At 37.9% G+C, this 118,836-nt stretch overlaps 3 protein-coding genes across 3 annotated transcripts; 1 reads left to right on the top strand and 2 right to left on the bottom strand.

Moving 5' to 3' along the window:
• Nucleotides 1-15,430: 15,430 nt before the first annotated feature.
• Nucleotides 15,431-59,147, top strand: LOC106080189 (protein O-mannosyl-transferase TMTC2-like). Its single transcript, XM_056033094.1, has 13 exons — nucleotides 15,431-15,671; nucleotides 38,046-38,634; nucleotides 38,756-39,563; nucleotides 43,232-43,346; nucleotides 44,221-44,306; nucleotides 45,984-46,045; nucleotides 46,157-46,279; nucleotides 46,393-46,471; nucleotides 46,999-47,120; nucleotides 49,394-49,475; nucleotides 49,856-49,970; nucleotides 51,407-51,470; nucleotides 53,940-59,147. The coding sequence occupies exons 1-13, from the start codon at nucleotides 15,586-15,588 to the stop codon at nucleotides 54,099-54,101; spliced, it is 2,493 nt and encodes an 830-aa protein (XP_055889069.1). The 5' UTR covers nucleotides 15,431-15,585; the 3' UTR covers nucleotides 54,102-59,147.
• Nucleotides 59,148-60,874: 1,727 nt separating this feature from the next.
• On the bottom strand, nucleotides 60,875-85,984 carry LOC106050515 (dentin sialophosphoprotein-like). Its single transcript, XM_056033196.1, has 15 exons — nucleotides 85,827-85,984; nucleotides 74,303-74,426; nucleotides 72,997-73,115; nucleotides 71,978-72,034; nucleotides 71,467-71,524; nucleotides 70,617-70,694; nucleotides 70,049-70,090; nucleotides 69,252-69,301; nucleotides 69,041-69,105; nucleotides 68,062-68,127; nucleotides 67,772-67,830; nucleotides 67,456-67,515; nucleotides 67,065-67,152; nucleotides 65,333-65,369; nucleotides 60,875-64,302 (listed from the first exon to the last, which is right to left on the bottom strand). The coding sequence occupies exons 1-15, from the start codon at nucleotides 85,881-85,883 to the stop codon at nucleotides 62,068-62,070; spliced, it is 3,195 nt and encodes a 1,064-aa protein (XP_055889171.1). The 5' UTR covers nucleotides 85,884-85,984; the 3' UTR covers nucleotides 60,875-62,067.
• A 6,357-nt stretch (nucleotides 85,985-92,341) lies between these two features.
• LOC106074544 (oligodendrocyte transcription factor 2-like) lies at nucleotides 92,342-107,785 on the bottom strand. Its single transcript, XM_056034236.1, has 2 exons — nucleotides 107,289-107,785; nucleotides 92,342-98,335 (listed from the first exon to the last, which is right to left on the bottom strand). Exon 2 carries the CDS (start codon nucleotides 98,128-98,130, stop codon nucleotides 96,874-96,876), a length of 1,257 nt encoding a protein of 418 aa, XP_055890211.1. The 5' UTR covers nucleotides 98,131-98,335; nucleotides 107,289-107,785; the 3' UTR covers nucleotides 92,342-96,873.
• Between the last annotated feature and the right edge of the window lie 11,051 nt (nucleotides 107,786-118,836).

Below are 118,836 nucleotides of genomic sequence, written 5' to 3' on the forward strand. Positions count from 1 at the left end.
TTCATGCAGCAGTAGCAAGGAATTTTGTTTAAATTAATGCAATAAGAGAGTACAGATTATGTTTTGGAAACTTAAACCCGATTGTATTATTAGATCTAGTTACTCGTCTATAGTCAGAGTAAGGTAACTAGTGTAAACTTACAGACAAGATGGCGGATCAGCTTAGTACGCAGAAACTGTCGCGTCATATGTCTACCAACCCTAACAAATGTAAATTCAGCACTATGGCAGAAGTTTTTAAAGAACTTCAGAAACTTATAAGACAATAAAGCAAAAGATTAAGATAAGATATAATTGGTCCAAATTAATGTCAATTCAGCACTTTGGCAGATGTTTCAAGAAGTCTGATAACACAGTGTCTATAAGTATAAGGGCCGGATATACCAGCGGGTCGTAATATGGGCATTAGGGCTTACTGCTATAGAGCATACATTGGGGCTTTTTAGTAGAGCTGATCTCTAGAGGATGAAGGGGGATGGACTTGTAAAAATAAACATTTATGGTTCAAGAGTGTGGGCTTTCTTTTACTTTCATAATACACTCGGTGACTCGGTATAACTTTCAAGCAATTTAGCTAGCTATGCAAATACGAATTATAGAACCTAAGAGAAAGGGTCAAGGCCGTAAAATGGCGCCACTTGCAACATTTTGATGATTCATTTATTGTGTTACTTGCTAAAAAAAATAATTCTTAAGACGTTAATAACTTAATCAAAATTCTCTCAGATGAATAGACTAGATGTCAATATCAATGTTACATCCAACTCGAATGTAGACTTCACTTCCTGTTTGTGCAGACGATCTGCAGTGCAGAAAGCTTTCCATTCAATTTGAGACAAAAAAAAAAGATATATATATGTCAGTATTGTCTGTAGGGTGAGAAGGGAGGAGGCGGTGCATTAGGTACACAAATAAATGGATGCAGAACTCGTGCTAGCCCCCGGGGAGTTGTCTTTTCTTGGCTTTAAAATTGTGGTTTAGCTACATGTACATGTAGCGTAGGCCTATAGACATTTCTGTAAGTTCGTGCAACATATAGACTTTATAGACCATTCAACTTTCATGGAATGCAAAATTCAATGTAGTCTCTATATCAGGGGCGGACTGTGTGTCATCATCGGCCCGGGCATTTCTATACCATCCGACCCATAAATTGTATATTATATAATGGGCATCCAAATCTAGGTCTAACTGTACTCAAAATCATTATGAATCCAGCATCACATATCCCACAGAATGTACAACTGGATAAAGGAATACCTAAATAATAGAAAAGCCTTAGTTTGCATGCAAGGACAAAGAAGCCACACAGTGGGTATAAAAAATGGTGTCCCCCAAGGAGGAGTCCTATCCCCAACACTTTTCCTAATATTCATAAACGATCTAAATCAAAACCTACCCAAAAAAGTTAAGAGCAGCATGTATGCAGATGACCTTGCCTTAATTAGCACAGAAGAATATGTAGGAACATCGAAATTTCGATTACAAGATGCTCTTGATAAACTCAATAATTGGTCCAAAGACTGGGGCATGTCCATTAACACAAAAAAGACAACATATACCATATTCTCACTGTCAACAAAACAACAAACAATAAAATTAACATTAGATAAGGAAGCTTTAGAAAAAAATGACAGCCCTACTTATCTTGGAGTCACCTATGACCCGAGACTAACCTGGAAAAACCAAATAGATAAAACACAGAGTAAAGGCATCCAGAGACTATCTCTCTTGAAAAAATTAGCTGGCACAGATTGGGGAGCAAATCACAACATCCTGAAAAAGACCTATACCAGTTATGTAAGACCTGTACTAGAATATGGTGCCACAGCATGGGGCTCAGCAGCCCAAACCAACCTTAGACAAATAGACAAGGTTCAAAATATTGGTCTAAGGATAATGACAGGAGCAATCAAAACAACACCCATAAGAGCTATGGAGGAAACCGCTGCCCTGATCTCTCTGGATGAAAGAAGAGAAATAAAAATCCTTTCCCAATTCACAAAATTGGAAACCTTGGAGAGGCACCCACTTAGAACAAAAATCCACAAAACTGGCACAAAAAACCGTCTCAAAAGGACCAATTTCATACAGGAATCTCTAAACCTAAAAAAGAAACACCAACTTGAAAAAATTACTCTGGAATCCTCGATACACTATAATGAATCTCAACCCTGGGACGAAAGCCCTCTTCCTACTATAAGGGACCATATTGAAAACATAAAAAGAAAATCTGATTACAGACCAACAGAGCTCAAGGAAATAGTGAACTGTTTTCTACATACCAATTACCCTAGCAATCAGTGGATCAGAGTTTACACGGATGGCTCATCCCATAAAGCCACCACAAATGGAGGAGCTGGAATACTTATCGAATGGCCAGATGGAGGAAAACTAGAAAAATCCTTTGCAACTGGAGAGCTCTCTGACAGTCACAGAGCAGAAAGGGAAGCACTAGCACTAGCTGCTACCATGCTAGCAAATCATCCAAGTTCCCCTCACAGTCAGATTGTCTTTCTAACAGACTCAAAAACAACCCTCCAAAGCCTGCAAAACTCTGGTTCCCCTTATATTAAAAACCTCAGAACAGCACTCACAAAGCTCAACCACAACAGCAAAAAATCTGTCATTCAATGGATACCAGCTCACATACAACTAGCAGGAAATGAGAAGGCTGACACACTCGCCAAGAGTGGGAGAACAAACTCACAAGTAAACTCTGCTCTCTATCCAGAAGAAATGAAGAAATTAATTGTAGATAAAATAAATGAGAAATGGACGAGCTCCCATCCAAATCACAAGAAAGATGATGCTTACTATAAGCTATCCCGACAAGACCAACGTCTAATCTTTCGACTCAGGACCGGACACAACAGAATGCGACAACACATGTTCCGGAAGCTCAAAATTGGAACCAGTGAAATCTGCCCATGTGGAGTATCACCAGAAAATGCCGACCACGTCCTCCAAAACTGCTCTCTCTACCAAGAGGCCCGTATAAGACATTGGCCCCAAATCACCCCAATAGAAAGAAAACTATATGGAGAGCTCCCTGATTTGGAAACCACTGCGCAGTTCATCTCATGTATTGGTCTAGTCATATGAACACTCCAACATAACAATGAAAACGATGAAGAAGAAGAAGAATTATGACATGGTTGATAATTTATCGATAGATGTAGACAAGCATCATGTGTAAATCTAGTCATGCATGATAATCAATGATTTAACTCTGCTAAGTGTGATAAACACTGTCTTATAGGCCTAGTTGTTGATGCCTGTCTGACTTCGGCAGATTATTCTGGAGATGTCTGGGTTTCTTGTGCGGGTATATTCCTTGCAACTAACTAAAAAGAACAAAGACTTAAACAATTTAACAAGATAAAGAAACAAAGTCCAAACCGTTGTATAACACAGATGGTGTTTTAATACTAATGACCAGCTAACTATCGTAAAAAAAAAAGACAAAAAAACGCAAGCTTAAAATCTATGGCCTTATTACAAGATCTTTGTGGCTCAAAGACCCTCCTTTGGGGAACATTACCAGGAAAAAGAAGAAGGGGCAGAGAAAGCGATGGGAGGATAACATAAAAGAATAAACGGGCCTGCCATTGAAAGAGGTTCTAACTTAGGCAAAAGACATAGAGAGGAATGCAGAAAGACGGTCGACGAGTCTTGCATGGTGCCCCAACGGTTCAATAGACTAAGGGATAGGTAAAGGTAAAAGAAAAAAAATTAAACAAAATCTGGTAAAAAAAAATTTGAACAAAATCTATCTCACTACAGAAACACTCTAACAATCTGGAGTCGTCTGTTATACCTTAGACCGCTGACGACAAATCCGCTTATATTGCATCATCCACACTGCATAACCACCCAATCTCTAACTTCTTCTCACCGTCACCATGGAAACACACACACACACACACACGCCATAACATGGACTCAGGGGCTTAGAATACCGAGATTCAAAATCCCTGTCTTTACCATGATTTCAAAGGTCACGCTCTTTATTACTCGGCCAGCACAGGGTCAATTGTAATCTCAAGCTCAGATACCTAAGACTAATTATCAGTACTTTGATTACTTAGACGAGCCGTATGACGTCCTACTGAGTTGGAAGATATATGTTTGGAAGTCGATTTTTTTAATTGTTGTAACTCTAGGCTAGGCACTCAACGTAAAGGCAGACAACTCAACACAGTTTAACAGGAAATAAATAGATGTGTTTATTCACTAGGACAAACACATAACATCCTTCAGCTTCCTCAGAGTCTTACTACTAAGTATACCAGTCCTTTGCTACTTAACCCGAATGTGGACCAACGACAGCCTTCCCCGCTTTGCTCCAGGTCCCATCTACAACCTTCATGCAGCACCAAAAGCTGGCTTCTTATTTTCCAAACATTCAGACTCTTCACAATCCCTGATGCACTGTTCTTCTCTCCATTCTAGTCTCTTCCTGTTTACGTTCACTAGTGCGCTAGTGCGCACCTCAAGCACTGGTGCAAGGCAGGGTTACAAAGATCATAATATTTTTTTTTTGTGTAGTTACATCAATATTTTATACACAACACAAAGAACAATAAAACAAAGTGACGAGGACTTCTAAGGGCGAAATAGTCATTATTGAATATTCCACTATAGCCGCTTCACCGGAGCCTTAAGTGTTGATATGTGTAGGTATCTTACACAGAGAAGACTACGCTGGCTCGGTCATGTCACTCGCATGCCAGATGGAAGAATCCCTAAAGACATCCTATACGCTGAGCTTGCAGAGGGATGTCAGGCCCAAGGGCCGCCCAAGACTAACCTACAGAGATGTCTGCAAGCGAGACATGAGTACCACGGGCATCGAATAAAGTGTGTGGGAGGAGACAGACTACGTGCTGGTATGAACCTCGCTGAGAGCTAAAGAAACAAAGCTGCGTCAGTCAAGAGAAAGAAAAAGAAAGCTGTCCTGTCCGCTAGCCCTAGGACAGAATTATGTAGCCACGGGAAATACTACTGCACTAGTCGACCGGCGGCGTAGCATACGCCGCTATTATGATGGGCCGACCTTAGGGCACTACAACCTATGCGACCGCTGTGGGCCCCTCGATTTTATAGGACCCGCGCTAATTTTAGGTGTATAAATGATTAAATTAAACCATTTTATAACTTATAACAGATTTCCCCCGGCCTCCAGTCGATTTAACAGGAGGTCGTGGAATTGTAAAATATACGAAAAAGTCCTGCCGGAAATTATTAAAATCTTTTGAAAACTCATACAAATCTCCTGAAATATACAGCTGAAAATTGTCATTTTGGGGTGTCATTCAATATGGAAAACGCCATACTACGCGCGATGAAAAAAAAAACGGCATTATGCAATACCCGTAATAGTGGAATCTAGTGAAAGAAGCTTCTCGGGCCTCAAGAAGAATTACTTGAGGTCAACAATTCTCGTAGATAGATTGAAACATTTGGTAATTCTTGCTATTGAGCGTGATCTATATAGGAAACATAATTCTTATGATATACTGTATGACTTCGCTACACGCAAGGCTCGTAAAGTAACTCTGCACGTATTAAAGAATGAATAAAATGCAAAGACGAATTTATTTTCTAATTCAAGCTCTTAATTTTCAGTTATTATCCGTATCCCTACCCAAGCTTGTCCCCGCGAAATCCGTTTCGCATAGGGCTCTACAATGGTTAAGTCCGGTTCTGCTATTTAGTGACGGATGAATACTACTTCTCCCCCCCCCCTCCCCCTCTTTTTTTTTTTCGCCTCTTAAATTATCTAGGATAACTCCCTCCGTCCGAGTTGCAATAAAAATAAAAGAGTGACCTTTTCATGGTGTCCAAACTCTCCAGCGTGCTTTGTAGCCTCGATGGTTACTACAGAGTAAATTACTCCCCCCCCCCCACGCCTTTTTAACGTGAGGTAGAAATAAAACAAAAAAAGGAGTGATATTTCCTGGTTACAACGGTCCGGCCCTGCTATTTGGTGACCACGTGATCTTTCCTTTACTTCTCCTCGTATACACTGTTACGGGTAAAATGAGAATGTACGGATAGATTCTTCGGATAAGCTTTCTTATTCATATAGAATGTTAAAGGAATCATCAAAATTCAGTTCGATGGAATTATACAAAAATTCGAAATTACTGCTTTCTCATAATATTAATTTATGTATTTTAACTAGTAGACACCGTAATATTTAAATTTAAAAAAAAAACAATGACAATTTAAAAAACAAAAATAATTTATCTAGTACAGTACTTTCACATTGTTTAAAAATGTTTCGAAATTTTTATCATTATTATTTTATTTAAAACTTAACAACTGAATGAAACGCTATAGAGACACCATAGACATAAATAAACCGACATTTTAAAGAGTTGTCTCCCTTTAATCGAGTTCATACACATAGTAATAAAATATTACTTCGATTTGTTCTTTTGCTATTTGATAAATATCAACTTCAGACCCTTCACCTGTCTCTTAGTCTGTTGGACAAGAGTTGTCAAGCGTCTTTCTCCATTCCTCTCTGTCTTTTGCCTCTTTCAATGGCAGGCCCGTCCATTCTTTTAAGTTGTCTTCCCATGGCTTTCTCTGTCTGCCTCATCTTTTTTTTTTTTTTTTTTTTGGTACTGTTCCTTGAAGGAAGGTCTTTGCAAGCCACGAAGACCTTGTAATATGGCCATAGAGTTTTTTTTTTTTTTACAATAGCAGGTTATCGTGGGGTCCAATCGCTGTAGTAACCCTGTCTCTAATCTCTTCGTTAGTGATGCGGTCTTTAAATGTGATCCCTAGGACCCTTCTTCAATTCCGTTTCTAGGATCTTCCTCTCTAGCTAAATAGACTAGAGTAACACCTTTAGTAAAATCACTAAAGTTAGAAAGCCTTCAGGAGAGAAGACTCAAAAGTAAATTGGCAATTATACATAAAGCACTGAACCATAATCTTCAAATACAAAAAAAAAGAAAATACATATAAAATACTCAGAAAGACACAAAGATAAAGGTACATTCCTCGTCCCATATGCTAGGACAAATTTGTTCAAATGCACCTTCTTCCCTGGTGCTATTAGAGCATGGAATGGGTTGCCTGAGCTAGCCAGGAAAACGAACGACTTGCCAGAATTTAATAAAATACTCTGAAAGACACAAAGGTAAAAGCACATTCTTCGTTCCATATGCTAGGACAAATTTGTACAAATACTCCTTCTTCCCTAGTGCTATTAGAGCATGGAATGGGTTGCCTGAGCTAGCCAGGAAAACGAACGACTTGGCAGAATTTAAGTCACGGTTAACATGCATGACTGGAATGACACACGAAACGCGTAGAACGTAATTATCTTCTCTTTTGAAGTAACGTCTGTAATTTATAAGATAAGATAACCTTGGTTAGGCCAATACAAGAATATGCATCCTCTGTTTGGGATCCCTCAACTCAAGAAAACATTTTTTTTTTTAAACTGGAACAGAAACAAAATAGAGCAGTGAGATTCATAGCAAACGAATATTAACATTAGACTAGAGTAACACCTTTAGTAAAATCACTAAATTTAGAAAGCCTTCAGGAGAGAAGACTCAAAAGTAAAGTAATAGCCATTATACACATAATATTAAAACAAAATCTTCAAATACAAAAACAAATCATAATAAAATGCTCAGATAGATAAAGGCACATTCCTCATTCCATATGCTAGGACACATTTTTACAAGTGCTCCTTCTTCCCTAGCGCTATTAGAGTAGGGTTAAGCCAGAAAAACTTTGACTCGATAGAATTTATGTCATTGGTTAACATGCATGATTTAACATAGGGACACACCGTAATCATCTTCTTATTTGAAGTAACGTCAGTATTTTATAAGATGAGATAAGAAAAAGGTGAGATGAAATTTCCCTCATAATCTATAAATTGTATTTGTAAGTCACAGCTTCCCCTCCCCCCACCCTCTCACACCAGTGTAGATGTTTATTGACCAGAAGATGCATTTTTTTTAGTCCAAAGATAGTTTCTTCGAAGTAAGCCCCCCCCCCCCCCCCTCCTTCGCCTTAAAAATGAATGATGTGATTATGATGCGGCTGACCGCGCTCCACACTCAGTGTGAGAATCGATGTGAACAGTTGGTATCGCCTTTGGGCCTACTGTGAATTTATTAACATTTAGATCTAGATTTTACTTTACTGATAAGAAAAACAACAACATTTGTTTGGGTTGCTATAAAATTGAATAGGCTCCCAGTGGTTGCCAACCCGTTTCGACACGGGGGCCAAATAAATGACAGACACAAGTGTCGAGGGCAAAGACCAATTGTTAAAGAAGGCCTCAGCACTGACCTGCAATGTCAAAACTCTATGTCGAAGGCGTCGGATAGTAACGCGTCATGAGCTGGGTGTGGCACGCGGGCGTAGCGTGAGCATCCCTGTACTAAGATACAAAACTGCCATGGAAAGAAATGTCTTCTGATTGAAGATGTAATCTACAAAGAGAAACTTTTTGCAAGTGTTTTCACGCATGGTAGAATGTTCATTCACCTGATAGTGACGTCAGTCGAATGTTGTCAAACTAACCTTTTTTTCGTTGAATCTTGTTTCCTTTTTGTTAAAATGTGCTAATAATAATAATAATAATAATAATAATAATAATCTTTATTATCCGTAAAGAAATTTATCTTACAATTTGTGCATTACACCAAACAAAAAACATTATAACTATAAGAAACCAAAATGTACATTCACACCAGACTCACTCATAATTTACATGTGACAAAGTTTATACCAGATTGTTCTTATTTAATGATTTGATTGCCAGGGGAACAAAAGAGTGTTTGTGTCTGTTTGTCTTTGCTATCGGTGTCTTGTATCTCTTTTGTGATGGTAAAATCACAAAATCCTGACACAAAGGGTGATTCTTTATTTCGAGGATCTTGTTACCTTTTTTATAGATGTTTGTCTCAAACAACTGCCCAAATGAGTTTGTTTTTTGCCAATGATTTTGCCAGCATAGACTTATATATACTATACATAGGAAAGGCCCATCAGCGAAATGGCATATAAAGCGAACACCTCCCCGTAATTTCTATCCATTGTTATTTATTTCAAAAGTAACTGCAGAACTAATAAAATGGTATTACAAAGACTCCATTTTACTACATTTTCCATCTATTCACTTTCGTTTTCCCTCATAAAATAAAGCATAGCTGAAGGTCAAAGTTGACATGCATGGAAATTTCATTCTCAAAACGTTTCCGGATAAAGGAGAATAGGTCCGAACTTAAGGCGATTTTAAAGCACCAATGGACATCGGCCGAAAAAAAATTGCCTATTATGCTTCTAAATAGATGAGGAAATAGTTAGCTAGAATAGCTAAGGCTATTCATTCCGTGGAAAAAAAAATATTATGGGGTGTTCGCTCAAAATGACCTTTTAACTGAAAACCTATTCAGCGAAACCCCTATTATAAGCTTAAAAAGCCATTAATAATAATTTAGTTACTGATTTAATCTGTTTTTCTTTTTGTCTTACCTATTGTTATTGTTTGTAAACTGAAATATTAAAATAATAGGCCTATTTTTAACCTTAACCCAATGTCTTCGATTTCGAAGATTAAGGAGGAGTGCAGTAGCCTACATGTTTCACATGTCTACCCCCAGTTGCGACCAGCATATTTTCCCGCATTTTCTTTCCGTCTAAAATGTTTGACTCGCAGCTCTCCAACAGTCTCTCAGAGGTCATATGCTGGCAGTTACTTTCCTCTATGCCAGTGAGGGAAACGACGCATCATTTGATCTTAACAGCGCTTAGGCCTATACGGTTTATACGGGAGGGGGGGGACCTCTGTTTTGCCGTCCTCCTTTTTTTTTAACTGGCTGGTTAACCTCTTGTTACTAATTAATGATATTAATATGTGTATAAATGTTTAAAAGATCAGAATTCATTTTCACTGGGTTCCCCCACCATTCTGAGATTAGGATTTCAGGAGATTTCCAAGAGTTTTCCAGGAGAAAATATTCGATTTCAGGAGCGGAAAAAAAACGCTAACTATATATTTAGTAATAAATATAAGAATTACCATATAATATACATGTATAAAATTACAAGATCTCTCCTGAGCCTTTCGTCTCCATGCCCGAAACCCAAGTTGTTGTAGATCTACCTCCCATACATCATCAATCCATCGCATTCGGGATCTGCCTTTGGGTCAATCAGCGCGCTTGTGTGTGTGCGGGGGGGGGGGGGTGGGGAGGTCGAGTTGATGTTGATTAATTTAAGTGCACTGAACATGTGTTCTTAAAAAAATAGTCGCAGTAACGAGAGTTTATGAAATGGGGAGTAAAATGACGTGGACTAGCCTATAGGGAGGAGGCGAAATAGAATTTTGTAGTTTCTTTCTTTCTCTTAAAGAAAAATATTTGATCGCAAGTTTCGTAGGCTATATAGACATCAGTTCCAAGCAGAGAAAGGATATGTGGAGCACGAGAAAAGTGAAAACAAATTTAGGCCTAATGTCACAAGGAGGACAATAGTTATAATGCTTCATGGAAGAAGTTAGATGATAGAACTAATTGAAGCATAATTTCCTATATTTTAACATGCTATTTCGCTATTTTTTACGGCCTTTCGCTCATTATGACTCCCGCGAAAATTGCGTTCGCTGATTAGGTCCGACCCCTACCGCAAGTTGACTTGAATTATAAATTTAATAGCTGATATGGAAAAAAGATTCAAATTTAGTTTTATCGCCCAATAGCTGAGGAGTCCGCAGATGTTTTCATTTTTTAAATAACTTTAACCATTGCGGAGTTATAAATTCTAAACTAAAAACTGGCACAAAAGCGTTCGCCATTGGTTCTTTCCCATATATCTAGACTGGACATGGAGACTTTTTAACACTACAAAAAATGTGAAAATTTTGTAGAAAGTTGGATCAAGACGTTGTTTTGTAAAGTAGTTAAAAGAAGCAAAGGCTATTTATTTTTCAACCCTAACCTATGTAACATATAATTTAATTTTTAGAGTCTAGATCTAGTAAATGAACATCAAAAATATGAGTACTCTCGTCTCATGATTATTATTTTGCAATTTTTAGATACATAATCTTCTTTATCATAAGACTGAATGCAACACTAAATTGTGATTTTTTAAAAATATTATTATTGATAATCAGTTACTAGATCTAGATCTAAAAAGTAAAATTATATGTTACATATGTTAGGGTTGAAAAAACAAACAACCTTACTTCTTTGAACTACTTTACAAAACAACGCATTGATCCAACTTTCTACAAAATGTTCACGACCGATCAGTCGCGGATAAGAATTTATTTCCGGTTTCCAGTCTAGTAGTATATATAAGTCTAGGGTGCTAATATTCATACACAGGCCATTTTGGTCTTTAACAAAATTAGGTCGAAGGCAAGACAAAGTGTGTTTTGATAAGGATTGTCCAAAGATATTTTTTTGGCAATAATGAAATTCTCAACTTGTGAAAACGTTTGAAAAAAATGACGTGATAAGAACTTTGTCGGGAACCTTAAAACGAAGGATGTGCCAATATGTTGATATTACGTCATCATTTGTTGTGCATGTGTCGTGAAAAGTACTTGAGCGGATGTGACGTAACAAAATGATTTTTCAATGTCTACCTATGCCATGCTTACATCAACACGAAGTCTCCGTTAATTAATTGTTATGTTTAATTGTCTGCAGTCATTTATTTCTCTGTGAGAACAGAACATAAACTTCTTCAACAGAAGAACATGAACAACGATAATAACTGAGTGCATATTAAAATGATCAATCAAAGCGTCGCAACTTCTATTTGAGGCGAAGGCTTTGGTCTGGCACCCAAGTACTAGAGATCTAGAATAATTATGAAATCAACTGTCTGCAACATACTGTGGGCAACATTAAGTTGGCATCATATTGCGGACTGCATATTGCGGACTGCATAAAGCGTTCAATATATACTGTCGGCTGCATAATGTGAGCAACATGCTGTGGCTACACAATGTGGGCAACATACTTTGGCCAACACGTCGTGGCTACATAATGTGGGCAACATACTTTGGCCAACACGTTGTGGCTACATAATGTGGGCAACATGCTGTGGCTACACAATGTGGTGGTGTGGTGTTGTTGATTTGAGGCACATCGGCACAATTTAGGCCATGTCGTGCCTGCAGTCCCTTAAGGACTACTCTCTCTCTAAACAACAAGGGCCAGATTCTATACAGTAATATAATTAAAATTAAGGTCTATTCACAGTTAAAATAGTAAAGGTAGTAAAAATTTAAATATTTGATGTGGGCAACATACTTTGGCCAACATGCTGTGACCCCAGGCTACATAAAGTGAGCAAAATACATTGGCCAACATGTTGTGTTTACATAATGAGGGCGATATAATTTAGCCTACATAGGCCTACTATGCCCCCGGGCTTTATACTGTCACAATACTGTGGGCTACATAAAGTTTGTACCATAGGCCTACTGTAGGCAACATATTGCGTGCTATATACCGTGGGAAGCATCTGTTGGCAACACAATATAATCTATATTATACGGGCAAGTTCCATATACTGGTCAACATACCGTGAAAAACATTACAATGATTGGTATCCTGCAATACATTTTTTCTATGTATCTTGTTGCAATGAACTGTATGTCTATGAACACATTATAATTCCCAGAGAGGGAAAAAAGGGAGATAAGTCGAATAACGAAATGTGTATCTGACCTGTAATGAACCAGTTGAGCAAGTCCATCTTCTCCTATTGCTAAAAAATAAATGACGTCTGTGTGCGACTGACACCTTATCACTTCCGAGGGGAGATGTCAGAAGTAATGAACAAGGGCATGAACTCGTATGTGCTTTTGAACACGCTTTTGTACTTTAAAATATCTGCATCTGGTATTTAGAATTCCACGAGTTGTCTCCTGTCACAGTGTTGAGTGTGTGAGTGTTATTAATTAGTTTCATAGGTGTTATCAAAGCTCACCGATATATTTGACAGAGACCAGACAAAGGTTAGGGCAATGCCAGTTAAATAGATGTTTGTCTTGTAGAGCGACTGACACATGGGTCTGGACAGACACAGACAATTGTTAATGTTAGTTTTAGGCGTGGGCTAGATACTCAGGCTAAATAGAGAGAGGTTTGGGGCAGACCGGGACACAGCGCCGTTTGGCGTTAGCAGGGGCGTGTGTCGTGTGCCAGAGATGCTGTAGCATATAGGGGTAGCTCTAAAAGACCAGGAGTGACAGTCTCAGTTGGAGACAGTCTTTGAGTCAGTGACAGTCTGAGTTGGCGACAGTCTTTGAGTCGGTGACAGTCTTTGAGTCGGCGACAGTCTTTGAGTCAGTGTCAGTCTGAGTTGGCTACAGTCTTTGAGTCAGTGACAGTCTGAGTTGGCGACAGTCTTTGAGTCAGTGACAGTCTGAGTTGGCGACAGTCTTTGAGTCAGTGACAGTCTCAGTTGGCGACAGTCTTTGAGTCAGTGGCAGTCTGAGTTGGCGACAGTCTTTGGGTCAGTGACAGTCTCAGTTGGCGACAGTCTTTGAGTCAGTGACAGTCTGAGTTGGCGACAGTCTTTGAGTCAGTGACAGTTTGAGTTGGCGACAGTCTTTGAGTCAGTGACAGTCTGAGTTGGCGACAGTCTTTGAGTCAGTGACAGTCTTTGGAGGGACAGTCCGTGAAGTCAGTAGAGATAGCCTGAGTACTTTATGATGGAGATCATTGACGGCAGTAGATGGAAGCTCGAAAATGAGCGACAGACGATAGTCTACACAAATGACAGACAGACAACATATGTTGAACTCATGTAGCCTTGTGATGTTGGGCCCAGGAGCGTGCATTGAGGAGGGAACTGGTTGGTCTGGCTGAGCATGGGTAAAAAACTATTTTTCTTGTTGTTGTATGCTATTCATTCTACATGCATTTATATTGTATTATTTTATCATTAATCATACATTCTGCCATTTGTCATAGAGTATTTAAATAATCAATCTTTTATTACATGTAGTACTTGATTTTAAAGTGGTCATTGTTGCCTTAAATAGAATATTAAATATTAGTTTTAATTAGGAGTTGACTTCACGAGTTATATATATATATATATATATATATATATATATATATATATATATATATATATATATATATATATATATACATGTTGTCATTTAGATGTTGTGAATAAGTTAAGACACTGTAAAGTAATATTGGTTTAAAGTACTGAGTAATTAGTAAATTATTTAAAGTAACACATTCAATATTGAAACAAAAGTAACTTCTCGCACCAAAGCGTGAGAATCATTGCTAGATGAAGAGAGCCAAGAGAATAAAGTGAGGATGTGATGTGAGGTAAGGGGGCTCGTGACATCTCCCTTAAAAGTCAGATGTTGCTGTTTTTTTTAAATTAAAAACTCCTTTAGTAAATAATAATAATGTCAGTGACTTCGATTCCCAAGGGTGAGTGCAGGGTTTCACATGACTACAAAACCCATATTTTGAACTGCATATTTTGTCACATCCAGGACTGGATTTAGACCTAGATTTAATGAGGCCCTAAGGTAATTGAGATATGGGGCCCATGTAATCAACATAAATCAATTTTTCCAACAATTTTTCGGCCCCTCCCCCCCCCTCCAAAGCAAGCTATCTTGTCTTGCATATAGGTAAATTCAGCAAATGGACTCACATCTAATGCAGGGCAGAGCCATTGTAAATAAAAAATACATATAAAAATATTTAAATACATAAGTGTAAATTAAGCCTCAGATCAACTGGTGAACTCGGATTTTTAATAGCGCTTTTCGTTGTCAGATATGATATTGACAAATGAGCTGACAATACAAACAATAGCGCGTTTTTCTAAAATGCAGTTTAAAAAAAAAAAAGTGCGCTTTCATCCGGCGACTTTGAGGTCACGTGCTTATTGTGTTGTAAAAATAGCTCCACTGTTCTATTTATAGTACAAAAGTGGCGCTTAAAGTAAACGCACACTAAAGATTATGTTTAAGGAGATACTACAACTGTGATTGGTGGTTATTTGTCACGTGACCAGCGATGCAAATATTAATAGATTTGATAAGCTCCGACTAGATCTAGTGACGATTTTTTTCCCCCCAACATTTTATGGACCCGAAGCGATACGTGTTGACATCACAACTGTCGGCCCGCTAAATGTTCGTTGCGTGCCACATTGTCCAGGAGGCCGCTGGTTGACATGCCTGGACTACCTCTCTAATCCACCTTGTTGAATTTTAATGTCAAGTAAGGAAACATTATTTGTTCAGTCATCAGTATCGCTCTGCGCATGTCCCGCGCCTCGCTTCGTTTTCTGTTTCTACAATCGCGTCGCTTGAACCCTTTTTTTTTTTTTCCTTGAATCGATTACAAGTCAATGTGGGAGAGGTATGGAAGAAAGAGAGAGAGAGAGAGAGAGTGGGTACCGAAGGGGGTGGAGAAAGGTGCGTACGAGAGCCGAGTTAACCTCGGTCCCAAAGTGTTTCCCTAGCAGACGAAGCGAGATCATGGCCGAGGGCGGGTGCCTAGCTCAATCTGAAAGGAACTACATTAGTCAAAGATGGATTACCTACCGTTTGTGACAGCTTTGCTGGCCTTAGTACTCTACCTGAACACATTAGAGGCAGGCTTCGCATACGACGATAGGTAAGTCACCGGTTCTTGTGATTGACCTTTAACATGATTAGGTCTCGTGTCCGAGTGTGTTCCGACATGTGTAAACATTTGTGTGTCAAAAAATCGACAACTCACCTGCCGCTAACATGACACACAGACTGTGTGTGTGTTTCAAGCGAGAGCGTTACCGTACACGTACCATTACAGAACTCACACCAGCCTCTTAGTTAGCCCTAATTTAAATATGCCAACTTTCTTTGGGGTTCTTTTGATCTGCCTGAAAGGAAGAAAATATTCAGAGTCGTGTCATGTAACTGCAGAAACTAAACTTCGCTTCTCTAAAGTACCATAACCTATATAGATTAAAGTCTAGCCAATTAATATGCAATTGAACTTTTCATTGATAACAACAATTCCATGGCCTTCCATACATTAATATTGTGATAATATTATATCTGCCCCCTCTCATTTTAAATAGAATATCATCGATCTATATGTTTTAGTCTGAAATAATATTTAGGTCTAGATCTAGATCTATAATAAATTGTTTATGGTCTTGTAAATGTGAGAGATCTACATTAGTAAATGCACCTCATTCACCAATCGTAAACAAACAACATTTAGTCACGTGATAATATTGATAAAACAAAGGAAAAAAAACTGTCACGTGATAGCCGTTGCGTATTAAAAATTAGATCGTAATTTGTATAGAAGTGATAGAGAATCGCGTGGCTAAATGTTGTTTGTTTACGATTGGTGAATGAGTTCCATTGTTTTCAATAATTCGGATAACGTCAATGGGGGATAGATGTCAATACGATATGTAATTATCTTCTCTTTTTGAAGAAACTTCTGTTATTTATATGATAAGAAAATAATCTATCAAATTACTTTTGGTATTTTTAATGGTATTTTGTATTGTCAGATTTAAATAGCTGGAAAAAAAAAGGGACATTTAGTCTTGAAATCCCTATAATACTTTATATACCGTATTAGCAATTTAGTCTCTGGATGAACAGAATGGGGACGATGTATATTTAGGGGGCACACACACGTATTTGGTACTACGGAAAAAAGTGAGCGGTGTAAAGTGTACAGACGTGTGTGTGTGTGTACAAGCGTGTCACCTGTCCCCGGTCTGCGTGTACACGTGAAGTAGACTGTACACAGTAGCAGCAAACACTCGGCACGAGGTGGTGCCATGTTTTAACTTTCATTTAACCCGATCAGTCTTGCTTGACACCACTGTAACATTGTTCAATTGGGAGGGGGGTGGGGTGGGATTCACTTAGTGGTGCAGCCCCGCGCAGCGTACCTTTGGGGACACGAGAAGAGGGGGGGGGGGATTCACACATTTGCTCCCTCTCTCCTAACCTACCTCTTGGTAATTCTTCCTAAAACATTTTTGGATTTAGGGTCATTAAAAAAAAATTGTTAAAGTAGGCCTACCAATAGATTTGTTTTCTTTAAAAAAAAAACTGTTAAAAAAAACAACAACTCATTTGGAAACTCTCATCTGCCAACTAATCATTTTTTCCTTCTAGATTTATCAATTTGTATAGGGCCTATACATACAATGTAATTTTTGTCAATATTTACTATCAGATTCTGGTCTTTAATTTACGAGTTATATTGCTGATAGTATTAGTTCCCCTTTTAAGTCATTGCGCTGTATAGGGCAGAGGATGTAAAGCTCATATGTTTCTTTGGTTAATGGTTAACGAGAGTAGGGCCGGCCTTAAGGCATAGGCAAACTATAGGCAGTCGCCTAGGGCTTCCGATTGGTGGGAACCTGGCAAGGATCAAATCTCGAATATCTCAGAAGTCTTACGACTCGTCTACTAGCCTAACTCTAAGTCTCTACGCTATGATTCAAGATGCTCTACGCTTGTGCAGCGGTTCTCAACCTTTTATGCTCGGCGACCCCTTTTTACATTCCCCCACTCTTCCGCGACCCCGCACATACACACACTTACAGCAATAGAAGAATAGACAATAACAATCCTTATCTTCGATGGTCTTAGACGACCCCTGGCAAATCGTCAATCGACCCGGAAAGGGGGTCGCGACCCACATTTTGAGAACCCCTGCGCTTGTGGAATTGCGCCATATGAATTTATTTATTTGTTGATTTAGATGCATGAAGGTTTTAATTAATTTTCGTTCTTGTTTTTTTTTTAATTTCATTTTGGGCCAGCTAATTTACTTGGCCTAGAACCTCCAATTACTTAAGGCCGGTATCACTGGTCAGCACAACGTCCAGCCGTTACTTTTTCCTCACTAATGTCAGGTTCCAACTAGACTCAGATGCGTCCCTAAAATGCGAAATTTAAAAAAAAGTTCGCAGGCCAAGCGCTTCACCACTCCACCACCCATTGCTGGTATGAAAGTTTAATAAAAATTTATGTTTCAGAAATAAGAAAGTTCAAAGACTAAAAAAAAAAATACAACAAAGATTTACTGTTGCAGGGGAAAACGACTGTATAGAAAATGCGAAAATCCTGCATATATGTAACCAACATGCTGATGAAGGCCTCGTGGCCCAAACGTCCTTTGTTTTACTTGGTCCGGCAGGGTTACATATATGCAGGTTTTTTCGTATTTTCAGAAATTAGGTATTTATTTTCTATTACTACTGGTAGTAACTAAAAATAGTCGATTCTGGTCTTGCAACTTTCAACATGAGGTGCCTGAAAGTGCAAAGAAATGTAGACTACAAAATAATAGAATTTGAGAACTAGTGCAGCGTGTCACGTGACAACGTAGACCCAGCTGTAAACTACGTATTTAGTCCTCTACTGACACGGACAATTAAGCCGTTGTTTGCCAAGGGGAGTCGATTTAAGCCCTCTCTTTCCACCATCTGGTCCTGATTTTTCTTGGGTCTCAAATATAAGTCACGTGGTCTTTGGTCAAGAGCCCCCCAGCTGTCTCTTTCACGAGCAGAGTGCTGCCGCTGCACTGGCATGTGTTACAATGAAGATTAAGCTGGTCCGGTCATCCCTGACACACACGAGGAACGTTTTGTTCTAGGCCAGCGGTTCTCAACCTTTTAGGCTCGGCGACCCCTTTTTACCCCCCACTCTGCCGCGACCCCCCCCCACCCCCAGCACACACACAGAAATAGAAGAACAGACAATAGCAATTCATTTTTCGATGGTCTTTGGCGACCCCTGAGAAATCGTCAATCGACCCCCCCCAGGTTGAGAACCCCCCTGTTCTAGGCAGTGCCTCGAAAAATTACCATACAGCGCTCCGATTTGATACACTTGTAAAAGTTGCCCATCCTGCGAGGCATATCGTAGAGCCCAGTGTTAATGTTCGTGCTGAGATGGAGAGCACGCTTACCCAACACACACTAGAAAATATTAGACTGAAAAAAAAAATTAAAAGATTGACTGCTGCGGGGGGGGGGGGGGGAGAATAGTTGTAGGCCTATTAGAATACAATAGACATGCATATAGAAAACCTGATAGACCAAAGTAAAAAAAAAAAAAGCAGAAGGTTTAGTTGTTTGTTTGACATGTTTCGGATGTCCCTTCAGATTTAAAGATAATCTCATCCTAGCTCGAAAATTGCTGCGGGATTACTTTGGCGTTTGGGCCACAAGGCCTATTTTATAGTGTATTTTTCGTTGTTTTTTTTTTTTTTTATAGCTGATGAAGGCCTTGTGGCCCAAGCATATCCTTTATTTATTGTTTTTTTTTTTTTTTTGTTAAAATAATCTTTCATCATTATTTTTCAAAATGTAATGTGTGTTTAGTTTGTTCACATGGAGCTAGGTGCAACTGGAGAAAGTTTTGTATCAAATATGTTTCTCAATGACTGCCCCGTACTAACCTACACTCATCACTCCCCCCCCCCTCCTCGATATTAACGGTCATTTTGTGATTAGACTGACCCAATGATTTCAGAATGACCTGCCATTTTAAATAAAACTATTAAGGGTCGAATCAGGAATCTGATATCCTGGTCCATCTCGGCTACACCAGGGGCGTAGCTAGGGTGGCGAGAGAGAGGGGGAGAATTTGAAAATCCCCCGGGGCCCCCACTTGATGGGGACCGCCAAATTAGAGTTTTTTTTACATTAAATATTACGCAAAATGCAGGGGCCCCTAAAGTGGTCAATCCCCCCGGGCCCCCAAATGATGGGCAACCTTACAGGGCTACACCATTAACGCTGTAGCCGTGATTGTCTGTAATAAACAAACTCAGGAACAACTTTGTAAGTTTGTAAAGTGAACTCTGTCACAGAAACTGAGACCGGAAGCCAACGTTGTTCAAAATGTCTCTGTCGCTATACTATGTTGTGGGTTGTTTAGTAAACACTGATTACAGATGTCTGAGAAGTAGATTTAGGTCTAGATGGAGTTCGTTCAACCAACTAATGTCTTACTAATGTCTGCTACAGTTAAAATCCATCCCATAATTCCTTATTTAGTTAATTCCCATAATTCCTAGGTCCGTCTAAAATAGTCTAATTATAATCTCGTCAAATTCCCAATAAGGTCTATTAACAACTAATACAAGATGCTCGCTCTTTTGGAGATTTTCATATATGGCGGGAAAACGTTCACATAGCAAGTTTATTGGTTCATCCGGTATACAAAACAAAAAGGAAAAGTTGAGTAGCTATGTTTTTTAACAGGTTACGTCATCAAATTTTGCGCTTATTTTAGCACTGCAGAATCACAATTGTTTTTTAAACCTCTTCTGTTTTTGGACTTTTGTTTAGTTGGCACTTTTTGGCAGGATCAGTTTTAGCGTCCTTGACATTGGTAAGTTTATCGTGAAAGTCTCCAATGAGAGCCCTTACGATTTTTTCTCTATCACTAAACTATCTACACCAGCGGTTCTCAACCTTTTCAGCTCGGCGACCCCTTATTAAAATCCCCCACTTTGCCGCGACCCACCTCAACACACACACACATAGCAATAGAAGAATAGACAAAAATAATCAGTATTTTCGATGGTCTTAGGCGACCCCTGGCAAATGGTCAATCGACCCCCCCAAGGGGGGTCGCGACCCACAGGTTGAGAACCCCTGATCTACACTCTACACTCTCTGTCTCGGTTGTGACGTAATTTTTTTGTCTCTTTCATAGACGGTCCCCTAGGGTGCGTCTCTACAATATATTAGGATCAGAGCAGGATTGAATTGGAGGCCTCTATCCTGTTTTGAAGACTTTGATAAAATGCACATCAATAATGCCAGAGTAGTGGCACATTAGAGTACTTCTATTTTTAATCTCATTTTGTTCATATTTAGCATCAGTAGTTTATTAAGTTTTAATATTTATTTTTTTTAGTTTGTAGGTGCCTCCCTTCCAGGATGGATGCTCTGTCGTAACCCCCCCCCCTCTCTTGTTGTGGCTATTTTAAGAATGTAGGCCTAATCTCTGCTAGAAAGAAGTCTAATAGCTCTTGTGGCTGCCCCATTTCTAAATCTTATATGTATCGCCTTCACCTATCCCAATAGTCTGTTGAACCGTTGGGGCACCACACACGATTATTCTCTGTCTTTTGCCTTAAATAAAATTTCATTCACTGACAGGCCTGTCGATTCTTTTATGTTGTCTTTCCATCGTTTTCTCTGTCTTCCTCTTCTCTTTTTCCTGGTACTGTTCCTTGAAGGAAGGTCTTTCCGAGTCCTGAGAACTTTTTGATGTGGTCATAGAGTTTAAGTTTGCGTTGTTTGACAGTGATTAGCACGTCATCGTGGGGTCCAATCGCTGTATTAATCCAATTAATTAATTATTAAATAATCCTATATCATTTCTATTCATTTGTGATGATGTCTTAGTAAGAGATACCTAAGATCTTTCTGTAGCATCTTTGTTCTATTGCTAGGATCCTCTTCTGGAGCGCAAGCACCAGTCGGATTTAGTGTCGAGGGCTGTGCTTTTGTCTGTCCAGATTGTTTTGAGTTTTGCAAGTGATGCTGTGGATTGCGCAATGCTGGCCACGTATATGTATATTACAGTTCAAATAAATCTATGAACTAAACTTTGTCGGAAGTGTGTGTGTGTGTGCGTGTAGAATACTCACATTAGAATGATTGCTATGACAACTCCGTTGCCATTCTCACCATTACATTTCCGCTCCTGTTAGAGACGAGACTGTAGGTGAACTTTAACCTCAACGGTATAATTAACATTGTTGAGGCTCCTGGTTAACCCTACAACACACTACGGTGATCACGGGGATCAAGTGACGGCTAATGGTGGGGTTCAAAGGGTTAAACAATTTAACAGAGGCCTACTTCTCTACCAGACACGAGGACACACAGTAAATTACCCACATGGGCGGCACTATCATTAGGCTAATAACATCCTCGTTTGGCGACAACGCCCACAAGCGAAACCGAATTCAACATCTGCTTATTCCTGGACTACGTTTGAGGTGGGAAATGTTTTGTTGTCTACCTTGTGCAGGGCGCCGATACGACTGTATCCGGCTCAGTGTGTGGGAACCAGAGCGTAAAATTGTCAACTTGCACACACGCTCACACGGCGACACACCTCCACAGCGACACACACACACACGTGACCTACTCACACAGCAGAGGAGACCGCTTACACATACACATATTGGCTATCTGACATTAGTTGGGGAAAAAATATATTGGCTACTTGACATTAGTTGGGAAAAAATATATTGGCTACTTGACATTAGTTGGGGAAAAATATATTGGCTACTTGACATTAGTTGGGAAAAAATATATTGGCTACTTGACATTAGTTGGGAAAAAATATATTGGCTACTTGACATTAGTTGGGAAAAACATATTGGCTACTTGACATTAGTTGGGAAAAAATATATTGGCTACTTGACATTAGTTGGGAAAAAATATATTGGCTACTTGACATTAGTTGGGAAAAAATATATTGGCTACTTGACATTAGTTGGGAAAAAATATATTGGCTACTTGACATTAGTTGGGGGAAAATATATTGGCTACTTGACATTAGTTGGGGAAAGTAGAGGCGATTGCTCATTTTGCTGGCCACGTGATACCCTCGTTAATGGTCTCGGCCATAGAAACAGATGAGCTTTACCGATCTGGCCTATAGATTGCTAGGTCACAAAAGGGGTACTTTACTTTACTTTTTTTTTTTACATGTAGATCTAGTAGCTGCTAGACTCAATACTAAACATTGAAATCATAGACATAAATAAATATAGACTGGAAAAAGGAAATAACTTCATGTAACTTGAAAACATGTATATCTATTGTATTCGGATTTCCGAATTCTGAAAAATTGAAAAATTGCATGATCTTCAGTCTTAGAGATTAAACAAAATTCCTAGACATAAATAAAGTACACAGAAATGCAAATCACAAATTTTCGTTTCATAAAACTCTATTATCGGCCAGTCCATATTTATTTATGTCTATGATTGAAATGTAAAGGGAGAGAACCACAAATAGAGAAAATAGATAGAAAATAGATCTTTAAGGTCGATTCTTTGTGAACGCTTCCCTTCCTATCCATGCTATAAGTTGGATTCAGCTCAGTTGCTTTGTTGTTTAACAAATCTTATATTAACTCAGTCCGTCTGTCTGTCTGGGTGGATTCTTTTACACTCTCCCCCCCCCCTACTTTCCATTCTCGGATCAAGTTGAAATTCATTGTCGATGACAACTCATGAATCGATCAAAAGATTAACCAATTAACTATTCAATCAGTGGTAATTAATTCATTATCATCTAGTAAAATGGGAGATAAAACTTGCTATATTGAGAGTTATGGCAGCGATTGTACGGTGCTATCATTTCACTTCGTAGATTTTTTTTTTAAACATAATTTTTTTATATTTTGCTTGTCAAAAGTGTAGTAATTTTAGGGTAGAGCCTTTTTTTTTTTTATAAATTTTTATTTCAACTGAAGTCCCCCCCCCCCTTTCCCCTGACCCCAGCAGTACCGCTATTTAACGTAACGCCAGAGTTGTAGCTCTTCGGGAGGTCAGGGGTCACGAATATATAATTTCGAATAGTGAAGCTGTCGGCGGTCTTCTAACTCCACAAAAGCTGTTCACGTCTGCAAAGAAATGATTTAAAATGAGGCTAAATGTCATCCATTGATTTCGCCACCACCCTCCCCCCCCCCTCTTTGACACGTCTCGTAGAATCTCGCCTCTTAGCGTCACGTGGGGGTAGAGACGTGAGTGTCAAATTATTTGTTTTTTTTTATTCGTTATATTTGAAGTTTGGGTGTGTATGTGTGCTAATGTACACGTGTGAATGTGTTTATCGGTTGCCACAGGGCCGGCCTTGGGTAAATGGCGGCCCCTAGGCGAAGTGAATTTGGTGGCCCGAAATGAAAATTAAAATAAACAGCGGAACAATAAAATCAGACAATTTGTTAAAAACATACATGTATAAGTAACGAAATAAAACAAAATATGTTTTCGACACGTTCTTTAATGCTCATTGAAGATGACTATTATTATTTTAGCTTTTATATAGCGCTACTTTTAGCATGCTCAGAGCGCTTTGGTCCAATCTCATTTGTGGACCGGTGGGGGGGAGGGGGTGCCTAGGAGTTGGTTTTCCGTGCTGCCTTTAGGCGCTCAGTAAACGCAACTCTGCCCGAGTCGGGTGTCGAACTTCGAGCCCCCCCCCCCCCTTCTAGGTAGCCAAGACAAGCCAAGTTCAGACTATAAGCCTAGATCTTTCCAATCGAAGCCAGTATGTTAGGTCTCCCCTGCATCGCTTGAGCCTGGTTCTTCCTTGACCGTGTTCACGTCTGTTTCCTGCAAAAATAGCCGATTTCGTTTGACCAAAAGAAACTTCTTTTAACTCTTTCTCTCCTACCTGACGATACCAACGTTGATTTCACCAGAATGTGGTAAATAATTACGGAGAGAAAGAGTTAAAGCTGTCTGCTTTTCGTTCGCCTTCTGATTCGCCAGGCTCTAAATAACGACTCCACATCTTTACCTAGAACTCTTTCTAACATTGGCGGTCGAACAAGTGAATCTAAACTTTCGTCAATGAACCTAGAGTTAGGGTAAAAAACTTAGAGCTAGTCTAGCAGACAGAGAGCAGCAGACCTTTGCTGTGTTTGAGATGTCATCCAAGTTTCGCTTTTAGATGTTTTTTTTTTTTTTTCTCTCTCCAACTTTTTTTTTTCGTCCCATGCGATTGGCCCCCCACCATTAAGAGGTCCAAGGCGGCTGCTTAGTTTTCCAATGCCTTAGTCCGGCCCTGGTGGCGAGTGATATAAAAAATGCGGACTATTTAATATTAATATTTGAATATATATACAGAGGTGTGTCGATTACTTTCATTGGCTGTAACAGCGGATCTTAAAAAAAGTGAACTATTAACATATTTATGGGTAGTGGTTTGATGGAATAGCATCTTATGAGATCTTGTCTGCACATATTAAGTGGTGCGTGTATCGACACTGCATCCGACGAGATGTGAACTAATGGCGGCGCATGCAAGAAAAGACCTCTAGCTGTCCAAATGTCAGCTCGTTACCTCTAGCTGTCCAAATGTCAGCTCATTACCTCTAGCTGTCCGAATGTCAGCTCATTACCTCTAGCTGTCCCAATGTCAGCTCATTACCTCTCGCTGTCCAAATGTCAGCTCATTACCTCTCACTGTCCAAATGTCAGCTCATTACCTCTAGCTGTCCAAATGTCAGCTCATTACCTCTAGCTGTCCAAATGTCAGCTCATTACCTCTAGCTGTCCAAATGTCAGCTCATTACCTCTAGCTGTCCCAATGTCAGCTCATTACCTCTAGCTGTCCCAATGTCAGCTCATTACCTCTCGTTATCCAAATGTCAGCTCATTACCTCTCACTGTCCAAATGTCAGCTCATTACCTCTAGCTGTCCGAATGTCAGCTCGTTACCTCTCACTGTCCAAATGTTAGCTCATTACCTCTAGCTGTCCAAATGTCAGCTCATTACCTCTCACTGTCCAAATGTCAGCTCATTACATCTAGCTGTCCGAATGTCAGCTCATTACCTCTCGCTGTCCAAATGTCAGCTCATTACCTCTCGCTGTCCAAATGTCAGCTCATTACCTCTCACTGTCCAAATGTCAGCTCATTACCTCTAGCTGTCCGAATGTCAGCTCATTACTGTAAAGTTCAAATCCCGTCAGTTGACATTTTCCCGGCATGCACCTCTGATACTTCCGGTCTATCACAATGTCAGTGACTCTTACAGTCATGAACACTCGAGTCAGAGAAGCAAACATTTGATCTGGACAAAGATGTTCAACAAACATTTTGATGAATTGAGAATATTTAAAGTTGGTGTAGCATTGTAATAAGTGCTCGTCAAAGTTGTCGGTATTTTGTTGCCGCTACATTTGGGTGGTATTTTGCCTCTGCTACATTTTGGTGGTATTTTATCGCCGCTACATTTTGGTAGTTTCTTGTTTCTGTTACATTTAGGTGGTATTTTGTCGCCGCTACATTTTGGTAGTTTCTTGTTTCTGTTACATTTAGTTGGTATTTTGTCGCCGCTACATTTTGGTAGTTTCTTGTTTCTGTTACATTTAGGTGGTATTTTGTCGCCGCTACATTTTGGTCGTTTCTTGTTTCTGCTACATTTTGGTGGTATTTTGTCGCCTCTACATTTTAGTAGTTTCTTGTTTCTACTACATTTTGGTCTTATTTTGTCGCAGCTAAATTTTGGTAGCTTCTTGTTTCTGCTACATTTTGGTGGTATTTTGTCTCTGGCACATTTGGTGTTTGATGTTTCTGATAGTATATTGTTTCTGGTACATTCGATGGTATTTTATTTTGCTCTTCAACTGGACAATAAGAGCAGAATTAGCGCCAACTGTTGTACCAAATGTCACGACCTATGTCATTTGACACTAGCAAGAATTTCCTCTTACTCTCCCTCCTCGAGCGTATCGTCTGCTGGGAAGCCATGAATGAAACTGGTCGGGCCTGCTTTTTTCCCGGAGACGCTACTTCAATATTGAGACAGCTAATGGAGTCGTTTTTCTTTTTAAGGGGGGGGGGGCTGAAGGCTGACATGGGGGGTATGTGAATGTGAGTGTGCGCGTGTGCATCACCCCCACCCCTGTTTTTTTTTCTTCAGAAACGTGTCGCCCGCTGATAAGGGGCCGAGTTATATTCTTGATACCAAGTGCGTGTGTGTGTGTGGAAAGGGGGGGGGGGGGCTAGTGCATTTGGCGTTTTGTGAAAGTTGAACAGAAAAACTGGACTAACGGTTAGCAAGAAGGAAAGGGGGGGGGGGGGGTAGGAGAAGAAAAAAAACGAAATCAACAGGGGGGGGGCCCGTAGTAACAAAAGAACGATCAAAACATTAATGGTATCGTTTCAGACGTTGCGTGCATGCGACGTGCACCCCCCCCCTTTCATAAGCACACTTCTCTCCTACAGTAGTGTATCCACCGATAAGTTGTCTTTTATTTGGCTTTTGAAAGTCTCAAACCCTCCCCCCCCCCCACGTCCAACAGGGTACGACAGTCTGAGAGCTGTGTGTGCCACCATTGTATAGATGACATATTTATCTCGGCCCTGGCTGTCGTCTCTTGCCAACTATAAATTATGGTCTCAGAAACGTTAATAATGTCATTCTGAACTCCGAGTGAAATCAAGGGAGAGAGAGAGAGAGAGTATTTAAAAAGAGGGAGGGAGAGAGAGTGAATGAGAAAGAGGAGTTGAGAGACATTCACATTATCTCGCACTCCCCTTACCCCCATAACGAGTCAAACAAAAACGGGGCCGGATATGAAATGATTACAACGAATGAATGTTCCAAAATGAATTTAATGGACTACATAGATCTCCAATCTTCAAATACAAAAACAAAACCTAATAAAATACTCAGAAGACACAAAGATAAAGGCATATTCCTTGCTCCATAAGCTCGGACAAATTTGTACAAATACTCCTTCTTCCCTAGTGCTATTAGAGCATGGAATGGGTTGCATGAGTCAGCTAGGAATACCAATGTCTTGGCAGAATTTAAGTCATTGATTACAAAACATGAATAAATTGACGTAGGGAGACGCGTAGGACGTAATCATCTTCTTTTTTGAAGTAACGTCTATATTATATAAGATAAGATTGTATAGAGTCCAGACTTAGGGTCCAGACACAAAGGCCCTGTACATGTCTGAAAGTAAATCTATTCTTGTCAAGTTGTAAGAGATCTTAAACATAACTTTCCAATGTAGCTCTGTTCCAACACCTTCATTAAAAGCAGCCTTAGGGCCTAGTCTTAAATGGCGACATTAACACATACAGTTTTACTCAAGAGATAGCGCTCTGCATGAAAATATAATACCCAGGGCAACATTATAATTGCATAGCTCATTATATATAAAAATAAAAGTATTTATTTTCTAACACAGCCCGGGGTCACGGTGTTTAAAAAGAAATGGAAAAAATGTTTAGTCAATTCGTATCAAAATGACATAGCACGTGACCCCAGGGCTTATGAATGTTGTTCTGTAGATAGCTGCGTATATCAGTTAAATCATAATGTCAGCTATGTTTTCAAAAGCTGTCTTTGCTTAGCGCCAAGTGGGGTTAGGGTTCAATTTAGTAATAGCTTCTTCGTATATACTAGAGTAGCAATATTGTTCATCCATCGAACTACTCTAGGGGGAGGGGGGGGGGGCTGAAGGTTTTACGGCTCTGAATTTTCATGGCTCTCGTTTGGTGAGGCCCATTTGAGCCAAGTTTGTTCGGATGCGTAATGGTAGGCAGAGGCGTATCTAGACTTTAAAAGGCCCTAAGCTATTTGAGACATGGCGCCCTTAAAAGTACGGATATTGTCATTGCTAAATATTTCTGGAGGGGCCCTAAGCTATGTAAGATGTGGCGCCCTTAAAAGTCCAGATATTGTTAGTGCTAAATATTTCTGGAGGGGCCCTAAGCTATGTGAGATGTGGCGCCCTTAAAAGTCCAGATATTGTCAGTGCTAAATATTTCTGGAGGGGACCTAAGCTATGGCTTGTGTTAACATATAGGTAAATCGGACCCTGCTGCCTGGGGATGCTACTGTATCTGGAGTTTTTGAGGATTGCTGTAACTTTCTATTATGTCTCGTTTCTACTGCCATGGCTTAAGAGAGCAAAAAAAAAAAAAAAAAAACAACTTGAAACAAACTGCGATACGCTGATTGTCGTGCTTCACTAAGTTTGAGAATCTGATAAAAAAAGACAAATTCTTAGGCGACATCTGGTGGGCATTCGTACTCGGTGCCGGATTTTAGTTAGTGGAGGCCCTTCACCTCTTCAAAGTTCAATAGGCCTATTATAAATGCTCCTAATAATATTAATACGCCTACTTCTAAAAAGCTTGTCGTGTTTAATTCATATTGGTGAAGAAAGAAAGAGGTATTGTAAAATTAAATCTAATTTCCCTTCGTTTCTAATGACTAATATGCATATTTTGTTAAAAGTTTATGTTTTGAAATGTGGAAGCACGCTTTAAAAAAAAAGGGGGGGGGGAAGACGACCTTGGCATTAGCTCAGTCTTGCGCTAGCGGTAAACCTGGCCATGATTCGTGCAAAAAAAAAAAAAAAAACATAAACTCACTCATATTTCTATTTTTTTAATAGGAAACCTCAGAATTTGCGTTATTCAATTTTAGCTTAGTCATTATAGGAATCCTTGGGCCTTAGGCCTCTTTTCTTTGCCTCTTTTTTTTTGGGCCCTCCAGCCTCTTTTGTGGGCTTTTTATTTAATTTTAATTGTAAGTTCTCACATTTCACAAATATTAAATCATAAAGAATTAAAGAGAAAATTTGAAACATGATTAACCTATACTTAATTACTCACTCTTAAGCCTAAATTGCATCATCTGCTAACTGGATCTCCTGTGTATAGCTAAACTATTGTTGTACGAACACAATTGAAGTTTAAGTCTTTGTTTTGTAACTTGTTGGAACGTATGTGCATAAACTAATTGTATCCTACTTATTTTCTTTTACGGTTAGACCACGTGATGGCTATCAACATCATCCTATATACTTTATAAGCGAGATGTGCTGTTTGTCGCATCGCTATGTTGCAATACAAGAACGAAACCCTCGGTGTTGCTGGTCACATTCTGCCATAAAGGAACATTGTTTGACAAAGAACATGAAAATCGCATTTTTATTTTTACAATTCCTCTTATCGGCTTACACATTCTTCATCGAGTAAAAAAAAAACCTGGGTGCACACGGATATCGAAAACGGCTCTGCTTATCTTATCTCATCTTATCTCCTTGTTGTAGGTATTACAAACGTTGCTTCAAAAAGGAAGATAATTAACTCTTTCTCTCCATCATTATTTTCCACGCTTCAACGGAATTCTTCCTATTACTGAGTAGTATTTCACTACTGGTACTCTTTGTTAATTAACCTCTAAAAACCTTTTCGTTTGTTATCAGAAAATGTTTTAGTTGGTATAGAGTTAAAGGGGACTGCATGTACTTTTTAAATAAGACTAATGTAAAATTTGTAAAAGTCAAACATTAATTTATTTTAATGAGTTCAAATCAACGATGGTATCGTCGGTTAGGAGAGAAAGAGTTAAGTCCTACGCTATAACGATTTCCCTAGATAATATGACCGTTTGTTCTACTTCGAGAAACCTCTACAAGTTGACCTGTAAAATGTTTGACATGTTTTGGATGTTCCTTCAGAGTTGATAATTTGCTTCCTTATCCAAGCAGGCACGACATGGCCTAAATTGTGCCGATGTGCCTAAAATCAAATCAAATCCTCGTCCAAGCCTCCCGCAGGATGACTGGGGATGGCAGCGGGCAGGGTATGAACCCTGGACCATCGATAAGTCCGGACGACAGATCAGCGCGCAAACCGCACGACCATTTGACAGAACGGGGTCCGTTTTCTAGACGTCCATGATTGTCATCAAACTTTAAATTGAGGCTGACCAACACTGCGGTGAGTTCGTGAGGAATCTAGTGATGTAGATCAATTTTTTTTTTATTCAGTACTGAAGAGATTACATTGCCAACAACACATAAGACACTAACATAAGTTTACGGTTTACACAACAGTTCACGTTAAAATTGTTCATAAACTTTCCAAACTTGACGATCACTGGGTTGTCCATTGTCCTTTGCTGTAGACTAGGGGTTCTCAACCTGTGGATCGCGACCCCCTTGGGGGTCGATTGACGATTAGCCAGGGGTCGCCTAAGACCATCGAAAATATGGATTGCTATTGTCTATTCTTCTATTGCTGTGTGGGTGGGGGTCGCGGCAGAGTGGGGGATTATAATAAGTGGTCCCCGAGCAAAAAAGGTTGAGAACCGCTGCTGTAGACGAACGAAGTTATTGGGATTCTTTCGGAAGGATCTGTCCTTATTTCCTATGGAAGCCCAAAGGTTCCAAGAAATATAAATGTTTTTGTTGGTGCGATTGAATTCCTGAAACTGTTGTTATGTACCACAAAGCGGGCTAATCAACAAAATTGTTCGTGTACATCACTCAGTCATAAGTCCCACGCCATTGTATACAGGCTGAACTCTATTACTATGACCGCTTTCCCCAAATCACTAGTAGAGAAACCTCCACAAGTTGACAGACCGGTACCGGTTTCCAGATGTTCACTTGTCGTCAACCCAAGAATGAGGACACACAGCATTGTAGTGAGCTTGTGAGGAACTTAGAGGTCTAGATATAATCTAAGATTAATTTTGCATTCCAGTATGTCTGGTCTGGCGATAATTTTTACCCCAATGAAGTCCCGGGACAACTAATCTCCACCAGTTGACACCGAGAGGTCCTGGGGTTCTGTTAGAATCACCACAGACTGAAAAGATAAAATATAGTATCTGTGAGCAATTTTTATTTATTTATTGATTTTTCTTTTTGTTAAATAGTCCCCAGTACAAATAAAGCACCACAAGCCCCACTCCAACCTGGATTATAAATCTCACACCAAAGGAATGTAAAAAAAAACAACACCACTCTTTGCCATGTAACGCCTTTGTTTGGTCAAAATCTGACCTTGCATAATTATAATAATGAATGTTTTAAATTTATAAGTAAAGATAGCTTCATGAATTTTGAAACCATCAGAGACAGAAAGAAGTGATTAATAGTGACATGATCTCAATAGAAAAACAGTGATATGAGGAGAAATTAAGAACAAACGATGTGTGAATTTTTTTTGGTCAGAGTAGATTTGAATATGTTCTTAGTGTGACTTTAGATCGATATAAATACTGAGCTTTATCACAACAAAAAGTTTTGTACTTCAATGAAATACATTTTTTTTTTCTATTTGATAAATTAGACAACGAACAATCTCTCCAAACGACCTCTGACCTCTTCATATATAAACTCACTCTCCATCTAGATGTGTACAATTTGTTAATTCTGTAATCGTTGTCACTGGACTTACGCGCGTTACAGTGACAGTGTCCGGCAGGCACTCGACCCAGACAGACAGTGTGACCCTGACCTTGTTCTAGTTGACTTCACAAATATGTACAAGTCATTCTTACATGACTTCGCACTTCATTTAATGTCTTATGGAAACCTAAGATGGAAACTTTATCTAACAGCGCCCGTTCGGTGGTTCTCAAAAGCTTTCAACTGAAATTTGAGACCAGGTCTGCACGCTGTTTTTACTGGCGTCTTTTGCCGCGTATGTAGCAGCTAATATATCTCGTTTAATCGTTTTCGAAAAACAAAATGTGTTACTTGACACAAGTATCGAATGTGTCAGATTTATGCTCCGATATGACTTGAATATCCGCCTCAATGGAGTCGATTCCCCACTTTTATCGTTTGCTCGAGTCACAAAATCAATGAATCAATGGCATCATCAGAAAGAGACTTTAGAAAGAAAAAAAAAAAAGGCGCCAGCTTTGAACGATTACCACTTCCATCCAGTAATCGATTTTCATATATAAAACGAAGTTGCCTTAAGTGTGCCCTGCTTGCTGTGATCGATTCCAGATTTTAGTTGTATGTCAAGATGGCCTGAATATGTTTTTCACAGTTTTTTTTTTCTTTCAGCCTAAAGGTTGTTTTTTTTTTGTTATTACAAAGCTTATATCAACTCACTCTGTCTGTCTGGTACAAATCTTGTTATTTCGCCCATTTTCCATTCTAAGACCAAGTTGAACTTTATAAAATTATTCATTGTCGATGACAGCTGGTCCACAAATGAGATTGGACCAAAAAGTGCTCTGAGCCATGCTATAAGCATGACAGTAGCGCTATATAAAAGCTATAATTATAATAATATCAGACGATATTGCGTACATTTGAAGAGTTTCAATGTCATCATCTCTTATTGTCCGCTGCCGCTCCAGACGTCATCAAGCAACATTTCATTCGTGCTATAACGTCTGCTGGTTAGACTCAGGGGCGTAGCTAGGAATTTTCCATGGTTTGGGGCCCCGGTGGGGAGCTTGACCTCATTGGGGTGCCCTGTATTTTGCGTAATATTTAATTTTTAATGTAAAAATAGACTCATTTGGGTGCCCGGGGGGATTTTCAAATTCTTCCCCATCCCCCCCCCAGTTACGCCACTGGTTAGACTTTCTTCAACTCTTTATGCGATGTACTTTGTGTTTCTTCTCTCTCTCTCTTTCTCTCCCCCCCCCCCCCGCTTTCTTACCAAAAGACTCTTCCCATCATGCCGTTTCCCAGCCCTTCATTTGTAAAGATAAATAAATACACTACGGTAAGTTGGCTCCCCAGTGTAGGCCTACTCGTTCCCCGCCAAAGTGGTCCGTTTGTTTGAATCCTTCGCTTCTTGTCAAGTCAATTCTCTTCCACTGACATGTATACAAATATACAAAGTTAAAAAAAAAAAAAACAGAACTCCGATAACAAAAAAAAAACTTTCGCTAAGTCAAGAAAATTGCCCTTCACTTTAACTTGAACGAATCCTTTTCAAGTCTCTCCTCCAATAGAAACGTGTTTAAGAAGTGAACAGTTGTGACACTGGTGCTGATAGGTCAGCATGTTGACACCACTGACCTACATTTCTATTTCTTTTCTTATGTCTTGGAACTCTATATAAGTATAGAAAAGTACAGAATTGACACAACATATAATTAGGTCTCACTGATTTAAAAGCTATGGCATTTTAGGGCCTGGAACGCAAAATAAAACTTGTATCGGTAGTTTGAGCAGAGCTGACGCTACCAGTACACAAACTGCGCCACAAAAGTCCTCGGGGCCACCGCGGAAAACTAAAATATGTCGTGCATGTTTTCTAGTATATAGTTCGAGTCCTGCGTTATGCTGATATGTAATTCTTGTCTGCCAACGGGCCAATCCAATCGACTCTGATTTGTTTAAAAGTCAAAAGCTTACTACCGGTGACTTCGTGGTTACATTCAACATGTTGGAGAAACTGGTGGGTGGGAAGGAGGCTTACCACAAAGAATGTGTAGACATCAAACTTAAGTTATAGTGAACAAAAGACTAAATCACAAAATGGGGGGGGGGGGGGTAGCCGCCTTCACATATCCTTTATTTTGTTGAGGCACCACAGTTGATCTGTCAAAATCATGTCTGTCTCATCTTTTTTTTTGCCTGGTACTGTTCTCTGAAGGAAGGTATTTTGCGAGCCCCGAGGACCTTGTGATATGGCTATAAAGTTTTAGCTTGCGTTGAGTGGTCAGCTAATAAACTTAGCATTCGTGTTATTAGGGTCAGGTGAAATAATGGACTCATTCACTTTGTGGTCTACTTCCAAGTCCTGTCTGTCTCTTCTTTTTTTTTTTCTGGTACTGTTCTCTGAAGGAAGGTATTTTGCGAGCCCCGAGGACCTTGTGATATGGCCATAAAGTTTTAGCTTGCGTTTAGTGGTCAGCTAATATACCTAGCATACGTGTTATTAAGGTCAGGTGAAACAATGGACCACTTTGTGGTCTACTTTCAAGACAATGTTCTAAGCCCACACCTGGGGCTATCTACATCGCGTGATACTCAGTATGCAAATTTAATAGCTCAAATCTAAAACTCTGAGATACTAATCATGACTTGTTACTTTTTGTTTTCTCATTTACGATGCCAAGTTTAATTATCTAAATTTGGCAACTATTTCAAAGAAGTTTTGGCTGTAGAGTGCTACATACTCTCATTCCAACTGAAATCATTTAGATCTAGCACTCACCGTGGTTTGTGGGTCACTGCACCAAGACCAATCGTCATAGAAAGCCTGACCACTGACCGTCGCAGGTCTCGACGTCGAAGGCCAGTGGTCAGGCGTACTCTAACGAGTGGTCTCGACTGTACCTGAGAAGCTGCCTGGTCGTGTGGTTTGCGTGCTGGACTGTCGTTCGGATTTATCGACGGTCGAGGGTTCAAACCCTGCCTGCTCCCATCCCCCGTCGTCCTGCGGGAGGTTTGGACTAGGAAGTAAACTATCTTCAACTCTGAAGGAACATCCGAAACATGTCAAACATTTTACGTACAAGCACAATAACATAAAGTTTTATTTACACCTGGGCTATCCTCCACCTTTTTTTTTTCTTCATATTTTTAAAGTGTAACTTAATCAATTCCCCTTTTTCTCCCCCCCCCCCACACTCCATTTTTTTTCCCAGAGTACGCTAGCAGCTGTCAGACGGTAAAAACTTTGCCCATTGTTGTAACCGGAGCAAATTTAATCCGGGATTACTTTCTGCATTGTTGATTCAGTTTTATTTTGTTTTCTCTGTTTTAATACGTGATTTGTTTCGTGCGCTGGCTAATCTGATCCGTCTTTTCAAACTCGGTACGGGACACGGGATGTTAGTTTTATACCGATCTGAGTAGACCTACTTATTATCTTATCTTATCTTATCTTATTTGCAGAGGTTGTATTGTCATCGCAGTTATTTAAGAATTTTCATCGGGACTTGGTAGAGCACGTGCTTGCTAAGCTGTAGTGTTTGCATGTTTAAGCCTTGACCAGAGGCGTAGTATGTGGGGGGGGGGGGGCAAGGGGGAACGATGCCCAGGGCGCCACTCTCCGGGTACTCATTGCGCGTTAAAAAAAAGTTCCAAAAGTTCTAAAGGCAAATGTTGCGCGTTCAAACAAAAGTTCCAAAAGTTTTAAAGTTTTAAAGGCAATCGTTGCGCGTTAAAAAAAAGTTCTAAAGGCAATCGTTGCGCGTTCTAACAAAGTTCCAAACGATACGACACGGAAGCTCAGCCTAAAAGGTTTTTAAAAAAGAGGGAAATTTGTCGTCCAGAAATTAAAATGATTCCCAGCCCCCCCCCCCCCTTTTTTTCTAACCTCTTGAAAAAAAAAAGAAAAAAGTTCTAGGTAATCGGCTCAGCGTGTTTGTTTTTACTACACTTAGCTAGGTTGGCTATTATGCTGGTCGTGCGGTTTTCGCGCTGGAATGTCGTTCGGTCTTATCGATGCTCCCGGGTTCAAGCTAGCTCCCATCCCACGTCGTCCTGCGGGAGGTTTGGACTAGGAAGTGAATTATCTTTAACTCTGAAGGAACATCCAAAACATGTCAAACATTTTACAAAAAAACAACAACAAAAAAAACAACAACAACTGTTTAATCATAAGATTGGAATGGATTGGATCTGATCGGAGTGATCTAGACAAGAGTACATTCTATGGCCATGAATGTCAGGCAAGTCCAGGCTTTGTTCTTCACTGGAAAGCTGATACTCGATTTATTGATATGAAGTATGATTTTAGGTCAGTGAAATACAACCGATATTGAAGTCTATAACCACACGTCTTGAGGAGGGAAAAAAAGTGTATTTTGTGTAAATACCATTAAAATAAGAGAAACGAGCCGACCCGCGGCGTAACATATGCCGCAATTTAGTGACGGGTGAGCACTTACTGAAAGACACAGTTGTTCAAATGGGGTGGGTGGTTGGGCGACGTAGAGAATTATATATACAGAGAAGATTACTTGTTCTCTCCCCCCCCCCCTTTTTTTTTTCTGAGCCGCGCTTTCTGTCGCCGCGAAAGTTATGTGGGGTAACTCTAGTTTGACTTGCATTAATAAAAAGAGTTATCTTTCCATGACTTTTTCATCGAGGGTTAGAGAGTCAGCGTTCGTGCGTCTTGTCCCGCATGGTTAGGCGACGTAGAGAATTATATATACAGATGTGTAAAGTCACTGGCCTAGCAGGGATGACCCGTGGTCACGTGGCGGTCAACGTACAAGAAAGACTTGCAAACGATGACTAGATGCATGAAGCGTAGGACGTAATCATCTTTTTTTTTTTTTTTTTTTTTTGAAGTAACATCTGTATTATATAAGATAAAGATAAGAAAACCCTGAACGCAATCTGTGAAACCAAGAGAGATAACTAGTTCTCAATTTTTTGACTTAGGTGAACATTATGACTTCCCCTTACTCCCCACGTCTATATACTACCAATCTACTGCAGTGTTCTTTCTTGTTATGCTTATTGTAGAGCTGACGTTCGAAACGCTGTATCCCCCCCCCCAAAAAAAAAAAAAACAACGTCTTTCAGGTTTCACTAAAAAAACAAACAACATTTGTATATGTAAGTGAGAAATCAATTTAGGCTTATCTTTGAGAAAAAAAAACAAAAAAAAAAAAAACAGGCAGAAACGAGCTGGGCAGCAATTAAATGACTAGTAAGAAACCATTGTGATAATTCTTATGGAGGTCTATAATGATGACGATGATGGTGGTGGTGATGATGGTGACGATGATGGTGATGATGACGATGATGGTGATGACGGTGATGGTGGTGATGACGATGATGGTGATGACGACGATGATGATGGTGATGATGGTGATGATGACGATGACGGTGATGACGACGATGGTGATGGTGACGATGATGATGTTGATGAAGATGATGAAAATGACGATGATGGTGATGATGATGATGACAATGATGATGATGATGACGATGATGGTGATAATGACGATGATCGTGATGAAAAGGCATGCAACGACACTATGAATAATGCAATCACATGAAGTGCATGCACCTACGTGACAGGTCACACTCATGATCACGCCAAAACCCCCGTCAACTTACCCACTCATTTAACCAGAAAGAAATGTTACGGGTGGAAGAAAAAAAACAACAAAACTTGACAGATCGTCTGCTATTATGGGCTTATTAAAGGTATCTCGGGATTGAAATCGAGGGCCACCAGAAATGGGGTCAGAGTTCAAGTGGGTTCCCAGACATGTAGGCCTATGAAGCGCTTACGACCGCTTGCCTCAAGCTTCGTGTCTATGAGATAATCCATCTCTACGTTTTGCTGGTATGGCCGGGGGTGGGGGATTAAGGCTAGTTTACTTTGGAAGTTATCAATCATTGCTTGTTTTACGAAGGATTGCTTGTGACAGAAACGTGAAGTCTGAAAGTGAAACGACCCACAGCACTGACACACTTCCGTTTCCTGTTCTTAAGGGAAAAAACAAAAACAATCAGCTAACTACTGCATTTATTTTTCTATTTTCAGTCGCGCCATTTTGAAGAACCCTGACCTCCTGCCAGAAACTCCGCTATGGAATCTTGTATACGACGACTTTTGGGGGACGCCCCTGACTCACAGCGGATCTCACAAGTCTTACAGGCCGCTCTGTGTGCTGACGTTCAGGCTCAACTACTTGCTGGGGGAGCTGACGCCATGGGGGTACCATCTGGGCAATGTCATCATCCACGCCCTCACAACATTTGTGTTTACCGCGGTGGCCAGGGTGTTCCTCAAGACCGACACCGGAACTTTGACCGCCGGGCTCCTATTCGCGGCCCACCCCATTCACACAGAGGCTGTCGCCGGAATTGTTGGGAGAGCCGACGCGTTGGCCTGCCTGCTGTTTCTACTCACAATGGTCTCCTACATGCGTTACGTTGATCTTCGCGCGTCGCCAAACGGTGATGGTATCAGCAGATGGCCATGGGCTGCCCTCGCCCTGTTGCTCTCTGCTGCAGCGATGCTGACCAAAGAACAAGCGCTGACGATCTTAGCAGTTTGCTGGACATACGATGTGTTTATAGCACAAAGAGCATCACTGCAAGACTTATTCACTTTAAAAATTTTCACCAAGGTTTGTTGCCATTTCCAACCTAGATATAGAAGCTCTTAATTCTAAGTAGCCTAGCTTTAAAGAATAGCTTAATCAAAAGCTTTATTTTCTGGTTCTGTTTCATTTTTTTTTCTCTTGACAGAGACAGTTCCGAGGGAGTCTAGAAGGAACATTGCTTATTGGAGCTTGTAGCTCCGCTCTTTTGGGCTTCAGGATTTACTTTATGGGTAACAAACCCCCAGAGTTCGCTCCTTCAGACAACCCAGCCTCAGATTCCGACAGCTTTTTAACTCGGGCGTTGACCTACAACTATCTCCCTTCGCTCAACTTCTGGATGCTTCTGTGTCCAACAGTACTGAGTTTTGATTGGTCAATGGACTCCATTCCCCTGGTGGAAGCATGGACTGACCCGCGCAATCTGTCCACCCTAGCATTTTACGTGACCCTGGCCTATATTCTGTTTTGTGTTGCTCAACATATCAACGAGGATAATTCAGCAGTGAAAAACTGTGACACGAGCCTCAACGGCTTCCGGTCCAGCCCTTGCAGGACTCTAAATAATAACTCTGTGAAATCCAGTCTACACTATTCAGAAGGAGAAGAAAGTCCTTATATCAAGTGCATTTCAATTCGTCCAGTTGATTCAACAATACTAGCTTTGTCTATACTTATTTTCCCGTTTATTCCCGCCTCTAATTTATTCTTCTATGTTGGGTTTGTGATAGCCGAGAGGATTTTATACATTCCAAGCATGGGTGCCTGTCTGCTGGTTGGACTCGGCTTCGACGCCTTGTATGCCAAGTTTTTTCACAGCGCTAGACGGAAATTTCTCGTTGCCGGATTGGCCTTGCTAGTGTTGTCATTTAGTGCCAAAACTGTGCTACGTAACCGCGACTGGCAGACTGAGGAGAGACTTTATAGCGCGGGCGTGGCCGTGAACCCGGCAAAAGGTGAGCAGACGATAGTTAGTTACCCAATGATTTTTGAATACATGTCCTTGTTTCTAGATGCGCTGTGATAAAAAAAAATGTGATTGTTCGATAATTAATCAATGCAGACGTGAGATGTTTGTAGATGGTAAATTATTTCAGGTTTATCTTCGAACTAGATGTATCATATTTGTGGAAATGTTTTCTGTAAAACGACCGAGGTGCACCCAACCAGACACAAGTTGATCCCTTTCCTACACCCACAATTTGTTCAACTGTTGTAGATAAATCTATACATTTGAAATAGCCTTATTTAAACGGAGGACCAGAAACTGTGGTAATTTAAAGCAAAATGTATTAAAATTGAGGAAGATCTTAACTATATATGAATGACTTTCATTTGATTGGTCAGTTTGTTATTTGTTTCAACTGTGACAACTTTTTCTACATTAAGGGTTATGCCGAAGCATATGGCTTTATAAAGCTTACGTGCAAGCCACAACAATTAAACAATCCCATAGACTAGTGTAGATCTAGATCCACATATAGGCCTATATATAACTATAGGCTAATGTATGAGAAACATTAAAGACAGAAGCCTACTCTGGCACATCTATTCAATCGCGACTAGTTTTGCTTTGCTTAGCATTGCTTGAGTTTTGAGCCAGTCGGCAATATAAAATGCTATTTCCTATTTTTATTATTTTTTAAAAGATTGTCTTTATCTCATAGACATCAATAAATATAGACTGGCCGAAGGAAGTAACTTCATGTAACTTGAAAACATGTATATCTATTGTATTCGGATTTCCGAATTATGAAAAATTGCGTGATCTTCATTCTTAGAGATTAAACAAAACTACACTGCCTCCTTATTTACAATATATATAGGTGTGTGGCTGAAATAGATATGAACACATAACTTTAATACTGCTCATAAATGCTGTATAATAAAGTACACAAATTTTCGTTTCATAAAACTCTTTAATCGGCCAGTCTATATTTATTTATTTTATGTCTATGCTTTATCTCAAATCTTTTAAAATTGTTTTTGTGAGCGTTTTTCTTCCCTTGGTTGGAGACGGGACAAAATGTGTTTCTACAATGTGGGAGTTGTCTATCTTGGAGATGATAATGCCTCTTACGGAGAGAGACAAAAAAAAAAGGAAAGGGGGTGGTGAGATGACAGATGTAAGATGTTGTAGAATCACCCCTGTTGATCTATACCTCGCATCTCAATCTGGACACATTCGTTTTAGAAACTTTAACTATTCTAACTATGCGATGTTGAAAATTTGTAAAGCTGGTATTTGAAGGTAATCATAAAAGTTATGCTTCCTAACTGTTAAAAGATAAGATCTACGCCTTCACCTGTTACTTAATCTTTTATACCGTTGGGGCACCATACATGATCTGTTGACCAACTCTCTCCATTCCTGTAGTTTTGCCAGGATTAGAATCTCTTTTATTCCTGTTCATGCCTTGATGTCTTCTCGTTGCTCTGATCTACACTCACAAGTGCTGCGTGGACCGTGCAATACTGGCCAGTACTTCAGGTCTTGGTTCCTTCATCTGGTGGACTGTGCAATACAGGCCAGTACTTTAGGTCTTGGTTCCTTCATCTGAGGCGAAACATAAACAGATAGTATTCCCCGTGAGACCATCATTATGATTGATCTAGATATCAGTCCAAGACTAGTCAACCTATATAGTTCGTCCACCGTGGTTCGATTTTGACCGGTTTTGTCATCCAGAAACTATATAGACTAATGAAGTTTTGTAAATTCAATGAATCTTTTGATTCATAATTCATTCATTGATAATTTTTAATTATCTTATGAAGTCCTCAATAATACCTAAGTAGAAAGGGATATGGAAGAAAATGAGTTTTTAGTTGGACTTAACATCAGAGTCGTAGCCTGGCAAGTGCGTCTGCTTCTCCTTCACATTGTCCAAACAACTTCCTTCATTGTCCATTGTTCCGTTGTTAGTTCAATGACCTGTTTCTCATGTTCAAATTTTTAAGTTGTTCAAAGAACTTTGAACTGTGCTTCTTTTTAACCTGCTAGATTATGGATGCTCCTTTTAACCTGCTAGATTATGGATGCTCCTTTTAACCTGCTAGATTATGGATGCTCCTTTCAACCTGCTAGATTATGGATGCTCCTTTTAACCTGCTAGATTATGGATGCTCCTTTTAACCTGCTAGATTATGGATGCTCCTTTTAACCTGCTAGATTATGGATGCTCCTTTCAACCTGCTAGATTATGGATGCTCCTTTTAACCTGCTATATTATGGATGCTCCTTTTAACCTCGGTACGTGACGTTTTGGCGCCGCCGTTTTGGCGACGGGACGTTTTGGCGCGAGCCGTTTTGGCGACGGGACGTTTTGGCGCGAGATATCATTTGACGATAATTTAATAAGCACGTAGCTTTTTTTTAATGAACCCTTGAAGTCCAGCGACTTAGGCAAATAACCATGGTGTCTATGTATAATTAACTAAAAGTATTTTGAGAAACATGGTAGATGTATTATATTTTTACTTATATTAGTAAGTGTTTGGTATGTATAGCTGGAGATACCATACAGTTATTAAATAAACCAATGTTAATATTAACAAATAATTGCATCAATTTTTAGTCTATCATCGTTTCATTTTGTTTTTAATTTTAAAGTAATATCATAAAAAACTTTTTTTGAAAATAAAATTGTGCCTCTTAATAAACACACATACACAAGCCAAAATGTTTATTATAGAAAATGATGTGAAAAACAAACACACATTTACATTTATACGTGAAAAAATATGTCTTAACACAAACACTCATGCAAAACATAGATATGAATAATTCTTTTAAAAGAAATAATAATTCTTTTAAAAGAAATAATACAATAAACGTACATAATGTATTTCGCGCCAAAACGTCCCGTCGCCAAAACGGCTCGCGCCAAAACGACCTTCGCGCCAAAACGGCGGGGCCAAAACGGCGGCGCCAAAACGGCGGCGCCAAAACGGCGGCGCCAAAACGTCCTGCTTCGTTTTAACCTGTTGGATTATGGATGCTCCTTTCAACCTGCTAGATTATGGATGCTCCTTTTAACCTGCTAGATTATGGATGCTCCTTTTAACCTGTTGGATTATGGATGCTCCTTTCAACCTGCTAGATTATGGATGCTCCTTTTAACCTGCTAGATTATGGATGCTCCTTTTAACCTGCTAGATTATGGATGCTTCTTTTAACCTCTCAGATTATGGATGCTCCTTTTAACCTGTTAGATTATGGATGCTCCTTTTAACCTGCTAGATTATGGATGCTCCTTTTAACCTGCTAGATTATGGATGCTCCTTTCAACCTGCTAGATTATGGATGCTCCTTTTAACCTGCTAGATTATGGATGCTCCTTTTAACCTGCTAGATTATGGATGCTCCTTTTAACCTGCTAGATTATGGATGCTCCTTTTAACCTGCTAGATTATGGATGCTCCTTTTAACCTGCTAGATTATGGATGCTCCTTTCAACCTGCTAGATTATGGATGCTCCTTTCAACCTGCTAGATTATGGATGCTCCTTTCAACCTGCTAGATTATGGATCATTTTACCTGATAACCTGCTTATTTGTTAATCTAAAGAATATTATTCACTAACTGGCTACATATTTTGTTATTGTCTGCTGCAATCTTCAGCCTGGGGGAATCTGGCCAATGTCTTCAATGATAAACAACAATATGGTCAAGCAGAGGAGGCTTACAGGAATGCCTTGAAGTACAGATCCAACATGGCAGATGTCCACTATAACCTGTAAGTTGAATTCATTTTTTTTAAAAGAAGCTAAAAAGGTAGATTCCAGGAGGGCCAGGAGAACAGAGCTGGTAAAAAACTATTTCACAATTGTCATAGTAGATGTCAGTTCTTATTAACTCTTTCTCTCCTAACTGACGATACCAACGTTGATTCCACCAGAATGTGGTAAATAATTATGGAGAGAAGGGTTAAAACTAAGGTCATTTCTTGATATTTTGCCATATCCTGCATAGATCTATGTCATAATGTTGTGAATAAGTAGGTCATCATACTTATTTTGTGATGGTTGGACATTTTTGAATGTCATCACATTTTCTGGTTGAGCATCAGGATATTGATCCCTGTACTTCTGATTTGTCAAAGCCTGGCAAAGACTACATATGTTGACCACACCTATTATTTCTGGACACAGATAACTTTATTGCATATTACATTAATCTGCAAGAACAAAACTCCTGTTACATAACCCGCCTGTCTCTCACTCTCCTCCAGGTCTCTACCTTCTCATCCACACACACCAAACACACAGACCTATTTTAACCACTGGACATGTACTCAAGGGAATAACTTAAGCGTGAACTCAGAAATACCATCACCACACAATCATATTCACCACACAATCATATATTCACAACACAATCATATTCACCACAAATCATATTCACAACAATATCCCTAGACAAGAGATCAGTTGCAATTCTTACCATAGGTCACAGGAAACCTGTTTTTAGATTTCTCACCATCCCTAGACACAAGAAGTCTGTTTAAAGTTTCTAGCCAAGCCTAAAAAAAAGAGATAATTTAGTAACTATTAGATCTATATCTTAAAAATCATGAATATAACCCTCTGAATATTTCCACTTTAACACAGGGGCATTCTTCTCCAGAATCAGAACCGTTTATCAGAAGCCATTGATAGTTATAAAAAAGCCATTCAATTTCGACCACGGCTGACAGGTATGTTTTATTGAGCCTGAAGGAACTGAATACTCCACAATCAGTGTTTGTGATAAGCGTCTGTACACATTACATAGGGACAAGTAGTTTCTGTTTCTGATAACTAAACATTCAAAGACATGCCAAATATCAATGCTGAATTAAAAATGTTTGAAAACTTCCTCAGTTGAATATGTCGTTATATTCAGATATGTAAAGTTCCCCTTTCAGATCTATAGGGCAGATGGTCATCTGTTTCTGTGGCCCATGGCTAGTAAAGATATAATGTTGTCAGCACAACAAACAACCACCTTTATTTTTCCCCAACTAATGTCAGGTACCGGTATCCAGAGGTGCCCTATAATGATCTCAAAATTAAAAATCCCAGTCTTCACCAGGATTTGAACCCTGGACACCTCGGTTGGAAGCCAAGCCCTTTAACACTCAGCCACTGAAAGTCTCCAGTCTAATATTTAGAAATTTCTATAAATCAAATAAGAACATAAAACTAAAATGTTATTTAACCCTGGTTAGGCCAATAATAGAATACTTATAGATAGTATAGAGTCCAGACTTAACTTATAGATATAGAACTATCAAAAAATCAGACAAAGCATTAGGGTTTATTAAAAGAAATTTCTATAAATCAAATAAGAACATAAAACTAAAATGTTATTTAACCTTGGTTAGGCCAATAATAGAATATGCATCCTCCGTTTGGGACCCCTCAACTCAGGAAAACATTAAGAAACTGGAACAGACACAAAATAGAGCAGTGAGATTCATAACAAACGAATATTCACATTTGACTAGAGTAATATCTTTTTAGTTAAATCACTAAATTTAGAAAGCCTTTAGGATAGAAGACTTAAAAGTAAAGTAGCAATTATACATGAAACACTGAACCATACTCTTCAAATACAAAAAGAAAACCTAATAAAATACTCAGAAAGACACACAAAGATAAAGACACAATCCTTGTTCCATATGCTAGGACAAATGTGTACAAATACTCCTTCTTCCCTAGTGATATTAGAGCAAGGAATGGGTTGCATGAGTCAGCCAGGAAAACCAGTGACTTGGCAGAATTTAAGTCATTGATTAACACGCATGATTAGATTGACCTAAGAACACGCATAGGATGTAATCATCTTCTTTTTGAAGTAACGTCTGTATTACTTAAAATAATAAAAGAAGGCCAAGGAATAGAGAAGGGGAAAAAAAAGAAAGTGTGTGTTTGAACTTCTGGGCTCTGGCTTTGAGCAAGTCATTAAAAATAAGTTCTAGGCAACTGTCAATGTTTTACTAGTGAAACCATTGAAAATGTTAAGCTCTAATATGCACTTGAAAGGATGTTGTCTAGACATGATCAAAGACTAGAATCTATGACAACAGAGTTTATAACACATTTTACAGACAAGAAACTTGCTAAAAAAAATCACAAAGAACAGATTTTTAAAGCTCTTTACATGTGAGACTACTTAAATGGCACAGCCTCATCATGGTTAATAGTCAAATATCTCATCTTATCTGTACCTTGACCTTTGTCTTAGAGGTACTGTGACAGTTTGTGTAAACCAATATTTTGATTCTTACTTTATGTTGTCTATGTAAATGTTATGTTTTATTTTTATAAATTGTAATTATTTGTAGTAATAAGTACCACTAATGAACCTGAAATCTGTTTACTTTGTCCAGTGGCACATCTCAACTTAGGTATCATGACAGCACAGATGGGAGACACTGAGCTGGCTAAAAAGGTAAATAGTTCAATTTTAAAAAAAATGTATGTATCTTATAATAATCATCTATGAATTTTTTAAAATTAACAATTAAAAGAAGAGACCAATTATAATAATTTATGTTTGTAGATCTACAGTCATTGTGCAGACTTGGATACTTCAGGACTGAAAGATCCCAGGCTACATGACGGAACTAAAATATCCTGCATGTTCAATCATGGAAGAATCCTGATGGACGAAGATAAACTAAAGGTAGGGACAACCGATGTCAGACTGACATGTCATTGTCATGTCATGCGATTACAAGAAGAATCAATTAAAATATGTTTGGCAATATTAAATACAATAAGATTGTTTGATTGCAGGAAGCACTTGCCATGTTTATGAAAGCACTACAACGACGGCCTGATCACTATGGTCCACAGAGTATCTACAACATGATTGGTAGGTATTGTGACTGTAGAAACTTATTTCTTTTTGTATTTTTTTTTTTTTTTTGTTGGTTGAAAAGTCTTTGAATATTGATTGACAAATATTTATGTAAAAATAATATTTCAATAATATTTTTAGTGCTATCATACAAAGTGACATGTGCTTGAGAAAATTTGACTTAATTTAAACATATCAACATGTAGGCCTATGTAAATAAATAACACCAGTATGGATCTTTTAAGTGGCGGGTTAAATAAACAATATTCCTTTTAAAGAATTTCATTGACTGATTTCTGAGTCATTTTTTGTTTATTTCGTGTATCTACTTTACATTTAATCAGATTATTCCATTGACACCAGTTTGGTCTATTTCGTATCCCCACTTATAACATCACAAGTCTTCCCACCAGCTGATTATGTCTTTGAAATGAAGTAATTGATGCACATTAAAAAATGTGATAAATTGATAATTAAGGGGACTTTATTCAGGATGAATATCTAAGGCTTACGTTATATGTATTTAATTAATGATTAAACAGGTGAAGTTTATTATAAAATGGGTCAGCTGGAAGAAGCAGAGAAATGGTATCGTGAAGCCTTAAAGTCCAAGCCTGACCACCTCCCAGCTTTTCTGACCATGTCCAAGCTGATGCAGATGAAGGTAATCATGACATTACAAAATTTTAAAGTGTGTTCTAATTCAGATTTAGATTTAAATGAGATTATATAGGGGATCTTTATACACTAACTACAGCTAAAGATGTACATAAGAGTGAGGGCAGTAATAAATTATTAAAGTTAATAAAAGCTAAACATTAGCAGTTTAAAATTATGTATAACATAACAACATAGGCATAGCAGCACTGAGTGAGACTCGGCTTGCAGATGAAGGTGAACTCTGCGAAAGAGGATCTGTATATACTTTCATCTGGAGCGGTAGAAGCACTGAAGTACGACATGAATCTGGAGTCAGCTTTGCCATAAAAACATCATCAGTATCCAAATTAGTTGGGACTCCTAAAGGAATTAGTGACAGGCTCATGACCCTAAAGCTGCCTTTACAAAATGGAAAGAAACACATTTTCATTGTTAGCTGTCACACACCCACCATGACCAACCCAGATGATGTCATAGCAAAGTTCTACGAAGAACTAAACTCCACCATACTTGATATACCCAAAACAGATAAGCTACTCATTCTTGGTGACTTCAATGCAAGAGTCGGCTCTGACCATCACATCTGGAAAGGAGTCTTAGGCAAATTCGGGATAAGTCAGTGCAACAGCAACGGATTATTACTACTCTAGACCTGTGCTGAACACAAGCTGCTCATATCGAACACAATATTCAGTCTCCCAATTAGAAAGCAAACTTCCTGGATGCATCCCCACTCAAGACACTGACACCTCATAGACTACGTCATCACCAGACAATCTGACCATCAGGACAAACGTGTCACCAAATCTTGCTGTATTGCAGAATATGAAACAGACCACCCCCTCATCATCACAAAACTAAACATTCGTATTCAACCAAAGAGACGTCCGCAAAAATCTAAACCCCTAAAAAGGCCAAACACGGCCAGACTAGCAGATGGCAAAATTGAAAGTCGCTTACAGATGCCATAGAGAACTGCCTTAAGTCCACCCCTCTAGCTGAATCAAATGTAGATAAAAGCTGTTAATGTTTCAGAGAAGCTATCTGTAGCACAGCACTAAGCATACTCGGTCCTATAATGCAGAGAAAGCATCAGGACTGGTTTGATGAAAACAGCACTAAGATCAGAAAACTATTAGAAGAAAAGCACAAGCTCCATAAATTGTATCTGAACAACCCAAACTCCCAGTCCACTAAAGATGCCTTCACAAACATCCGCAAAAATGTGCAAAAACAGTTACGCCGAATGCAAGATACCTGACTAAGCAAGAAAGTGGAAACAATACAGGAAAACCAGTGACTTGGCAGAATTTAAGTCATTGTTTAATATGCATGACTGAATGCATGACGCGTAGGACGTAATCATCTTCTTTTTTTGAAGTAACGTCTGTATTATATAAGATAAGATAAGAATACAGGAATTTGCTGACAAGCACGACATAAATAACGTCATCCGTGCTATAAATGAGGTCTATGGACCCACAAAGTCAGGCTCATCCCCTCTACTAAATGCTGATGGGACAATCCTATTGACAGTTAAGGAAAAAATCCTAAAACACTGGATCAAGCACTTTGAAAAGGTTTTCAATACACCTTCCATTATAAATGAAGTGGCCATAGACAGGCTACAGCAAGTACCAACAAATGAAAAAATGGATGACCCCCCCCAATGCTAAAGGAAACTGATTCAACAGCTAGCAAGCAGAAAAGCCCCAGGAGCTGACTCCATTCCCGCAGATGTCTACAAAAAAGGTGGATTAGCCCTGATTGAAAGACTTCATTAGCTGTTCTTAATTATGTGGGAACAAGAGTCAATACCAAAAGACTTTAAAGATGCCACAGTTGCTTCTCTGAAGGCGCTCAGCCACCTGGGAGACAGAGGCACATGACAGAGCATCATGGCATCGTGCTGTGAAAACTCACACACAGGTTGCTGAGGAAAAGAGAACAGTACAGGCAGAAAAAAGTGACAGAGAAGAGAAGCAAGACAAACGACACTAGCTCCAGCTGGAATAACCTGCCCAGTGTGCGGCCGAACATTCCGGGCTCACATAGGTCTCACCAGCCACACGAGGAGGCACAAACCCCCAGTGCAAAGCCCTCAGCCCCTCTGGATGACAGAAGTGGTCATCATCAAACCACGATGGACGAACAATGTTTAAAAAAAAATTAAAAAGGTTTCAGATGTAACTTTGCAGTGCATTTTGTTAGCGTTTTTTTTTTCTTCTATCTATATAAATCTATTTATTATGTGAATTTTTTTATTTTTTTTTAAAGACCAAGTGGGAGGAGTCAGAGTCCTGGCTAAAGAAAGCAAAACAATTTCATCCTACTGATCTTACAGTTGACTTTCATCTCGGTAAGTTTGGAAGTTATCTATATCAGGATTACCTTTAAACTTCAATGTGATTGAAATGTCTGCTATATTATTTTTTTGTCACCTATTTTAGAACATATTTCATAAAATGAACATTTCATATAATGAACATTTCATATAATGAACAAGTCATAAAATGAACATGTCATAAAATGAACATGTCATAAAATGAACATTTCATAAAATGAACATTTCATAAAATGAACATTTCATAAAATGAACATTTCATAAAATGAACATGTCATAAAATAAACATTTCATAAAATAAACATTTCATAAAATAAACATTGCATATAATGAACATTTCATAAAATGAACATTTCATAAAATGAACTTTTTGATCTTGGATGTCCCATCCACAGCTCAGTTGTATGCCTCCATGCAACGGTTCAGTGACAGCATCCAAATATTGGAGAAGCTACTTCCTGTCATGAGCAATGACTTTGATATTGTTTACAATGCTGCCAATGTCTACAGGTCGGCCTTCGATTATTTTATTCATGGAAAAATTAAAAAAATTATCCTCAAGACATTTAGCATCAGCTTTTTTACAATAACCAGAAGTACAATTAATGAAAATATATCTCTGCATCTATGTATTCTTTATAGGGGAGGACTGAATGCTATAGGGGATCTTTTATGCAATCTTAAAAGAGGACAGAAAATATATTATAATGCAGAATATTAAAATAATTTTATCTCTCAATTTTTATTCCCTTGTAAAACCATGGGCCACAGAAACAGATGACCTTCTTTACATCATCTGCCACACTGTTCGCAAGGTCTGAAAGGGAAACTTTACTTTTTTACTAATTAAAGGGCAATAATAATGGCTATTAGGGACGCGGCAGTGCTTCACATTACCATGTGAACCCAGTTGCGAGTTGCAACTTGCATAATTTTCTGCATCTCGTGCAGACAAAGCCATTTTTGGCAATTTAAGCTTTCGTCTTCTGCGCCTGTCTTCAATAAGGTCTTTTCTTTGGGTCTCAGACGTTGTACCTGCAGCCTTTGTCAGAGCTCTCCAACTGTCTCTTTCAGAGGCCACCAGCTGCCAGTGAGGGCAAAATGGCCCCTGAGTTGAGCACCCCTGTTAAGCCATCCTCCTTTAAGCTCGCCTAAGAAGACAGGATTTATGAAACACTGTAAGGCATTCAGCCTACGCTAGGTATTTTTATAGTGGAATGTGGATTGAAGGACTAGTAAATACTGTTCAGTTAATTAATTTCTGGTCCAAAGATTTTGACTTAGTAAGAGCCTAGAAAGTCGATGTAGGCGCCATAGCCTGCTCTTCCAGAATCTATTGATGCTGACCCATCAGTGTATGCAAAAATAGCACTGGGCTTGAAGATATTAATGGTCTCCAGAGCTAGAATTTGAAGGTCGTTAGATGAACGACTTAGCTTAGTGGCATTAGGGTCTACTAGTTTCAAGCGTATGTCTGGGCAACACCATGGGGGAAGGGGATGAAAGCATTGAATGTTTTGTCGGTTGGTGGAGAGGCCAGCTTTATCAGATAGTCTAGTGGCATGATGCATAAAAGACTGCATCTAGATACGTCTTCTGCATCTCCAACCATCCACTAGTTTTCTAGCTGGGAGGTACTCATCCAGCCTTTTATACCGCTCATAGCAGGTCAGTGCTGACCTTTCCCTACTAAGGTTTAGGCATTAACTTAACCTCTTATTGTGTCAGAATGACCTTGTTCCTTTTCTAGGGAGAGTATTTTAAATAACTCCCAGAATTCTTCTCTGGCACTTTTGATGAAACTAATTTAATAAGTTTTATAAGAGACCTAAATTTTTGTTCTCTGTTTTACTGATACTGTAGGAATTCCAAGAGTTACCTTTTGTTTTTTTTTAATCCAATATTTCAATTCTTATTATTTTAACTGTTTTATGTTCACATTCTAGAGAAGCTGACCTGAAAGACAAGGCTGAAGAACTCTACATGGCAGCCGTAAAACTCAAACCAAATGTAAGAAACGTTTTTCACTTTTTGTTTTGGTCTTACTTTTTTTTTTATATCTGGTACATTATTTTCTTTCCCCATGCCTAAATAATTTGATATTGAAGTTGAGAAGTGAAACTATACAGTCTGATGTGACTCAGTGGCAGTTTTTTTTTTAAAGAATTATATGTTGTAATTTTAATTATTGTAATGGTCACCTTCACCTATCTCTTAGTATGTAGAACTGTTGGGGCACTATATAAGATCTGTCAGCCTACTGCCTCCATTCCTCTCTTCCTTTGCCTTGGGTAGAATTTCATTCAATAACAGGCCCTGTCCATTCTTCACTACCTGAAGATAACATCATGCCAGTATTTCATAATTCTTTTTTTGTTGTTTAAATTGGTGTAAATCAAAATGAATAAAGAATGAATATGTATTAAATAGCAAACATAAAATTCTATAAAAGAACAGCATTCAAATGAAATAAATGACACACATAGATTTGTTGGCGTTTGGAAAAGTAGTGATGTCATCATCTTCTTTCAGCATCTGCTTGGACACCATCTCAAGACCCTGTTAACCTTTCAGCATCTGCTTGGACACCATCTCAAGACCCCTGTTAACCTTTCAGCATCTGCTTGGACACCTTCTCAAGACCCCTGTTAACCTTTCAGCATCTGCTTGGACACCTTCTCAAGACCCCTGTTAACCTTTCAGCATCTGCTTGGACACCTTCTCAAGACCCCTGTTAACATTTCAGCATTTGCTTGGACACCTTCTCAAGACCCCTGTTAACATTGAGCCTCCCAAGATGTTATTTCTTTAATCATTCTGAGATTGGCTTTATTACCAGTACTAGACAATCTATTTCTACTTGATTTGCCCATGTCTCCTTGAATATCGTCCAAGTTCTGACCCATGTCTCCTTGAATATTGTCCAAGTTCTGACCCATGTCTCCTTGAATATTGTCCAAGTTCTGACCCATGTCTCCTTGAATATTGTCCAAGTTCTGACCCATGTCTCCTTGAATATTGTCCAAGTTCTGACCCATGTCTCCTTGAATATTGTCCAAGTTCTGACCCATGTCTCCTTGAATATTGTCCAAGTTCTGACCCATGTCTCCTTGAATATTGTCCAAGTTCTAAACCATGTCTCCTTGAATATTGTCCAAGTTCTGACCCATGTCTCCTTGAATATTTTCCAAGTTCTGACCCATGTCTCCTTGAATATTGTCCAAGTTCTGACCCATGTCTCCTTGAATATTGTCCAAGTTCTGACCCATGTCTCCTTGAATATTGTCCAAGTTCTTACCCATGTCTCCTTGAATATTGTCCAAGTTCTGACCCATGTCTCCTTGAATATTGTCCAAGTTCTAAACCATGTCTCCTTGAATATTGTCCAAGTTCTAAACCATGTCTCCTTGAATATTGTCCAAGTTCTGACCCATGTCTCCTTGAATATTGTTCAAGTTCTGACCCATGTCTCCTTGAATATTGTCCAAGTTCTGACCCATGTCTCCTTGAATATTGTCCAAGTTCTGACCCATGTCTCTTTGAATATTGTCCAAGTTCTGACCCATGTCTCCTTGAATATTGTCCAAGTTCTGACCCATGTCTCCTTGAATATTGTCCAAGTTCTGACCCATGTCTCCTTGAATATTGTCCAAGTTCTAAACCATGTCTCCTTGAATATTGTCCAAGTTCTGACCCATGTCTCCTTGAATATTGTCCAAGTTCTGACCCATGTCTCCTTGAATATTGTCCAAGTTCTGACCCATGTCTCCTTGAATATTGTCCAAGTTCTGACCCATGTCTCCTTGAATATTGTCCAAGTTCTTACCCATGTCTCCTTGAATATTGTCCAAGTTCTGACCCATGTCTCCTTGAATATTGTCCAAGTTCTAAACCATGTCTCCTTGAATATTGTCCAAGTTCTAAACCATGTCTCCTTGAATATTGTCCAAGTTCTGACCCATGTCTCCTTGAATATTGTCCAAGTTCTGACCCATGTCTCCTTGAATATTGTCCAAGTTCTGACCCATGTCTCCTTGAATATTGTCCAAGTTCTTACCCATGTCTCCTTGAATATTGTCCAAGTTCTGACCCATGTCTCCTTGAATATTGTCCAAGTTCTAAACCATGTCTCCTTGAATATTGTCCAAGTTCTAAACCATGTCTCCTTGAATATTGTCCAAGTTCTGACCCATGTCTCCTTGAATATTGTCCAAGTTCTGACCCATGTCTCCTTGAATATTGTCCAAGTTCTGACCCATGTCTCCTTGAATATTGTCCAAGTTCTGACCCATGTCTCCTTGAATATTGTCCAAGTTCTGACCCATGTCTCCTTGAATATTGTCCAAGTTCTGACCCATGTCTCCATGAATATTGTCCAAGTTCTGACCCATGTCTCCTTGAATATTGTCCAAGTTCTGATTCTTCATACAATTTCCTGGCTTTCGCAATATTTTAACATTCTTTTTTTTTAATCTGTAGGAAGCAGCTGCTTGGATGAATCTAGGTGCCATGTTTCACATCAATACTAAATACAAACAAGCTGAACAAGCTTATTTGAAAGCCTTGGAACTTAAGCCCAATGATAAAGTCACCACAGAAAACCTGCAAAGACTGCATAATCTTGTTGGCAAAGTGAGATGATCTGCCAGTACAATCTAAGCATGATAGTAAAACCTTGTTGGCAAGTTTCACCGTTCTGCCTGTACAAACTAAACATGATAGTAAAACCTTGTTGGCTAGTTTCACTTATTTGCCTGTACAAACTAAACATGATAGTAAAACCTTGTTGGCTAGTTTCACTTATTTGCCAGTACAAACTAAACATGATAGTAAAACCTTGTTGGCAAGTTTCACTTATCTGCCAGTACAAACTAAACATATAGAAAGATCTTCTTGTTTTATGACAACATTCAAATATGCAACGACCAAGTTCCTGTTTTCAAGAATGATTTACACAATTACTGAATTCAATTCAATTTGCATTGAATTGCCTTAAAATGAAATCAGGCAGCCAATCAGAATGCTTGTTACAGATACTTTTGTTGCTGTTAAAGGTTGCATCATTTTTCATTACTAAAAATAGATTCAAAAACTATTTTTAGATCAGGTCTGCATAATTATGAATTCATTGTCCATGTCGAAAATGAAATTATTACATGAATACTTGTGTTATATCTGCCCTAATGTGTTATATTGCTGTATAATTCAATAATGTCTAATTAAAAAAATAATAATAATAGGTGTTAAGAAATAAGGAATGCATGCCATCATGAAACTATATGTTACTCAAATGTTTCTGTGGCATTTTACGTCTCGAGAGACGATCTTTTCCCTTTGCAACTTATTGTGTGACTAAAGAGGCCAATCCTTGATACACAGCTGCGATCGCAGGTTGGGCATATATAATCACCAGGCTCCGTTGCATTTTCACTCTTCTTTCTGCTTCTGTTGTGTATGGCATCTGCAATCTGTGACCCTTCCTTTATGCTCTCTCTCCATGTGGATCTGTCCAGTGCCACCTCTTCCCAGTTGTCAGTGTCGATTTTGAAGAGCTTCATGTCGCGTTTGCATACATCCAAATGTTTATGCTGTGACTTATGTTAGTTGTAAGAACTCTCCTGCATTTGGACACTAATTGTAGAGATTAGTATTATAGCTTTTATATAGCGCTACTTTCATGCTTATAGCATGCTCAGAGCGCTTTTGGTCCAATCTCATTTGTGGACCGGTGGGGGGGGAGGGGGTATCTAGGAGTTGGTTTTTCGTGCTGCCTTTAGGCGCTCAGTAAACACAACTCTGCCCGAGTCGGGTGTCGAACCTCGAGCCCCCTTCTAGGTAGCCAAGACAAGCCAAGTTCAAGGGCACTTAGCCTCTCGACCACGCTTCCCACGTATGTATGTGTTGCATCAGAAGGCTAGGGAATGAAACTTTCAGGTTCATCTCAATGATGGTCCAATTTAAAATCACTTTCATTCGTGTATATAAAGTTAATGTGTTAGACCATCAGTTTGGTTGTAAATGAAAACATTGAAATTTAGCTTCTGTAATAGAACTTCCTTTAGATTTACATGAAAAAACAACAACAACATAATATACAGACTAATCCAGTTCAATCCAGTGCTAAAAGTTTGTAACAATTTGTACTGTAAGACTTAAAGATGCTGTGAATCCATGGCTAAAAGTTTTTAACACTTTGTACTGTAAGACTATAAGATGCTGTGAATCCAGTGCTAAACGTTTTTCACACTTTGTACTGTAAGACTTTAAGTTGCTGTCAATGCGGTAGTTCTCCTTTTTGTTTTGTCTTTTTATCATTGACATTTGTTTAGACATTTTGGATCAGATTCATGAGTTTTTCTACTTAGACTTTGATTTGTTTTGTAAAATGTGTATTTGTTAACTAGCTAAATAGGTTACCCTGAAATGATCAATTCAAATTTCTATTCAGGTTTTAAGAACTGCCAAAGCTAGGTTTTCTTTTCAGACTCTGCAACATTTTAAAGTCTTGATTTTTGTTTTTGTACTCAACAAAATTCTGTTAAGTTTTGGTATTTAAAATTTCAGAAACCTATAGGACAAAAACAAACTTTAAGTCTCAATACTGTAATACGTAATCATCTTCTTTTTTTGAAGTGATATCTGTATTTTATCAGATACTGTCATGCAATGGTGATGGAAAACTCATCTTTCTGATACACACACTGCTAGTCTACACTAAGGAATTGTAGGCAATTGTATACTATTTTATCAAAGTTAAATGCTGATTAGCTGATGCCATTTGTAATCCTGTTTATGATGTCTCAAAAATATTTGATCTCAAAGCTCTTTTGAACCAATGTGATGCTAGCCTACCATGCTTAGCTGTTGTTTTGTTTTGTTTGCCCTAAGTTATCATGTGGTGCCCCACCAGTTCAACCAAAGTGAAAATCTTGTGTTCTCTTTTCTGGGTTTCATCCTGAAGCAGAGACGCTTCTTGTTCCGAGCATAAAATATCTTTGAAAGAATTTGGGAAATAAACTGAATTCACAGATAGGATCAGAACTATTGTTTTCTGTGATATCTGAAAAAGAGGATTTTTAATTTTGTTCATGGTTTACATTATTTTGGCTAGATTATTACTTATTATATTATATTTTTATATTATATTACTTTTTATAATTTCACATAATGATTCCAGTTTAAAATGAATCACCAATTATTATTCTTTTTTAACCCATGTGTAAATTTCCAAAATTATTAGTTGACTCCTTAATGTTTAATGAATATAGACTCACCAGATCAACTGAGTCCAGATTATTGTGATTAACTTTGGTTAGGCCAATAATAGAATATGCATCCTCTGTTTGGGAACTGAACTCAAGAAAACATTAAGAAACTGGAACAGACACGAAAGAGAGATTCATAACAGATGAATATTCACATTTGACTAGAGCAACACCTTTAGTAAAATCACTAAATTTAGAAAGCCTTCAGGATAGAAGACTCAATAGTAAAGTAGCGATTATATATTAAACAATGAACCAAAATGAAATCTAATAAAATACTTAGAAAGACTCAAAAGATAAAGGCACTTTCCTCGTTCCATATGCTAGGACAAATTTGAACAAATGCTCCTTCCCTAGTGCTATTAGAGCATGGAATGGGTTGCCTGAGCTAGCCAGGAAAACCAGTGACTTGGCAGAATTTAGGTCATTGGTTAATATGCATAACTAAATGAATGACGCATAGGACATAATCATCTTCTTTTTTGAAGTAACGTCTGTATTATATAAGATAAGATATATTTTATATTTTCTGATGATTTTTTTAAGGATGGGGATCTATATTTTCTGCATTACAGTAGTGATAGAATTACTTCCCTTGTACAAAAAAAAAAAAAGGTATTTATATATATATGCCGTATTAAGAATATAATTCATTGAATGTTCTTCACTGTTGTATTTATCTCTCCATCAGTATCTCAGTCCCATGTATGTTCATTTCTCTAGTTGGTGCTAAACACAATTCCAAGAATGTTGAATGTTCTATTTAATACTTAGTCCCAGAATACCTATGCTGTGTGTGTAGAGGGAATGACAAATACAAGGCTTGCAGTGTTACTGTTTAGACCTGGGTGACTGTTACCTATGCCCAGACATCTGCCACTGTATTAACTACTTAAAGATACCTGGTAGTTATTTTTAAGACAATAATTAGGGATCAGAGAAGGTAATGAAAGAAATGTGTCTACGAATAGAAGGAATAATTTCTGTTGGTAGATTGTGCACAGTAGATTGTGCAAGGGTGTGGCCACATGAATGTATGGGTCCAGGGCCGGCCTTAGGTCACTGCAGCCTATGCGGTCGCATTGGCCCCCGCGCTTTCATAGGATCCACGCTAATTCTAAGTGTACATTATTAAATTAAACCATTATAACGTATATAAAATAACAGGGTTTTCGCAACCTGATTTTCCAGGGCCTCCAAGAAATCTCATGAAAAGGCAAAATATACGATAAAGTCCTGAACTTTTTTTGAATTTATTCAAATCTCCTGAAGAATAGACGAAATTGACATTTTGGGGGTGCTTATAAATAAAAAGTGTCATTGCGAGCTTTCATTTGATAAAAATTTATTGCAAAGACGAAAGTAGGCCCATTTTCTAATTCAAAAAAAAAATAAATATTGGCATTATGCTCATCCCTACCCAGACTAGGCCCCGCACAATCCGTTTCGCATAGGGCCCCGCAAATGCTAGGACCGGCCCTGTATGGGTCAGTGACTCGATGAATCCTTCCTCTTGCTGTGTTCACCATACTCTCCGAGACAAAAAGTCTTTCTTTTCCATGTTCCTCAAATACACGCTAGAGTTTGTGATGTAACACACACACCACCCCTTGGTGTCCCAAGCACACTGTCTTATTAATTAGCAGCCACCAAATTTTCATACCAGTGGCTGACTAGAAAAGTGAACACAGCTGTCTGTACTAGACATGCGATGTTCAAATAGTATATTTTCGAATGGCGGTGTTATTTTCTGAGGTATTTTCCATTCAGAACTTAGTACCAAGTTTGATTACCTTTTGACTTGACTTAAATTTGCATATTTGATCAATATTTGTTTCTTGTTACTGGTACTTTACTTTTTTTTTAATGAATGAAATTTTATTTCACTAAAAACTTTTTGTGTGTGTCATAATGTTTTATTTTTTTTTTCCCATTGTGCTTTGATCATTGCTATCTTTATGTGAAACAGAACTCTATTGATATATTCATTGTATCCCCCACATTTTTGTTACAAGCCACTGTCTGTGATGCAGGTGACCTACTTTTTATTTACTGACATGCCATTTTTTTTTTGTTTCTATTTCCTGTTAATGTTGACACTTTTATGTGCTTACACAATTTTGTGACTATTTTGTTTACGTTTCATGTCTATTTATATAAGATACTTCTATTTCATTCCTTTTGACTTTTGTAGTCAACCAATGGTGACCAAATCTGGTTTCATAACATTCCATTCAGAAGTTCCCAATTTGAATGTTGATTCTATCCGCAAATGAAATTGTTCCCGTCAGTCTTTTATATTGACAGATTTTATTTTAACAAAGATGTTTTGAAATGTTGATGAAATTTCAAATATAAAGAAAGAAAAAAAAATGTTTGTTTTTTCTTTGTTACGAATAAAAATATTACATTTGCAATCTAACATTGTTTTGAATACAAGCACAAACCACATGACCTTAGCTAAATCTATTCATCCTATATATAATTCCTATAGAATGGATTGTTGTTTCTATATTTTGAAATATGAAGATTTCCATTTAGTTCTATATCTGATGTCAAGACCCTGTGATGTGGCAACTGCCCACAGGTTGGAACAGGTCAGTGTTCAGACTTTATGTAATGATTGGTCTCAGAGACAGAGAGCATCTCTTCCTACTTGCAGGTGACTACATAATGAGGAGAGCAATGAACCAGACTTTAATGTATTCCATAGCATGAACTGAATCGAATGACAGACTTTGCAGATGACTTGCACTAGTGACTACTTCATGCTCTAGGTTCACATTAAATATTACAAAGTACAACTAGGTGACTATTTTACCTAACTTCATCATTTATTGTTCATGTTTTGTGAAAATGTCTTGTCTGCATGGGCAGGGTGACAAAATCAGCTCATGGCATTGCCATACGATCCAAAAATTGTGTGTCATACGATGTGCAACTATTAATACTCCCCCTCATAAGTTGGGTCATGCAATGAAAACATGAATGCAAAGTTTGGTTTACTTTACATTTGGTAAATCTATGATAGTAGTGCAGTATGCTCGCTGGACTGTCATTCGATTGGCAGGATGGTCCAGGCTTCAAACCCTGCCCACTCTCATCCCGTGTCGTCCTGCAGGAGGCGTGGACTAGGAAGTAGATTATCAACTCTGAAGGAACATCCGAAACATGTCTAACATTTTTTACCACTTCAGGCAATAAAAACCTTGCAGAACTAAAAATAATAGAAATAAATCTAAAGATTGTGTCCCAAAGATAAGTTTGAATTTCAACTCAATTACAAAGCTTCATGTAAATTATGTCTCCTGATATTTTGTTAACTCTTTTTTTTTCTTCTATGCCCTGTCTTAACAATATGTTTTCACTTCTGCTTCAACAAGTCATGTGACCTTTGATTTGTCTCAGGGGTTACTTTCTTCAACCATAAGGTATACCAATTGTATGAAAACCCACCAATAGTGGCGGAAATTAAAATAGAACAGACTGCATTGGGCAGGACACCTCAAAAGAATGTCGGACACTAGTGGAGCGAAATGGCAATACCAAAGGGAAGACCACAAATGCAATGGATTGACAAAATGGAGTCAGATCTACAACAACTTGGGGGTTCAGGCATGGAAAGAGAAAGTTCTGGAGAGATCTGCATGGAGGGATGTGCTATGGCAGGACAGAGCTGTAGCGCCACTGGGATGGAGGGGGTGACTTTCTTTAATCTTAGAAAAGTGTTTGTTTGGGGTGGGCGGAGGGGGCAAAGGTCGCCCTAATTGGAAGTACTTTCAAGTGTAACGATCCAGACTTAAAACTTTTAACACTAAACAATGTGTCTCTGGAGGCGCGGTGGCTGAGCGGTAAAGTGCTTGGCTTCTGAACTGGGGACCGGGGTTCGAATCCTGGTGAAGACTGGGATTTTTAATTTCGGAATCTTCGGGATACTCTGAGTCCACCCAGCTCTAATGGGTACCTGACATTAGTTAGGGAAAAGTAAATGCGGTTGGTCATTGTGCTTGCCACATGACACCCTTGTTAACAGTAGGCCACAGAAACAGATGACCTTTACATCATCTGCCCTATAGACCACAAGGTCTGAAAGGGGAACTTTACTTTTTACTTAATGTGTCTCTACTCAAGTAGAACAGAAAACACAAACTCACTTCATATTTATTCCTGAAACTAAATTTTTTAAAATGCCAATTAATTCATAATAAAAATTCAAGAACATTCTTTATCTGGCAGACCAAAAAAAAAACACAAATACAATAGTTAATTAAAATTTAGATTCCAGATATGAATACAATACATCTATATCTTTAAAAATTCATATTTTTTTCTGTAGCCACTACTGAGCTTTGAGACAGTTATCTAAAACTATGCCATTTTAATACTTATAGATACAAATAATGAATACTAAGAATAAGAATGAAAGAAATAATAACTTTAAGACTTAAGCAGACATCTTACAATGGGTTCTAGGATGAAACATTCTGTCCACTGACAAACCATGTCAGCCATCCCCCTTTTGGTCTTCCAACTTCATCAATAGAATATGTCAGGTCAATTTCCTATATTATAAGTGTGTATAATATGATGTGACTTTCAGTTGGATCCAAGTCTAGAATCTATTTGTTGTTCTTGGTTTAGTCTCTTGAATTTGCATAATTTGACTGGGGACAATTTTTTGGTTTGTTTCTCGAGTTGTTTTGTTATCAAGTCTTTGTTGTCAATTCTAACCAACACAAATACACTTCCCAAACAAAGAAACTAGGTCAGTGTCACTGGGTCAGTGTTACAAAGTCTACTGATTTATGCCACTGCGTCTATTCAACATATAAATGTCATAACAAACTAATGTTACGGAGCTCAAGCTTCTATGTCATTGACATAATGATAAAACAACCAACCATCAATGTAGTCATAATATAAAGTTGTGATCAAGTCCAAAGATCAAGGCAAAGTTTTCATGTTTAGAAAGACCCAGCTGTGTTCTACATATTTGGCCACACCTGATGTAGATCAAAGCTTAACAAGGGGAGGGGGGGGGGGAATTTAATTTTTCTTGTTGTCCTGTGAAGTTTTAGCAGCAAATTTTTGGGTCTTTGTTTCTGCAGCAGTATTGGAAAGAGTTATGTAGCAGTTATAGTCATGTCATTATATTGATGTCATAACAGCGACAATAAGTTAATATCACATCTAAGTTCTTGTCGCCATTGTCAATGTGCCAATGTGATGATTTCAATACTACACTCACTTATGTCTGTCCTTGTCACCCTGACAGTATCCTTAGGACAATGTCCGTATGATTTTATTTTTCCTTTTTTGTCACTATGTCAGTTCTAATTATCTTAAATGTCAGCACAAAAAGTTTCAGTACAGTCAGTCTGGTCAGTACAAATGGATATGTCATCAGAAATGTCAACACAAATAAGATTGTCAATGTCAGAAGAATTGTACTGGCATGGAGAATCAGCCACACGGTCAGATACATTGGCAGATGTAGATCTTTCCTGGCTTATATTTTGTGTCCCAGAAATTGATTCATTCATCATTTTTTGTATGTCAGTGATTGTGGATTGATTAGTGCTATCAGGTTTGTCAGTAATTGTAGATTGATTAGTGCTATCAGGTTTGTCAGTAATTGTATATTGGTTAGTGCTGTCAGGTTTGTCAGTAATTGTAGACTGATTAGTGCTGTCAGGTTTGTCAGTGATTGTAGACTGATTAGTGCTGTCAGGTTTGTCAGTGATGGTAGATTGATTAGTGCTGTCAGGTTTGTCAGTTATTGTAGATTGATTAGTGTTATCAGGTTTGTCAGTGACTGTAGATTGATTAGTGCTGTTAGGTTTGTCAGTAATTGTAGATTGATTAGTGATCTCAGCTTTGTCAGTAATTGTAGATTGATTAGTGATGTCAACTTTGTCAGTAATTGTAGATTGGTTAGTGCTGTCAGATTTGTCAATTATAGTTGATAGAATAGTGTTGTCAGCAGTTGTTTGCTGTTTCAAATCCACATTGTTTGTTTTGTTTTTTCCTGTGTTTACAAGTGGATGAATGTGACCTAATTCATCAGTATTTGTTGACTGGTTTGTACCATCAATTTTGTCAGTATTTGTTGACTGGTTGGTACCATCAATTTTGTCAGTATTTGTTGACTGGTTGGTACCATCAATTTTGTCAGTATTTGTTGACTGGTTAGTACCATCAATTTTGTCAGTATTTGTTGACTGGTTGGTACCATCGATTTTGTCAGTATTTGTTGACTGGTTGGTACCATCAATTTTGTCAGTACTTGTTGACTGGTTGGTACCATCAATGTTTGTTGTCCAATTAATTCTATCAGTGTTTGTAGCCTGATTACTGCTAACCGTGTTTGTAGCTTGATTAGTACTATCAGTGTTTGTAGCTTGATTAGTGCTAAGAGTATTTGTAGCTTGATTACTGCTATCTGTGTTTGTAGCTTGATTAGTGCTAACAGTATTTGTACCTTGATTAGAGCTATCAGTGTTTGTAGCTTGATTAGTGCTAACAGTGTTTGTAGCTTGATTAGTGCTTAGAGTATTTGTTGCCTGGTTGGTGGTTACACTATTGTCATCCCGCTGATATGGGGCTATTTCATCTGTGCACGCAGATCTATTGCTTCTCTCCAAGTGACCCGTCTCAATAGTAGTGTGACTGCTAGCTGATTGGTGATTGTCAATGGCTGTATCGTCAGTGCTGGATGTCAGAGTCTCTGAAGAGTCCCGTGCTGTGAAGTATTCCCAAGCGTCAGACCTGTTAGAATGAGCAGCTTTGTTCTTGTCAGTCTCAGAGACTGAAGAGCTAGAGGACTGTGTTGAGCTCATCAGTAAGTCTGAGATGGTAAATCCAAGAGTACTATCAGAATCTCTACTACCGCTTGAAGTATTCGTGGATTTGTCAGTGCTAGACGTGCTGGATGACTTACTGTCACTCTGGGGTAGGACGTTACAGCATTCAGTACTCTGGAAAATGCACTCAGAGCTATCACTGCTAGTTGATTGGGTAATGCTATCAACACCAACTGGTTTTTCAGTGTTTGTTGAACGGTTCAAGCTGTCCGGTTTATCTGTGTTTGTCGTCTGATTTGAGCTGGCAGGGCTGTCGGTGTTTGTTGTCTGATTCGAGCTCTCTGGTTTTTCAGTGTTCGTAGACTGGTCAGAGCTTCCTTGTTTATCACTTCCGGACGACTGGTTATTGCTGTCAGACGTGTCACTGCAGGAGACCGCAGCCACAGGACAGGAAGATTGTCCGGAGAAAAGAGAATCGTCAAAAAATGCAGACAAATGCTCACGAAGAGCATTTTCCCCAAACTCCGACTCCTCCTCCGACTCATAGTCCGACTCCTCTTCGTCGTCAGATTTCTCGACTCTCCATGCGGCAGCTCCACACGGAGAGTCAAAGTCCGGCTCATCATTTTCAGCGCAGTTTTTCCCTTTGGTGGATTTATCGGAGCAACCTGTCCCACAGCCTCTCTGGGTGCAGCCATTGGAGGTTCTCAAGTCAGTGGACTTGTCAGTCTCCTCTGGTGAGCTTCTTTCCTTTGATTTCAGCTCCTCTTCCCACTAGAAAAACAAACGAAAATTTCATTCAATTTTCATTCAAAATTTCCAAGTGTAAATGAATCAATCAACACTATTACAATTACAGAACAAACTGTAAACAAATCCCTCAAAACTATATTAAAGTACAAAAAGGAAATGGTTTTAGACATGAACAGAAAAATAGTGTCCAATTAAAAGAATATTTCAGGCGCATCCATTAATTAACTCTTTCTCTCCGTAATTATTTTTCACGTTCTTTCGGAATTATTCAATATGCTCAAATGTATTTCAATATCCTGTTATGATAAAAACTTCAATATTTGTTTGTCTGTGATCAGAAAATGTAATATTTGGTATAGAAGTAAAACAGAATGCACATGATTTTTTAGATAAGACAAATGTTTATAAAACCAAAATAAAAGTTTATTTTGGATAACGGAATAAAGAAATAAAAACATACCTACTTTTTAGAACTAGATCTAGGCAATATTTTAACCCAAATTGAACTCAAAGTATTTTTTAATGATAGTTATTCATATTTTCACAAAACTTAATGCATGACATATACATAAAATATTTAAATTAATTGTCTTGAGCTTACTATCCCATGTTATCACTATGTGAAAAATTCAAGCTTTAAAAAATCATTTTTGGTAAAATCAAAATGAGAATGAAAAAAAAACAAATCCATGTTTTCCAAAGGAAACTATTCAAGATGAAATGCTTAGCAATTAAAAACATTTTGGGAGGAAAGAAAAGAAAACAACTGACTTTTTAAGCATCAACCATATTATTATAATCGCTTAGGCTGAAAGAATGTGGCCAAATCAACGATATCGTCGATTAGGGGAGAAAGAGTTAACAAATTTTAATTTTCCGGCCCCAAACGTGAGCCACAGCCAAATTTTGAGCCAAACAATAATTCAAAAAGAGTGGAAATAGAATTCAGTATGCAGATCCACTTTGACAACACACAGAGATAAAATCTGGCTCACTTGCAGACTTATTTTAAAATCAACAAAACATTTTGCAATCACTTAGATCTACTTACTTTTCTTCTTTCTTTGTTGATTTTTCCAATGCCAAGTCTGAAATAAAAAAAAAAAAAAGTTACTAATTAGTTGGTTTTTTATTGGTCAGTCATATCACTTCCAAATGCCAATCTGGCAAGTTGGGGAATGTCTGTAAAATGCACCTTATTTGTAGCTAAACATAACCAGCTCTTCATCAATTCATGTATGGCTATAAGGTGAACAACCCAACAACATATTAGGTATATAAGGCAAGTAAAGAGATAAAGCCATGTAACTTCCAGAAGACAGTAGCAGCACAAAAACATTTGATAATCGATTATGGTCTTATTAACATCCTGCTGGTACTGACCTTTTTGTGATTGACTGTCATTCTGACCTCTCTATGGCTCAATGAGTGAAACCAAAATGTATAGGTTTATATAATGTAAATATTACGTAAGGCTCAAGTGATTGCAACTAAGATGTACAGGTAAATATAATGCAAATATTCTGTACGGCTCAAGTGCTTGCAACTAAGATGTACAGGTAAATATAATGCAAATATTCTGTACGGCTCAAGTGATTGCAACTATGATGTACAGGTAAATATAATGCAAATATTACGTAAGGCTCAAGTGATTGCAACTAAGATGTACAGGTAAATATAATGCAAATATTCTGTAAGTCTCAAGTGATTGCAACTAAGATGTACAGGTAAATATAATGCAAATATTCTGTATGGCTCAAGTGATTGCAACTAAGATGTACAGGTAAATATAATGCAAATATTCTGTAAGGCTCAAGTGATTGCAACTAAGATGTACAGGTAAATATAATGCAAATATTCTGTACGGCTCAAGTGATTGCAACTAAGATGTACAGGTAAATATAATGCAAATATTCTGTACGGCTCAAGTGATTGCAACTAAGATGTACAGGTAAATATAATGCAAATATTCTGTAAGGCTCAAGTGATTGCAACTAAGATGTACAGGTAAATATAATGCAAATATTCTGTACGGCTCAAGTGATTGCAACTAAGATGTACAGGTAAATATAATGCAAATATTCTGTACGGCTCAAGTGATTGCAACTATGATGTACAGGTAAATATAATGCAAATATTCTGTACGGCTCAAGTGATTGCAACTAAGATGTACAGGTAAATATAATGCAAATATTCTGTACGGCTCAAGTGATTGCAACTATGATGTACAGGTAAATATAATGCAAATATTCTGTACGGCTCAAGTGATTGCAACTAAGATGTACAGGTAAATATAATGCAAATATTCTGTAAGGCTCAAGTGATTGCAACTAAGATGTACAGGTAAATATAATGCAACTATTCTGTAAGGCTCAAGTGATTGCAACTAAGATGTACAGGTAAATATAATGCAAATATTCTGTACGGCTCAAGTGATTGCAACTAAAATATATAGATGATATAATTCAAATTATCACAGCCAGATGTAAATAAAAGCAGGAAATTCTTTCCCATAATGGCTTCTGATTTTATTCCTTTTTTTAAAGTATTCCTTCCCCCCCCCTCCAGCCCATATAAGGACTTGCTGGTTGTTGAGGAAAGACATTAGATGTGTGTGTGTGTGTGCTATATAACTCTCTCAGGACAGTAGTCACTGAAGAAGAAGAGTTTGTTTTAAAGTCATTCTGAGAATCTTGGTTCACACAAAACTTTTGAGTCAGCATACTATTATTACAGTGGAGAGAGTCAGAATTCTACAATTCTAGCCCCGACTATTCCATTACCTAGGTCTGCCCTTGTTTAAACCTTCCAACATGACGCAGGCCTTGCAGATGTCATTGCTGGAGACAAAGTTACATCTCTGACACACCGCTGTGGAAACACAAGGAATATATTGAAATACAACTATTTGCTTTTCACAAATTATCGTACATTTGTTTTTTAATGCTTTTGGAGGTAAAGGCGGCAGATATTTTTTTAAAAATTAATTTTTGCTTTGTTATATGTCTTTAATTTAAAAAAAAAAAAAAAAAAAAAAAAAAAAAAAAAAAAATGAGGAGGAAGAATTTAAACACAAAATTGACAATAAAAAAAGGGTCAACTTTGCTTGCATAAATAAATGTACATTGCATACAAACCAGACCATTCAATCTGACACACGCAAAATTAACTCACTTTGAGTTGGCATCTTCACTTCCGTCTTTACGCTCATACATTCCCCGCTGTGAATAATATCTGAAACAACAAGTTGAGTGACATTTCATCCCAGCAGATATTGCAAGTCAAAAAATAATAATTTATAAAAGGATTGCCTAAAAAATGTTAATCTTTTGTTTTTTTATTTAAACAAGAAAAAGAAGTTTCAGAACAATAAAAGTTTCTTTAAAAGAATTCAAAGCTAAGAAATAATTGTGATCAGAATAGAAGTTATATAACCATTCAAAATACTTTGTATTTTGTTGATACCAACCTCAATGATATTACGACTTACCAATGATAGAACTGGGTCGAATTTTTTCTAAATCTTTTATGTAAGTTCTGGCAAAGCCTCTAAAAAAGAAAAGAAAAAATGTTTGAGTGGAAATGTACACAACAGATTGACGCTGGTAAGGACTCACATCAGTCACTATATTCACATCATTCACTATATTCATTCACATAATTCACTATATTCATTCACATCATTCACTATATTCACATCATTCACTATATTCATTCACATCATTCACTATATTCACATCATCCATTACAGAACAACAAAGTGTACAGAGCAAGACTTACCTGTACGCATTGGGAGAGTAAATACACTCAGTGGAGAAGTAATCCAACTTTTTAAAGTAAGCATACCTGGAAGAGCATCAATACAAACTTGAAAAAAGATCATTTAGTTGACCCAATGAATCAAGTACAAAACATCTTTAATAGAGTACACAACATCTTTAATAGAGTATAGAACATTTTTAATGGAAGTCAAAGCAGCTTCATTTACTTTCTTAAATTATTTTGGCCCCTAATTGGAGGAAAACATAACAGCATTGATTTCATTGGGAAGCGTGGTCAAGAGGCTAAGTACGCTTGAACTTAGGCTTGGCTACCTATGAAGGGGGCTCAAGGTTTGACACCTGACTCGAGCAGAGTTGTATTTACTGAGTGCCTAAAGGCAGCTCGGGAAACCATTTCCCAGATACCCCCTCCACCCCACAAATGAGATTGGACCATAGCGCCCTGAGCATGCTATATGCATGAAAGTAGTGCTATATAAAATCTATAATTATTATTATTATTTGATTTTCAATTAAGATTTGAATTGGTTACCAAGTGTACATAAAGATACTAGGCTTCATTAATAATAACTAAAAGTAAGAATAAGAACTAACTAGATTAATGTAGTCATACTTATGGTTTGAAACGTCTTATTGGAAGAAATGTTTCTAATGTATGAGATAATAGGTTGAAACAATTGTTCATAACTAGTACAACATTTTACAATACAACTTACATATCAACACTAGAACATGACCATTTCAACACACATATCAACATTACAGCTTGACCATTGCAACACAGACATATCCACACTAGAGCCTGGCCATTACAACACATTACAATTTTACTATTACAATACACATATCAACACTAGAACGTGACCATGACAACACACATATCAACACTAGAATGTGACCATGACAACACACATATCAACACTAGAATGTGACCATGACAACACACATATCAACACTAGAACAACATTAGAACTTACATGACTATTTCTTTCTCATAGGTGTATTTGAAAGGCTTACATCGAGGGAGACAACCTTCAGCACCCTGAAAAAATAATTAAAGGGTTGCTTCCCTTAGTTCTAGAACTTTTTTGCATTACTAACTAAAATACCAATGCCAGCAGCGGAATATTTGGTACAATGTTTTCGAGTCATACAAATTTACAAATTATTCTTTCTATTAGTACTTACTGTCATAATAGCAGTACAACGTTTTAATCTGGCTATGTCTCCACGCAACACTGGCAAATAAACAATGAATACATTGTTAGCAATAAGAACTCTTTATACACAAATTACAATTTTGCTTAGCACACATAGTAAAACATTCACTCTGCACCCAGGACATTCACTCTGCATACAAGCAGGACATTTACTCCGCATACTGTATATTAACTCTGCATCCAAGGACTTTCACTCTAAACAAAGGACATTAACTTTATAAACAAATATTTGGTGCAGAAGAGGCGTGGTAACGCAATTGTCTCAAGTTTGAATCCTCCCAATGAGGACTGGGGGTTTTGGACTACAGGATTTTCAGGAGAATTTTCAGGACACACCAAGTCCCACCAAACTCGAATGGGCACCTGATATTGGTCGAGGGAAGCGAAGGTGGTTGGTTGTGGTGCTGACCACATGATACTCTTGCAAAACCGTTGGCCATAGAACAGCGGTTCTCAACCTTTTACGTTGGGCGACCCCTTTTTACTATCCCCCACTCTGCCGCGACCCCCCCCACACACACACACATACAGCAATAGAAGAATAGACAATAACAATCCATATTTTCGATGGTCTTTGGCGACCCCTGGCAAATGGTCAGTCGGCCCCCAAGTGGGCCGCGACCCACAGGTTGAGAAACCCTGCCATAGAAGCAGATGACCTTCACATCATCTACCCCCCCCCCCAAAGATCACAAAGTCTGACCTTCCCTCTGCACACAGTAACAAAACATTGACTTGAAGTTTAGGGTCAAAGATCATACTTACCATTCATGATGACCGTCTCGGCAATGTCGTCAGCATTATGACCTGAAACACAATGTTAGACAGACGTGAAGTAATTGACTTGACAATAAGATCAGCAAAAAAATGGTACTGGGGGTTAGTTTTTAAATTAAGTATCAATGGACTCATGTATCTCTTTTGTTGGTGATAAGGGAAACAACATCATATCGAATGTGCAATATGCCAGGACGAATTTGTACAAGTGCTCCTTCTTCCCTAATATCACTGGAGCATGGCATTTGAGTTCCCCGATTGGTCAGGAAAACCAAATGAGTGTAAGGATCTAATTAGCATGCAAGACTAGATCTAAGACACGTAGGGCTTAACTCTTTCTCTCCATAATTATTTACCACATTCTGGTGGAATCAACGTTGGTATCGTCAGTTAGGAGGGAAAGAGTTAACGCATCTTGTTTGGAAGGAACATCTGTAATTTATAAGTGAAGATAAATAAAGTAGGTCACAACATTTACAGTCGCTAGAGTTGTTCCAATGTCAAGGGCACACAGAAGCGTCAGGTCGTAAGGTCATCTCAAGATTATGAGTCTTACCTGTAACAATCTTATTGGCTCCAACTTTCATGGCTCCTCTGTCCAAAGCTTGTCGCCTAAAGACACCACAAAATGTACCTACAGAGAAACAAGTTGGAGGGACAGTGAGCAATCATTATTGTAGGCCTGACCTGCGACATGGCAACCTGTGGTCAGTAGAGACCAATAGGTCACGACACAGTTCAGTGTTCAGTCCTACTATAACGATAGATGGACTCATATATTTGTTCTATATATGTTATCTAACAATTGAGGGGAATTAATTAAATTTGTGAATTGTGTTCTTTGTTGGTGCTTAAATTTTAAATTAAAAGATTCTCATCATCACAAAACTGAAAAAGAAATTAATTACTGATTCATGCAAACAGTAAAAACCAATTATATAACACATTTTTGCCTCTCACTGTGTAATTTAGAGCATTCTTGTTAAGTCTGCCATCTAAAAAGTCAACAAACTTAGACTAAGACTGCTTTTTGATCCTAATTAGAAATGTAATTACAAGGACTCTTTTTTTTTTTTTCAGTTAAAAACAAGATTCCACGAAAGAGAACAAACACACATTCATTGAGTGACTACATACAGACATCTTCAACCTTTTCCTATTTACAAGTCAATGTGTAGCACTGAGACAGGAGTAAAGAACAAAAGAGTTTTTAAATTAAACTGGAGTTACTTTTACAATCACCATCAACAATTATTTAAATTCTTAAAACCAAGAAAAAGAAAATGAAACAAAAATATAATAGCAAAGGCTAAAATTGACCAAAACCACAGAATAGAACAATGAAAACATGAATGGAATCATTTTAGAGAGAATAGTGTAAGGTCTAACTGTACTTATAAACTTACAATTATTCTTCAGTCCAATCTGTTTCACGATGGCGTCCATCGTCCAGCCATACAGTTCCTAAGGGGAGACAATGAATAACTTTATCTTAGCAACAAATAAATCATCCAATATTTATGTCTCCTGATATTTCTTTGATCTTTACTTTAATCTCACACAAAGTCTATTCACAAAGTCTACTCACAAAGTCTATTCACAAAGTCTACTCACAAAGTCTATTCACAAAGTCTATTCACAAAGTCTATTCACAAAGTCTATGAACAAAGTCTATGAACAAAGTCTATTCATTGCAATATTTCAAAGATTTCTTTATGTTTATAAACATCAAAACTTAAAGGACTAAATCAGAAATATACTATTTTAAAATTCATAAAATAAAATAAATTTGACAATAAGTGGTATCCATTACCACATAGTAAAAAGAAAAAAAAAAAAAAAACTAATCATGAAAAGTAAATTGTTTCAGTATTTCTTACTAGATATGAAACTAGAAACTACTGCACTTTTTCTCACCTCATAAGAAACAATTGTTAAAGGGAGCTCATATTGTTGTTGGTTTCTCTTGACAGTCTGTGATAGCAAAAAAAAAAAGGTTTAGTTTAGGTTGATCATGGCTTGAAATATTGCTAATATTTATCTACAGACCTGAGTCAAGCTACTAGCTATTACAAAGTATACAGTTTAGAAATTTCATTTCAAACAGTTTATCTGGCAAATTTTCCCAACTGGCTTAAACATAAAAAAAAAAATATATAATTTATTTTAAAAAAAAATTATTCTGAAATGGTAAACAAACTTCATATTTCATTTTTACGAATTTTATAACAATTCTAAATTAATATAGATTTGTGTGAAACATTATAACACTTAAGTGAGAAAATTGAAAGTGATTCTTTTCTTTGCATTTTCAATTTTCCTTTTCATGTGACTGAGGGCCAGTTAGGGAATAATATTTTCATTATAAGCATGATGCTCCAACCAACTTAGCTAACTGGCCATACAACTAACGATCAAACATAAATATATAGATCTAGATCTATTAAAAACATTTAAATAGGTACAAAATAACTTGGACTAAATTCAGGAAGTGATCTTTCTGACATTTTCATTCAATGTGTTGTTGCACAACACAAGCTTATGTGGGAAATTTCAGCTCAATCAGAGAATGAAACAGTCAAAATATACATTTCAAATTTTGTGTATTATCAAGACAATGATACAAGTATACGCCTCTAGTAGAAATTGAAAAAACTGCTTAAAGAAAAACTGAGCACAAAGCTTTCCAAACTTTAAAAGTTAATATTTAAATTTAAAAAAAAAAAGGGGGATGAGGAATGGGGAATCATAAAATGTTTAACCTGACATTAAGATTTGATTTGATTTTAGGCACATCGGCACAATTTAGGCCATGTCGTCCCTCTGACTCTAAGAAGAAGTTTGCCATGACACAGCAACAGGTCAAACAAAAAAAACAGTATAATTTATCTAGACATTGCCTTATACAAATTTCCCGAAGGATCAACATCTCCTACCTCTAATGAATCATCTCGGTAGCCTGTGATGCCTTCATCCACTGACAGGAGAATCAAGTTCAGGCCATAGTTGTACCTTTCATTTAATATCTTCATCGTGTGAGCCAGGACAGTGGAGTCTGAAACACATTTTCTTAAGTCAGCTTTAAGTTAGCAGAGCAACTGGTCAACTTGAGTTTATAGAAATGTTTGACTACTCTTTATTTAAAAGTCTCGACATTATAAAGGTTTATAACCCAGCCACTCAACTACATTATTTTTTCCAAATGATTGCACATGTCACACAATCTCTCCCTTATAATACTGCTATGCCCTACATCATCCCTTCCTTATAATACTCCTATGCCCCACATCATCTCTCCCTTATAATACTCCTATGCCCCACATCATCTCTCCCTTATAATACTCCTATGCCCCACATCATCCCTCCCTTTTAATACTCCTATGCCCCACATCATCTCTCCCATATAATACTCCTATGCCCCACATCATCCCTCCCTTATAATACTCCTATGCCCCTCATCATTCTTCCCTTATAATACTCCTATGCCCCACATCATCCCTCCCTTTTAATACTCCTATGCCCCACATCATTCCTCCCTTATAATACTGATATGCCCCACATCATCCCTCCCTTATAATACTCCTATGCCCCTCATCATTCTTCCCTTATAATACTCCTATGCCCCACATCATCCCTCCCTTTTAATACTCCTATGCCCCACATCATTCCTCCCTTATAATACTCCTATGCCCCACACAATCCCTCCCTTATAATACTCATATGCCCCACATCATCCCTCCCTTATAATACTCCTATGCCCCTCATCATTCTTCCCTTATAATACTCCTATGCCCCACATCATCCCTCCCTTTTAATACTCCTATGCCCCACATCATTCCTCCCTTATAATACTGCTATGCCCCACATCATCCCTCCCTTATAATACTCATATGCCCCTCATCATTCTTCCCTTATAATACTCCTATGCCCCACATCATCCCTCCCTTTTAATACTCCTATGCCCCACATCATTCCTCCCTTATAATACTCCTATGCCCCACACAATCCCTCCCTTATAATACTCATATGCCCCACACAATCTCTCCCTTAATAATACTCCTATGCCCCACACAATCTCTCCCTTAATAATACTCCTATGCCCCACACAATCCCTCCTTTATAATACTCCTATGCCCCACACAATCCCTCCCTTATAATACTCCTATGCCCCACACTATAGTCCTCATGATAATCTGATGCCCCATAACTCTTTTCCAAATGATAGTCTAATGTCCACATTACCTTTTCCTCCAGATGCGCCTATGGCTACAGTTTCTCCAGGTGTGAACAAGTTGGCCGAGGTGATTGTGTAGTGAATCTCTTCTTCAAAGGCCCAGAAAAAACAATCTTTGCACATGGCATCTTCCTAGCGGAGAAAAATGTTTTTTTTAGTTTAATCAAAAGCAAGAACCTGAACTGTTTAAAATATAAATTCTAGGAACATTTTTTAAAAACAATTCTACATGACATTCTAGTCACAGATTATTTTATGTTTTAGTCACAGATTGTTTTATAACTCCAATATTGTGCCTTAAAATGGCGATTTCATACAAAAATGAAATTTGACTTTAAGAAGCAATATTTCTTTTTAAATGAATTTATAAAATTTAAAAAAAAAAGGAAAAACTTCACTGTGTACTAAACGAGATCATTCAATCATTTAGGCTATACAATCAATCATTTACCCTAAACAATCAGACTCTACAATAAATTAATCATACAATTATTTAGGCTATACAATCAGACCTTACAATCATTTAGGGTATACAATCAGACCATACAATCATTTAGGCCATGGTATCATCTCTCAATCAAAGCTAAATGTACTCAACTGTACATCAAGATGTGTAACACAATCATTGACACAAGAGCTAATTTCGTCAGATGCAGATATATACAGATGTTGTTCAAATTACGGAAGCAAAAAAAAATCTTGGGGAAAAGGGGGGGGGGCGCTAATGTCGTAATCTCACACCTCCCCCTTTTTTTTTTCCCGTAAAAAAAAATCACGATTTTTGAAAGATAGAGGGTGGTGGGGATCCGACCGGGAAGTTGGACCTGTGCAAAGTGAAAAACGTCTATAGAGGCAGTGTGGTAAAATGAGAGGCGGGCTAGTAACATTTAAGTGGAATGACAGAAGCTTATAATCAACCTTGAACTGGCAACGCTGGTGGAGCCTAGGGCACAGACATCATTGTTATCTGGGACTACTGTTTGGTTAAGTCCAGGTTCTAACTTTTGGCTACTTTTATCAGTTCAAGACGCTCGCTCGGTGTCGCTGCGTCACGTGACCTTCGCGCGAACAATAACTCCTTACACTGGAAATAAATGTCATTCCCCAGACTCCGGCCCATCCAAGGGGAGGGCATTCCTTTGAAAGGGACTTGAACCATCTCGATTACTCTCCCCCCGATTCGTCCATCCTTCACTGCCAAGATCATCAAGCTATTTGAAGGATTTTGTCGCGCCCACTTCAACTTTCCACCCACCCCCCAAACACACAGCAACAAAAAAACTCTAACCACATTGACCCCATGTGACCACAATATGGTTTAAAAAAAAAAAAAAAAGGGCACGGTATGTTCTTTGCCTTATGCGACACCCGAGTGAGTCTTTCATCGATGTGAAGAGTGTACAGTCTCAAATAAGTTCTTCCTGTGCTTCAATCAAAATGAGTCGAAAGCTGTAGTCTTCAAACTAATGCTGTTCCGACTGTTGGTCATGTGTGAGAAAAACAAAAAAAGATGGAAATCAAAAACCTTTCTAGAACTGACAACCAGAAAAAAAAAAATGTATAAATGTAGCCAATAACTCAACAGCATAAAGTTGTCCAATAAATTTTGACCGAATAAACTTTGACCAACGCTCAGTTTTCATCGAGAACGAGGCTATTTGCTAAAACCAAACCGTCTGGAGCGCGAGCGTATGAGCACTTATCGTCTGCACGTCCGGACAACAAAAAAATTGGTTTGGAGAGTACAACAATCCATTCAATTTAAACTGTGGAAATGATAATCTGTCAAAAGGAAGGCGACATACTGAAATTAAATCTCGTTAAAGTCTCTATCTCAGACTTGATTCCCTTTAGGCCCCCAAATCTCCCGATCTATGAAACTGACCAATGAGGTAGTTTCGAATCTCTTCTCAGTCACGTGGGTGTGTTGTTTACATTAATGACCTCATTGTAATTTAAACATGAAAATAGTCTATATCTATACATCTTTAAGTAATAAAAAGTATATGTTACAATAATTCAATAATTTTTATGGTTATTTAGTAGGACTACTAGATCTAGGCTAGCACTAAATCTAGATCTACATCTTATCATAGGAAGATATTGCCACTATTGCCATGTACAAGACCACAGTCACGTGACTTTTTATAAAGTGGGTCAGAGATTCGGAACTAAATGCACGATGAGTCCAGCACACTGATCATTAGAAACAAGACTTTAAACAAAAAATAAAGAAATAAACAACATGGTCGATAAAAAAAGGCGAATAGGGAGATAACTGTTACAACCATCACTGTGTAATCATGAGTTACCTGGTACAGCTTCCACAACAGTCTCCCCTGACATCGTTCGAATGACACGGGAAGGAGGAACGACCCCAAAATGTGAGTGGGGCAATTGTCTGTCCCGGACTACGCCACAAACGAGTCTCAAACGGTTGACGCTCAAATAACGCCTCAAGATGGATTAGACACGCCCTAACGGTATTAGTTTCCCTCCAAAGCCATTCTGCTCCCGAACTTTCTCCCCTTACTATCATTACAACAGATCCAGACGATCAAACAGGAGGACATAATTCGTAGGCATTCATAAAAATCTACATTTCCGGATTATCCCCCGTGTTTAGAACTCTTGGCGACAGCGGATGTGTCAAAAAAAATAATTCAGAATTGAAATAAACACAACCAAATCAATGCGCGCTTCTTACTGCTAATGCATTCATTTTAGCCCCAAAAAGGTCAAAAAATGAACGCTTCTATATTGATACAAATAAAATGCCGAGATAATTTGGTTCTTTTCAAACTTCTTATCTTGTATGATATAGACATAATTTCTTATCTTATCTTATATAATACAGACGTTACTTCAAAAAAAGAAGATGATTACGTCCTACGCGTCATGCATTCAGTCATGCATATTAACCAGTAACTTAAATTCTGCAAAGTCACTGGTTTTCCTGGCTGGCTCAGGCAACCCATTCCATGCTCTAATAGCACTAGGGAAGAAGGAGTAACACTATTCGACAAAGTCGACCCAGGGAAGATACTGGGCTGTGTCCGGGAGGTGGGGGTTAACTACGAAGATCTGATTTGTGAAATTGTGACCCTATAATATTTACATAATATTTTTACTAACTATTATTTTTTTACTACCTTTACTATTTTAACTGTGAATAGACCTTTTTTTAAAAAAAAAATGATTTAACTGTATGGAATTTAGCTCTTGTAAAGGAGAGTAATCCTTGAAGGATTACGGGCACTCATGGCCTAAATTGAGCCGATGTGCCAAAACTCAAAAACTCAAACTCTATGAAAGCAAGTTTCATCAAACTCCGAGTGATGGCTTGAGGATCACATCCAAACCTGTGTCTCGCGGACCTACACTGCTCGCTTGTTTTAAAGTAATGGCTATTCTATTGGTCCTTTTCGGGCGTTTCTTCAGAAATTAACATGATTTTCAAAGTAGGTCAGAGATACGGAACAACGCCATTAACTAAAGTTTTGGACGCTCTTTCATAAAGGTAGATGAGTAGGCCTAATCCAAGCCTCCTTCGGCACGGCAGTACTGGACACAAGTCAAGGGTCGAACTCGGGAACACCCGTGACGACAGTTCGAAGCACATACCACTCAACCAGACAGCTGGACATTAACTATGTGATTGGGGGGGGGGATGGAGAGAAATGTTTCTGACATGATGGGGGGTCGATAGATTCAACTCGACTGAGCTAAATATTAAAGGCACAATTTATTCAGGAGTCAAACTTGGAATTAATATTGTGAGTTTATTATCACGCGTCTCAAAACAACGGCTTTGACAAGGACAGAAATCTATTAATAGAAAAAATTAATTAATTACCAAAAGTTAATTTACTAATTGTTTTTAATTTTTAATTGATTCGTGTCTTGTCTATGCCAAAGAATAATTGTTTGAAGTTTCAATTTGCTTGTTTGTATGTAAAATGTTTGACATGTTTCGGATGTTCCTTCAGAGTTGAAGATAGTCTACTTCCTAGTCCCAACCTCCCGCAGGACGACACTTGGATGGGAGCGGGCAGGATTTGAACCCGAGACCATCGATAAACCCGAACGACAGTCCAGCGCGCAAACCGCACGACCAGCCATCCAATTTGATCCGAGAATGGGTGTGGGAGAAATAATGCGCACAAACTTTTTACCAGACAGAGTTGAGATAAGCTTTGTGAAAAGTGTCCATCAACTTCATTCGTATACTAGAGTCGCTTTCTGATTTTCATCTATGTAGGAAAAAAAAAAACTATAAATAGCCATCTTTTTGGTATTTCCGGTGAGCAGAATAAAGGTCACGTGGGAAATATTTTTTTCAAGCACACAACTTTTTTTTAATCACTGCAGACTGAAATTTTCGAATCGGATCTCTTCATTTGTAGCATTTTGCTTTTAGTTTGTTGATAACGTGGAAGTTTATTTGAGCGTCCTTGACATTGATTATGTTATTGTGTAATTCCCCAAGGAGTCTAGTAGCAGAAGTGAAAATAAAGAAATGCGTTACAAAAAAATTAAAATATCAAAAATTAAAAACTAAAACAACCGTGACCAGGTCAAGCAACGATTCAAACAACATTTGAAGCTCTAAATAACAATCAGGGCTCTGCCCAATCCGCTTTCTTCCTACACAAACACACACACACACTCACGCACGCACAAAAGCGACTCATTGGATCACAAAGGCGTTCTCCTTCAAGTCAAGTGTTTGGTGCACAAAATTTGATAGCGTCATAGCCCAGCCAAGTGTTGGTACACAGAACTTGATAGCGTCATAGCTCAGGGCAGTTTGTGAAACAACAGACGAGTTCATCTTGAACTGTGAAGACTTCATTTCGCAAAAACACGGGAAGTCAAAACACAAGCCAACAACACTGGCCAGCAATCGAGTGGTCATTTCGCCCCCTGGCCGTGTTGTGACAGGACACATGTCCATTTCCTCTACCCCCGCACAAGTGCTAGCTGACCCGTGAGCAGTTGGAGATTGTATTGGTCAATCTCTGTGTGACTAGTGCACTAACGACATTTACGACCCAGCTCTAAGGTAAACAACCCAACTGTTGTATCACAGATGCCCCCCCCCCCCATTATTTCCCAAAACTAAGACCATGACAATGAGAAACAAAAACATTTTAATTCGGACATTGGTCAGTGTTTCAAAAGAGTCAAAAGCTGTTTCCGCTGCAACAGATGCAAGCCACAATCTAGGGCTCTGTCCAAACGATGTATTTCAAGTGTCAAACGATAGCCCCCGCATGTAACGCTCCCTGTCCAGGAAATGTTGACATAATGCAGGTAACGGTCACGCTGACATGTGGGAGGAGGGAGGAGGGGGGGGATCTATTTCTGAGACAACACAACGTCGACCTAATCAAAACTATCCAAGGTCTGGATCCTCCCAGCGCCCGCCTTGCCCCTAGGGCTCAGAAACAGTTTCTTTCCGACTTCAAGGGGAAGTAAGCTCAAAGGTGCTCGGAGCATCATGGTTACTTCCCCTTTCACATCACTAGAGTTATTTAATAAGAAACCTAAATTGGTTTCACGCCACCTTTTTTAAATTTCAAACAGCGTAAGAAATGAAGTTATTCAAATGTATGTCCACCCAGACAAAAAACACAAACTGCCCAGAGAATAAGAGGCGACAACTGATTATCTGTTTGCTACAAAGTTGCCGGTGACAAATAACAATGGATCAGTTCTTTGTGGTTAGATCATATGTAACGACTGGTGGGAGGGTTATACAAATCTGTAATGATTGTTATAAAGGGGAGGGGGGGGGTATGGGGCTCTGAAGATTTTTAAGTAACAAACAAAAATTGACGAATAACAGCTAGCAAAAAAAGTTCAAAAATGTAAAATCACTGTGTAAACATTAAAATATATGTTTAAAAAAAGGCAATGCTTATACAAGGGGAAGAACCGCACAATTACTACAAGATTTAACCAATTGTCTTTTTCCAAAAATTGATTCATGTATTGTCTTGGACTAAGAATAATTGTGAAAAAATTTTCTATTCGTTCTAAGAGTGGGAATAGGGAGGAAAAGAAAAAAAAAAAAAAAAAGTCCTCCCAGAGATGGAGTGAGGTGTAGAGACCCGCACTAGTTTGAGTCTCATTAATGGAACACATCTGGTTTCATTCTTCTGTTTCCTACTTATTAAGAAATCCTGCATCATTGGATGGAGTGAACCAGAAGGGAAACTTTATTTTTTTAAAGTGTAAGCAAGCTTTATCAATCACTTTAAAGATGTCTGTGTAGATAACAACTATCTACTCATTATTCTCTAAGGCTGTTGAAATCTGATCCAAAAATTGGTGCGTGAAGAAAAGGAAACAGATTTTTTTCCATTGATGGAATCCACTCTGGAGCAGTTCTCTAGACTAGATCATTTAGTAGATCTTTTCCTAGGCCTGCATCTTGATTGACTAAATCATTTTTATATCACTTAAAAAAAAATAAAAAATAAACATATACATTTAAATAAAGTAGATCTGCATTGATTGCTTGAGTAAAGTAAAAGTAAAAGTAAAGTTCCCCTTTCAGACCTTGTGGTCCATAGGGCAGATGATGTAAAGGTCTGTTTCAGTGGCCTACGGTTAACAAGGTTGTCATGTGGCCAGCACAACGACCAACCGCCTTTACTTTTCCCTAACTAATGTTAGGTACCCATTAGAGCTGGGTGGACTCAGAGGCGCCAGAAGATCCCGAAATTAAAAAAATCCCAGTCTTCACCAGGATTCGAACCCCAGCCCCCGGTTCGGAAGCTAAGTGCTTTATGCTCAGAAAAAAAAAAAAGAAAGAAATATTAATATCTAGGTATGTGGCAGTACATGACTAAGCCCCCTCTCGATACAGAGCCAAAAAGTTGTAAGTCCTCAGTGTCAAGACTTCACCATTAATTATTATATGAAGAATTATTGGCCTCCTTCAGTCGTAGAACGACTATGGTTCATCTCACACACTTTCTCATGTGGAGCCCTATTTTGGAGAGACACTCCCGTCCACATATATTGCAGGTATATTGCTTAAGTGGTAGAGAAGCTGGCCATTTTCCGTGTGGCATGCTTTTCTTCAAGAATAGAGACCCCACGTTTTCTCGCTGTCTATAGCTTTCTTGGTCATTGTCTCTCTCCAACTAGTGCGGTCTAAGGCTATGTCTTTCCAATGGTCAGTATCAATTTTAAATCCTTTTTTATCACATCAACATAAAAAAAAAAAAAGCTTACATGTAATTGTCTTAATTAGTACGGATCAGTCATGTAATGAATTTTGTAACATATCTAGAACAACAATAAATCTGTGCGTTTAGAAATATTTTTATCCATTTGTTTTTGTACAATTTCATCCTTTTAGGTTTCTCAATGTGCTACGATCCTATCACTGGTCTGGACCAGTTGGGAAAATGGGGTTTCTGGGTGAATGTTACAGTGATTCTTTAAAAAAAAAAGTAGTACAACTTGAATTCGAACTCTGGGCTCAAGCTCAAGCAAGTGAGTAAGAGTTAAGAGAGTAGCTCGAGTCTAGATCTTATCTCTTATCTTATATCATACAGATGTTACTTCAAAAAAGAAGATGATTACGTCCTATGCTAGCTCAGGCAATCCATTCCATGCTCTAATAGTGCACTAGGGAAGAAGGAGCATTTGTACACATTTGTCCTAGCATATGGAAGGAGGAATGTGCCTCTATCTTTGTGTATTTCTGAGTATTTTATTATATATTTTGTATTTGAAGATTATGGTTCAGTGTTTTATGTATAATTGCTACTTTACTTTTGAGTCTTCTATCCTGAAGGCTTTCTAAATTTAGTGATTTTACTAAAGGTGTTACTCTAGTCAAATGTGAATATTTGTTATGAATCTCACTGCTCTATTTTGTCTGTTCCAGTTTCTTAATGTTTTCTTGAGTTAAAGGGTCCCAAACAGAGGATGCATATTTTGAAATTTTATTATTGACCTAACTAAGGTTAAATAACATTTTAGTTTTATTTTCTTTTTGATTTAAATATAAATTTCTTTTAATAAACCCTAATGCTTGGTTTGATTTTTTGATAGTTTCATCAATATGGGGATTCGATGACAGTTTTTCATTTATGATAGATCAAACACCTAGATCTATCATCTAACTCAGTGATTCCCAAAGTGGTCTATATACACCCCCAGTGGTCAACGAAGACCTCCAAGGGGTCTACGAAAGTGAAAAAGTAAATTGGGGGTCTATGAGATGTCCATGGGGGTCTATGATAGTGGATATCATTAAAGCAAGTCATGACTTTAATTTTCACATCCCGTTAATGTAACTATTTCAAACACGTATAAATGATTTGTACTTTAGTTATAAATATTTATCCCACTATTCAAATGTAAAATTGTATTTAATTTCAATTCTTATTTAAATATTTAATTTTGTCGACATGTAGTTAATGTTTAACAAAAAGAAATGTAGATTTTACAGCGTTGATTATTTATTTCCTTGTTAAATAAGTGGTTGTCTAAGTGCCTTCTTATGACCATATGAAACCAATTACACTGGATGATTATTTGAGACGATGCCACCCTGATAAAAAGATAAAGGTGTGAAAAAATTTCGAAAACTGAAAGATAAAGTTCAGAATAGACCCGCAAAATCTCTATTCAACATCTTATAGAAAAGATGGTGGTTTGTGAGCGTCTTACAAGATCTCTACCTATATCCAAATATGGAAAACACTACAAATAAAACATTGATTTTACCAGCCGTTGAAGCAGTTTTAAAAACTGTTTTACACAAACCTACATCTGATATTATGCAACAAATTTCTTTAAGCAGCATTACATTTTAAGGGCATGTCGGTGGAATGAGTATAAATAGCAGTAAAGCTGCTAACTGCCTAATGGTCTTCTGCTCCATATTGTTGCCTAGGGGTTGACCCACGAAACCTTTCCCGTGTTAGGGTGTGTATAGCTGCCAGGCAGCAGAGGTTTGAATTCTGTTTTCCTTTGGCTACGTGGGTTGCAAGCCAAGGCTAATGAGTTCCTCCCGCCCCAAGCTTACTGATTTAGGCGCCAGTAACTCAACTTTGACCCTTCTGTTAGTGAAAACAGTTTCCCGGACCGAATATTTGAGACAGACGTGAAAGATCACAAGAAATACATGAGAAACTGCTCTTTGCAATAACTTTTACAATGATACTTAAGGCAAATTAATTAATTAATATTTAATGTTTGACTACTTCACAGAACAACAAATTTCTAAATGAAACATATAATATCCGTAGTAACGAATGAGGAACATGCAAAAAAAAATTAAATTCTAGAGCGTTTTGGTGATTCCAGCAATACATATTTTAATTATTTTTAAATTGGTTTAAATTTGAATTTTATCAGCAAAAAAAAAGATATATATAGATCTCTCTTACTTTTAATGTAGATCAACTCTAGACTAGTTTTAAATTACTTTTAAATTTCATTCTTCGACTCACTACAGTTAGAAATAAGTTTAAAAAATGGAGTTATGAATCTGCAAAAATGCAATATATATGTAAGTTAACAGGTAAACAAGGGGTCTACCGAAAACCAGAAAACATGGCAAAAAGTTTGGGAACCACTGATCTAACTATTTTCTAACTCAAAGTATTTTTATTTTGCATTTTTAGTCTCAAGTCTATTTTATAATACTTAATTATCCATACAACATAGTTACGCGATATATCTAGTCATAGTATCATTATGATGATTATTATCATATTGAACATATTCATAACTGATAAAGTTGATAAAGAGTAAAAGACTAAAAAGACTAGATTTCTAGTTTAAACTAGATCTAGTTACGACTACTGTAGTAGATTATCATTATTTTTTGTCATTATAGTTATAAATACTTTAAAATACTACTCATTACTTAAATTACTACTCAAGTAAGACAAGTATTACTAGATTAGATCTACTAGATATGTGAAAATCCGTAAGACCGGAAGTTAAAAAATGGCATCAAATTTTGAGATCGTTTTTTTCTTACTTTCTGTACATAGGCCCTTAATTGAAATCGATTATGATTTTAAATCCATTGGAATCGTGGCTAAAAGAGGTGAATATGGATACATTTTATATTGAGGAACACTTTTTTCATGTGGACTTTAAAAAAAAAATGTGTATTTTCTTTTTAAAAAAAAAATGTGTATTTTCTTACTTTTTGTTTACTTGAAAGTATATGTATTTTTCTTTTTACTGATACTCATTTCAGGTTACGTTTTAGAACTTGATTTTTTTTTGTGCTAATAGAATATATATCTGGCCATATTTCTGCCAAGTTTTACGACGATACCATGCTCACTTTAATTGTTATCGATTATAATGTTGATGCATAAATTTGCACTGCTCCCTATGGGATTTTTAATTTTTTTGAAAACTAAACTATTTTAAGAATAAAAACTTGTATAGGCTAGTAGATATAGCAATTATGTATAGGTCTAAATAGATTTTAAAGAGTTTTTTTGGTCGCTTCTATTTTTATTTTATTTAAAAGCACATTAGAAAAAAATTGTTTCAGGCGATTTTGATCCCACTTTTTAAATATTTTGTTAATTTCTCCCATCACAACGCCGCCATTTTGTCCACACCCCTCAGACATTTCTTGTAGCTCTAGACCCGATATAATTTGTTTATTTTATCAATTTTTACATTCTAAACAAGTGAAGTTCATAAAATAAATGAAATCAGATTTGTGAGCTAGAAATTTACTTATAATACTAGATCTACTATTAAATTTCTTATTTAATAAGTAGATTTCTCCTCTACGAAACTCAATTCCAACTTTTTAACTTTTTGAGCGGGGGATGTGTCTCGCTGGCTTAGCGAGCGAGACGCTCTCATCTTCGTTGTTCCATGTCAACCAATGTTAGGTCAAAATGTTAGGTCAAAACGCCACCAAAAAAATCATTAACTTACATTCATAATTTATACACCATTGGAAAGTTCTTCAAAGTATTGTAATAATGTACTAACGAAAAATTGTTTTTTCAAAGATAATTTTTTTATTTCACATCCCTAGAATTAGAATGCCTAGATCTACATCTAGTCTAGATTCTAGTACTAATCTAGTACTACAATCATGAAGTAGTAGATCTAGTGACTAGTCACACTTAGCACTAGACTCTAGTCACTCTAGACTAGTGACATCACAATGATTCACAATCACAATCCTAATAGGATTCCTATATATCAAGCCCAATCTACTTAATTTAAATCTAGTCTCTAGAGTCTAAATTTCTAAAGTAAATGACTACACTGAGTACACACTAAATCAGTAAATCATCTAGATCTAAATATATCTGACTACGTCTATCATAATGATAATCTATGCCTCTACTAGCCTCTCAGCTCTGCCTCTTCCCTCTAGCTAGGCTCTAACCTAGCTCTAGTGTGGACTGTGGGGCTAGTCTATCATGGATTCATTCATCATAATCTTTAAATCTACTAATCTAGACCTAGATTAAGCAGCCTTAGCCTTAAATTCTAGAATTAATAACTTACTGTTTTAGGTCGTTTCAAAATAGCTTTTTTATCACATATTACACATTTCTGTGGCATGGTGCTTATTTATCGTAAGTGTAGCAAAAGGTTTAAAATTTCATTAAATAATTTTATGCGATGGCAGCTGCCATATTGTAACTCAGCTGAAAGTAAAACTACCTAGGATTGGATTGATTTTAACGTTAAGGACCAATCAAATATCTAGTTTTAAACTAATGGTAACTAGAATAGTTTCTAATAAAATGTAGTACAAATATTATAGGTCCATTTATTGAAACATTGAAATTACAAAATTTTATTTTGAAAACAATATTGCGATCGATGAACTTAGATCTAGATGCATGGGCGCAGCCTGGAGGTGGGGGGACTTGGTGGTTGTAGTTGTAGCTTTAGATTTTTAAAAACTAATCTTATTATAGACGATTTTCACGAAAACAGTATGAAATGAAAGTTTTTACTAAGTCTAAGAAGATGAAACAGCGTCACAGGCCTAATTACATTTTTTAAAAACATTGATAATGTATTTTTAATTTATTAATTTCCAAATATGTATTTAAAGCTAGAGTACATAAGCCCATAAAAAAAAAAAGATGCTTTTCTTTAGAAAAAAAAAAAAAGAGACCGCTCTTGCGCCCCCTTGTTCGCAACAAGAGATTGGAAAACGCTGGTTTATAAAATAGCCCCCCCCTCAACCCCGGCGAGAAAAATGAGGCCAACAAAGTTGTATTGATCAATATGCTATATAACCTTCTGATTACATAAATCAAAGACAGGAGACAGTCTCACTATTTTCTTATCTTATGTTATACAATACAGACGTTAATTCAAAAAAAAAAAAGATGATTACGTCCTACGCTTCATGCATTTAGTCATGCATGTTAACCGATGACTTAAATTCTGCCAAGGCACTAGTTTCCCTGGCTGACTCAGGCAACCCATTCCATGCTCTAATAGAACTAGGGAAGAAGGAGTATTTGTACAACTGTGGAGGACTGGGTTTCAAAACAGGCCCAGGCATGACCATTAGCTTGACAAACTATGTGTGGGGTATAGACGGGTCCATTTTTACAAAACCCGTGGTTTGTATTTACAAAATAAAGTCTGTAAAGAACTTAAATCAGAAGCAATGGCCAGCCACGTTTATGGGTCGCTGCCCAAATGCCCACGTAGCCAGTGCGCTCCTACTTACCAACTACGTTAGATCAACGAGTCAGCTTATCAACTACGTTAGTTCAGCGAGTCAGCTTATCGACTACGTTAGTTCAACGAGTCAGCTTATCAACTACGTTAGTTCAGCGAGTCAGCTTATCAACTACGTTAGTTCAGCGAGTCAGCTTATCAACTACGTTAGTTCAGCGAGTCAGCTTATCAACTACGTTAGTTCAGCGAGTCAGCTTATCAACTACGTTAGTTCAACGAGTCAGCTTATCAACTACGTTAGTTCAGCGAGTCAGCTTATCAACTACGTTAGTTCAGCGAGTCAGCTTATCAACTACATTAGTTCAGCGAGTCAGCTTATCAACTACGTTAGTTCAGCGAGTCAGCTTATCAACTACGTTAGTTCAGCGAGTCAGCTTATCAACTACGTTAGTTCAGCGAGTCAGCTTATCAACTACGTTAGTTCAGCGAGTCAGCTTATCAACTACGTTAGTTCAACGAGTCAGCTTATCAACTACGTTAGTTCAGCGAGTCAGCTTATCAACTACGTTAGTTCAGCGAGTCAGCTTATCAACTACGTTAGTTCAGCGAGTCAGCTTATCAACTACGTTAGTTCAGCGAGTCAGCTTATCAACTACGTTAGTTCAGCGAGTCAGCTTATCAACTACGTTAGTTCAGCGAGTCAGCTTATCAACTACGTTAGTTCAGCGAGTCAGCTTATCAACTACATTAGTTCAGCGAGTCAGCTTATCAACTACGTTAGTTCAGCGAGTCAGCTTATCAACTACGTTAGTTCAGCGAGTCAGCTTATCAACTACGTTAGTTCAGCGACCTCACTAAGGTCAAATAGTATACTCATATCTGTATGTCTGTCACCAGTCTGTGAGTCTGTGACAGACATTCAAAAGGGACACTTAGATCAAGAGTAACTTGCCTCACTTAGATCTCAAGAGTAACTTGCCTCACTTAGATCTCAAGAGTAACTTGCCTCACTTAGATCTCAAGAGTAACTTGCCTCACTTAGATCTCAAGAGTAACTTGCCTCACTTAGATCTCAAGAGTAACTTGCCTCACTTAGATCTCAAGAGTAACTTGCCTCACTTAGATCTCAAGAGTAACTTGCCTCACTTAGATCTCAAGAGTAACTTGCCTCACTTAGATCTCAAGAGTAACTTGCCTCACTTAGATCTCAAGAGTAACTTGCCTGACTTAGATCTCAAGAGTAACTTGCCTCACTTAGATCTCAAGAGTAACTTGCCTCACTTAGATCTCAAGAGTAACTTGCCTCACTTAGATCTCAAGAGTAACTTGCCTGACTTAGATCTCAAGAGTAACTTGCCTGACTTAGATCTCAAGAGTAACTTGCCTGACTTAGATCTCAAGAGTAACTTGCCTCACTTAGATCTCAAGAGTAACTTGCCTCACTTAGATCTCAAGAGTAACTTGCCTCACTTAGATCTCAAGAGTAACTTGCCTGACTTAGATCTCAAGAGTAACCTGCCTCACTTAGATCTCAAGAGTAACTTGCCTCACTTAGATCTCAAGAGTAACTTGCCTCATTTAGATCTCAAGAGTAACTTGCCTCACTTAGATCTCAAGAGTAACTTGCCTCACTTAGATCTCAAGAGTAACTTGCCTCACTTAGATCTCAAGAGTAACCTGCCTCACTTAGATCTCAAGAGTAACTTGCCTCACTTAGATCTCAAGAGTAACTTGCCTGACTTAGATCTCAAGAGTAACTTGCCTGACTTAGATCTCAAGAGTAACTTGCCTGACTTAGATCTCAAGAGTAACTTGCCTCACTTAGATCTCAAGAGTAACTTGCCTCACTTAGATCTCAAGAGTAACTTGCCTCACTTAGATCTCAAGAGTAACTTGCCTCACTTAGATCTCAAGAGTAACTTGCCTCACTTAGATCTCAAGAGTAACTTGCCTCACTTAGATCTCAAGAGTAACCTGCCTCACTTAGATCTCAAGAGTAACTTGCCTCACTTAGATCTCAAGAGTAACTTGCCTCACTTAGATCTCAAGAGTAACTTGCCTCACTTAGATCTCAAGAGTAACTTGCCTGACTTAGATCTCAAGAGTAACTTGCCTCACTTAGATCTCAAGAGTAACTTGCCTCACTTAGATCTCAAGAGTAACTTGCCTCACTTAGATCTCAAGAGTAACTTGCCTGACTTAGATCTCAAGAGTAACTTGCCTGACTTAGATCTCAAGAGTAACTTGCCTCACTTAGATCTCAAGAGTAACTTGCCTGACTTAGATCTCAAGAGTAACTTGCCTCACTTAGATCTCAAGAGTAACTTGCCTGACTTAGATCTCAAGAGTAACCTGCCTCACTTAGATCTCAAGAGTAACCTGCCTGACTTAGATCTCAAGAGTAACTTGCCTCACTTAGATCTCAAGAGTAACTTGCCTGACTTAGATCTCAAGAGTAACTTGCCTGACTTAGATCTCAAGAGTAACTTGCCTCACTTAGATCTCAAGAGTAACTTGCCTGACTTAGATCTCAAGAGTAACTTGCCTCACTTAGATCTCAAGAGTAACTTGCCTCACTTAGATCTCAAGAGTAACTTGCCTCACTTAGATCTCAAGAGTAACTTGCCTCACTTAGATCTCAAGAGTAACTTGCCTGACTTAGATCTCAAGAGTAACTTGCCTCACTTAGATCTCAAGAGTAACTTGCCTGACTTAGATCTCAAGAGTAACTTGCCTCACTTAGATCTCAAGAGTAACCTGCCTCACTTAGATCTCAAGAGTAACTTGCCTCACTTAGATCTCAAGAGTAACTTGCCTGACTTAGATCTCAAGAGTAACTTGCCTGACTTAGATCTCAAGAGTAACTTGCCTGACTTAGATCTCAAGAGTAACTTGCCTGACTTAGATCTCAAGAGTAACTTGCCTGACTTAGATCTCAAGAGTAACTTGCCTCACTTAGATCTCAAGAGTAACCTGCCTCACTTAGATCTCAAGAGTAACTTGCCTCACTTAGATCTCAAGAGTAACTTGCCTGACTTAGATCTCAAGAGTAACTTGCCTGACTTAGATCTCAAGAGTAACTTGCCTCACTTAGATCTCAAGAGTAACTTGCCTCACTTAGATCTCAAGAGTAACTTGCCTCACTTAGATCTCAAGAGTAACTTGCCTGACTTAGATCTCAAGAGTAACTTGCCTCACTTAGATCTCAAGAGTAACTTGCCTCTATGTAATCCTTGTCTAGTCGTTCTCAACGTTTAGAAGTGTACCATTAGGATTGAAAAATAAAATGGTTTAAAAATAATAATTTTAAAACAAATTGAGGTAGGCATCTAGTGTTTGCCTTGTTTTTTTTTTGTTTTTTTTTAATGAAATTTCGGAAGACGTCATATTTCGTTATTCGATTATATGTTAATTAGAGACGTAAAGTCTACCAAGTCAATGTTTTTTAAGCATAAGTTACTGAAGGAAAGATAAAGAACTTGTACGAATTTGTCCTAGCGTATGAAATTTAAAAAATCTTTTTGGTCTTTCTGAGTATTTTATTAGATTTTGTTTTTGTATTTGTATTATGGTTCAGTGATTTATGTATTATTGCTACTTTACTTTTGAGTCTTCTGTCGTGAAGTGTCTCTAAGCTTAGTGATTTTACTAATGGTGTTACTCTAAACCAATGTATACGTTTGTTCATAATGTTTTCTTGAGTTGAGGGATTCCAAACAGACAATGCACATTCTTGCATTGTTCTAACGTACTTAAATAACATTTTAGTTTTATGCTTGTGATAGATCTTGATCTTGTAGTTGAATAATGGCTGTCTGACTTGACGAATTACTCAGAAGAGGTTTGACTTTCTTTGTACGGGTGTATTAGATGCGTTTGAACTACTTACGAACAAGACCCCTACACATTCAACAAGATGTAAGGACTAAAGTCCAGACCGTTAGATACTTGAATAAAGTTGAATGCATAAAGTCCACCGTCAAGTCTCTGTCCGTAATAAGATGATGTCACCTTGATGTCTAACACCAACTGACTAATAGATGTTTTCAAGCCATCTATAGTTACAGAATGATAATTGTATTCCAAAATTAAAGGAAAAGCATTCAATTAAAACAGTATTTTTCCCCTCCAAACGAATTGGAGACAAAGAACTGTATTCCCAGACCATAGACCATTGACCAAGTAGATAATTTTATATACCTTGGGAGTGTAGTCAGTGTATCAGGTGGAACAGATGAAGACATTAAACGCTGTATAAATCTTGCGCGTCAGACATTTACACAGCTAAAACCAACCTGGAAAGCTCCTCACATACATCTCAAACAAGACTAAAATAAGAATCTTTAGCTATGTCAAGGCTGTCCTACTGTATGGTTCTGAAACATGGAGAACAGCTGAAGCAACAACAACAAAAAAGTACAGACCTTCATCAACAGATGCCTGAGAAATATCTTAAAAATACACTGATATGACAAAGTAGAAAACATCAAACTGTGGGAGATGAGTGGACAGAAAAATATAGAGGTGCAGATCCTAGAGAGGTAGTGGAGATGGACTGGTCACACCCTTAGAAAAGATACCAGCCACAGAGCTAGACAGGCCTTAGAGTGGAACCCCCCAGGGAACAAGACGTAGAGGAAGACCAAAAAGAACATGGCGACACAGTGTACTAGAAGAAGCCGAGAGGACCGGAAAGAGCTGGGAAACCATAAAAAAACTAGCAAGAGACCGTGGAGAGTGGCGTGTTTTTACTGAGGCCACATGTTCCATGAGGAACTCAAAGGAAAGATGATGATGATTGTGGGTGATTAGCAGTTGAGGCTTGGTTTGGCTCGTTTTTTGTTTTATTCCTGACTAGTTTTTTTGTTTTGTTTTGTTTTTTGGCTTGATTTTTTGGCTTGTTTTTTTGGCTTGTTTTTTTGGCTTGTTTTTTTGGCTTGTTTTTTTTTTTTTTGTTGCAATGAAATTAATTTTCCTTTTTTTAAAAGAGACATTTATTTTCAAATTAGCTGTGTTCGTTTGCTTGTTTTTTTTTCTTTCTGTTTTCAGGGTTCCGGAATAGATTGCCCATATAGGCAATACTCACCATGGGTTCTACTAGGAAAAAAACCCAACATTTTCATATAGATCTATGTAGGGTTTTCGTTGTGTGCATATAACTAGGGACAAAAAGATCGTTACTAATAGTGGTTTGAAATAATATAATACAAATTTTAACCATGGCAAATTTTAACTAACGAATTCATATTTATATCACCTCTTTAACTTCATTTAAAGTTAATGTAAAATGCATCCTGTTAACAAAGTACTATGTTTGCATACGACAGAAATAAACACAGAACTAATGATGTTCAATTATAGTTAAAATGGATTTATTTCATAAACAAGTTATACATAGCATGAATGACAAAGTGTGCATATGATAATAAAACGTCGTCCAATTTAATTTAGACTAATTAGACTATTCATAATTGTTACAAAAGTAAACGCCCAAGATATAGCTCAAGTGATTATTTAAACAAAGCTCCTATATTCAATGCATGCAATTAAGGGCCTTCTAATATTTAAGCTAATGATGTTATAAACTGAGAATGGTTTAACTCTTTCTCTCCTAACTGACGATACCAACGTTCACTCCACCAGAATGTGGTAAGTAATTACGGAGAGAAAGAGTTAAAATACCAACAAGAACAACTGAGCTGAGCTCATAGCGTTAAGTTGGTGACAACTACGAATTTGTAAACTGTGTACTGAGCGACTAAAGGCAGCACGGAAAACCTTCTCCCAGATACTCCCCTCCTTCCCACTGGTCCACAAAGGAGATTGGACCATAGCGCCCTGAGCATGCTATAAGCATGAAAGTAGCGCTATATAAAGCTAAACTGTGTACTGAGCGCCTAAAGGCAGCACGGAAAACCTTCTCCCAGATACCCCCCTCCTTCCCACTGGTCCACAAATGAGATTGGACCACAGCGCCCTGAGCATGCTATAAGCATGAAAGTAGCGCTATATAAAAGTTATAATATTTATTATTAAAGAATTGCCAATGATTGTCCCATCGGTAGGTGACTCAGAGCACAAGGGAGATAACGCATGTTGTTCTACATTTACAATGTGAACATTATTGATACAACCTGATTCCAGGAGACAGAGGCGGCCTTAAGGGATTGGCGAGTGGGGCAAAAGCCTCGCGCCTTAGGGGGGGCCTTGCAATAAAGAAAATCGTTTGTCAACGTACAGATATTCGTGGCCCTGATGTGACACTCGACCTGGGCCCCACGCACTGCTAAGGTCCAAAAATGGAAACACACAAAATTTAAACATGGGACTTGAAGTATATATAAAAAAAATCAGAATTAAAGGTCTGTAATTTACAAGAAAAGAAAATAAGATAAAGTCTGTAATGTATAAGAGGAAAAATGTCTGAAATGTATAAGCTAAAAAAATAAGTTCTTTAATTTATAAGATAAGGTCTGTTATTTATAAAATAAGATGCGTTCTGTAGTTTATAAGATAAGGTAAGGTCCGTAATTTCTAGGATAATAAGATAAGGTCTGAAATTTATAACAATAAGTGTGACAATGAGAACAGAACGAAAGCAATGATTTTTTTTAAAAATTAAAGATCAAATTAATTTAGAAATGATTTTTGATGATGATGATGCGACTTCAGTAGGCCTACAATAATAATAGCAATGTCTACAATTCTAAAGGTAAAGGATGTGTGCAGTTTCACATGACCACACAAACTCAGTTGCGACCTGCATATTTTGTCATGGACATTCAGTACAAGTTAAATGCTAGATGGGAATTTAAGAAAACAATCTCACATTTGCCAGTTACAGACCGAATGCACTCATTACTTAATTGTAAGTTAACAGTCGGGAATACGGGTCGAGGGGGCCAGGCATGATAAACACACAACAAATACACACACACAATTGGTTGCTATGATTATTGGATAGACATATATTCTAGCTGCCGTTGCTTCGGATACATCAGCTGCGTGGAGGGGGGGGGGGGAACTAATGTGTGGGCGACATCGTGCAGACCACAGCCAAAGCCCAGGCATTCATCCCATTTCCATGAGATGATACATAGTCGCTTAGCAACTGAAGGAGGCCATAGACTAGATATTCTAACTGTGAAAACTGCATTTTAACTCTTTATCTCCGAAATTATTTGTCCATGTTCTGACTGAATTGTTCATTTTTCACATTTGTACATTCTTCCCTGTCATGATCAAACTTCAATAACATTTTTGTTTGTAATCAGAAAACATTACTTTTGGTATAGAATTAAATAAGAATGCACGCTCTTTATATATATATAAATTAAAGTTTATAAAACCAAAAATTAATTTAATTTAATGGGGTCAAATCAATGATGGTATCGTTAATTAGGAGAGAAAGAATAGATAACGTACAATTAAAAAAGGGACGTCACTCGCGTTCGCGTGTTACCAGAAACGAGACGCTAAGAAAGAGACTGCAAGAAAAATACACCATCTCGGTTTGAGTTCAATCTAAACACATCGCAATATGGGTAGTTGAAATTTGATCTATGTAATTCAACCATGATTAATTCAGGATAATTAACCTCCAGTGTCCCTAATTTAAAAATTAAACAATTAAAAACAGAAATGCGTATTGGATATTGATTTAGTTCTAGAGCAAGCATTAAGAGCGAATTTCTATGTAGGCCTAATTCTACACAGTAATCTAATAAAAATATGACAAATCGAATTTAATTATAAAAGGCATATTTTAGAGGCGATATGTACGGATAGGCTAACATATAATTAAGCTTTGTAAGATGTGGGACTGTATTGCTTATGCTCCTCCTTCCCTAGTGCTATTAGAGCGTGGAGTGGGTAGCCTGAGTCAGCCAGGAAAACCAGTGACTTGGCAGAATTTAAGTCATTTATTAAATGGCATGACTAGATTGACCTAGGCACTCGCCTAGGACGTACATGTAATCGTCTTCTTCTTTTGTGAAGTAACGTCTTATCTTATCTTATTTTATATAATACAGACGTTACTTCAAAAAAGAAGATGATTACGTCCTACGCGTCATGCATTTAGTCATGCATATTAACCAGTGACTTAAATTCTGCCAATTCACTGGTTTTCCTGGCTAGCTCAGGCAACCCATTCCATGCTCTAATAGCACTAGGGAAGAAGGAGATATTTGTAGAAATTTGTCCTAGCATATGGAACGAGGAATTTTATAAGATAATATAGTGAATTAATTAAGCTATACCTGGGCGATGATTTAGCATATACAGAAAGGCATGTTAAACACACACACACACACACACACAATCAATAAGCCTTACTAATATTATTTCTAAATAATCAATCAATAAGTCTTATATAACATTATTTCTAAATAATCAATCAATAAGCCTTACTAATATTATTTCTAAATAATCAATCAAATCAATAAGTCTTACTAACATTATTCCTAAATGATCAATCAAATCAATAAGTCTTACGAACATTATTTCTAAATAGAAGATGACTGCGGACTTCTGTACTAACGTACTGGGGGGGGGGGAGGAAATAGTAACACCAGCAAATGAGCAATCGTACGTTCACTAAACCAAGCACTATGTGCCATATAAAGCTTGTCAAACTACAAAGGGGTGGTGGCACTGTTTTACCAATTGGGTCTCGCATCGTTCATGAAACACACACAAAGAAAATAAGAATTTGAATAGATCATCAGCAATAAAGAAAACATAATGTTATCAATGTCTCAATTTATCACAGATATGTCGTACAGAGTTAAACTAAACTCTTCAGTGGCCATTGTCCAACAAGGGCAGTATTAGCGCATGCCCTCACAAGCTAAAGAGACCAGGGGGATGTATTAGACCAACGCTTCCCAAACTATGTTCCGATGTAGCCCAGTGTTCCGCGAGACCTGAATAGGTGTTCCACCAACTACTGGAATCATAAACTAGATCTAGATCTAGTAGGCCACAATGTGAATCTCTCTAAAAAAATAAGCAAAGTGTTCCACTAGATACTCAGAATGTGCGAAGTGTTCCATTAAGGAAAAAGTTTGGGAACCACTGTATTAGATTTATGGTTCTGATTGTTATTAGATCCAAGTATTTGATTTCCTTACCAGGTTTTTGTTAAAGCAAACTACTTTTCACTAGATACTTGTTTCACTTCTTTTAGTCTGCTTACATTTGTAGTGAATACAATTTAACACATTCTTGGTGCTAGATATTTAACAAATTATTTTAAAACAAAACGAGCAATTTAAAATAAACAAGTCATTTGAAACAAAGAAATGGTTATAGTGCCTGATGAGATCTGAAATAATTTTAAGGACTTAGTGGCCGAGCAGTAAGGCGCTATGTTTCCAAATCAAAGGTTCACGTTCGAATCGACTTGGAATTTCGAGATTTTCTGGACTCCTCTCAGTCCTTCCATCTCTTAATGGGCGCCTGGCATTAGTTGGGAGCATGTAAAAAGTGGTTGGTCGTTGTTCTGGCCACGTGACATCCTCGTGAAACCTCCTCCATGTAGCATGTAATACATTCCTCAATGTTTCAGTTTTACGTAGTCAGTTTTTATTTAGACAGCGAATACATATGAACTGGTCAATAATAATATGCAATATTGTCTAACGGATATTTAAGGTGAAATAAAAACATTGTTATTTTCGATTGGTCCTTTTTCACAAACAAAAAAAGATAAAAATTGCATGTGTGTGTAGGATATTTGTCTTTAGGTCTAACATTTTATGTGTGTGATTGAATCTTTGAAAACAAATATTTTCGCCAATAGATTTTTAAAGAGTTTGAAATGACGTCGTGTCATAAGGCTCTATTTTTTATTTTAGTGTTCCTCAGACAAGGGGACACTACTCAGCTGTTTTTGCAAAGTTCTCTAACTCTTGCGTTGAACTGTATTTGATGAAGACAGGAGCGGATGCGACAGTCGGCTCAAGTGCAGCCCTAGAGATAAGTGTCCCGTACCGTTCAAACACTGAACGCACGCGCAGGGCACCGGCCATCTTTGAAACGGGTGCATGCGATCGTGGGGGGAGAAGGCGTGGATGCCGTGCAGGGGCGCCGCAAGGTCAGATTTCGGGACGGAGTAAGCCGACGCCAGGGCGCTGATGTCGTGATGCGACAGTGCGGGCATAGCCGCCCTCAATGCTGGAATGGGCAGGGGGAAAATGGGAGCGCCCAGATGATGATGGGGAATAGGGTTTCCCGCCAGTTGTGAATGTGGCATGCTTGATTGATGAAGTGGGCGTGGCGGGGTAAGGTTGCCTTCTTGTGATTTACAGCGAGGACTCTGCGGCCTGGGAGAGTTAGACCTCAGGGTGGAATCAGATGGTGAAGTGCTGGTGCTGGCGGGGATGCTACTCGAACTGACAGGCACCACTGAGGGGGCTACTGCTGGAGATGGTTGGGGCGCTGGGGGCAGGGAGGGAGGTGGCGCAGGCACTGCCGGTCTAGGCTGACCGTGGTTGTGGTAGATGTCACTGACCAGTTTCTTCATCTCTTCCAGTGAAGAGTTCAGCATGAGGATGTAGTTCTTGGCAAGCAGAAGCGTGGCGATTTTACTGAGTTTTCTCACGGATGGACCATGGGCGTAGGGCATGACCTCGCGTAACCCATCCAGGGCGGAGTTGAGGTCGTGCATCCTCTTCCTTTCGCGGCTGTTAATCTTCAGCCTCAGACTTTGGAGCTCCTGCTCATCCATCACCTTGGAGGCGATCCCGCTTTTCTTACGCAGCTTCCCGCAGCCGTTTCCTCCACTGCTGCGCCCGCCAGCGCTGTTGTACTGCCGAGAGGAGCTGCTGTTCACGGTGTGGTCGGACGGGGTGGGGCTGAGAGTGGTGCAGCTGCGGACGTCCTCGCAGTCGCTCTCGTCAAACTCGTCCACGGAAATGAGCTTGTCGTTGTCCTCGCTGTCGTCGCTGGCGTGGCTTATCCTGCTCTCGGCGTCCAGAGCGCGGAACGCCCTCTCGGACTCAGTCAGGAAATTACTGCTGGAAATGATGTGGTGGCGCCCGACGCCATGCTGCTGTATGTGCGACTGGTTAAAACCATAGTGGTGCTGGCTGTGTCCTCTGCTGCTGTAGTAGGAGTTGGAATCACAGCCACTGGTGTCTGCCTCTGTAGCCATAGACATTGAAAAGTGTGTCCCAACTATATTCCAAATGTATCCGGAATATACCAGTTGGCAAGTGTTAGCCTTCAGTCAACTGGTGTTGTCAATTATGCAATTCTATAGCTGAACAACACGATGCATAGAAAGCTGTAGATGTACAGTTGTATGTAGTTCACATATATATGATGTAGTTGAGTATTAGCGATTTCCGATTCTTTTATTCGATCTGTGAAAAAAAAAAAAGAAATATTAAAATAAATACACGTTATATACGTGAGCTTACGCCTTGTAAAACTGTTTTAAAGATTATAACTATATAAAGCTATGATTAATGTTTGTTTGTTAATGTTTTACAATTTTCGGATGTTCCTTCAGAGTTGAAGATAGTTTACTTCCTAGTCCAAACCTCCCGCAGGACGAGCGGGCAGGGTTTGAACCCGGGGCCATCGATAAATCCAAACGACAGTCCAGCGCGCAAACCGCACGACCAGGCAGCCATATCACGTATTCATAATGTACTATGATAAAAAAAAATGTAAAGTTCGCCATTCAACCACTCAGCCACAGCGCATTCCACCTTAATAAGTAGGAAATATTAAATGAAAAGTTATTGTTTTAGTGGCATATTAAATGAGATTATGGTAGCTTCTTAAGGCATGGGGTTTAATTATCCGTTTTTTTTTTTTTAAAGAAAACCTCAGCATTTGCGATCTTCTATTTAAGCTTTGCCATCATCAGAGTCCTTGGGCCTCTCATATGTGCCTAATTAATGGGATTTAATTATCCGGTAATAAGTAGAATCTGCCAGGAAGATTTATTCGAAAAAGGAATCAATTAGACAGAACAATTATATTTTAAAATAAAAATAAAAATATAGGTGGCAGGTCATTTGAATAATAGCATGATAAAACTAATGCGATGTATGAATGCAAGTTTTAATAAATAGTTGGTGTCACAATTTGGTTTAAATTGTTTTGTAGATGCTTATCTTATCTAATACAGACGTTACTTAAAAAAGTGTGTTTCATTATTTGAAAAAAAAGCTGCTCACAAGTCTTATCTTATAAAATACAGACGTTACTGCAAAAAAAGAAGATGATTACGTTCTACGTATCATACATCTAATCATGCATGTTAATCAATGACTTAAATTCTGCCAAGTCATTGGTTTTCCTGTATGGCTCAGGCAACCCATTGCATGTTCTATGCATATATGAAGATGCAGACATTCTCTAATGAAGGAAGATTTCATTTGAATGGATTTCTATGTCGGAGCTCAATACCTTTCAGCTAAAGGTCTGGTTTTACTAATTCACAGTTCACATTTTAAACTTTACTAGAAGGATCCAAAATCATCTACAATTGAACCTAAGTCAAGAAACATTCTTTCATTTACGCCAATTTATCTTTATTATTCCTAAGCATGTCGACCACAACAGTAGTTATATTTCAGCACGTCAAATGAGAAGTCATTTAAATTTTTTTTTCATATGGTAAAGTAAACGGGTCAAAATTGTAATATAGCTTCCAAGTACTGTAAGGGACTTATTAGAAGCTAACTGTGGCAACTATGTAAATGTTAACTTGTCTATTGTTTTAAACAAATTGCCTAAACTAAAAAATAAAATAGTACATAACTTCAATTTGATTATTGTTTCCGAATACAGGAATCTTGTTTGGGCTATCTGGCTCAAAGCTCTACAAATAATAAAGTGTTTGATCCTAATCACTTAGAATAGACATTTAGGAAAATTATTGATTTTAGGGTAAAGAATTATCTAGTTTGATTTTCGTATGCTTGTACAATACTCAGGTAGTATTCCAGAAATGGGGTGTGGGGGTCAGGGATATTTGATATTGTGTTGATTGCTCTGGGGTAGAGGATCCTTGTATCATTCTTCTGTCTCTGGTGGTTTCAATAGTTAGATAGTAGGCCTATGTCTTTGATATTAAATAGTATTTTTATTACTATTATTATATTTTTGGGTTAATAACTTTTCAATTGTTTATGATTTAATACTTGTGAATTATGAGAACTTACAAATAAAAATCTATATTAAAAAAAAACACAAAAGAGGCACATAAAGCCCCCCCCCCCCCAAAAAAAAAAAAAAAAGCAAAGAAAAGAGGCCAAAGTCCCAAGGATTCCTATGATGATAAAGTTAAAATTGAATAGCGCAAATTCTGAGGTTTCCTAAAACCTCCAAGCCTGGAAGGTTTATCGTCAACATAGTTCTCTTGTCTTTTTCAATTTGTTCATATGCCATAAGAGATCTGTGAAAAAATGCAAAAATTGAAAACCGAATCTGCAAACGTTTCATAATTCGTATATCATTCCTTTTCTTTATTCTTATTCCATCGGGATGCACACATTAACTCACAACGTTTATCTGGCTGGCTGTCTGGTAAAAAAAAATTAAATTGTAGCCTACAAGTTATCTCTCCTGCACCCACCTTCAGATCAAGCTGAAACCTTGCACAATTATTTATTGGCTTAGACCAGGGGTTCTCAACCTGTGGGTCGCGACCCCCTTGGGGGTCGATTGACGATTTGCCAGGAGTCGCCAAAGAGCATCGAAAAATTGGAATGTTATTGTCTATGCATCTATTGCTGTATGTGTGTGTGTGTGTGTGTGTGTGGGAGGGTCGCGGCAGAGTGGTGGATTGTAACATGGGGTCGTCGAGCATAAAAGGTTGAGAACCGCTGGCTTAGACGGTCTTAGACAATACATGAATCAATAGAAAAAGAATTAAACAATAAGTCAATTAATTACTGATAATTAATTATTTGTATACCAACAAGGAAAACCAATCCTTCAGCATTCACATATGCGTCCAAATATGCAGGGTATCGTCCCCTTAGATAATTCAATATGCAATATCTCCCACACCCGTTCTCAGATCAAGTTGAAACTTGACATCAGTGGTTCCCAAAGTGGGGCTCACGTGCCCTCCAGAAGATGGGTAAGAGATTGGAGGGGGCTCGCATCGCACCTTATTGCTTACGCTGATTTCGACCCATAAATTATGTCCACTTAATAAATTAAAATAAATTAATAATACGTTTTACGATTTAATTCAAATTCTTTAATATTATTTAATTCTATATATGTACAAACACCGGTGTTATTTTGAATCTTCAATAGAAATTGTACAGAGATTAGCTAGAGATTCTTGTGGTTTTTTTTTTATTATTTATTCCGCATATATAAAATCATTCAAAAAGGGGGGGGGGGGGTCGGACGAATATTAGTAAATAGTAATATTAGTAAAGAAATCACACAATTTGTATCCGAATTTATTAGTAATATTTAAAATATTTACTAATTATTTATATTTCAACCTATATCAGGGGCGGTCCAATTTATTTGTAGAAATCACAGCTTGTTAACCGAATTAATAAAATATCTATATAAATAAAAGTTGTTATTGATATTTTAATCAATCCTTATATTATGTCGTTCCCCTGTTGGCCGATTGGGTGGGGTGGGGTGGGGTAGGGGGGCGAATACCTCTACTGCCCTTCCCACCTAAACCCTTTGAGTGGCAGGGGGGGGGGGGTTCTTTCATTTAGAAATCATAGTTTGTGAACAAAATTAGTTGAATATCTATATAAAATAAGCTACATATTGATGTTTTAACCCATTGGTATAGTATGTCGCACACACATTCTGATCTCAAATTTTATCATTAGTAAATATAAAATAAAAAAGGGTTGTATCATGTGGGAGGGGCGATAAATGCAATCGCCTTCCACCCATCGGACAAACCAATGCTTTTTTTTTTTTTTGTATTATTGTATTACAGAAAAAAATTGTCACTATATAATTTATATATGCTATAAATTTAATTCTAATATCGAAGAATTCGTTAACGTGAGTATAATAGTAACAATTGAGACCCCGAACCCCACTGGGGGAGCTTTCAGACCCTTAGCTGTGAAAAGAAAGGCCTCAACATGGCTTTTTTTTTTTTTTTTTTTTCGACAAAGTTTGAGAAACACAAGGTTTACTGGGCGTAAGGGTTAGGATTTGGGAAAAAATCGCCCCCCCCCCCCCCTCCAAAGTTCTGGATCCGCTAGTGAGAGAGATATAGATGTAAGTGCGGAGTTATTTCCCTTAGATATGCTTTTTTTTTTGTTTTAAATAATGTTTGTACTCCAGATACACCAAAGAGAAACTTATTAAATTTTAGCTTAAAGATGAAAATCTCTTCCAGATTCGAGAAGCAGAAGTCTCCAATGAATAAAAACAAAAAAGTAGCATTGTGCACTGACCTATACATTATTGGGAGTTTGAGATCGGGGAAACACTAGTATTTTGACAAGCAACCAAAAAAAAATAAATTTTCTTTACGAAACAAATTGTGGTTTATTCTATTTATTTCTTGCACTGGTTCATTATTGCAAGGAGTCTTTCCGGTGATTTCTGCATAACCAAGTTCTTCTATTAACTCTTTCTCTCCGTAATTATTTCCCAAGTTCTGATGGAATTATTCATTTTCCTCATTGTGTGTGTTTTGATTAAACTTTAATAACGTTATCGTATGTAATCAGGAAATGTTTTATAAGGTATATATAAGGTATATGTTGGGAAGCGTGGTCGAGAGGCTGCGTGCGCTTGAACTTGGCTTGTCTTGGCTACCTAGAATGGGGCTCGAGGTTCGACACCCGACTCGGGCAGAGTTGTGTTTACTGAGCGCCTAAAGGCAGCACGGAAAACCAACTCCTAGATACCCCCCCCTCCCCACACCGGTCCACAAATGAGATTGGACCAAAAGCGCTCTGAGCATGCTATAAGCATGAAAGTAGCGCTATATAAAAGCTATAATAATAATATATAAGGTATATATAAGGTATATATACAGTATATATAAGATATATATATAAGGTATGTAATTATAGACGCATGACACAAATTAAAGTTTATAAAACCAAAAAAAAATGTATTTAATGGGGTCGAATCAACGTTGGTATCGTCAGTTAGGAGAGAAAGAGTTAACAGTCCCGGTAATGACTTCTACATAAGACGGTTCGCAAAGTATTCCTGCACGTCTGTTTGCTAACTCAACTCCTTATTTAACCCTTAAAATGCTGAGCTGTTTTACAATGAGTGCATACACAATGCAATTACAATTGTGTTGTTTAGAGGCTAAACTACCACACGCGTTTTAAGGGTTAATACAAAGAAACATTTGAGCCGAGATTGGGAATACCTGATGAAAGAGGGTTGAACGAAAATTAATTTTAAGATAATTATATTTTGAAAAATTAAAAAGGTTAAACCAGAGCTTTCACTGTTAGACCAATTAGGTAAAACTTTTTTTCCCCACATTTCTACGAAATCTTCAGAGGCGTTTTTAGAAAGACCTGTCAACCCAGTATCCACCCAATATCCACTCTGTATCCACCCAGTATCCACCCTGTATCCACCCAGTATCCACCCTGTATCCACCCTGAACCCATGAAGAGTTGGCAAGAAGGGAAAGTTAAAAAAAAACAATTTTCAATTAATATTCTCTAAACATTGAAGACTAAGACTAAGACTAAGACTAAGACTGCTTTATTGATCCTTACGGAAATTTGTTGTGATTACAAGGACTCTTTTCTCATATAAAGACAACACAACAGAAAAATACACATAAATACAACAGACACAACATAAAGAGTTCATTCAGCGACTACACACTGGTATCTTGGTGCATTTCATGTTCCCTGATCAATAAGTGGCGGTGATAGTCTGACCGAGTGAGGTACGAACAAGTTTTTGTACCACTCCGTTCTTGTTTTGATTGACAGCAGTCAATTTACTTACTTACTTATAATTTGTCCTCACCATAGACTTTTATATATTGTATCTAGACTGGACATGGAGATATTTTAAAACTACAAATAATGTCATGAATATTTTTTTAAAAGTTGAAACAAGGCGTTGTTTTGTAAAGTAGCTATAAGAAGTAGAGTTTTTTTAAAACCCTAACCTATGTAACATATAATTTAATTTTTAGATCTAGATCTAGTAATTAAACATATAAAAAAATAAGAGTACTCTCGTCACATAATTATTATTTTGCAATTTTTAGATACATAATTTAGAAAGATCTAGGTAATCAATCTATTTAAAGGTACATAAAACAAAATTTAATAAAATACTCTGAAAGACACAAAGATAAAGGCACATTCCTTGTCCCATATGCTAGGACAAATTTGTACAAACACTCCTTCTTCCCTAGTGCTATTAAAGCATGGAATTGGTAGCCTGAGCTAGCCAGGAAAACCAGTGACTTGGCTGAATTTAAGTCATTGGTTAATATGCATGACTAAATGCATGACGCGTAGAACGTAATCATCTTCTTTTTTGAAGTATCGTCTGTATTATATAAGATAAGACATAAGATGATTAAAATCAAGAGACATGAATTATTTCGATCTGGGATTTTTGAAACATTATCTCAATGAAAACTAACAGGAAATGGCTTTGTTTCATACATCAGCGTGAATATATAGTTATGTGATTAATAGCTCATTCTAAAGAAAATCCGAGAAATGATTTTGCATTATTTCTAAACTTTGAAAACTAAAGATCAGTACTTTCTAAGACAGAAAGATTGATTGAGGCGACTTCCTTTTGAGCTTGAAAAAGAGTTTACGTACATAAAAATCTATATATATATATAGGTATGTGAATCGATCAATCGAGGATAAGATTTTGTTTCCAGTTTCCAGTCTAGATTTAATAAGACTATGGTCCTCACCTAACTCACAAGATAACAAGAAAAATATATTTAAAAAATACATTTTTTTAAATAAACAAAGCTTATGTTGAGCGTAGTTGTATCAATTAAGTTTGGACCAGTCATGTCATTCAATGTGTAATAGATCTAGACTAGCAATAATAAATCTCAGCGATTATAAATATTTTTACCAATTTATTTTGTTTAGCGCAATTTTATGCTTTTAGCTATTTCAAGACGCAATTATCCTATCACTTGCCTGGACCAGTTAGAAAGGGGAGCTGATAAGAATGGAAGGTTTATTATCTTTTGTTAACTCCAAACTTTAAATTGGCCAACTATTTCTCTCTTTATAGTTTAAAGGGGACTAATTCAACTTAATCTGAGATTGGATATGGGCGAAATAACGTGAACAAACTTTATACCAGACAGACAGATTGAGTTTAGTCTAAGCTTTGTAAAAATGAAATGGACAGCCTATCCTCTTTTATAAATAGCAAGCTAAAATATCAGTGCAGATAGTCAGTTCGATAAGTCAAAACATATCTGAAGTATTAACTCTTTCTCTCCTAACTGACGATACCAACGTTGATTCCACCAGAATGTGGTAAATAATTACGGAGAGAAAGAGTTAATGTAAAATCGGAAGTTGCTGATAGTAAAGGCAGTCGTTCCGTTTGTTTACTACTTTGATTATAAAATATGCCAATATATCACCGTGTATATATATATCTTACACTTTATTTCAATGCATTTCTCGTGGTCACGCAAACCCAGTCGCGACCTGCATATTTTGCCACATCCAATGCAGACAAAGCCGTTGTCCGCCAGGGGGTCTATTTAAATTTTTTTGGGTCGTCTGCAAGTTTTTTGTGATTTTTTTAAACCAGTGGCTCTCATTTGGTCTCATGTGTGTGTGTGTTTATATATGGTGTCTTTAAATGGTCGAGTGGAGAACACAAATCAAGCGACTTAGAGTTGTCTTACTTTAAGTGTTTTCTAATTCTAAATTCTTAGCGATATTATAAACTAAGACTCTATGGCCATATCAAAATGTTCTCAGGGCTTTCAATGACTTTCCTACACGGAACAGTACCAGGACAAAGAAAAAGTGGCAGACAGAGAAAGTGATGGGAAGACAACATTAAAGACTGGACGGGCCTGTCGTTGAAAGAGGCTCTATCTAAGCCAAGGAGAGGAATGGAGGAAGACGGTCGTCAGATCGTGTGTGGTGCCCCAACGGTTCAACAGACTAAGGGATAGGTGAAGGTGCAGGAAAAGCGATATTACAGGTCAGTGCACCGAGCGCAGCCGGTGGGTAACTGAATGTTAGTTTAAAACAAATTTCAATAGTTTTTTAATTAATTAAAACGTACGAAAGTAAGACAACGCAGGGGGCTGACAAGGAAATAAAAATATCCACTGACTGATTTACAATGACAATCTTGCGAAACATTTGTACATCCTAAGCATAATGGTTATCTTATTGGGAAACCTTGTAACTGGCCATTAAATTAATCATACTCCGATACTGAGTGGTTGAATAGTTTAAGCACTAAATAATCGGCCCGAAGGTCATCGGTTTGATTCGCTGACGATGTTTTTTTTTTTATAAATTCATTATTACTTTTGTAATTATGTGGCAAATTTGTTATTCGCAGCGGGGGCTGCATAGCCATGGAAAACACTGTATTCCTCATTTATCTTCGGACTTAAAGACATGCCTTATTCATTAATTACTTTTTTACTTTTTAACCGGTTAATTATTGCACAAGACACACTATACCATGTTAATGTTTGATTAATGTTATCTTATAACTTTCAGACGTTACTCCATAAGAGAAGATTGTAACGTCCTACGCATGTTATTTTAATCTAGTCATGTGACTTAAACTCTGCTAAAGCGTTAGTTTTTCAGGCTGATTCAAGCAACCCGCTTCAAGCTTGAACGGCACTAGGGAAGAAGCACTTATACGATTTTATCCTATCATTGATTAGTAGCTGGTGAACTGATATGGTCCGTAAAGTTTCAGGTGTTTCTTTATATATTAAAATTATTTACATTCTACAGGGCGGAAAAGGGGGGGGGGGGGAGATGGTGGAATACTGGTTTTGAACCCATGACTATTATAACAAAAGTCTTGAGGCCACTCATTCGGTGTACAGATGACATGTAGAGACAAGTTTTCACACACACATAAAGCTTGTACAGACTTTTAAATAAACTATAAATACTTTAAAATTTAAATATACACAAAATAATTTCTTTCGAAACTATAAACACGCTTTTCTTGTTATCGCCCTTTGTTAGCGAATCTAAATTTAGCACGTTAATCAATGACTTAAATTCTGTTAAGCCGTTGGTTTTCCTGGCTGTTTCAGGCAACCCATTCCATAATGGCACTGTGGAAGTAGAAGTATATTTATTCTAAGTAAGTTCTTGTTACCTGCAGGGCAGTAGCCAACTTAGACGAAGTAGCCAGAATTCAGGTCAACAGCAGCTCATGTCCAGATATTAAGTCCGTTGATGTCCACTAATGCTGCTTTGTCTGATAGTGTTCCATTACGGAGCAGATACAGTCCAGATTTTTTCCATACCCAAGAAAGTCAAGAGAACTGTTCGAAATCCTACTTTAGAATCAAACCCAAACCCATATTTCCGAGCAGAACTGACGCTAACACTTAGATGCCAAATCAATGAACTCTTTATTTAGCAAAGTTAATAACAAGTATAGTCCATGAATGAAAACACTTAAAAATGTATATAAAAATTCTCGGTTTTCTTGTCAATATTAGCTCCTGCAAAAGTTAGGAATCTGCTCATTGACAACTAGATATAAAACCAAATCGTCTGCTAACATCCAGCAGAAGTGAAATGTCGTCTGGTCACTTTCCTGCCTGAGTTTATAAAACCAAAATCTGAACTGCCGTCACTTCGTTCATCGTACTTGACATTGATGACTCCACAACACAAAAAAAAAGGGCCCCCTCCCCCTCACAATATGTCCTTCCACCCTTAAATTTTCTGTCCTCTTAAACGAACTACAAAAACTTTTGAAATTTCTTTTAACTCTTTCAAGACGACAGACGCTGCCCCCGCCTCTCCACCCCTTATTAACTCTTTCCACGCCTTTATTCTTACCATTTATGGTAATGGGAGGAGCCTCCGGCCAGGACAAGTGTGACAAAGCGCCCACCCTTTTGTCCACTTTTCCCGTTGACGGAGTGTCTTGTCCTTCTGCCGTGTGGTGTCGCTTCGATCAACAACCAATAAGAAACGAAGTGGAACGTGGTTCCAGTTCTGTGTCCTTGACATTGTGTTTGTCAACTTTGAAAACAAAACAAAAAATCTTCATACAGAATAGATTGCGAAAAGAAGCCGTTATAAAACTGATTTACTAGATCATATTTAGTTAATATATTCTTTAAAATATCTGGATTTTTACTATAATTTACAACGGAATCTAGTTGGATTCTAATAACTTATCAAATAAAATCTGTTGTGCTATTTGGTTAAAATGAGAAATAAGTAAAAATTTACAAAAAAACTAAAAAAAAAAAAAAAGGAAACTTATTGAGTGATAGGCCCTAATACATTTAAAAAAAAAATCAAGGGTGTAATATTATTTTTGAATGAATCTAGATTCAAAACTAACAATGATACATTTCTGCGATTTGAAATATTTTTTAAAATTATTTCCTTTTTTCGCGCAGTTTTCATGCTTATGGAATACTTAGTGAGCCTATGGTCCCATCACTCCTGTGTATCAGTTTGGGGTGCGGTGGGGAGGTGTTATCCAGAAGAAGGTTTCCGTCCTGTTATTCCAAAATCTATTTTTAAATAAGCTGCTTGAGACTGAATTCGAAGTCAAGGTCTCGAGCCTCCATGATGGCCTACGCGTTAACCAATAAGCTTAACAAGTGCATACAAAAATAGAAGGTTTTATAGACAAAAAAAGTCTATAGTTTAAAAAATTTTAGCAGACGACTTAATGTTCTACACAAGGCTTATCTCCCCTTAGCTTAGTACATTTGCTAATTGTTTTATTTGTTTGTTAATTTCTATTCGTATGTTGACGTCGACATAAGAGCATAAAACTAAAATGTTATTTAACCTTGGTTAGGCCAATAATAGAATATGCATCCTCCGTTTGGGACCCCTCAATTCAAGAAAACATTAAGAAACTAGAACAGACACAAAATAGAGCAGTGAGATTCATAACAAAGGAATATTCACATTTGACTAGAGTAACACCTTTAGTAAAATCACTAAATTTAGAAAGCCTTCAGGACAGAAGGCTCAAAAGTAAAGCAGCAATCATACATAAAACACTGAACCATAATCTTCAAATACAAAAAACAAAATTTAATAAAATACTCTGAAAGACACAAAGATAAAGGCACATTCCTCGTCCCATATGCTAGAATAAATTTGTACAAATACTCCTTCTTCCCTAGTGCTATTAGAGCATGGAATGGGCTGCCTGAGCTAGCCAGGAAAACCAGTGACTTGGCAGAATTCAGAATTTAAGTCATTGGTTAATATGCATGACTGAATCCATGACGCGTAGGACGTAATCATCTTCTTTTTTTAAGTAATGTCTATATTATATAAGATAAGATAAGATAAGATAAGAATGATTATGCAAAGATAAGAAGTAGGAGAACTAGCGTGTCAAAGATTCTACCCAGACAGACAGACAGATGGATTCAAAAAAAGCTTTGTAAAAAAAATCCGTTTTAGTTTGGCATCCTTTGCCATGGAGGTGCTGTGGTTGATGGGTTAAGTGCTTTGCTTCCGAACCTGCGGTTCTGGATTCGAATCTCTAGCCCTGTCATGCGCAGTTAGCGTTCCCCTTTTGGTCGTCAATGGGACTCTCCTCTCGTCTGCTCCAGTGGCTAACGGTTTAAGAGGGTGTCATGCTGTAAAAGGTTAAATGGTTTAATGTTTAAGAATTCGAATGTCGTGGAATGCTGGGTTCGTGCTTCCTGGAGTACTCTTGACACGTGACAAACATATATATCACAAATTGACTTAAGTCCGTTTCAGCAGACAAAACATAAAGTTCATTTGACTACAACAATAATAATAATACTGCACTCCTTGTTATTGCTACAAGTCAAGAAATAATAAACGATCCTATCCGCTTAACAGCGGTATCAAAAATATCCAATACGTTAAAATCTCCAGAGTAGATTACAAATCACGTCCGCATCTCAGCGGGTAACACTGTACAGAATAATCTAGAATCTAGAATAATACTAGAAATGGATGTCTCAAAAAGACCACTGGCATCAACTGCCCAAAAGATACTTCTTAACTCAGAGCTACAACTCGACTAACAGTGTCGCTACTACTACGATAATACCTAACTGCCTCGTACAGAGCATCTGACTTAACTGACTGACTTGAATGAACTGAAAGTCAACTTTATTCATTCTACTTTCTTTTTTTTTTTTACATCAGGAATTCCACGTGTCTTTTAAACTCTTAACATGACGTGAACATTAAATCAGACAATGTCAACTGAGACTGTGACACATGCCTCCTTGATTTAAATACTGAGGACCAATAAGACAATAGATTGAGGATCACTGAAGGTGAAATCTAAAAGAGTATAACACCAGCTTCCACAAGTAAAATTAAAACTGTATTCTTTGTTAGTGGTCTCCGTGCTCCTATATGGTTGTGACACTTGAACGCTGAGGCTGAAAGATGAAATCGACCATCTGAGAATAAATTTCACAAAAAAAAGATAAGAATCTTATCTTATCTTATATAATACAGACGTTACTTCAAAAAAGAAGATGATTACGTCCTACGCGTCATGCATCTAGTCATGCATATTAACCAATGACTTACATTCTGCCAAGTCACTGGTTTTCCTGGCTAGCTCAGGCAACCCATTCCATGCTCTAATAGCACTAGGGAAGAAGGAGCATTTGTACAAATTTGTCCTAGCATATGGAACGAGGTTGTGCTTTTATCTTTGTGTCTTTCAGAGTATTTTATTAAATTTTGTTTTTGTATTTCAAGATTATGGTTCAGTGTTTTATGTATAATTGCTACTTTACTTGTCAGTCTTCTATCCTGGAGGCTTTCTAAATTTAGTGATTTTACTAAAGGTGTTACTCTAGTCAAATGTGAATATTCGTTTGTTATGAATCTCACTGCTCTATTTTGTGTCTGTTCCAGTTTCTTAATGTTATCTTGAGTTGAGGGAGTCCCAAACGGAGGATGCATATTCTATTATTTTCAGATAACAGGATAACAAAATTTAAGTTTGTATTTTTACAACTCTGAAAGAAAAGAGTGCGAAATAAAAAATGGCTGGCTCCTCTACCACCAAAGCGAAATCCACCTTTAACATGCGATATTTATGGACTAAAATGTCTCTCGAGTATAAGGTTCCATGGTCACATGAAAAAGTGCTCTAGGACTGAAGGGGGCGAACAAAATATTTTAGAAATTAACACTCTAGCTGGTAAAATGGAGGAATTTCTCAATACAGTGAAGAGACGAAAGTGGGGCTGGTGTCGGCCATATTTAAGACACGACTCACTGACCCAATCCTCCTTCAAGGTACAGTGGAATAAGACTCGCTCAATGATAAGCTGGCTCCACAACGTCAAAGAATGAAACGACCTATCTCTTGATAATTGTAGTCAAACTGAATTTCCATTTGATTGGATCAATAAAATTATCTTATCTTATCTTATATTCTGCTACGGCTGTACTGGAACAGTGGAGGGACTTGGTAACGCGAACTATCACTGCTCCCTTACGACGCAAGTGAAGAGACTGATGATGGTACTGATAATAGCCATATCTACATCTATAACTATAGTGGTAACTATACCTAAATCTATAACAGTATCAACATTTATAACTATACCTACAACTATGGCTACTAATACAACTATAACTGCATCCATAACTATACCTAAACACATAACAAAGTAAAACTACAGTTATAATATTATTTATTTTTATTTTTTTAATGCACAATCTTTTAAAAAAATTCTCAGGGACAATAAAGATTATATTATTATGTTAGAAATGAACGAGTAGTCATTCTCTGGCGCTGCCAGGGTCGAGTTTCGCTAAAGAGAAACAAAATTCATCGTAGTTCCTTTAACAGTTTCCACTGAGGAATTTTCTGGTGATGTGGCAGGTCTGCAGCAGTACCGCCCTCTGACAGGCAACGAAGATGTTCCTAGGAATGTTAAGGGCCTTGAAGGTGTCTGTGAGGTCAGTTGTTATTATCCCCTCGGTTGATACCACATAGTTGCTTTGCTCTCTATTTCGTATTTCCTTATATTATTATAACTCCATCTATAACCATAACCCTAACCCTACATTTCAACAACAATAAACTATAACTTAATGAGAAAACAGAATTGAACAAGGCACATGGCTACTTCGACTTTCTTCGATTACAGTGTACTGTACAACGGTCAAGAAAACGAGAACACTTTGCAAGGCATTTAACAAATTTTGTGTCTATTCTGAGTCGAACGACAAAATGAAAGAAACTATTAATTCAAACTCCAAGGAGTAACTTAAAGACAATGTCAATAGACCTCCCTCATGGGAAAATAAGTCATTCCGTTTAAAAAGACAGGCCACACAAAGGCCAGTACTCAATTACACGTGCATTGTGGTCAGCCACGCCCATCAACACATGTCCCCTTGCGTGCAGCACGTGCGAAACGCTGGGATCTCGTGCTGAGCGTGCGTTGTGCGGCTTTTGAAATATTGTCGGCTCCCCCGCTGACGGTTCCACGACAAGCTAAAAACAAGACAATAATTACCGTAACGACCTCCTCCCTCTTGTAACCACAGCCATTACCTCATTTTTAAACATCCTCCTTCCCCAAAAAATGGCGCCCTCCCCAAGCAAATAAAATGATGCTATCTTGCCTCTGTCCTCTATTCGCACCCGTCCGCCAAGGCTTCGCCAGGGCCACGCAATGTGACAGTCTTTCTCCGAAATTCTTCGAACGCTTCACTCATTTATACAGAAACTTTGCGAAGCTCTTAATGAATCGCCGGCATCTCGCGTGTCTGGACGAAAAGGGTGCGATAACTGGTCATTTCGTTCCTCTGTAACCAATGACGCCTTGTCGAAATATGGCAGACGGTCACGTGACGACAATATTGTCAGGAGGGAAAAGTGTAACGCTGGGAAGAAACTTGTGAAACAATTCATCATTATTTCTGGGGGACTCTTTTTTTAAAGACTTTTTGTTTCAATAGAAAAGGGAAGTAATTAATGTTCGTTGCCATCTTTCATGAGCTAAAAATGCTCTCCCTTCGCCATGGCGATAATACATATTAACCGGACGTTATTATGCGACATTAGTGTATTGAAAATGTGCGTTTTAAAACTCTAAACGAAAAACAGGAATTAAAAAGAAGAAGAAAAAAGTGCATTTTTTAACACAATGAAAGAGTCAATTAGTATAGGGGTTGGCAACTTGAGGTACGCGGACCGCATGTGGCCTCCAAATATCAAAATTGGGGCTCGACTAAAAACAAACAATGATTACACAACTTTTGAAAAAAAAAATTAATTAAAGATGACTTTCAGTAATTTTCAATGTTATCCTCATCAATATCACTTATCCGTTAGTCCTATGGACCGTCAGGGCATCACACATGATTTGTTGACCATTTCTTTCCACTCCTCTGTCTTTTGCGAGAATTAGAGTCTTTTTCATGGGCAGAGCTGTCCATTCCTTGATGTTGTCCCCCCATCACTTTTTTTTGTCTGCCTCTCCTTCTTTCTCTGGTACTGTTCCCTGCAGGAAGGTCTTGTTGATCTTATGACATAGTCATAAAGTCGTAGTTTTTTTTTTTCAATAGTCAGAAGGTCGTCATGTGGCCGGATTGCCACTGCAAATTCTGTTTCGGACTTTTTCATTTTTTATAACAAGCATCGCTAAAGTGCAAGCGGTATTTCTATTAGAAAGCAAATATATACATTGAATACTGCTTATGTCCCTAGTCACAAGCAAACTCAAGGTTGAAAAATGTCCAAGCAATGCTACAAATCAAGAGTCTCACACAAATCTGATCAACACAATGGCATGCATGTTGACACTTTGTTCATTTCAATGTCAAACACAATGCTACATCACTACCATATAATTATAACTCTTGATTTACGTTTATCAATGAATTGTTTTTAAAAGCATGAGCTTTTATATTGAAGATGTGTAAGGTTAATGCGTTAAGTGATTGGGGGCTTGAGATAGGAGTCGAGTATCTAGTCTGTGCACCTGTGGACAGTCGGTTTTCTTGTTGGCCACATGGTACTATGGTGCACCGCAGTGATAGGGATGCCATGCTGTATCGTGCAGAAAACTGATAAAGACGTCAAGCTGCTATGGTGCTCCTACTGATGGGGGCGTCACTGCCTAGAGATATGTACGTCAAGGTACTGTGGTGCCTTGTAGAGATAAAGTCGTCATGATACTCTGGTGCCATGTAGAGATAAAGACGTCATGATACTCTGGTGCCCTGTAGGGATAAAGACGTCATGATACTCTGGTGCCCTGTAGAGATAGAGACGTCATGATACTCTGGTGCCATGTAGAGACAGAGACGTCATGATACTATGGTGCCCTGTAGAGATAAAGACGTCATGATACTCTGGTGCTCTGTAGAGATAAAGACGTCATGATACTCTGGTGCCCTGTAGAGACAGAGACGTCATGATACTCTGGTGCCCTGTAGAGATAGAGACGTCATGGTACGGTTTAGCTTAGTAGTGATAGAGACGTCATGGTACTTGTGCACTATAGTGATAGAGACCTCATAGTACTGTAGTGCAGTGTAGTGATAGAGGCGTTAGGGACCGTAGTGCCCTGTAGTGAAAGAGACGTCATGGCAATGTGGTGCACTATAGAAATAGAGATGTCATTTTACTGTAGTGCATTGTAGCAATAGATATTTCAATTTACTAAAGTGCACTGTGCATTGATAGAGACGTCATTGCACTGTAGTGTCTTGTAGAGTTAGAAACGTCATGATGCTATGGTGCACAGTAGTGATAGAAACATCAAGGTTGCATAATGCACTGTAGACATAAATACGTCATGGTACTATGGTGCACTGTAGTAATAGAGACGTCACGGAATAATGGTACACTTTAAGACATGATGGTAAATGGTAGTATACAACACTATAGAGAAAGAGTACGCTTCTCATGCCCACAAAAAAAAAAAAAAAAATAGAATGGCTTTACAAAGATGACGTTTTGGCCATTTTAATTTCAGGTTTTCCAAAACTTTCTTCCACTGAATAAAAGAAAAACCCAGAGAATCGATGATATGAACTTCTTGGGGTTTTTTTTTTCCTGTGCTCGGAGCCTTGATAAGTCTTTGAAGAGCCTCATCTCCCAGCTCTTTGGCGACATTTCAATATATTCAAAGGTAGCTTTCCTGACAAGACTAACACAGAAATAATTATAACATAAAAATCATTTTAAGAAATGAAAGGGAGGTAGAGAGACAAATAAACAGCAGTGGTCCTTACTTGATTTATCCTCCATGTTCTATAAGCAGACGAGATTACAAGGCGCATGCGCACAATCGTGAACTTTACACCTGAATTACTGCCCCTTGAGCAGTCTAGACAGAGCCTTTCGATTCACAATAGACGGGGCGTCGCTAGAATAGATAAGGAGCTCATCTTGGGGGCTTCTTCAAGCTTTTGTCACACATCCACACACGCGCGCACAGACATACGCGCATGGCATGAATAAGGCACTTCCAACGCTTATTGCAAGAAGCTAGTTTTCGATATGCTGTGATCTTGTGTTCAGACGCCACTTCAGTCGTGAAGATAGACGGCCAGTATTTTTTTGGGAAATCTAAGAGAAACAGGTAAGTTCTCTAGTAGCTCCGGGCAATTTGGGAGTTGACGCTCAAAAATGGTTGCGGTCACATATCCCGACACTTTGTGTCTAAAATTCAAGGTCACGTAAGGTCATTATTATAGCAAGCACCCCTACCTCCTTTTCAACTCTGCTTTTTTTTTTTATTATTATTTTCTCATCCATTATTAGCTTGTGGCAATTTTTTTTGGAGCCAAATAATGAAAAGTCTTGTGTTTTAGATTAGATTATCTGCCCCTTTCATCAATTTCTGGTTTTTGGACAAGAGCACTGACATATACAAGAATATTTAACAGCTGTAGAACAGGACACCCATCGGTTCTTGTCATTCTGAATTCTCTCCCCCTTTCTATCTGAGTGAAAATTCGCAGTTACCTCCCATTGTGAGCGAGGACAAAACGCCAGTAGGAAGGTCTTCTTTGCCTTGTGATTTGCTTCCCCTTTCTTTGGGCTTTTGTGGCTCTTGTTTTTTTTTTCTTGTGAGTCGTCTGCTGACAATAGGACACGTCGTTGATGTTTCGCGCCAATTTGCAACAGGAACAGCAAAAGGTGTAGATCAGCAGCATCTGACGGGGGCAGAAGCCGGGAATCTGTTTCCAGGAGGGACAACCCGGCAATTTTCTGGCTAGGAGAAAGGGGAACTAATTCTTACCCCTCCCTCTTTTTACCCCGACCTCGCAAACGAGCTTCAGGGCATGTACACACTAAAAATGATAGATGGTACATGAATCCGCGTGACGGAAGTGAAAGCTTCTGATGGCTCCCGCAGCCCACGCGGCAAGAGACACGCAAGAAGTGTGTGTGTGTGTGAATAGTGTTGTATCTTTTTTTTTTTAAATCTCTGAGCGTAAAAGAAAATAATGAATAAAAAAAGAGGGGGCGGCAAGAGAAAACCCGCGATTAAATAAAAAAAGGGGGAGAGAATAGAAAAGTGAGAAGCCGACAAATGCTACAATGGCTGATTAGCTTCTCCTGTTTTTGCAAGGGGGCTTGATTAGGGCCGGCTTTAACATGTAACAATTTTCCCGTCCCGAGCGGGGCTCGCTATCAATCAGGCACCATCTACCACCCGTAGACTGGGCGATGAGCAAAGAGAGATCATTTGGCTTCTAAAAAAAAAGGGACATAATCCTCGGTGGAGTTTGGTTACATACCAGTTGACACAGTCCCAGAAACTAAATAGTGTTTTAATCATGATCTCGTTGTGGTTAGCTCTCGGCGTTACGCAATCCGCATTCTTTTCTTTCTGTTGTCTTCAAAAATGCTCCCTGGTGAGCAGGGGTGGCCAGTTCACCTGCTCGTGACATTTATAGGTCACATGTCATATCTAGTTTCTACTGAAAGTTTTCTCCCTCGGCGTTCTATTTATATCTTTGAGCTATTTCCTTTTGTTTTAAATGATTTTTTAAAATCATTCTTTTATCTTTTATTATTTTTTTTACAAAGCTTATATCAACTCACTCTGTCTGTCTGTCTGGTAAAGGTGTGTACACGCTATTTCCACAACACCCATTCTCGGATCAAGCTGAAATTTTGAACAAGTATTCATTGACATAGACAAGACATGAATCAATAAAAAGAAAGTAACCAATTAGGCTGATAATTAATTACTGGTGATTCATTATTTTGTTTAAAAGCAACAAGGGAAACTAATATTTCAGTATTCACATATATGGCTAAATTTGTTGGGTTCAGACCATTAAATAATTGCTAATGCTATTGTTTGATATCGAATAAGGAAAATAGCTTTACATTATTGGAAGATATAGTTTCAATGACGAAGTTCTTCCCCTTTAGATAGGTTTTTTTTTTTTAAAAAAAAAGGATTTTTAGCGTCCACCGTAAGGGGGAAAAGCCGCTATTAGGTTTGAGCAAAATGTCCGTCTGTCCGTCTGTCACACTCAGATCTCGAAATCTAGAAGTGAAAATGAACAATATTTTTTCACCATGCGATGCAGCTTGAAAAGTTTAGGCGCAACGGCTACTTTTGGTTTTCTAAAAGCAAACCGTTTAATTTATAAAAATTAATTATGCAAGCGATTTTAATCATAAAAATACACCAATTCTAAAACAATTGCATAAATGTAAGGGAGGTAATGTTACAATATGTTAACAAAGAAAGAAAACTTTGTATGTATTTTCAGTATCACCAAGTCGAATATACCTTTAAAATGTACAAGAAATGTTTACAACAAATAAAAATATTAGTTACAGGTTTTTTTCTGGTCAACAAGCTGTTCAAATTAAAAGAAAACATTTATGTTTGTTAACAAAGGCTAAGAATGCACTTTGTATGTAAATATTATGCAAATTTTTTAAAATGGACTTGTATGTAAATGTCAAGCACATTATTCAATTAGTCTGTTATGCAACGATCTCGACCCCGAAGTGCAACAATTAGAGGCAAAAAATTTAAAATAATCAAATTTTATTTTATTTTTTTTGTGTGTAGTGCCTACATCAGGTTAAAAAACGCTTATTTTTGTGCGTTTTGTTTGCCGGTCGGTCTGTCTGTCACGTTAAGATAACAAAAACAAACAACTCTAAAAGCTATTGAAAATTTCATTTAACCTTTAATGTTCCTTCCGAAACATCTCAAAAGTTTAAAGTATATATAATAGATTGTCCCGGATGTTTTTGTGGAAAAAAAAATCGATCCCAACCAATGTTTGTTTGATCTTTTAACTTATATTACATTTATTTTCCATGCTTAAACGTTGCAAAAACAAATGACCAATAAAATGTTGTTCCGGTTTTTTAATGTAAAAAGCATATAAATGCTAACTGAAAATCTCTGTGAAGAAACAAGTCCTTTTACGTTTTTTTTTTTTTGCACTGCACTGCACTATCCCTTAGTCTGTTGGACCGTTGGGGCACCAGGCATGATTTGTCGACCGTCTTTCTCCATTCCTCCCTTTTTTTTTGCCTTTTTTTTTTTTGCCTTTTACGTGTTAAGTGCCTTTTTAATTGTGTAACATTTCAACATAACCTAGATCTATATACACGGCAACGTTAGATACAGATGCCCAACTTCACTCGCTGACTTTCTCTCTTCTTGTTTACACACTCGTCACTTCCCCCAAGTCCCCTA

This window comes from Biomphalaria glabrata, chromosome 6, assembly GCF_947242115.1.
Source record: "Biomphalaria glabrata chromosome 6, xgBioGlab47.1, whole genome shotgun sequence".
Lineage (NCBI taxonomy): Eukaryota > Metazoa > Mollusca > Gastropoda > Planorbidae > Biomphalaria > Biomphalaria glabrata.

Excerpts from the sequence above, each read along its gene's own strand:
- LOC106080189 (XM_056033094.1), top strand. The coding sequence starts at position 15,586 with ATGGATTACCTACCGTTTGTGACAGCTTTGCTGGCCTTAGTACTCTAC. Across the intron at positions 44,307-45,983 it reads ATTTCGACCACGGCTGACAG|TGGCACATCTCAACTTAGGT; the intron begins GTATGTTTTATT and ends TACTTTGTCCAG. Across the intron at positions 46,280-46,392 it reads TGGACGAAGATAAACTAAAG|GAAGCACTTGCCATGTTTAT; the intron begins GTAGGGACAACC and ends GTTTGATTGCAG.
- LOC106074544 (XM_056034236.1), bottom strand. The coding sequence starts at position 98,130 with ATGTCTATGGCTACAGAGGCAGACACCAGTGGCTGTGATTCCAACTCC.
- LOC106050515 (XM_056033196.1), bottom strand. The coding sequence starts at position 85,883 with ATGCCACAGAAATGTGTAATATGTGATAAAAAAGCTATTTTGAAACGA. Across the intron at positions 74,427-85,826 it reads TTTTGAAACGACCTAAAACA|GAAGATGCCATGTGCAAAGA; the intron begins GTAAGTTATTAA and ends TTTCTCCGCTAG. Across the intron at positions 64,303-65,332 it reads TCAACAAAGAAAGAAGAAAA|TGGGAAGAGGAGCTGAAATC; the intron begins GTAAGTAGATCT and ends TTGTTTTTCTAG.